Raw genomic sequence first — 144179 nt, forward strand, 5'->3', positions numbered from 1 at the left:
CCAGGCTTAGATCCTACTTGAGGCAGAGAGTGAAGAGGTACCAAACTTACGTGCTGATCCAGGACGGTGGGTGCCATTTAGCTGCAGGGAGACCTTAACCACGTGGGCAGCAGCCCTGACTGACCATCCAGACATCAGTTCCCTGGTTCCCACCAAGGGGTGAGGTGTATCATGGGCAGGCAAGCTTGCACAATTCCAGCAAGTCAACCCAGAATCAGGCCTGAACTGCTGATGGCTTTTCTGTTACAGCAAAGGTGAGAGAGAGAACTCTCCAGTGTCCTCGATGAAGGAGCAGCAGCACTCAAGAGTGTGCACCTGGTGCTACTCCACTCTACTTACATAGCTTTGCAACTGGCTGACATTGTGATGAATATGATTTGAGTCCAACTCTTTGGACCAGTTCTTCTGGGTATCAAATCTGGCAGCACAAGCCTAATGTTTGGAGGTGCTGTCGCTTCCTGTCCCACCTGACATCACAGGAGGCCACAACTCAGTTGTGCTAAAACCAAAAATGAAACCAAGAATTTATTAGCAAATCTGCAAGTGATGGTTTGCACCTCTTTGTGCCTGTTTTCCTGCCTGTGACACAGGTAACAGTTTTAAGCCAGCAGGGATGGAAGACTGTTAGTACTCAAGCAACTGGCTGATCAGGCTCGTGGCCCAGGGTTCTCTGGTGCTTGCCTTTGTCTTATCTACATGGATAAACAGGATAAGGTCTGACACAGAGTGCAGAGCAGAAGGGAGCCTTGATCCTCTGTTCTATTAGACACTCATATAATCCAAGTAGTTTTATACATAATGAAATCGATTGCTTGATTGGAAAAGACTGCAGCCTACGAATATAAAGGCAGGCACTGCCCCTGGGTGAAATGAGGGCTATGGGGAGGTCATGGGAAGCACAGCTTTCTCCTTTCCATCCACACAGCACACGTCCAGCTGACTTTGCATGAATTGTCTTGTGGTCACTTAGCACGTAGATTACTACTTGGGGGAAAAGGGAGACAGGCTGCAAAAATAACTGCTCACTGAATCCTTCTGCTCCAGTTGGTACCTCCCAGATTGTTCATGTGCTTTTAAGAATGATGTCTGTCTTTTCAGAAACTTAAAGGCTATGATTTAGTATCACCTAATTGCATATAATTTCTGAAAACCCCATCCAAATAGCACAGGCAGCTTCTGATTGTCAAAGATCTTCACAATATTGATTCTTTTCCCCAGCAGGCATTTCACAGAACTCTGTTCCTGTGAGATCTCCTTTAAAGCTTTAGCAAGCTGAGGTTCTGGATTCGCTGTAGGTTCATATCCAACAGTGCCCAAAGTGCCTCTTCACTTCCAAACTCCATCAGGTTCTGGATAAATGATCCTGAAGGTCAAGTTTATGCGTGCATCTCTAGAGTGATACTCCTTAGGCACTCGGTGCTGTCGGTGGCATTAGGAAAAAAGAAAGAAAAGAATCAAAAGCATGAGCTTGTGTACTTAAAATACAGGTAATCAAACAACATAAAACTCCCTTAATTTCCTGTGATGGCTTTTTATTCTAATCTCTAAACATCTAGGTAAGGCAAAATATTGATGTTCTGATTGCTCAGGGCCACTGGAAATAAAAAAACAGGTCTCTGCAGATTCCTACAGACTGGTTAAGTTGTAACTTTCTTATATTCAAAGTTCCTAAAAGGATTTTGCTCTTTCAGCTGCAGCCTTCATTGCTGAACTTTAATGCTGGAACAGCTGAGCTGATTCCCACTACAGCACTTAGCACTTGAAAGAAAGCCCATGTTTCTGTCTGTGGGTGCTCTGACATTCTGAGACAGAAAGCAATATCAATGCACCAGGAAACAACTGTGTCACTGGAAACAGAACGTCCCATATCATTCTGGTAGGAAAACAAGGCTGCAAGTAAAGCACACAAAGGTCAGGGAGTTCTCACCTGCCAGTCTGCCTGGGTAGCTCCCTCCATCAGCAGGAGAGTCCCATGATCAAGCGGGATTCTTAGTCTTTCTACATAAGTATAGTCTCCATTCTCCTCCTAAAAAGAAACATTATACACTAAGAAGAGGGTATGTGCACTTGGTAGAAAACCAGTCCTCTACAGCAGAGCTTAAAAAGCTGTGAGGGGAGGAAACTCTTACAAGATGAAGCAGTCCAACTAAACCTCCTTGTTGCCATATTTCATGAAGAGCTCAGGAGCTGAGCCTTTTAAGGATGAAAGCATTGTACCTCACTGCTGCTACAACACAGGTGAAGTCCAAAGCAAGCTCCTACATCTAGTACAAAACCAACCTTCTGGGAACGCTTGCCCTTGAAATAACCATGTTTGTGTGGAGATATGCTGCAACAGCCACCTTGCTTCCAGCAGTTCACTGCTTCATCAAAAACACATCTTCCCTCTTTGCTAAATTTGCCTTGGTTTGGACACCACATGTTGGTATGGTATTATCTGCTAGATGAAGGACTGTTCCTGTCCCCAAAAAACCCCAATCTCCTTTCCCTATATTACCTTGTAAAACAAGTTGTCTTAAAGTTTATCATCACAAAGCAAAACAGACTGCTAAAGTAGAAGAGAAAATATCTGCAAACTTGTATTAAGCCTTGGGATTATGCAGAACTTTCCTAAAGCACAAATGCCACCACCAGCCACAGTAACACCACAGCATTAGTCTCACACCTGCCACAACAGGGGAACAGCAGCTTCTCATTGCTTTGCATTATCCTTTTCAATTTTAAGTCAGATTAATATGCTGCTGAGTTAAATTGCTCAGAGAATTCTATTATGCCAACACAGTTCTCTTTGTCAATCACAACAGTAACCTCCTCAAGAAACCACAGTACACGTGACAGGAGCTCTCTTCCAGAAAGCCACGTGGGCAGCTATTATAATGCTCTGTCTACTCCCTTGATATTCTCTGATTTTAGCCTTCAACAGCTGCAGAGAGAAAAAAAGTGCTGTAAACATTGAACAGCCTCCATTTAACACCTTGTCTACTTCATGTTGGCACTTTATCTAGTTACATGTGGATAGGAAAAGCAGGTATAGATGGCAGTATGTATGTATATTGCTTTTTATGGATCTCTGTTGCCAATTTTGCAAGCTGTCTAGGAAGAGTGGAAGTTGAAGGAAGTTTCAGTCAGGAAATCACCTGGAAAACACAGGGATTAGTTTAAAGAGGGACATAGGGAAATATTTTAGTGCTGAAAGGGTGAGGATTCAAGAGGGCTTTCATTTGCAAGTTATAGAAAGGAATAGCTTGAAAGTGTAAAGAAAATAAATGTCCTTTGCTTAAAAAAGAGAGAAAGAGTATGACAGGTTCTCAGTATAAGTGCAGGGTTAACCTTGTTCTGAGTTCACTGCACATGGCAAACAACCTGAATGCATATTTGTTACTGTCTCACTGACTCCAGGAGCAGATATACTGTCTTTTTTACAAAATTATAATCAAATGGGTTATTTGTTCTTTAAAGAATCATAGAATGATAGAGTTGGAAGGGACCTTTAGAGATCATCTAGTCCAAACCCCCTGCAGAGCCAGGTCAACCTAGATCAGGTCTCATAGGAACATGTCCAGGCTGGTTTTGAAGCCCTCCAAGGAAGGAGCCTCCACACCCTCCCTGGGCAGCCTGTGCCAGGGCTCCATCACCCTCACAAAAAAATTAGTTTTTTCTTATGTTTAATGGAACTTTTTGCATTCCAGCTTCAGAGACACATAATTACTACAAAGAGAAGAGAGAGAAAAAACCAGCCCAGGTCTGAGCTTGATGGTGTTCCTGAAAGGGACCATACAACTTACACAATTGCTGAATTTCTTACACAAATGCTGAATGAATACTTGAGATTTATACTTTTTAAAGGAGTTAGGCAGCATCTTGTCTTCCAGCTTCTTAGAATGGTTGGGAGATTCCTAAAAATCATACTTGCTGAGTGTTTAGGAGGAGGCAATGCTCAATTTACATCAGGCCCAGCTGAAGGCAGCAATTACTCCAGACTCAACCACACCTGTTAGTACCAGAGTGGCATTTGTCACGTTTGTCATGGAAAATGAAACTGTACTTTGGAGAGGGGAAAGTAAAAAGAGAGACAACAACTTAGGTCTTCTCAATGATGCCCAATGATAGGACAAGGGGCAATGGGTATAAGCTGCAACACAAGAGGTTCCAAAGAAATACAAGGAAGATTTTCTTCCCTATTCAGATGAGGAAGCACTGGAACAGGCTGCCCAGATGGGTTGTGGAGTCTTCTTCTCTGGAGACATTCAAAACCCACCTGGACAAGTTCCTGTGTGACCTACTGTAGGTAGTCCTGCTCTGGCAGGGGAGTTGGACTGGATGATCTTTTGAGGTCCCTTCCAACCCTTAAGATTCTGTTATTAGGTCATTTGTAACAGAAGCAGATCACCAAGGAGCTGGAAACCATACAGGACAAGTGAGACTGGGAAAAAGGAATTAGTGCAGTAAGAACCAACCCAGACTGAGGTGTTTCACCTCACACTGAGAGAAGTCTCGTATCTGAAATGGAAACCATCACTACAATATCTCCAGCCTTCATAAAGAGGCTGACAGAGTCAAAAGCCCTCAGCCAACACATTTTCTTGCTTGTACAAAACCCCACATTTTCCAAAACCTTCACTGACTTCCTTGAAGTTTAATTGTGCAGTGGCCCGACTTGATGCAGGTTTGTCTTTTATTAAAGTTCATGGCTTGCTGAAAAGCTCAAAATAATGAGGCAGAAGTATCAATTACTGGAACAATTACATCCTGGACTTGAAACAGAGTTTGGTTTCAAAAAGAACAACGCAAATAGAGTATGTGTGTGTATAAAAAAGATGCAGATAGAAAGAAGACTGCAAATCCTCTAAACTGCAAAAAAAAAGCTTGGCTGGGATCAGATCAATTCTGATAATACAAAGCATCCCTTGATGTAATGGACTATTTCTTTGAACCATTGCCACTTTCTGTTGGTGCCCAGGACTAAGAGCTGCAGTGTGGCAGGAGAAGGCTGTTCCATTACACTGCTGCTGCTACTGCCTGGCAATTCTGAGTTTGTGTGTTTCTTGGGATTACCTGAGGGCCCAAGGCTGTGCAGGTGATTAATTAAGCTCACTAAAACCTCTGGAATCATGGAGTGCTGAGGGTAACCAGGATCAACCTGTAATAGATATCCTTTGTAAGGACAATGTGAAACCTATTTTTAAGCTTCTAGAACTATCAGCCATTTCTCTTGCTCCACTAAAAGATGTAATGCCAAAAACTTCAGAGGAAACAAGGAAAAAGAAGTCACAAATAGGTATTACAAACACAACTGCTGATGAAAAGCAGAGAAATACCATTTTGCATGGCTGTTTTCTATTTCACAGGATTACATCATCTCACTTTAGACAACAGTTGACTTATTTTTATCTCTTGCTCATCTGATATTAAAGAAGAATTCTTCTCAGATAAATAATGTAGGAGGAAACATGCTTTTTGGCTTAGAACAGTCAGTAGGTAAAAGCAGCAGTTGCTTCCTAGTTTAAGTGGGATATCTCTGAGCTTTGTTTTACTTCAAAAAAGAGATTTTTAGGCCAATTGGTTTTGCATGGTCAGCAAAGTTAGAGAAAAAGTTTTTACTGTCTGTCATGTCATTACTCACACTGTCCACTAAACCTCATTTCAGAAGTTTTTATCTCTAGAGCTGATGGCAGAGATGCAGAAAACTCAGGTGAGTTTCAGAGGTCAAAAAGTTGAGGAAGGAAATTAATTTTTGGCATCTAAGGAGAAAAAGACTTTGTTTTTTTTAAATCCTGATCACAAACATGGAAAGAAATGCATCAGCTTCGTACAGTCACTTTATGGTCACAACACATAGCTCTATATTTGTCTTTCAGAACCAGCTGCTTCCAAGAACAGATCTAGTAAAGCAACTATTCTGCTTCTTGGTATATTTGAATTTTCATAATCTTGAGTTACACATTTAATACAATTCAAGCTTTACACTGTCAAAGTGCACCAGCTAAAACTCCTTTTTTTAATCCTTAATTCAAGTAACTACAGTTAATAAGTGAGCAAAGCTCAGTCTGAGTTGCTGGGAAGCTGTGAATATGAAGTCTGTAGGTATTCCTACCCTCCATCAAGGGCTGTTTTTTTCCTAAAATGTTATCAAAATGAAAAAAGTAAGAAAAAGACCTGGTATAAATCTACATAAATCATCTAAGTTTGTTTCTCAAGCCTCAGGCAAGTTTATTGAGGTAATAGTAGGAAATGGGTTCTGGATAGTGTGGAAGCATCTTCTATTATAAGGAAAAGTAAAGGGAAATATCCTGTAGAAGAACACACAGTGATGCAGTTACACATGCAAATGATGCAGAATTATTTCCAAAGGCCAGCAGACTTCATGGAGAATGCTGACCTACTACCAAGAGAAGTATTCTTGCAAAACTTGTAGTCTTGTATTTTTGAGACTTCCATCTAGCTTGTACCCCTCTTTTCCAGTTCACTCTTCTACCACCAACTGTGGAAGCACCCTCCTCCACAACAAAGTGGATAAAGCATGCAAACTTCTGCACTTTATTATCACTGTCTCTCACAAAATCCTCCCTGCAGCTCTCTTCTTCACAGATTCAGTAACAATATCAGTTACATTGCCCTGTCCTCACCTAATCCACCTGTCTGTCTAAACAGGACTATCTTTAAACTCCCTCAGTCTTTCTGCAGCTGATCCTGCAGAGTGCAAGTGAGGTGGCTCTGAAGCACTTGATTCTTCCTCTCTGCTCGCCTACAGCTGCTCAAGTCCTGCCAATACTGGTGGACACCACCTCCTCTGCAGCCACTGCTGTCTACAAGCTTCCTTTGTGCCAAGTTTAATCCTCTTGTCCTAGAATCATGGAATGGTAGGGGTTGGAAGGGACCTTTTGAGATCATCTAGTCCAACCCCCCTGCAGAAGCAGGGTCACCTAGATCAGGTCACATAGGAACATGTCCAGGTGGGTCTTGAAGACCTCCAAGGAAGGAGACTCCACAACCCCTCTGGGCAGCCTGTGCCAGGGCTCCCTCACCTCACCTCACAGTGAAATACTTTTTTCTTAAGTTTAAATGGAACTTTGTGTTCCAGCTTCATCCCATTACCCCTTGTCCTGTTGCTAGATACCATAGAAAAAAGTGCTGCCCCAACCTCCTGACACCCACCCTTTAGATATTTGTAAATATCAATGAGATCCCCCTTCAGTCTTCTCTTCTCTAAACAGCCCCAGTTCCTGCAGCCTTTCTTCATAAGGAAGATGTTCCAGTCCCCTGATCATCCTGGTGGCTCTGTGCTGGACTCTCTGATCCAAGCCTCTCTCTACTGTGCTGCACTTTCTCCCATGTTTGTCTTCAATTCAGCTTGTTAGGACACAAAGGGTTAATGCTCTGCTGTTTTCAGAAGTACAAGGAGATCTTTTAACTGGAACAGCTACTCAGGGACACAAGGAAAGGACCACGTTGTGGTGCCTCACATGCAGGACAGATCCATCTGAAGGCTAATTCTGAGAACACCACGAACATCCTGCTGTTACCCAACTGACTCATAAAGCTCCCTCACTTCCCCAGCACTCACTGGCTCTCGGTCATGGAAGCAGCCACTTGATGGCTGGCTAACTCCTTCCATGGTTCATGTGGCAGTTTGGTGGCCAATGACACCCATCTGGTCCTTATGGCACCCAGACCTCTGCTACTGAGCACCTCCCAGTGGGACATTAAGTATTAGCCTTCACCCTTGAAATACCATTTCACACTCAGCTTCCAGAAAGACTCAATAGGATAACCTGGCATTATCTCACTGAGTTCAGCAGTGACAAGCAACAGTAAAAATGGTAGTGAGACAATAGCAGAAAGACCCATCTAACAGAGTGAAACCAGTTCCTCTGGAGGAGGCTGATGGAGTCATGTCAGGAGCTTGAGGTTGTGTGGAGAACGGGAGGAGATCACGGTGGGCAGCAATGAGGGGACTTGTTGACTAAACCAATAGATCATGTGTGAATTGTGTATGAATCAGCTCCAGAACAAAGCACTCGTCTCTTCCTTTCAAGTAGGCAGGTGCTGGGCAAGAAAAAGTTGAAGTAATTCACTGGGACTAGAATTCTGCTTCTAGTAAAGTAAGAAAAGAAAGAAAGAAGTAAACCAGATCACTTCATTGCAGACCTTGAACAACCAAGTAGGCATCCAAAAAAACCCTAGAAACTATTTAAAGCAAAGTATCAGCTACAACCAAACCACCAGTCCAAACAAACAGAAAAGTCAATGTTCAGAAGAAAGAATGCTTAAAAGGAAAAACTCCAACAGGGGAAGGAAAAGTTTCTGGCATGGTGTTGATTTCCATGACATGTCTCCTCAATCCCAGTAGGGAATTTACTCCTGAAATGTAGCTTTTATTTTTTGCACAGGCACTGGCCTGAAATCTGAGTAGGAATTCTCTCTCCTTTTTTCTGCAAGGGATGCTTGCTGATGCAGATTCAAATAGGCTGTGCACGCCTCTATGCTCCTTTACCACCTAGTACATGATGAACACTTACTCATCCAGTACAGCACTCATCAGAAAGAAAACCAAAGGACTGACCCTTTCCTTCCTCTCACCCTAGAACAGTTTTCAGGGAAAAAAAAATACCACTTGCATCTAAAAAACTTATTTCTTCCTCTTATTTTGGCAAGGAAAAAAACACAAGAGAAAGGATAAAAAGAATTCTGTGCCAGTTTCAGAGTGTCCAATACAAACCTGTCAAACTCCTGCCAGACAAATGTCAAAACTCACACAAACATGCACAAAAGAGACAACCCACTAACACCACAGCTCTTCTTTGCAGTTAGAGAAACAGGATTTTATTCTCTCATAAGCTCATCCACATTTCACGATATAACATGGAATAATACTTGTACAGACACTAACATGAAGCCTCTGAAGGCTCCCATCTAGTATTCCCCAAAGCCCTACAAGACTTGTGGCACAGACTGTTTTGTACCTAGTACATGATCAAACACAGGCAACTGCTTTAGGGTAGTTTTTTTGCTAGTGTGATTTATCCACAGTGAGCTTCTGCCGTAGTGTTTCTAATCTTGTATTGTCATTACATCTTTCATCTCAAAATACTTAAGAGCTTACAAATACTTACAAGAATAGAGAGAAATGAAAGCTTTGAAACTCTACAATCTGAAATACTAGACTGCTGGCCCTCACAGAAGTTTAATTTTGGGAGGAGAAGGGTTTTCTCTTTCCCTCCTCAACGAAGACTTAACTCTGGAAAACCCAATGGACTGATAGTGGTAGTTTACAAACCAGGGAGTGCCTGAATGCCTGTGATGACTGTTAATCAGACTCTCCTTGTCCTGTAACTTGCTTTTGAACAAAGTAATGATCAAACCTCCAATACCTACTATCAGCTTTAACTTTCTCTTAATGAAGGAGGGAATGCTGCATTACAATAGAGTAGGAAAATTACTTCTTTGGTGGCACAAGCCTGAAAGGTTGTAATTTCCATCACAGCCTCTTGTAACTCCCACTTGCCAAAGCATCTAGTGTCACAGGATGCTCTCAGAAAATTGCAGGCTTTGGGAACGTGCAAAGAACACGTCATATGTACCACATAATTATTGAGCATGAGTTCCCTTAGGCACAGCACATAGTTAAGAGCAGTTTATTCAAAGACCGCTGTGCACATGGGAGTCACACCTTAGAAACAGGTATGGCACGCTTGCAAAAGGAGCAGGCTTCACAGACAGCACGACTCAGCTCATCAGGAATATCAGGTCAGAGGCACTGACGGGAAGACAGGAGAGCTTGAGGGATTCATCAACTGAAAATCCCCCATTTCAGGAAGAAAAGGGAACAAACCATGCTGTACAGACCAAAGAAGGCAGCCAGTTAGGAAAGGCACAGACTGAATGTTCCCCTTTGCTCATTGTGGGTGTCTTCTCAGAAAACAGAACAAAAGATCTGGGTTTGATTTTGAAGAGGGAAACTGTGAAGTTTATGCTGAAATCTTAAGTGGTTTTAGATACTGATCCACTGAAGGGGAACACATGCAGGTCTGGAAATAAACCCAGGCACTGTTTACAGTTTCCCAGAGGAATGAACTTTCCACCTGACACTTTGCTATCATCACACCATCAAAGATACTTACTCATGCTATGCCCACTGATACAATGTACTGATTATATCTCATGCTCAGGGACCAGGATCAAATTCCCTTCAGACAATAAAGAATTTACAAATTAGAACTGGTGAAAAAAATACAAGTTATTTCTTTGCTTTCTGGTTCAAATTCTGACCTTCACTGGCCGCTGCCAGGTGACCCAAAGTGACTCTCCATCAGCAGACAGCTTTCCAGTGGGCTGATAAATCACCTTTGCTTTCTGCAGTGCTCATCCAAAACAAGTAGCAACATAAGCAGACAGCAAAATTCTTCCCAAAGATCTCCAAAACTACATGTGCAGAAAAGAATCTGAAGCAAGATACCCTGTAAAAAGAGGTCTGCATTCTCAACACAGGAACATGCAATTCCTTCACTTGGATAGACACACATTGAAAACATGAAGCTGCAAGTTGGCTTGTAAACACAGCATTCTCAGGCACAGCATTTAATCTAGAAAGAGTATTCACTACTGAATCATTCCACGTGCCTCTTTATCAAAGTAAAGGTCCCTGTTCAGCCTGAGAAGTATGATGCAATAGTTTGATATTTGATGGAAAAGAAACGAGCTCCTTCCCTCTGTTCACTGCCAGGCAATGTGAACACACACAAGTCAAAATGCAAACACTGTTAAGAGGATTTTTACTTACAAGGGCTGTCAGATCTACCCTTCATCCCACATATGCTATGCACTACATGTTTGCCAGAGATTAAGAAAATGGTGTTGACACTCTGGTTTATTTCCACAGTTAAAAGTCCCCTTCTACCATCACTGGTTGCACTTTAACCAATGGGAAAGGTTCCTATTGAGGCAAAAGAGTGTCCAGGTTGTAATTTCATGTCAGTACTACACATCACTAAAGGTATCCACAAGATACCACATGACAGATTTCTTGACCCCTATGCTTATTCCACACAACTTTACAAGTTGTGCTTTCATTAACTATTATTAAATACTTTTAGTAATTAAGTTTTCACAGAATCACAGAGTGGTGGGGTTTGGAAGGGCCCTCCAGAGCTCATCCAGCCCAACCCACTGCTAAAGCAGGTTCCTCTCCATCAGGGGGCACAGGAATGTGTCCAGGAGGGTTTGGAAACCTCCCAAGGAGCTTCTACATCCTCCCTGGGCAGCTTGTGCCAGGGCTCCCTCACCTCAACAACAAAGAAGTTTCTCCTTAAGTGAAACTGTTTGAGCTCCTGTTTATGTCTGTTACCCCTTGTCCTGTCACTGAACACAACAGTGTTGCCTCGCCCCATCCTCTTGACGTCTACCCTTTAGGTACTTTTGAATGTTGGTGAGGTCCCCCCTCAGCCTTCTCTTCTTCAGACTAAACAGCCCCAGTTCCCACAGCTTTTCCTCATAAGGAAGATGCTCCAGTCCCCTGATCACCTTGGGGGCCCTGTGCTGGCCTCTCTCCAGCAGTTCCCTGTCCCTCTTGAGCTGAGGAGCCCAGAACTGAACCCAGGACTCCAGATGAAGCCTCACCAGGGTAAAGGAGAGGAGGAGAACCCCCCTCGACCTGTTGGCCACACTCTTCTTGATGATCCCCAGGATGCCACTGGCCTTCTTGCCCATGAGGGCATGTTGCTGGCTCACATTTAGTTGGCTGCCTACCAGGACTCCCAGGTCCTTTCCCTGGAGCTGCTCCCCAGCAGGTCACCCCCAGCTTGTCCTGGTGCAGGGGGTTGTTCCGCCCCAGATGCAGGACTCTGAACTCGCCCCTGTTGAACCTCATGAGGATCCTCTCTGCCCTGGTTTTTTTTCTGAACTCAGGGAAAATACTGAAGAGGCTACTAACTACAGGACTCTCCCAATGGGATATGAACACTCACAGGGGAGGGTTTCTTCCTCATCTCAAAGGTGCGAGTAGCACCCAAGCTGAGGGAGGCGATGACGGGCTGTGCTCCCAGCGTGGCTCATCGTCGCTGTGCCAGTCCACCCCGTCCTTCTCGTTCCGGTAGAGGTTGCAGAGCAGGGAGTTGAAGGTGTAGCCAGTGAACCTTTCGATGCGCTCCTTGAGCGTGGTCAGCAGAGGATGCCACTGTCAGCAGCACAGCAGGAGCAGGGTAAGCACCATGACAGCAGGCCAGCAGCAGGTAATGTAAGACACAAGGGGAAAAACTACTGAGAAACAAAACGTGCTGCATTTTAATCACAATCAGCTTGAAATTGAGTAAATGCCTCTGAGCAATTCTATTTGTAGGAAGCTGAGGAAAGTGCTCTCTGGGATATATGCATATGTTACTCAATACTAAATCATCTCTTGAAACTATGAAGCCAGTCTTCCTTTAATACTTTCATACAGCCACCCCTATCAGTGAGAATGCAGAGTGAAATCTGCTTGAACCAACCACAGATAAACACTGAGAGCTCCTTACTGAAACAAAAGATGTGCAGCTTCTCCCATGTATGCCTGGTTTTTTAACCTCCTGGTCAAGCTGGAGGAGTTTAAGACAGGGGTCTGACAACATCTGACCTTACTGCTGGTGGCCACAGTTGCAGTCAGTGACTGAGTGGCACACTCTCAATTGCTGGAACAGAAGAAGAGGCAACGGTTGGCATGATGCTGTCATGTGATGCCCTCAGTCCCAACTCTGCTGCTACAGCTCGTTGAATCCAACCCATCACCTCTTGGGGTTTTGACTTTGACACTACAGTTTTCAGTGGTTGACGTTGTGGGCCCTGAATTTCACCGTTCCCTTCGCTGACACCTCGCTGAGCCCACAGCCCATGGCAGCTCTGCACAATCCATTACAGCTCAGTCCAGTGAATCACCATCTAATGTTACAAACTGACATCATGCCTCTCATCTGTCAGAGTGCTTTTAAGCACTACCTAAGTATGTTAAAAAAAAAGGCAAAGTGATGTAGGCCAGAATTTTTGCCCATTATCTAAGCAGAAGCACAGATCAAGAGAGGAGAAAGAACTGATTACAAATCTCCCAGTGCATCACTGGCAGAAGGAAAAGGCAGCAGGCATCATTTCCTAGTATCCACCTCTAATAATCCAAGTCTACATCACCTTCTTTCCACATCTCCAAAGGTTTTTAACCTACCTGTGTTGCTGCAGGAGCCTCAACACTCAACGTTTCTCTATTGTAAGTATTCTAACCAAGACACTCCTTCAATGATTCAGCATCATGTGAGTAATTAATTATACATAAACACAGCTCACAGCTACAGGATGGGTAGGGAAAGCAGTAATAACACCCCAAAAACCCCTCACAGCTTGTAACTGGGCTGTCTTAATGTGCAGAACAGGCATTGCAACACCAGAAGAGTTCCACAAGGATTACTGAAAGTGCTTTTTGGTGACCAATTAGCACCAGATTCTTTCAATTCCCATCACACAAGTACTTACTACTAAAAATGTTACTATATGTGAACCTTGCAATTCAGCAGAGATCCCACTACAAACCTGCAGCAGTGGAAGTCATTTTGTTGAAATGTAACTATGTCACCAAGAACATCACAAAGAAACATGCTTCTAATACCAACATTCATGTAGGCATGAGCACTGGGTTATACTGGGCAGGGCTGCAATCACAACCAGTCTTACCAAAGGGAAAAGGAGAGGCACAAAGCCAGTTACTCCTGTTACATCAAGTGTTAAAGGCAGGGTACTGGTATTGGCAAAGCTGTGTTGCATCTTGCTTGGCATGTTTTTGTGATACAAACCCTACTGTACAGGTTAAGGACTGTGCTCTTTACACCATCCACTGCTGCTTCTGGGCTGTAGGAACCCCCACAAAGCTGAGTGAAATCTACCTGCAGGCAGTTGCCAGCCAGGGACAAGGCTGGCTCTCAGCTGCACACGCTCACCAGCACATCTCACTTTCTGATGGAGTTTCTTTCTCTCGTGAAAAGGAGAATTATTCAGGGATAAAAGACAGGATCAACATGCATGACTGCTTTAGGCCTCATACCTCTTGGATGAGAAAAGCAAGCCAGTGGCCTGAACTGAAACTGAATTGAGAGTATGGAGGATCTGTCCAATATCTGAGCAGCAACAGCTTCTGTAACAGGCAACTCTGAACTAGATTTAAATCATTAATGTACAGCAGAAGGATTGTGTGGGGGCACTTCCAAGACCCAAAAGGAAGTCATGCAGCTTCCAGAAGGATCCATTTAAAACAGCATTCCACAAATGAGTATAAAAGAACCAAACTCACCTATTTTTCCACCACAAATTCCATGGATTATAGCATTTTTTAACTGTGGTATTTTTGAGGCCACAAAATCAATTCCTCTTTTTACATAATGCCTTTCCATTTTTCCCCAACCTGAGCTTTGCTAGGAGCTACTCCCCCTTTGGCTGCAGTTCTGAGACTTGGGACACTTCTCTCTCATGTGATCCAGCCCTCAACAGTCACACTTCATTTACGGTTCAGAACACTGCCACGGACATTTCTAACAAAGCAAGAGATAGGCAGAAAGAAAAACAAGCTGGAAGGCAGAGTGAACGTGAATTCTACACCTAAACTCTCCCTTTGGCAGCACTGAATGTGTTTCTGAAAGTAACTATTGCAGTAATTGACATTAACTGTGTCATTACAACAAAAAAACTCAGTAAGACTGTGTACACGACAGTCTCACATCTAAAGATGCACAGACTAAGTCACACTGAGCAATTTTGCCCAAAACCACAGTGATCTAAAAGCAGAAGTTGAAACTCTGGAGTGAGAATTTCCTTTTGGCAACTAAATCATGCTCCTCTCAGTAAATCCACTCCTAACACTTGTTTTATGAATGTCCACATTTACCTAGAATCTGTTGCAGATGACAAATTAAATGCTGATAGATGATCTAGATAAAAATAAGAGGGAATTTTTGTTTCTCAACACCAGCAGGAGGATTTCTCTGTAGACTGTAACAAAAGAAAACTGTGAATATATACATACATTTGGGTTTGGCTGCATTGTGAGCCTGGAATAGGTGTAAGGAAGCTCCCCGTACCAGGAGGTAAGCCTTGGCTCCTCAAAAGATCCTTCTGAAAAACAAGAAAGATTCTCTCAGATGTCTTATCAAAGGGCTTGAAAATGGAAAGATGATGCAGTTCTGCCAAGAAGCTTGATTACAAAGGGACTGTCTGCTCACCTGAGGTTAAAAAGCAGCCCTTTTAAGTCCTCAGCTTTAATTACTGAACTCCAGTGAAGGAAGGAGATTATCCAAAAGCAGCTCTGTTTCTGCAAGAGGCATTACCTCGCCAGAACCTTGGAGCCCCAGCCATTTTCTCATCCCTTTCCCAGACAGGGCAGACACTGGACAAGTTCAAGATGGCAAAATGAAACTGAAATACTCTTTGTAAATCTGGCTTGGTTTATATCCTCCTGGTTCCAGTGCCCAATATGCTGGCAAAAGTTGCCAGATGGTAGCACTAAGAGGAAAGGACTGCAGCATTTATGGGACATTACAGAAGCAGAATGCAGCAAGGCTGTGTGGGAATAGCACACAAGGGGTTAAAGGTGCCAGTGCCCACTTATCTCTTGTGTAAACCTGGGAGGTGGAGGCCTGAGAGATCAGTGGAGGGAGGAAGCCTTGTGGTGGCAAGAAGGTCCTGTTTGGGCTATAAACAACAGGATCAAGCAGGCAAACAGCTTCAACACAGTTTCAGCAGGGCCACGGTGCCCAGAGTGAGACCTCTGCCTAATTAACTGTCTAATCAATATTAAAGACAACACCCTTGAGTATGGTCATGAGTTAGAAGAGGTACATGCTAGACATATGCCTCTGTTCCTCAACTCTCAACCCTAATCATGTTCAGGGAGGGGGCAGAGCAGTTTAGGATGTAGAAATCCCTGGGGGGAGATGGAGCCCTTTTAGCCTTAGAGCATTTGTCTTTTAGCCTTTTAAGTGTTTTCACTCCAGTTCTCAACTTAGAAAGAGAAAGATGCAGGAGGGAGAAAGAGACTGAAGGCCCAGAAGAGACAGTTGATGGGCTGTACATCTCTTCCTCCACCAAGACAGGATCCCTTCTTGGTAAGAACTGTGCTTTTTAACGCTGTGGCCTAGGGATAAGTCCTGCCAGCATTTCTGTTACACATCAGCAATCTTACAGTGAGGGGATTTAACAGCAGCAATCTCAAATCTGTGCTATCTATCACCTTAACCTGTTTTCCAGCCTTCTGAAATCTTGGCTTATAAACCAAACCCTAACCCTTGACGTCATGAACCTGTTTCTGGCAAAAGTCCCCAGGAGGGACTGTGGCAGGCAAATGTCACACTCTCAGCCTTCACACACCAGGCTAGATCAGTAACATCTTGTCAAACACAGGTCTGTTCTGTGGTGTAATGTAAACATCAAGTTAAAAGTACATCCAACTCCTCAGAAGACTATCTTAGTAGCTATTTCTCTTGCCTGACAGGTAACATTCTCATGGTACTTTTATTGCAAGCCAATAAACACAGACATTGAAGACATTTTCCATCCCTACTACTCTGCTGTGTTATCTCACATCGGTTCCTGATTGAGAGAGGAATTCAGCTACAACAGGTGCCCCTTAGTGAACAAACCCAGAATAGCAGTCTCTCCACTTAATGCTTGCTGGAACTGATAAGGAAAGACAAGAGAAAAGAAACATGCTTTGCTGGGATTTTAAGTGGGACAGGCAAAAAACACTCCTGGCAACAGAAACCTCAAAGCACAGAGTTTCTGGGAGACAGCATGAAGGGATGGAGCAGAGATTTAACCTAATAAAAGAGCAGGGAGAAGAACTGAGGATGACAGAGGAGGCATTTAAAATCAAAGACTTTTAAGAGAGGTGACTTTAATTTAGAAAGAACTCATTTAATTAGAGATAAGAACATGGTGATAGAGATTGTAGAGACTGAAAAATAAGCAGCAGCACTTTTCAGATATACATGGAAAACCTGGAAGGAAATGTGAAGGAGTGGTAATGTGCAAAATTAAAAGCAGGGATAAACGGTGGAAAAGGCCTGGGAATGACCTGAAAAGTTGGTCTCCACACTCCTTACCCCGCCTGATGTGAGTTCGCTGACCCCAGGGTATGTCTTGGAGGAGTTGTTCAAACATCCAGTCTGCTTGTTCAGAGTCAATAAAGCCAGGAATCAAATGAATCCTAAGGAAAAAAAAACAGATAGGATGGAAGGAATATACACTTCAAGCTTTGCTTCAATAAAATAGTCTCGTTTCCAGGATTCCCAAAGGAGCCAAGAATGGCATTAGACCTAATGCATTAGAGCAAAAGGAAAAACCCGGTACCCTGTTGCTGACCATAGCCACGAGGAGTTGGGAAGGAAAGAGAAGGCAGCAGGAGTTCCTGATGAATCTTCCAGCCACATCAGGCCTGTGCAGCCATCAGCACACTTTGTAGAACTGTAGAATCATTTCAATTGGAAAGACCTTTAAGCTCATCAAGACCAACCACTCACCTCCCACTGCCAAGCCCACCACTAAACCTTCTGCCTTACCTGCTTCCTCCTGTAACACTACTCCAGCCCAGGTATCACTCCCATATATCATCACAATAGTAAACTATTTTAGGTCCAGTCTCCAATCCCTTATCTCTTATTTGCAATGTGGTTTCTACTCATCATAGTCAAAACAGATCCAAAAACACCTGAAACACATGGGTTACTCTACTTCTGAAACACCACCTACCACTGTACTTTTTCCCACAAGGCAACTTTCCTAAAGGTTACAAACCCTAGTAGGCAAACAACGAAAAAGTTCCAACCTTAGGAAGGAATGTTATTAATCAGGATGGCTGCCTGTCTGTGTGGAAGGCAAAACAAGTTCTAACCCAGAGAAAGGCACAGTGCTTTACTTCCTCCTACAGCAGAAATACGACTGAGAGTGTATCCCCTCACCAAACACATTTAACTGCTTTTTAAAACCGTGCTGAAACGTGTGAGCCCAACACACCGAGGCCCCCAGACAGCCACGTACTGTGTGGGAAATGGCAGCCTTCTGCTTGCTATTAACTTCACACCTGAGGAATCAGAGAGCTTTGATTATGGTACCACAATGTAAGTAAATAATTGCCCTTTACTCACCACCTCCATGCCACTCAGAATTTGATAGCCCTTTATCCCCACTGCCATCCTATCCTCTCTTTTCCAAGCCCAGAGATCCTAGAGTATTTAACCTCTCCTATTTTTACAGTTTCACATGTACATTCTAGATTGTGACTGTCCTAACAGCAGCATTCAGAACTTTCAGCCACTGTGGTGGGCTGCAGAGCAGGGATGCTGTTCATAGGAGCTTACTCTCACAAGTATTCAATGCTCCAAAGACATCACAACAAGAACATATCACAACAAGGTACTAAAAGAGATGTAAAACCCAATTACTGCTTTCCAGAAATGAAACATTCCAGCACCATATCATGACAACAAACTCCAGGAAATGTCAGAATAACCAGCTCCTTGGGTATCTTTTTCCTCTTTCCAGCTGGTAAAAGCTTTTACTTTTCAAATTGGTATAAAGACTTATTTGCAGCTTTAGAAGAAACCAAGAGGAAAGCTTTCAAGTAAATGCATAGCATGTAAGCAAAAGGGACAACCCTAAAGTCACCAAATCTGCCCAAAGTTAAATGCTTTGATTAGATTATTTTAAAATAAGTCCAATTTAGAGTGAAAAGGTTTTGGTAGCTCTTCACTATACAACACAGCCATCCTGCATTTGCTAACCCAGGGACACTGATCCAAATTTCAAGTAGGAACTTACTCTGGATCATAAAACAATTAACAGCCCCTTCTCCTTAGAAGGTTACATCCAGAACACTAGATGCAGCACACACCAGATCTTAAAGAGGTTCATTTTCCTTCTCCTTAGTGCTGCTCAGAACTGTGTAAGTCTCTGCTACCTGATGCTCAGAAGTACTTCCAGAAGTACTCTAAACAGAAGATACATGGGGCAACGTGCACCTGCTGGGAATCAAAACACTCTCCAGGGACTAGAGTTCAGAAAGCTGAGTATCACCATGTCATTCTGCAACAGCAAATAATGTTTCACCCACTTACCTAGAAATGCCTGTTGGTACTTTGCTGAGCTCATACACACCAGGCTTGCTGAGGATGTAGAAAGGAAAGAGCCATCAGATGGACAAACAGCAAGAAATTCTCTTACACTGAGCAGCTGAGTCTGGATTAGGCAAAACTTTCTTTAAAAAGAGAAATTAAAAAGGGGAGCAATAACATTCTAGAGTTAGTCTGAGGTCAGAGTAAGGCAGCAGGAGTGCTGCAGAAGCAAATGAGCTTCTGTGTACTCCCTGCCTCTCACTCACGTTTCCCCAAAGGCACAATAAGGAGTTTCAGGGCTCTAGAGAGAGTTAAATGAAGGAGGTCATGGGGAATCTGAAGGAGATCACCCCACAAGACTGCACTACACTTACATTTATAGGTAAGAACACCCTACCATGACAAGCAGACTGAAGCAAACATCATTTTCAAAACCTGCAACTCCACCACAAACCATCACACTGTGTCATGCTTCATGTCAAAGTTATCCTGAGGAGATCCTCACTTCAATATAAATTGTAAGTGACCTATGTGCAGCTTCACTATGCCACTCCCTGGCAGCTTTTCCTCCCACCCTTCAAAGGAAGTGCTGCTGGAGCTGCCACACTGGCTGTATTCCTGGGCAACAGCAAGCCACTTCCAGTGCAGCTTACACAGGAGCTCTTCCAGGAAAATGTACATAGCTAACCAAAGGAGACATATTTGCAGCTCTGTTGATCCATAGTGTCCAACTGTTTGCTCTTTTGGGTTCATACAGCCACACCAAAGCTATAAAAACTAGTTAACACAGGCTTGGACTCTCCTGATTACAAATTCAGTTCAGGATAAAAGGGCTGGAAGTTCACATTTTCCACTGAAATTCCTTCCAAATGCAAGGCAGTTTTAAGTGGAGCAGGAACTCTTTTTCAGTAGATTCTCACTAGCCAACAAGACCAAAAAAACCAAAGGCAGGACAGTTAAGTCAGCAGTGTACTCACTCTATCACACCTGCCTCGGGAACTCTGCGCTCCACCTGAAAGGTGACAAAACAACACATGGTGAATGGTCCAGTCAAACAGAACTCATTACCATCTCTGGTGACTCTACACAGTCACACACTGATATGGCAGTGAGGAAAAAACACAACAAGTGGTAAGCAGTAACAAGCCACGAGCACCCTCCATACCCCAGAATCTCTCAAATGCAGCTGCTGCTGCAGGTGGTTTTTAACAACCAGCTGCCCCCTAAAGGACATTCACTTCTAAACTATTGGGATTATCACAATACTTGCTGATTCTCAACTGCAACCAAAAAGACTTCTTACCCTTATGTTTGGAAGCAAAAACCTAGAGCAACAATGAACCAATTCCAGGACCCAGACAAGGAGAAAAACACAAGACAGGTCAGATGTAGCTGACACTTTAAAGTAGTCTGTGAGGTTTGAGATAGCTGGGCTTTGTTAAAATAGAAACCAACCCCCAAACACAGTAGTTTAATCCAGCCTGGATTATTATTCTGGTTGTCTCAGGGATTTCTGCCTCTCTTCTCTGAGTTCAGGGGAGTGCTGAGATGCAACAAGGTACTGAGCTGTTGAGCAAGCAAGAGGGTCAAAATATAGTGCTATACAGATACCAGGGGCTCCACCACAGGGAAAAGAGAATCTTCCCAGACCATCTGCAATCCTTGCAAGCCAAGAATACAGCCTTTCAACCACTCCTGCCTTAGAAAGAAGTGTTCAAAGTTCCTCAGGCAGGGAAATACCCCACTGTGCACAGAGCACAATATCCTCCCCATCCACCTACAGGACAGAAAGCAAAGTCTGTAAAACAAATCCCCTGTAACAACTCATACAGATATCCCAACTGAGGGAAAGAAATGGAACTCAAATCGTGCTTAGGCTTCTGTGTATCACTCTAAATGTTTAGGAGAACACAATTTTGGGGCTCTGAAAAAAACTAGCTATGAACAGGTGCATAATGAATACTCAAAGTCTGAGGTCAAACAGAGGGATTCTGTTTGCCATAAATATGCAAGAGAGTTGCACACTCTGCTTGGTAAGAGCTCAGATCTCAGCTGGGTTTTTAATTTGCTTCTAAAGGTGAGACTACAATCTGAAAACCTATCAACTTTTTATCATTTGAAGCTTAAGACAAGATGAGGTTCTGCTGGCTACTGTGTAATGTTTACCTCTGATGGCTTTTCAAAGACAAACTGCTTCTGAGTGTGAGGCTGAGAGTCCCTCATCCATGCTGCTCTGGTGCCCACAGGGGAAAGGCTGCTGCCCACGGGTGCCTTAGGTGCTATGGCAAAGAAAAAACACCTGAGAGATCACATGAAATACAATTTCACCACACAAACACCACAGTTTGGAAGAACTTAAGAGAACCATGCTTCGAAGCATTCTCCTCTGCTTGGCAGAGAGTCCAGGGAACAGTCAAACTTCCATTACAGAAGAGTTAAAATCGCAGATAAACTGGAATTGGTTTATAGTTGTTATTCACAGACAAATTTTATCAGCAAAGATGTCATCTATACCCCTTCCATTCCACCAGAAACACCCGTCACACTGCACCAGAAATCCAAGTAGTTACACTGCTTCCCTCTATAATGATTTCTTTTAGGAAACAGGCATTTCTCTGAGAAAAAAACAAAGAGAACTTTTATTAAAACAATATTCTGAAACTGGGGAGAAAGTATGGAAGAGCAACTCAGATATATCAATTCTTGTGTCTTATTTTCACACGCAAACAGGCTTAAAAATGGGCCTGAAACAGAGGCAAAGTCTCCACTCTGTGTCATTCAAAAGATGGGGAAAATACTTTTTCCTTTCTAAATTCCCCTTAGGATGGAGTGAAACACAACTGTGACAGAAAAACATCCAAGCTACATGCAAAATAGTGGTTGGCTATTGTCTTTCAGGATTAAAAAGGAAAAAAACCCCAGCTTATTTAAGACTGTAGAGAAATGAGAGCTTTGCCAGGTGGTGTAATTGGGCAAGCAGAATGCGGTGTTTTGACCACTCTCACAAAACCAACCAGTCCTTCTTGTGAAATGGAAACGCCACACAGTGCTCTCCCACCTCTGTGCTCTTGGTTTCAGTACAAAACAGTGGTGTTAACTCCAGCCCCTCTGAACAGCACTCCTCAGTTTGCAGAGTGAAAAGCAAAAGGAACATGCGTAAGTTTTACAAATAGAGTGACTAAAGTGTGTTGTGAAGTCTCCTTCTCTGGAGGTTCCCCAAAACCCCCCTGGACATGTTCCTGTGCCTCCTGATGGAGGGGAACCTGCTTTAGCAGGGGCTTGGGCTGGATGAGCTCTGGAGGTCTCTTCTGACCCCCATCGTTCTATGATTTCACAACTGTAACAGTTATTAAAGTTAGTTCCACCAAGTTCTACTTGCTTCACTCAGCTTGTTCAAAGACAAGTACACTTTAGAGACACATCTAAACACATTGACACCCGACCCTGCATTCTGCATCTAAAACTGCTGCAACGGGCATCAAAATGTTCCTCCACAGCTGTGTCTGAACACCTAAATGTTAGTTCCTGAGGAACCCCAGCCTGGCATGCAGAGGCGTCCCACACACAGCCTCAAAGCTGCCACACTGAGGCAACACGCAGGAGACGTCTCCCAGCAGCCCACCCGTACAGTGGACACCGGAGCCCGCCCGTACAGACCGCAAGGAAGCGCCGCCAACCTCCAACCGCCCCTCCCGAGGCTTCTGCAGCCCTGCCCTTTGCTTTATCACCTCAGCCCAAGCCGCACCGAGCGGAGCGGTTCCCTCGGCGGGCGGCGCTCGGCAGCACCGGCCTCCCCGGCGCAGAAGGGCCCCGCGGAGCCCCGGACCCCCGCCCGCGGCCCTGCGAGCCGGCGCTGCCCACCTGCGAGCCGGGCGCTGCCCGCCGCCGCGCCGGCCCAGCCGCCCTGCACACGGGCCCGCCGCCGCCGCTCCGCCATGCCGCTGCCGCCTCCGCAGGCGCGGGCACGCCCCGGCCCGGCGCCCCGCCCGCCCGCCGCGGGGGTTCCGCCTCCCGCCGCCGGCACAGGCCGCGGCCCCGGGCCCAGGGCTGCGGCCCCAGCGCCACACGCAGGGCGGGATTGCGCGGCCTCCCTGGGCAGCGCCTGGCGGCCCTCTCAGGGAAAAGGCTCTTCCTCAGCTTCAGTCTCAGCCTCCCCCGGCAGGAGGTTCCGTACACGGGGCTTGCATTTCTACGGGGGACAAAAGCCTTGGGGGTGCCTGAAACCCCCGAGCAGCTCTGCCCTGCATCTGCAGTGGGGCTGCTCGCAGACATCTCAAGCAGAGCGTGCAAGAGCTGGCAGCAGTGCTGCAGCAAGCCAGGCTCCTCCCTTCAAGGGTGTTTGTTCAAGCTGTATAGAGGCAAGATTCCATCCCGGGCAGAAAATAATCAGGTGTCCAGTAATAACACCAGCAAGGGGAGCTCATTTTCTCCCAAAGCAGTGTGGGGAGGCTGCCAGCTTAACCCTGCAGACCTTAACAACAAGCAATCGGCGGTCTTTCAGTTCCAGCAGAGCAGTCACCCAAAGTCAAGTGGCTGAACTCGAGGGAGTTGATTAATTATGGGAATGAGTTCCCAAAGGGCATCTCATCACACACATGCACATGTGTCCCTGTGCCTGATGTGCTTAGAGTGAGTGCTGCAGACCGAGCAGCCCAGCTCTTGGCCGTGGAGCAAAGCACCCCCAGATATTTAATGGTCAGTGCCATGTAAGTGCTGCAAGGGAGAAGGAAACACTTCCTGCATAACCAGTAACTGTGGTGTCAGTGTCACAGAACTGTTTCGTGTGCTGGAGTGTCAGCTTTAAGGCTATTGAATGTTGAAATTAAAGGCTTTCTGTCCAAATGTGGCTACTCTCACAAGGAGGCTGCTTTTAACTCGCTGTGTAAGTTACACATATATTTCCCTGATGGTGGAAAGAAGCAGTATAGACTTGTAAAGTTACAACTTGGCAGGGAAACCAGAATTAGCTCAGCCTACCTCGTGGCACAGGTGTGGGTCATGGTGTCATCAGAAGTTGTAGAATGGTGGGGGTTGGAAGGGCCCTCCAGAGCCCATCCAGCCCAATACCTTCTTCAAGCAGGTTCCCCACAGGAACATGTCCAGGTGGGTTTGGAAACCTCCTGAGAAGGAGCCTCCACACCCTCCCTGGGCAGCCTGTGCCAGGGCTCCCTCACCTCAACAGCCAAGAAGTTTTTCTTTGTGTTTCAGTGGAACTTTTTGTGTTCCAGCTTTTGTCCATTACCCCTTGTCCTGTCACTGGACACTACAGAAGAAAACTGTCTCTCCAGTCTCTTGACACTTACCCTTTAAATACTTGTAAGTGTTGATGAGGTGCCCCCTCAGCCTTCTCTTCTCTCCAGGCTGAACAGCCCCAGGTCCTGCAGCCTTTCCTCATAAGGAAGATGCTCCAGTCCACTGATCATCTTGGAAGCCCTGCACTGGCCTCTCTCCAGCAGTTCCCTGTCTCTCTTGAGCTGGGGAGCTCAGAACTAGTCACAGAGGAGGCCTCACCAGGGCAGAGTAGAAGAATAAACTCCTGAAGCCCACAGTAGCATTAAGAAGCAGGCATTCCTTTATTGCAGCACTGGATGCACCGGGGATCGTTCCACCTGACGTGCACACCAAGCAACAAATGCACTCTCATCAATACATGAAGAAAATGACTATTCATATACATCTCAGAATGTGTCAGTATATTGCAAAACTGCCTCTATGCAAGGGGAAAGGTCTCTGGTGGTTGTTTTGAGGTAGATTTTAACTCAGTTTGCCCCTATATAGTCACAACTCACAACTTGGCCATTCCTGCTTTTGTCACTCAGCAGAATCAAGATGCTCAGCACCGACTAGCACACAAATTGCCCTTTAGCACCAAGACTCACTTATCTTATTTGTGAGTAACTCCACAAAGGGGTCTGTCTGTTCTTTCTGCAGACTTGCTTATCTTGTCTGTAGAAGTTTACATAAAGGTCAACTCTTCTGTTCTTTGTATCTTTTGTACCAGTGGCAGCAGCCTTCAGCGATGCTGAGCGATGCTCACAGAGGCCTGGCCCAGCTGCTTCTCCTCCCTCAGTCCTGTGTCCTCTCTGGGTGAGGCAGTGGGCTGAACTGGCAGCTGCCCCAGGCTGTGCCCCCCTCATGGCTGCTCGCCCTGGGGAGCAGGCCTGCTGTCAGGAACAGGCTGGTGCCCGGCAAACTGAGGGGCAGATGTCTTATGTTTTCCTCTTCAAACACAGGAGTGAAAACTCCCTTCAGCTCTTGCCTCACTGAAGTGACAAAAACAGTCCTCAGGGCACAGTTGTAAAGAGCCTGTAGTAGTACCACTAGAAACCCCCTCCTGTTTTCTACCCCCTGCCCAGGATATTTCCAAGTACATCAGAAGCTCTCGGATACACTTTACCTCAATCACAAGTGGTGAGCAGCCATTCAAAATCAGTCAAGGCAATTTAGGTTAAAAAGTGATTCCCTGCTGCAATTTGGAAAATAAAGAACCTCAGGAGAAGCCAGAACAGGAAGCCAGATGATCGCCTGCTTGCATGGGGCAGGGGTGCAAAGCGACCACAGGCATGAGCAATGCTCCTGTTACAACCTGCATTGCCAGGGCATGGTTACTTCGGTGTCAACTTGATATAGAATCATTTTTGGTTGGAAAAGACCTTTAAGATCACTGAGTCCAACCACTAACTCGTCACTGCCATAGACACCACTAAACCCATGTCCCTCAGTGCCACATTTACATGGCTTTGGAATCTTTCCAGAGATGGAGACTCTACCACTTCCCTAGGCAGCCTGGGCCAGGGCTTGACAATCCTTCTGGTGAAGACATTTTTCCTCACATCCAATCTAAACCTCTCCTAGTGCAACTTGAGCCCATTTGCTCTCATCCTGTTGCTTGTATCTTGGAAGAAGAGACCGAGATCCTCCCACCCCGGCCACAACCTGTCAGGGAGTTGCAGAGAGTGCTCATGTGTCCCCTCAGCCTCCTCTTCTCCAGGCTGAACACCCCCAGCTCCCTCAGCTGCTCCCCATCACACTTGTGCTCCAGCCCCTTCCCCAGCTCCGCTGCCTGGCTCTGGACACGCTCCAGCCCCTCAGTGTCCCTCTGGCAGTGAGGGGCCCAACACTGAACACAGCACTCGAGCTGCAGCCTCACCAGGGCCCAGCAAAGGGGGACAATCCCTGCCCTGTGCCTGCTGCCACACCAGTGCTGCCACAAGCCAGGATGCCCTTGGCCTTCTTGGCCACCTGGGCACACTGCTGCCTCCTGTTCAGCTGCTGTCAGTTAACACCCCCAGACCTTTTCCCCTCCAGCAGCTTTCCAGCCACTCTGCCCTAGCCTATTGCATGGTGATATCTTTCCAAACACCTTCAGTAGTTAGAAAATCATTGTTTGGAAAGAACTATTTCTAATTATTGGTGCAATGGTTCTAATTCACACTTTATTTTCCGTTCCAGTCATTTTAAATATCAACACTGTAAAATAGGTAACACCCAGGAAAACAGATTAATAAAAGCTCTGGTTTCAGCATTTAAAAGTACAGTAATTTTCAGTGCAGTACTATAAATGATAAAGGACAATCAGGCACTTGCATGTACTGGCAAACACTTTAAGGGACAAAAAACCCAACATGTTAAAGATTCTGAGTAAATCTCATTTTATTTGTTTTACAAAGTCAAAAACGTACAGACTGTTTAGTCCAAGGCTTCCACTTCGGATCGAGAGCAAACCAAGTCATGTGCTCTTACAGAATTAATACCACTAACTTCACCATCCCTGTTCCAAGAAAAATGAAGAAAATTATGGGATAGGATCTGCATCTCAGATTTGATCAGCACCATTGCATCGGTATTCAGGTTTTTTCAATATACAGATATGTTAGCCCCAAATCATGTCTCAGTACAACGTATTTTACTTCAAAATCAGAGCTTGAAATTATTTTTTCAGGGACAGAAAACAACCTCCATTCTTCAACTATAGAAAGTCACCACAAAAAGCCACAGGTAGCTGCTTGCAATTTGATTTGCTTTTCAAGTTTATGGTTATAAAAAGGAATGTTAGAGACCAAAACCTTTATTTAAAGAGGAGGTAAATACAGACAACAGCAGTGCACACTTCTCACCTACTCTGATCCCTGTCTCCTGGAGTTGGGTAACCTCAGCCTCACCACAACACTCCATTTTGGAACAGAACCATGAAACAAATCAGTTAAAGACAACTAAGTGTTCTACATTTAAAGAAGTTTACTGGTTCTCATTGTTAAAGCCGTCTCGGATATTCGGGATTCAGATTTCAAAGGGTCTCACCGAAAACACAGACTGACACATACTTCAGAAAGAGTTTAACCAATAATAAGGAGAGTAACTCATTTCAAGCTCTGCATTTAAAGCCCTCATCATCTTTTACATAGCAACCAGCAGGTAACTTGTGACGTTTATCTACACTGTGTTGTCGCCACCCATTACAAAGAGCAGGCACTGAACTTTTCTAAGTGTTATCACAAATGGTAAAGATTACATGTGACTGGAAAGTTAGAATCCATATTCAAGCACCAAGAAGTTAAATACTCTTTGCAATGTTAGTCTATGTATATATTTATAGATGAGCCATTACACTTGTTTTTATGGTCTATTCCCTTCAGGTTCATAACCACAGAAGTCACATTGGACCATGTAAGCAGGGGAGCACTGACAAGCTGGCTGACAACGTAGAATCCTTGCAAGTACCCAAAACCTGAGCTTGGAAAAAGTTATACTCTGTCAAAAGTACTAGCTTACCTTCTCAAATAAACATGCTCCCTTCTCACCCCCCCAGCAATATGGGGAGAGCTGTTCTTTTCCTGCCCTTCACCTGTGAGCACAACACATAGATGTGATGGACACTACAGAACTGAGATGTTCCTCAACAAAGCAACATCTGGGCAAGTCCATGGAAGTATTTCTTAAAGCACAGTGCAATTTTTTAGTCTGAAGCACTTCCCCTTCCCCCTCCCCCCCAATATCTATAAACAAATAAAGCTTAATTTTGTAAATCAATATTAGAAGTCAACAGTCTTGTATCAACCGTAGTCTCAAAACAGGACTGGTTGGCTTGTTTCTAGTACACCTATGATCAAAGATGTTGAAAACATTAGGTCTGCTTGGTGCTGCAGTGTGGGTATGGAAGCTGCAGGAGTTCCAGGCTTCCAAGATCAAGTTGCCTCCAACTTACTTCTCTTTCATTTTTTTTAAATAACGAGCCCGGACTTGTTTGTTTGCTTTCATGATTAAATAATTGACAGCAGAGGCTGGTAGAAGAGAGAAGAAAAATCCCTAAAAAAAAAACAACAAAAAACCATGAGGGATGGGGGAAGCCTCAGCTTTTTATAGCCTGAAATAAGTGAAATCTAACACGATTGCCAAGTTATAAGAATAACAATATTTAATATTCAAAATTATTCTTTACTCTTCTTCCATAATAAACACATACAAAGGACATTCCAGATCTAAACCAGGGAGTCTAAACTGGAAGTGGTTTGTTTCTATGTCAGGATTCATAGAATCGTCATGGTTGGAAAAGATGTTTAAGCTCATTGAGTCCAACCACTTCCCTCACAGTGCCAAGCCCATCACTAACCCATGGCCCTCAGCAACCTCACCTACATGGCTTTGCAATAGCTCCAGGGATGGGGAATCCCCCACCTCCCTGGGCAGCCTGGTACAGGGCCTGACAACCCTCTCAGGGAAAAAGTTCTTACTCAGCTCCAATCTAAACCTCCCCTGGAGCAACTTGAGCCTGTTTCCTCTTGTCCTCATTACTAGAGAGAAGAGGTTGACTTGAACCTCATTACAACTCCCTTTCAGGTAGTTGCAGAGGGTGCTCATGTCTCCCCTCAGCCTCCTCTTCTCCAGGCTGAACACCCCCAGCTCCCTCAGCTGCTCCCCATCACACTTGTGCTCCAGCCCCTTCCCCAGCTCCACTGCCTGGCTCTGGACACGCTCCAGCCCCTCAGTGTCCCTCTGGCAGTGAGGGGCCCAACACTGAACACAGCACTCGAGCTGCAGCCTCACCAGGGCCCAGGACAGGTGATCAGTCTCTGCCCTGGTCCTGCTGCCACACCAGTGCTGATACAAGCCAGGATGCCCTTGGCCTTCTTGGCCACCTGGGCACACTGCTGCCTCATGTTCAGCCACTGTCAATCAACACCCTTTCCTTGGGACAGCCACACATGCCTAAGTCTGGAGTGTTGCCTGGGGTTATTGTGGCCCAAGTGCAGGACCTGGCAGTGTTTAGGTTTTCAGAGATGACTTACCAGGAGAGCATGGGGCAGGTAGCCATTGGTCCGGGACTGCAGGCCGACTGTCCCCAGGGCAGCTCTGACGTAGGTTTTAGGACTGGGCTTAACCAAGGTCGCCTTGCGGATTTTGGTCATTTTTGTTGCCACATAAAATGGTAGGACACTCTACAGGTAGGAAAGGTCATGATAAGTAGAGGGTGATTTCAGATTAACTTACTAAAATCACTGGAAATGAGATAACCTGTATACTGAATTCTATCTTAAGCTGGCCTTCTTTTCAATTCTAAGATTAAAGATTACAATGTACAATAAATACAAAACTTCAGTTATTTAACAGAAGATGCTGTAGTGTTGCTTCTCTGTGGAAAATCCCCAGTGTCTGTTTGAGAAGAAGGAGAAGAACCCAAGACCCAAAGAGTTTATACTCAGTAACAGCTCTCCTCAGTTCAGCACCTCTATGGAGAAAAACACAAAGGCAGGAGGAAAAAAAGAGGAAAAAAACAAAGGAGAAAAAGGAATGCCAGGAGACTTGGAATGTTAAGCCCTCCAGAAGGGCTCAGAGGAAGAAGGAGATATCAGTACCAGAGTGGAAAGGACAGAAAGAAGGTTTAAGAAACAAAGCACAGTTAATGGGATATTATATTACTGTTATTATATTATAGCAATATTTGGAAGAAATAGAGAAAGTGATGGTGAGTCTCAGAACTACCTGGCCACAGCATGACAGAAGAGCAAGAGGAAGCCACAGGGGTATATTGTTGACAGAGTGGCACTCTGAATTTGGGATATTTTGTATAGTGAATAAGGTGAAAGAAAACAGGTAGTTGAAGTTTTTACTGTTACACTTTTGCTATGCTCAGTAAGGAAGTATAGAGGGAAAATGCCACTAACTAACCAGCTGAAGTTTAAAAGTCAGAGGGAAATAAATGGGTGAAGAACCAAGCAATATTCTTTAGACTTATTCAAAGAGCAAAAGTTTCAGAAGAGTCTTCTTCCTCATTCCTTTTCTTTTTACTCATCTCTTTCTCTCCACATAAACATACACAGAATTTTAACCTCTATACTATTACTGCATCACTTATGTAAAACAAAGTAGGTCTGTCAACCAGGAAGAGGATATTTTTAATATAAAGATGGCCTCATTGCAATAAAAGCACTATATACTATCCAAACTAAGCTTCCACAGAGAAGGCAATCCATTTGATCCTAATTGATATAGTTTAGGTTGAACTTCAGAAAATGGTAAAATCCCACCTCTGCTTTGTTTCTGTGTTTCTCACAGTGGTGCTCTGCAGGTATTGGCACAGTAAAAGTTAAGCTGTTTTAAATGGAGCTCTCTGATGGAAGTGCAAGTCTGGAATTAAAAGCCCTATGCTTCTGAAGGTCAGAGAGATGAACTTCAAAGAATATAAGGGGGATAGAGTCTTCCTAAAGGCTTGAAGGAGATACCTCAGCTAGCCTTCAGAGGAAGGTACTTATAATATTCATTAGTGGTTTATAGTGACTTAGACTGGAACCAGAGGACAAGGACACACACTGCAATAAAATTAGCATAACAAATCGACAGCTATTGGTCTTCAGGCCCACAGAACTTGGAACAGCAATTCACCATCTACATTTCAGGGCAAAAAAGCAATGCTGTCAGGAATTCTGCACCCTTTGCCAACACAGGAGTTACAAAGAGACAGCTCACCCCATCTGGGAAGCTCTGTACAGGAAAACATAAGTGTCGATACAGAAAGCCTGATTTAGTTCTTCATGTGTTTATATAATGTTCAAAATGTAAGACATCAAAACCCTTTTTCCTAGCTTTTCTATACCCAACAGCTAGAAAATCTTTCCCATGCTATGGACATTAATACTGTTGAACACCTTTAGCCAAGCCTAGGTTATTTCCCTTTTCAGTTTCAACAGGTATTCCACAGGTATAAATGAACAGCACCTGCCCCTTCTTTGCTCTCCTCTCAAAGTGACTACTATTTAGACAAAATTTGTGGAGAAAGAGACAAATACACATAGGAACAAACACATCAAAGCTGTAACACTTCTTTCTCCTGCAAGCACCTGTCTCTAAATACTCTCACACCGAGGTAACTATCAGCAGTTTACCCAAGGAAACACCAGAAATCAGAGAAATAGATTAGATGTACACAGCACAAAAATAAAATACAATAATATAAATCACACTCAGCTCTGTTACCAGTGAAACTGTGTCGAAGGAGCCCATGTCTCACAGTTTGTAGGTAGGCCTGAGCTGGAAAGAAATCCTACTACAAGACTGCACATTATTGACACAGGAAAGAGAAACACTCTACCAGTTCCTTTAGTCTCATTTGGAGACTGTGGCTATATTACATGGCTATATTACATGGAGATGAAACAGATTGGAAAAAGAGCAGTCTAATAATGAAGCTAAAGTTGCACGTAATACAATTTGAACCATACTGGGGAGATAGAAGTAATATAGAAGGGTAAAAGTGAAAAAAAAAAAGCTGTGAGGAAATGTCAGTGTGGTAATTACTGATCCATTGCAAGGCAGTTTGGGGCTAAGGCCAGGGAAAGACTTGGAAAGTCCCGTGAGAAGAGAAATTAACAAGAAGACAAAACACTAGAAGTTGCTCCAGCTTAATCCACTTCAAGAACTGAGAGCACTACAAAGCAGCCTGGATGCAAAAGCTGTACCGGCTCAGAGTGCTGCCTTTTTAGGCATCCTTCCTTGCTGCATACTGGTACATCCCAGGGTGACAGGGCACAGCATAAAGTGCTCTGAGGGGAACTTACCCTTTGGGAGCTCTACACAGTAAGTTATAAAAACTAATGTCATCTAGTCTGTCCTTGAGAAGGTCCATAGCAGGTATGCTTTCAGGGACCACCTTTGCCAGCTTCCTCTCCATTGCCCACAGACCCCAAAATAAGCAGCATCCCCAAAGATGTTTAGTATAAGGTTTAAATCTAGGTTTAAAAGAGGTTCCCATTAAAGAGTCAGTGGCTGCATGGGAATAGCTCACCCAACAATTGTCTTTTTTCTTAACACAGGAACTGGGACAGGACGTTATACATTAAGCATCTGGATACTAAACTGCAGGACATTTCCTGCTGTCAAGTTCTTGCTTTGGTAAGGGTGCTTAAAGGGCTTGAGGGGGGAGGAATCGAGCAAGTAAAAAATGTAACAGAGCCTTTATTTGACAACAACTTCTCTGTGACTTTAGCCAGTAACAAAACTTGTGCTCTCACACTCAACAGCTACACAAATAAGGCAGGAAACTTTGTGGCTCTCACAGGGACGGAGTTCAGATGGTTTTGAGCACCACCACACAGAATATGGCAAGGACAAGCATGGACATAGGCTGATGCTGTTTGGAAGGAGATCCCCGACAGAATTAAAGAAGATACAACACTGTCTTCACAGGACAAGTAAGATCTTGTACCATCCTTACCAAACTGACTATTGCTCTGCAGAGCAACAGGTGTAATGGAAAACTCAGCATTTGCAACCAAAGCTGGAAACTCCAGATACTTTTTGGAAGCAAACACTAAGAGCACCTGAGCAGTGACATTAAAGCAAAGCCTGTAAAGCTGCGAGAGGCTGGCTTGGTTTGCTTTAATGCTCCATTAAAAGCAATTAAAACCACAGAAGGTAAACAAATGTGGGCAGATGCAAGGCTCATTAATAATGTGGAAAGCCAGTGCTAAAGAAAATTATGTCAGTCCATTATACACAAAGGGTCTTTGAGGCTTTTGTTTGTTCCTGCTACTATGCTTCCACTAGCAGTTGATTCACTGACACTACAGGGACTGCTGCTATCCTTAGTTTTTTGAGCAGCAACCCATTGAGTCTCTTTATTAATGCACTCCAGAAGAGCATTCCAGTAGATGATGTATAAAAATGTACTCTACAGAGTTGCACATAGTTTTATGGAATATTTTTATACTGAAAGCTTCAATTGCCACCATCAGAAAACAAAACAAAAACCACAAAAACAATGTTTTGCTTTAAGAGTATCCTTTCAGAGTAACTTAAAAAGCTGTTAATGGGATCAGAGGAAATCCTTATCCTTAATCTATGTCACTTATTCATGAGTAAGAGAATATGCTGATTCCCTTTTGTTACCAAGACACCAAATGTTGCTGTGGTAACCAAATACAGGAAACAAGCTCTACTCACCTGCACAATGATGCCTTTGCTCTTGTATTCTGCCTGAAGGCCTTGGGAGAAGAAATCCACAAAAGCCTAGAGAGAAAAGAGGGTTGTGAGCATACTGGAATTAATATTTAGAGTTCCTGTTATCAAAGTGAAAAAATCTTAGGTTTTCAATGAAACTTTGCATATTAGAGCAATGCCACCTGAATAGAAGCTTGCAGAAGGGAGGCTCAATCTAGACAAATAAACTCCTTTTTAATTTATAAGGCAAAGAAACTAGATTTGTTACAGAAAGTCTAGTTAAAAAGAAAAATAAGATGTTGTGTTCACATTGGTTTCTACCTATGTATGTCATTGCCTTCGTTCCTCTTGAGTTTTTAAAACATAGTGTTTAAGTACTTTGTCTTCTGCCTTTACACCTACAGTGATACTTCTTACTAGTCTTGAATTTTAACCTCCACAAATTCTCTTTCCCTTCACTTCTGGAAACTTTAGAAATTTTAAGACTAAAAGTTTAAAGGAGGAAGTGAAAGGGCTTAAAAGGAGGATGTTGGTACCTGCCTTTAAAATACCTTCACACCTGATAGACCTGCTTGTGTATCCATGCTGAGAAAATATTGTTCTAATAACCCAAAGCTGCTCAGCAGCAGTTCAAACCCCCTCCCCAAGCTTTTCTAAACCACCTGTCCACTTTTCTCTCCTGCAGTCCACTAAGACAAAATATCAGGTTCTGCTATGGTTTCTTGTCTGCATTGTTTCACTACAACAAGTAGGATAACTGGAGTACTAAAGGAACTAAACAGTCTTGTCCATGCTTGAAGCTAAAATAAATACTAAATGAATTCAAGTATTTAAGAAGCAGCTGCTACAGAGCAGTTTCAAAATAAACAGCAAAGCTCTACTACTGCACCTCCTTTACAGTCTTCCTTTGCTCATCATGTCACCAGTGGGTTAACAGAAGTCCTGACAGCACTTAAAAGGTTTGCAGTGCCTTGTGTCTGTCCTATCAAGGTCATCCCACTGAACTCAGTCTGTATAAGAAACAAGAGAAACACTCCCACAGTACCAGGCTATTTCTATAAACACCCTTCTGAGCATACTCAAGATCTGAAAAAACCCTAAATTCTGCTGCATACCAGTTAGATCCTTTGTTCTTCAAGTTGCCTATATAAGCTAGAAGGAGGCTCATTGAAGAAAAAAAAGGTTGTCATCTGTCCACGTCCTCTTTCCTTCTCCCTTTCTCCTCAGCGTAAGTTCTTAATGCAACTCAGTACTTACCATGAAAGAGACTCTGAAAGTGTGATCTAGCAGCAATGATCCAAGCCATCCTATTGCAACAAGGCATGTGCATAGACATGCAAATGGTTCAATGTAGTCTCTAAAGACTGATGTCAGATGTATGGAAATTCTGCCTAACCAACCTGAGAGCCTTCTATGATGGCATGACTGGGGAGGTAAATTCATCAGAAGGCTGTGCTGCTGTTCAAGTGAGATCTGGACAGGCCGAGCATTGGACAGAGAGGAACTTCATGAGATTCAACAAGGGCAAGTGCAGAGTCCTGCACCAAGAGAGAAACAACCCCATGCACCAGGACAGGCTGGGGGTGACCTGCTCCAGGAAAGGGACCTGGGAGTTCTGGTGGACAGCAAACTAACCGTGAGCCAGCAATGTGCCCCCATGGGCAAGAAGGCCAAGGTATATGAAAAAGAATGGGGGCAGCAGTGAGGTTCTCCTCCTGCTCTACTATGCCCTGGTGAGGCCTCATCTGGAGTCCTGTGTCCAGTTTTTGGCTCTCCAAGACTGACAGAGAACTTCTGGACAGAGTCTAGCAAAGGGCCACCAAGATGACAAGGGGACTGGAACATCTTTCTTACAAGGAAAGGCTGTGAGATGATCTGGATGAGCTCTAGAGGTCCCTTCCAATCCCCACTATTCTGTCATTCTGTATGTGTAAAAACTGCAGAGTGTATCAGTAATCTATTCAAAATAAATTCTTAAATGCCTATATTGTGTTAATCCAAATGCTTTGGTCATTTAAATTTCTAACTGTTTCTACATGACAGGAGTCCTGAAATCAGTTAGTGCTTTCAACATGGAGAGACAGTGTAAAAAGACCGTCATCTCTGCTGTTTGCAAAGAGCTTGCAAGAAAGAGAATGCTCACTTTACGCGAGGAGAAAAACCAACTTCCATTATCCAAATAAGCTTTGAAGTTTTTCTTTTTGAAGAATTTATTTCAAGATAAGTTGAGTTTTCATCCTCCAGATGTTCAAGCCCCTCAACAACCTTTAACTTTAACATTCCCAGGAATGCTTTCTAAGTAAACATCCTCTGAATAACTAAGTAAGCATTGCAAGCACGAAAATTTCTTCTCCTTATATATATCCAGTAAGAAACTTAAATACTAAAGGACATGGAGGGGGGAAAAAAACAACCCCCATATTTCACTTCTCATGCAGGTAGACAAGCAAAAAAAATAGGACTATGATTCCTTTAAAAGTGTCTCATTTCACTGTAAACTGGGGAAACTCTCCGTGGGAAGGTTAAAGAGTTGGACTGAATCTGTTCCTGGTAATTAGCCAGAGCCATTGACTTAGACCTGAAGGATGCTATGCTTTAAATTCTCTCCATATAGATGAGGGAAAAAAAAAACATCCTAGAAACTGCAGATACAGGCTTTCCATAGCTACATTAGGGGAGTCACTTTCATGCTTACTAACCTTGCTGTGGTAGAAGATAATAGTGCTGAGAACAGGAGGATTTCTTAACCTGTAATTGAGTTTCTTCAAGGGAAGGGAAGAAAAATTTGAGATTCTCTTTGAAAACAGACTAACCAAAGCAGTGTGAGGCAAATCACTAAAATCAGAAGCTCGGTTCATCCTTTAAAGCTGAAGACAGTGCCACGAAAGTGACCATTTGTATTAAAACAAAGAACGGGGCTCTCAGGAAACAGCTATTTCAGAAGCAAATTTTATCAGCTAAAACGAAGGCTTTCATGATTTCTGAACTTGAATATCCCCTTCTTGAGCATGAATGAAATAGCCTGCATCCATTCTTCTTGGAAATGTGGAGACACGGCTGAGAGTCCAGAGGAAATGCCGGTCTGTTCTGACATGAATGACACTACTGAAGGTTTCTTCAGCCTGTCACAGTTTTGCTTAGACTCTGAAATCCTTGAAGTATTGAAGGTAAGTATTTAATTACCAGGTGAGCCTGAAAAAGCTGTAGTGTCATACTGCTTTAGTACTGGTAGAAATGTCTCCTGCATTTAGTTTTACCACGTGCACTTCAGTTCCATCCCGTGTACCCACATTCTGCTTTTACAGCATCAACCAGAGATCTCCTAGGGGAAGATTTTAGAAGCCCCTACAAGAATCTTTGGAACAAAAATATAAGACCTGCTGCAGAAAGACAAAACTCTCCCAGTGACACAGAGATAAACCACAGCAGACAAATGTAACACAAAATGTAGATCTAGAGTAGTAACTGATGAACCAGTAAAATAAACCAGTCTATTGTGGAAGATGATTGGAAACTTCCATAAAAGGAGTGTTTTGCTAAGTGGGGAACTTCTTGATGAACTAAAAAGGTACACAACAGACAGTTAAACAATAAACCATTATTAGGCATTTAGGAATAAAATCCAAGCTAGGAAAAGACTGGCAAAAGACATGGAAGGCAGCAGGAAAGGATCCTACAGGTACACTGGTTTCAAGAGGAATTTCAGAGAAATGGAGGTCTGTTGATGGATGAGGGATACAAGCTAGAGATAATGGATAGAAAGACATGAAGGTATTCAACAGTTCTCTTTCCTTTGCACATTCAAACTGCTCACATGACTCTGCATGCACCAGTTGTGTTTAATGAAAGGGAAAGGCAGAGGTAGCAAGAATTTAGGGACTACGCAGAGAAGCTGGATGTATTCAGATCCCAGGAACCATGATGGATTGACTCAAGAGTGCTGAAAGAACTAGTTGCATGTATATAAGTCTGCTGCCTACGATAGCTAAAAAAATAGGGGAAGGCTTTGACAACTGAAAGAGGGATAACATATCCCTCCTTGACAAGGCAAAAACCATCCTGTCAGCTTTAACTCTGTTTGTGGAAAGATCATGGAGCATTCCACTTCCAAGCACATAAAGGACAAGAAAATACATCAGAAACACAGTCAACACATATTTACCAAGAGAAAAGTGCTTTCTACAATGGAGTAGATTAGCTTTATAGATAAAGTAAACAGATTTTTTAATATATATATAAGCTATATATGTGTGTACATAGTTTCACTTCAGTAAAGCTTTTAACACCATCTTCTGCAGCATTCTTATTTGGAAGCTGAGCAGAAATGTGCTGAAACAAACTGCTGGTCAGACTGAAAATGTTGTGGACCACCAGGCTCAAAGGGCCATGATTAATAGCTTGACATCTGGCTGATAACAAGGAGAGAACTGTACAGATCAATACCAAGGCCTATATTCTTCAATATCTCCTATCAGCAACCAAGATTATGACACAGAGCATACTCTCACCAAATCTGCAGATGACAACATGAGACAGAGCAGCTAACACAACACAGCTTCAGCTCAGAGAGATCCTGATAAAGCTGATTACTGCTAAACATCACGAGACTTCTCGATTGGCATGGTGAAGTGTGAAGTTCTGCATACAGAATGGGATAATGTCATGCCTTAGCTTTGCTTGAGTAGCAGCTCTGCTGCAAAGAACCTGGAATTTATGGTGGCTGCCCAGGAGAAAATAAGCCAGTAATCCACTCACTGCAACAGCAAGTGATGTACCAGGCTGTGTTTGCTAGATGTATGGCGAGCAGATCAAGGGAAGCTGATTATGTGATAAAGCCTGAGAGCTCTATCCTTTCTCTTACCTGAAATGCTAAACTTAAGGCAACTAATAGAAGAAAAAGGACAAACATTTGCTTCCAGCAGTTGATTCCAGATGAGTCCCACTTAAATAACTATGCATACATATATGTTGAGGATACATACCTTCATTGAGATTAGAGGAAAGAAGTTTCTATGTCAAAATAAGAAAGTGTGTTAAACTTAGTCAACATCCTTTTTCAACTTCACGTGAAGCTTTTTTGGTACAGTAGCATCCTTTTCCACGTATAAGTAGAATGCATGATGAAATGACTATATAAAACAGTCATTTTTGTGCCAGTAAACCCTTGTATGCATTTTTCTCTCAACCTTCCAACTTCCACTATTGGAAACAATTGAAGTTAGAAACTCAGTACTTCTAGTTCGTGAAAGCACCACTAGATGGACACCAAAACACTTCTTCTTTAGCCTTGGCTCATGTCTTGCACTTGATTTCAGTGCAGAAAGGAAGACTTACCTTGGTTGCAGAGTAAATAGTCAGTAGTGGAGATGGATTCATCCCAGCAAATGAGGCGATGTTCAGGATTACCCCCTTTGATCTGAAAGGCAGAGAAGATACATTGCCATGAAATAAAGGACATGTCTTTCCTGTTTCAGGAAATTACTGCAAGCCTAATGAAAACCTTTAGGATGCAATTGAGATTAAGAACTGTTTTAAAACCCCAACTAAATCCCAAACTGACACTTACTAACGTGACTTTTAGCACAATATAAGTTATTCAAGCAGCTGGTATAAAATCAGGAACAACTCCAAGGTCAACACAGCAAGAGAATTGAGCTCCATCCATACACATACACACAGACTCAGCTGAACTATGCAAAACCAAGTTTGTGTAGTTTGCACTTTGATAATCCCTTTTATCTTCTCAATGTTACTTCATGAGGGATCTTTCAAGGTAAGAAATATCTGCATCTACTGCTCAAATACAGAAGTATTTTAAAATACTGTGGAAGATGGCTACAGAAAAGAAGAGCTGCTCTGCTACTCCCTGCTCTGACAAACACTTCTAAAGCATGTGCAGGCAGGACAGAAAGTGAGACTCCTGGATTTCCCAATCCAGATTGATTTTTAGCATGTCTGGTTTTGAGACTGGTTTTACCTACAAAACCAGATCTATTATTTTATGCTAGATAGAAAGAATAAATCATTTTTAAAAGCTTCAAGCAAATTAGGACAAGTATGCTGATTGTTAGAAGGTGCTACCAGACAGTCCAACACACTGAAAGCTACATTTCTTTTTCTTAACCTGTAGTAAATTGAAGCCAGTTTACCTGAACATACTACTCATGCCAAGTTTAGTGCAGAGTAAGAGCATTCACACAGCTTAACTCCTCCTATCTGTGACTGATTCATCTTGAGAAATGAGATGGTTAATGTGGCAGAAAAAAAATATCATTCCAGCGACTCAGGATTTCAAACACTTTTGCAGAAGCTGGTTGTATTTTTCAGGAGGTACCTGCAAGGCTTGGTTGGTGAAATAAAGGGGCAACATGGATCAAAATGTGTGGTATGCAGAAAATAAGGCCACAAATGAATCATGAATATTCATGACAGCAAAAGGTTAACAGTGGATGCCAGAAGTTTTTGATATCAAAACAAGAGCTGCTTGTGGTATTTATTCATGAGCTCGAATGGGGATTAGCAGTGAAATGAGTCTTCATGCAGTTTTTAAAAGATTACCAGATTGGAGAATACTATGAGGAACTTTTTTAAGAGCTCAGACTGCCGTGTGAACAGACTACAGAATGGCAGATGGAAAATCAATATTAACAAAACCAACAATACATGCTAAATAAAACCACGTCAATTAATCACAAGCCTTGCAGGACTCGGAACCAACTATCCACTCCCTGGAAGACCTGAACAAAGTCCACAAGGACTTCTCTTTTGCTCTGCAATAACCAAAACCAGCCAAAGAACAGGAGGGTGGGAATGGCAGGGACAGATCTACCACCACTGACGTGTTGCCTTACAGTCTAGAGAACACTTACTCATCTAAATTTAAAGCAGGAATATTAAGAACCTGATCATTTAAGAAAGAGGAAAGGAAGAAAAAAACCCCACACCCTGATACACTGACAAGGTGAAAATATTTATGAGATGATTAAAAGCAGCCATGATAAGAACATATAGACTAATGAATGACAAAAAGATCTTGATTTGTCCTCTCAGAAAATAGAAGAAAGATGACATTTACTGAAATGAAAGACTGAGGGACATGGTTTAGTTCAGTGATGGGCTTGGCAGTGTGAGGTGAGGGCTTGGACTTGATGATCTTAAAGGTCTTTTTCAACCAAAATGATTCTATGATTCTGTGAAATTTAGATCTGATAAAAGCAAGTCCTCTTCTCATATTCAGACTACGTGGGGATTTGCCACAAAACGTAATTGAGAACAACAGTTTGACAGGATTCAAAAGGAAGGATATGGATAAACACAAACCTCATATGTGTGTGTGTATATATATCTATAAAAAACAAACTGAAGCTTTAGGAGAGAGGTTGACACTGGGGCTGTAAAGTGCAGGTCTCACAGCATCTGGCAAAACAGCAACTTCCCAGATGGAGCAGTGACCATCATCTAAGTACAGTAAATTTATGGTCTGACCAAGTGAATAAAACCCTCTTGGAAACACAACAAATTAATAGCAGCCTCTTGCAAAAGCTCCATGTATTGGTCTCTTTGAAGCAGTCAGTGCCACTGTGGGTTTTGTGGTTTGTGTTTTTACTTTATAAAGAAAACAGTCTTAGCCTTAAAAGCTCATAACTTAAAACCTCCAGATAAAAGGAAACTGAGAAGCATACGTGTTGTGGGAACACTTCCAATTACTCCAACTACAGTTTTGCTTCTTGGAGGAACTGCAGAAGAAATGTTTTTAGGGAAAGATGTGAAGAACTATGTGAGAAAAAAAAAAACGTTTTGGCTCCATCCAACTCAACTGTGCAGTTAATGAAAAAAAAAAAACCCAAACCATGAGTTGGTTAAGATGAAGAGAGCCAGGTCCACACCCTCACACCTCCCCATCATTCTACCTTAAGTGGTCCAGCACTAGGGAGGCTATATTTAGCCATCTCCCTGTTGCTGTGGCAACCAGCGCCTGCTCCAGCTGCATGCCAAGTGGAAAGAGCAAGCTTCCTCTAATGTAATTATGCACTTGCTACTTCCCTGGCAATAAATACCATAGTTCGATATTTGTCTAGAAACAGTCAACTGATGTTTTTGTGGGGGGAGGGGGGTGTTGGTGTTTTTTTTTCTCCCAAAGACATCAAGCCTCAATTTTCTGTTCTATGAGTCCCCCACCTTAGATAGTAGCCTGAAAATTGACAGAGGAACTGCTCATTTAAGCATAATAAGCAGCTGCAGATTATAAATTGTCATTTCAAGTGTTCAGAGCACAGGAGAAGAGCCACAGCAGAGAATCTATACACTACTACCAGAAGTGGCATTCAACTAATGCTGCTGTGCTTATTATAAATAAAAAGTCACAGACACACCAAGACACAGTTGTGTTTTCTCTTTACGGACCTGGATGCAAAGCACGTAAAGTCTGCTCTGTTTCCCTATTTACCTTGTCATATCTTGCCAACACCAACATTCAAATACACAAAGGTACACACCATAGCCTGTTGCAAGATGCTACAGTGTGCTATGTCACATCTACCTACTCAACGTGCTATCCCCCTTGAACCAGTGATGAAAAACGATGGGATTCCCAGCCTGGTTTTATTCTGAAGACTCTGGAACACTTTTTCCTAAAGCTGCATTCCCAGGAGAGAAATTTACAGTTGGGCTAAAAAACAGCTGAGTAGAGCTACCATACATTCATGCTCCTGGACTCACTGGACATCCCTGCCCTCCTGTGGTTACAGGCTCTCAGCTGTGCTAATGGCCTGTGAGCGTGACGGTGCAGGAGCTGGTGGCTGCAGGCACTGCTGCTCTGCACTGCAAACACAAAACCAAACAGAAAATGGAAGCTTGTTCAAATAGTTTTCTCTAGGACAAACCAAGGTCCTCTCATTCAAATAGAATAAGGAAAAACACACATGAAAAAGCTCAAGATATATACTTATTTTTAAAACTACTATTAACCTTTTCTTTCCAAGCTGCTTCTTGAGGACTCATCCTTGAGATTCCCGACTCATGTAGTCAGGAAATGTGAGAAGAAACAAGATGGTAGTCAGAACCAGAAATCAGCAGGATCTTTGTTTGCTGCCTTTCATTCGAACCATCTTATCCAGGTTAATATATAACAGAAGGGCATGCACAGGATACTTCAAGGGGGTTGGGCTGGATGATCTCTAGAGGTCCCTTCCAACCCCCACTATTCCATGGTTCAGTAAGTAAGTTCTGTAAGTAGAGTACACATCGTTCTGTCCTAAAAAAGCTGACAAACTATTAACTACAATCTTTCTTTAGGGAAAGAAGAAACTGAGGCAAGACATTGCCAAGAGCTCCAAAGTGGCAAAAGTTGATAACAAATCGACATTATATCCTTAGAAAGCAGAATGGCTTTGTTCACGTTGGCACCTTCAGAGGGTGGTAGCTTCACAGAAAGCAGGTCCCTTTATCAGTAATAGTACCTGGGCAAGAAGTAACTTCTGACTTACAAATCCCAAGTAGTTTCCACCACTGCATTATAATCCTCATCCTCTACTCCTGCTTTATTGGGAAATATTACAGCTCTGACCCAGAGCTCCATCTTTTTTTTTAATCCAAGTTTCTTTCCATGAAATAAACAATCAGGAGCTCAGAATGAGTGTAACTGATAAGCTAAGCTTGCCATCACTCTTGCTGTGCTAGTCACTGACTCCCATCAGTTCTGACAGTTTGCACCCATGCAGAAACTCCGTTTTACATGCAAAACTTTTTCTTTGCATCTGTCAGCACTTGACTAATCAAATCCCCATCTGCCATGGACTCCTGGGTAGTGGGATGATACCAGAAATACCTTTTTTTTTTCTTAACCTTCACTGGATTTAGAGGTTGACCCATGTACATGGTCCTCCTACACCGTTTGTTTGGAGGCAATATCATTGTGACTGTCAGGCATGGTCCTACATAGCTTTGCCAGCATAGCTCTGACCTGACCCAGGGCAACCCCAGGCACACCACAGTTAGCAGCCCAGAGATGGCCAACAGCCCAGGGACAGTCACCACAGGCTACAAAACAGCCTGCAGGGACTACTGTGCAGCTTTTACTTGCACCTGGGAGCCCTCTAGGAAGTCAGCACGTGCCTTCTGTGGTGACAGTGGTGTGCATTAGCTCTTATTTTAAAGAGCTGGTCTCCAATTCTACTTTTCCAAATGATCACAGACTTCCCTCAGCAAAACTCCTACTGTATAATGAGAACATATTCTTTGCATCCATTTTACTTACAATGACTTAGAGAAATAGCCTTAAGAAGGTTATTCCCAGAAACTGTAACCACCCCCTCAGAATAGCAGGTTGTTGAGTTAGTACTGATGAGTCAGATGGGGCTTTTTAATTCTGTTCTAAAAGGAATCACCACAACAGTGGAGAAGGGAGAGGAAAAATAAAGAGGGAATCGAGTGGAAAAGGCTTCCACCATCTGATGATTCATGCACCATCAGCGTGACTCACCCAGCATTACTCTGCCATTAAAACACGGAGACTAGGCTGATTAGTCACAGTAATGAATTTTTCAAGAAAGGATTCTCCCCTATAAATAATGATGACTTTGTCTGGATGGTGTTAGTGTGACTCACCTTTCCAGCATGCTGGGCAGCACCAATCGTGTCATCTGCAAAAAGAAAACATTCGTGACGGCTGAGAATGCAGACAGCAGACAGGCAGAGAGCAAGGGGAAGCCTCCTTTCCTCCCAGAAGCAGCTGCCTCCCCCTCCACCCCAACCAAGGCTCAGGGAAGCAGAGACCATACTTTGCGTGGGCAGTTTATTTTTATGCTACCTGGAGAACTTGGCTCCCTCCAGCAGCGCGTGCACTGAATCTGGTGAACCCACCTGGCTCGTAGCATAAGGACAATAAGAGTAAATAAAAAACTGTCTTCATGGCTCAGCAGCAGCTCTGGCCTCTCCAGAATATTAAAACACCACAGCACTAGGGTACCATGTATGACCTTTTTCCTCCCACACAAAAAGCATCTGCCTTTCTCAATGCTAAGTTCACCACCTGTGTCAAGACTCCAGGCAATACCCAGTGGGTTTTTAGTTAGGCTCACTCAACTGTTAAAAATAAACTGTGGAGCAGCAAGAACTAGTGAAGATAAGTTTCCTACATTATGTTACCTACAGAAAACATTTAAGACCCCAAAACACAGATGTTTCCACGCTGAGGAACCTATAACCCAGGAGGAACGCAACCTGGCAAACCTCCTCTCTGCCCTGGAAGCACCTGCCTTCCTTATGACTCTGAGCAATCTATTTACAACCTGGTTGAAGAATTCTCTAGAGCAGTGATCCTAAAACAAGCTTCGCAGTTGCAGACAGAGCAGCTTTGACAGGGGTTGTTTCCCCTGTCAATCAAGCACTGATCCAAACTTTGGTGAATTTTTAATTAGCATGAAATAGTTCCTACTACTAATTACCATCATCCTAAAATACTATTCAAATCCAAAATTCCTGCTTTTAAGAAAGAATGCCATCAAAGTTCAGCTTGTGCCAAAGAGTGTCCAGCCCCTGACTGGCTTTGTTAATAAATGGCATGTCACACACCAGAGATAGCTCAGGCAAGGAATGGAAGTTGTTGCCACTTTTCCACATCTTTAAAAGGTGTTCTAAAAAAGTTCTTGAGAACACAGTGAGGAGAAGGCAATAAAATACTGATGGCACCAAAACATAATAGTAATCCCCACTGACACCAAATTATCTCGCTAGCTTAAAACATGAAACATTTAAGTAGTATGGGAGGAAAAATATATGACCAAAAAAAAAAAAAGTAAGTGGAGCACAAGACATCTGTAATCACTTTTATTACAAAGACATTAATCTTATTGTAGCAGCCTATTCAGATTGCTATCACCACTGCATTAGCCCTTCTGTATGACAATCTGGGCTTGGGGCTTTTTTTTGCTTGTTTTTAAATGACAAAACATACCATTTTGGAAATAAAGGAGAAAAATCAGAAAAGAAAACAATAGTTCAGTTCCCTGCATTTGATATACAAAGAAAATGGTAGAGGAGGACTGCGTTTTGTATTTTAATCAGTATTTCTCCCTCTGAATAGATCCTGCCACCAGCTGTGCTGCACGACAGCTTCGATAAGGGAATGTACAGGCAGGAGTTGAACAGGTCTGACTTCCATCAAGTCAGCTCTTGACATATTGAACTCTCAGCACTGCCCCAGAAGCCCAACTAAGTCTTTAGAGTTGGTAAACATCACCAAGCTACACAGATCTGATGCAACTTCAAAAACCCCTCTAACATTAAGCATACGTGAGCATTTTCACACACCAGTGCTTCAAGGGACATGGGGAAACAACTATTTGTTTTCATGATAAAGGCTGAAGAAGGATTTTGGTTGATTTTAAGATGAGTTCAAGACTGACAGATTTTTCTATCTGGTGCAAGCTTTATGATCTCTCCCACAGATCCAGTATCACGCTGTTTCTTGCCTCTTAGAGCAGTGTGACATTGCACATCACCTCCGTAGATTGACACAGGGACATGGACTGCAATTACCTTCCCTTAGGCAACCCATAAGTGGTCTGAAAAACCAGTACAGGACGTCCCATTGTAATGTAAAAGGGATCTCACCTCTGAGACTTTGTCATGAAGCCATACAAATACATTTATGGTCTAAATCTAAACCACCACCCACAAAGGAGCACCAACACCATATATCATGAACCTGATGGTTGCTGTCAATACCCAGACAAGAGCACAGGAAAACATGGTAAAACAGTTTCACTTCTACAAATCAGGAAAAAAACCCCAACTATGAAACTATCAACAGCTGAGATAGACCAATAGATAAAACAATTCAGGGAGAAATCAAGGAGTCTCTCCCTACCATCTCTGTTGAATAGTTTGTTTCTAAAGTTTGGCCAGACAAGAAATCAATTCTCCTCCTGCCAAAAAAACCCCACTGCTGGCAAAAATGGATTTGAAACTCAACATCACTTCCCTTTCTTCCAATAAAATTACTATTTTGAGGGGACTTGAAAAAAAAAATCTGTGAAATAGTACAAAACTGTTTTTCCTATCTGTATTTTTACATCTTGTGATGTGTGAATAGAGATATATGAATACTCAGTATCTTTATTAAAGAATATTTGAGTATTCATATATAAATATAAAGATACTCAGTATCCATATCAGAAAAAACCAGCAGGGTTTTTTTAAAGAATAAAATACCAGAAGGCAACTCTCAGACTCAGTCTTAACTCACTCAGCCAACACTCAGATTGTTCCAGCAGTACAAGAGCACCATTGCACAAATGCTGTCAGGGCATTCTGCAGCCATATTCAGGTCTGGCAAATATATGCATTGTACACCCACACATGTAAAATGTTTCCAGCACTGACTCAAATAAAGCAATCTATAGCAGAAATGTAGTTTTGCCACTAATGACAGTGTTCATATGTGCTTGGGTGATCTTTTGGATCCTGGAGGTCTTAATGGGCAGCAGGATGACTGGGAGCCAGCAATGTGCCCTCGTGGGCAGGAAGGCCAAGGGCATCCTGGGGTGTGTTAGAAGGGCTGTGGGCAGTAGGTCGAGAGAGGTTCTCTTCCCCCTCTCCTCTGTCCTTCTGAAACCACATCTGCAATATTGTGTCCTGTTCTGGGCCACTCAGTTCAAGGACAGGGAGCTGCTGGAGAGAGTTCACTGCAGGGCCACAAAGATGATCAAGGGAGTGAAGCATCTTCCCTTATGATGAAAAGCTGAGGGAGCTGGGGCTCTTCAGCTTGGAGAAGAGGAGACTGAGGAGTGACCTCATTAATGCTTACAAATATGTAAAGGGTGAGTGTCAGGAGGATGGAGTCAGGCTGTTCTCAGTGATGTCCAATGACAGGACAAGGGGCAATGGGTACAAACTGGAACACAAAAGGTTCTAAAGAAATACAAGGAAGCATTTCTTCCCTGTTCAGGTGAGGGAGCACTGCAACAGGCTGCTCAGATGGGCTGTGGAGTTTCCTTCTCTGGAGACATTCAAAACTGACCTGGATGAGTTCCCGTGTGATCTACTCTAGGTGGCCTTGCCCTGGCAAGGAGGTTAGACTAGGCGATCTTTTGAGGTCCCTTCCAACCCTTCAGACTCCGTGATTCTGTCATCTTTTGTCCAACACAGCTAAACTGGTTAATGTTGGGGACAATCTCCTCAACATCAGAAATTATTAATCTTTTGTGTTTTAGATAGAAGTTATGTTTAGCACACAATCATGAAGGAACAGCTGTTGAGGTTTTTCTGCTTGTTTTTCACCAATTTCACATATAACATAACGTTAGTTTGGGGTATGGTTCCTTCAGTTTGGAGGGCTGCATTATTTTGAAGTCCACCTCTCTCACAACTAATTCTCCATCTCCTGAGCTTCACAACTGTCCAGCTTAAGTTAGAGACTCAGTACAGACCATTCTATTACAGGCAACTATCATTTCTTGATGCCTACTTATCTGCAACTGCATTTATAATGTGCCTAGCAAGCAGCAGTTGTACTGTCCACCCTTCTTCACCAGACCTGTCTTCTACTGTCTAATTCTGGAAAAAGGAAAACCACTTTTAGTCTAAAGAAGCAGAGATTCCTAGTTGTAGATTAAACAAAACAATGGCAGATTTCTGTTCTAAAATAGGCATTACACTTAAAAGCTTCTATTAGGGAAATAACAAATTGATGTTATAACCATGTATTATGGTTGTTTTCTTTAAAAAAAGACATCTCCCATTCTTAATGATCACCGAGTTGTAATCTTTTGGCACTCTGATCCAAACAACAGCAGAGCTTAGGAAAACAACAACCATTTATAAAGTTTTGAATACCTTTGAAGTGATTTTTACTCAGACTATTAAAATAGAGTAGGAAAAGCTGAGGTAAATACACAGTCATCCTTCACACCTTAGAGGCCACACAATTGTTATACAAAGATACAAACCTAATACCCCAGATCTATATTTAGAGAGAAAGCATTCTTTGGTATGACATTATGACTGCAAGTCACTCCACTTCGATAAAGTATCATGATCTCTAATTAAGCCTATACAAGCACAATCAAGGATGGAGAACTTGGGTGAGTTTCCTACTTTGTTATACAGCTAAGAAGCTTCTTTCAGATCTCCTTCACAAACCTGGAGTAAATTTATAACCACTCACAACAACAGAACTTTTTATAGATCAGCAATTCCTTACGGTGAACCCACTGATATATAAAAACACCACTGCTACCCTAAGATTAACCCACAGGGTTTTTTATGTGTCTTCTTTGAAACAACAACTTGTTAATTCAGCTCATACTACAAGCTGAACAAGAATGATTTCTAGTTGTAAAAACTGGCAAGTAAATCCACTATCAATTCATCAGGAAATCCCACAGTAGCCCACATGGAAAGGCAGTAACCAGAAAGAGGCATGGGATATACAAAGGCAGATAAGAATGTAACATGCTGCAAGTCTTGTTCCTTGTCAGTGACTCCTCTGAGCAACAGTTTTAGGAGAGAAAGTTCCCCCTATTTAAAGTGACAAACTTTTGGAGTCCAAGAGGACAAGAGGAAGCTCTCAAAATAATCACCTTCCCACTCTTTACAGAGGAAAAAGACTACTCAAATTAAGTCTGAACTTTCTCTTTTCAAGATGTTGAGTATGTCTTTGTCTCAACCCGCAATTTCCAGAAGGCCATAGGCTTCACATTTTTCTAAATTTCCCCAAGTTACTGTACTTTGAAGAAAAATCCCCAAAGCTTCCCTGAGTATTGCCCAGAAGTACTTCTCACAACTACATTTCCCTTCTTCCAGCTTCCTGTGTATCACACTCTTGGGTTCAAAGGCAGTAAGGTGGGAAACTGCAGCCCTTAATTTCTCCCTCTGGGCCACCTGGATGCCATTCATGACCACCTTCACAGAACACTTACTCCTCTCCCAAGTGCTGGCAACTGTCCATCTCCACAGCAAACTTCTGTTATGTCCTTGGCTAAACTGTCATCCCCCTCTTTGATTATGATTGAACAGAAATGTAAAGAAACCTCCTGACTAGACTGGAACACATACACACACACACACTTGTGAGCTCTTCTCACAAGTCAGTGTTGCTGCTTTCCTCAGAATTATGTTCTACCTACTGTGATCCTCTCCAATACACAGCAAATACAAAAACTCACAGAGGCTTCTAGCAGGGCACAAGCAATTGTCATCTCATTTCTGGAAAGGGACTTCTTACAGATGCACCAGCCTTTCTGAACACTCATAGGAGAGAGAGAGAGATACTGTCTTTCAGGAATATTGCTCCCCAGGCTTTTCTCCCTTCTACACGTGGGTCTGAAAAAGAATATTTCCCCTCTTCCTCAAATACACTCGCTGCTTCTCCTCGTTTCAATCTTACATTGGCTGTTGTTGGGGTTTCCCCCCCCTAAACTCGGTTTCAGACTGTGTAGGTCGAGTTGTTCCCTTGTCCTGCCTGGGATTTACAACATGGCATAATTCACCTCTCGCTGCTCTTCCATTAAGAGGGCAGCTAACGCTACTTCTCTCAGTTTGACACAAAGCATTTGTTTGTTTTGAAGTTTTAATCAAATTATAAGCTTCTCAAACACAGTGATGATAGAAATCCTCAATTCTGTAGGCCTATAACCTCTTTGTATCTGACACTCAGTATAAAACATGAGTAATGTGATTGAGGCAAAGATTACACCAGATACCAAGGCATGTACATATATGCAATTTCTCTCTTCTTCTGTTAATGCCAATTCCAACTGAAGCCTGGCCTGCAAGCCTAAAATTTACATTCCCCCACAGCATTATAGCTTGCCAACCAATCAAGCTCCTTGCTTAGCCAACTTCTAAGCCAACACTCCCTCAACTACTCATTTTTCAAGAGAACACAAGTTTATGCCTCACTCCCAATGCAATTAAGCATACTGTGATGCTACAAACAGAAATAACATATGTGCTGTTCCTTACGTACAAAGGATCTCTTGCAGCTTCCAAAGCAGAAAGAAGGGCTCCCTGCAGTATGTCAAACTATTCTTCATGCTTGTTGCCTGCTCTTTTTTTTTTGGTGGACAGCAAGTCTAGCATCCATGACTTTCAGAACATTAAACCAACAGCCAAATCAAATTTGCTTTTCCAGGTGAAATCAAAGGCTGTAGCATAACCAAGGTGAATTGACACCAGATGCCACTGACACAGAGGAAATATAGATGAAAACCATACAGAGCAACTATAATTTCAGTTCTTCAACACTTGGTGGTTAGTGAAACACCCCAGGGCTTCTGACCTCCATATTTTATTCAATGTCAGAAATATATCGTGTCTCAAAATACAATATGAAAAAGTTCTAATACAAATACACATCACCTGAACTGCCATCATTGAAAGTTCTGCTTTTTAAATCCTTCCACAAGCTTGAGATGAGATTATGACAGGAACCATGGAACTTTGCATACTACTTCATCTTCTTTCTCCTTCCTCTCTCAATTCAGCCCTTTTGTAAAGCTGAATTACACCTCAAGCTTTCCCCCAAAATGCCAGAAACAAAAATTCATTCTTCATTCTATTTATAGCATCAAGATCCTAGGTCCTTCTTGCTTTGTGTATTGTACAAGGAATAGAGTAACTCCTGCACTGCACATCACAATAAAAATGTGACATTTCCTGTAGAACTTAGACCAGTTTTTCACCAGTATTTTACAAGATGTGAGATTTTCAATGTGTTTTACACAGTTCTCATCACAGAGTGGTTTGAGTTGGAAAGGATCTGAAAGACCATCTCATTCCAACCCCCTGCCATGGGCAGGGACACCTTCCACCAGCCCAGGTTACTTCAAGCCCCATCCAACCTGCCCTTGAACACTTCCAGGGATGAGGCAATCACAACTTCTCCAGGCAGTCTGTGCCAGGGCCTCACCACCCTCACAGGGAAGAACTTATAGCTCACAGCTTCCTTATAGCTCATCTAAATCTCCCCTCTTTCAGTTTGGAGCCATCACTCCTTGTCCTGTCACTACAAGCCCTTGTAAAAAATCCCTCTCCAACTTTCTTGTCGGCCCCTTTCTGTACTGGAAGGCTGCTCTGGGATTTCCTCAAAACCTTCTCTTGTCCAGGCTGAACACACCCAACCCTCTCAGTCTGTCTCTGTAGCAGAGGGGCTCCAGCTCCCTGATCACCTTCATGATGATCCTCCTCTGGACTAGCTGCAACAGCTCCATGTCCATCTCATGTTGGTGTCCCAGAGCTGAAGGCAGTACTGCACTGTGTGGGGTCTCCCCAGAGCAGAGCAGAGGGGGAGAACTCCCTCCCTCGCCCTGCTGCCCACGCTGCTCTGGGTGCAGCCCAGGACAGGGTTGGCTTTCTGGGCTGTCAGCACATTGCAGGGTCATGTCCGGCTTCTCACCAGCCAACATCACCGAATCCTTCTCCACTCACTGCCCAGCCTGAATTTGTGATTGAGATCTCTCCAAGCCATGTGCAACAGGGGCTTGTCTTCAGTGGTGTCCTGGGCCCTTTGAAGAAAGATCATAGTGGTCACACAGTTCATGCCAGACTGACTGAGTCTCAACATTGCACCACTGTGGGATTCACATGTGACCTAACCCAATAGTGCTCTAAGGACATGATGAGGGCATGCAGCATGAAATAAGATTTGGGAAAGATGTGTTTAAAAGGTACATTAGGGATAATTTCCTAGCATTAGATCCTTGACAGCTGGGAAATGTATGAAACAGCAGGACCAACTAGGCCGATAATTTATCCTGTGAGGTGAAGACAGGGTCTTATCTCTCAAGTGCACCCTTTCTTACATGCTGCATATCTAACAAGCTGCCCAACAAAGAAAAAGAATGATCAAGATACAAGGGATGAGCACTACCCTTCAAAAATGCCTACACAAACAGACCTTAACACTTCTCCAGAATCAAACCTTGCTGAGTATCTTGACTTTCCAGCTTCAAGCCTAAGGAGTATTTCAGCTACAACTAGAGGTATTTAACCCATGTACCACAAGATTCATGCTGTCCAAGAGAGGTGTTGCCAATAGCACATGGTGCTGGTTATTGAGAAGAAAGGGGAAGATCTTAAGACCTGAGGAAATTTGGTCCCAAAGGCTAGGAAGTGGATGGCAACACTCCAGAACATAACAGTAGACAGGTTATGTGACACCTTTGAAAAGGATCTGGAGATACACTGAGCTACAGTGAACAGAGTCTGAATGGGTAACAGCAAATCCTGCTCCACCTCTCCTCTGTACCTTCACCTTTCCAGCAGATATTCATCTCCTTCCTTAAGAATTAGGTGCTGTCTTCCATCACAAACTTCATGTTTTTCAACAGGCATAAACAAGAGAATCCTATTACTATTATCTTTTTTTAAAAACACACACTCCTGGATAAGAGATGGTAGCAATCCAAAATGCTGAACTAAATATTCACAGGATTACATCACAAAAATCTAAGTGAAAGAACATACAGACTTCTAAAATTTCTTCCTACCACAGTTCTCTACTTCTATGGGTTCTCCTGAAAAAATACCTTACAGATGGTACATATGTCTAACACACTCCTCTCCCCGAAACAGTAAACATCTGGCATGCCCACTGTTTAATTACACAACAGGCTCATGCAGGAAACTTCTTCAGGTCTGGAAGCTTGTGCTCAAACTCAGATCACACTCAGTAGCTGTCCAGGATCACAAAAAAAGCTTTCAATAGAAGGAAAAATACTGTTCACACACAACAAGTGTTACTCTGGAAATCAATATAATCTGTCTGTGCCTCTGGAATTTTAGGTGTACACCGAGTTAAAGCAGGCCTCAACTATTATTCTACTCTATCATCTTCATAAATAGGTATTGAAGTTGCTTAAGTGAAGTAGCTGTAACTTTTCTAGTCTAACCAAACGCTCCCAGGAAGACTGACACTTGAAATTCTTTAATGACTGAATGCTGCACTCCCTCTGCTGGCACAGCAGAGATGGCACACCTCAGCCGAGGCACTCTCCCCATTGCACTCCCCTTTTTAACTACATCTTCAGATTTACACCTGCTGTAGCTCTGTTAACGTTAAAAAAAAAGTCTGCTAAGTGACTTCCATAAGAGAAAACTCTCAAACCCCAAACTCAACAACTCCATTCAGCCATTCAAGGGTTGCTTTTTCCCTGTTTACTCATTTTCATCAGGTGTGTGAATCTTACAGAAGCCTCATTGTAAGAGGCCTCATGCCTCTTATAGGAAGAACTTTTTCACTGAGAGGGTTATTAAGCATTGGAATGGGCTGTCCAGGGAGGTGGTGGAGTCACTATCCCTAGAGATATTGCAAAGCTGTATAGCTGAGGTGCTGAGGGCCATGGGTTAGTGGTGGGCTTGGCAGTGTGAGGGGAGAGGTTGGACTCCATTATCTTAAAAGGTCTTTTCCAACCGTAATGATTCTATGATTGCTCACACACAAACAAACCACTTCCAGTTTAGACTTCCCAAAAGCACCATGCTAGATGAATTTAGTACTTGTCCTAATCAGAAGAGTTGCAAGAAAGTTGGCTCTCTCAAGCCAGTTTTGAAACATCTAACATTTGGCTTTGAGGCAAAAAGGTAATGCTCAGCTAACAGAGATGCAAGTTTTGTTACGCATAAGAGGAGAAAGTTAAGTGAATAATCCCATGGAGTTTTGTCAGCATTCACTGGTAATACATTAACTGACTCCCTATGTCAGGTAGGCGGTTGCTATTCCCTCTATTCCCTGTTCCTTTTAATCTTTGAAATGCTGAGATGAAAATCTGATTTTTGAATGTTCATAAACAAGGGAAGAGCCATATGTTTTAGACTGAAATCACGTTGATTTCTTCTCAATAAAAACTTCACTTTAAATATCAAAACAGGAAGGCAACTTGACTTTACAAGTCAACACACACTTCTGTGAACATTGTTTTCCCTCTTGCTCTTATAATTTGCAGAAAATACTTAAGTGCCTTCTCAGTACAGTGGAGAAAAACCTTAGGTGTGTAGAGATAAGAGTTGCCTACCCCAAAAACACAGATACAGGGCAGAAAAATGAACAACTTACAAGAAGAACTGGAACAAACAGCATGAAGAAACGTTAAGTGCTGTTTTGTGCACATATTTGCTCTCCCAAAAAGCTAATAGGTATCTTTACCACAAATTATGTTTCACACAACACTCTAAACAGTCCAATGCAAACAATCAGAACCTCTGGGTTACTCCAAGATGAAAAATGAACCCATGGTCCAACAGGTAAAAGTGTGTTCTTCTGAATTTTAATTGTTTCCTGGTTTTGAATTAAGACATCAAGAATGAGGGTTGGTAACAGAGGTTGGTAACGGGGCACTTACCTTACAAACAGACATGATGTTAATGTTGATCATTTGGTCGATGGTCTGCAAGAAAACAAAGTTTTGAGTTTTGTTCTAAATTATTTAATCAATTTTTATACACCCTCTGGGTTTAAGTGCCAGGATAAATTAAACCTTACACACAGACATCCATCCACCTTTACTCCTTGCCTTCCTGGTTAAGTTATCAGGAGCAATGACAGACTTTCAAAGCAAAGCCTGTGAATTGTTCTTGGTCAGGTTTTATCTCTGGTTAGGGACGCTTACTAAAGGACAGCAAAGATGTCACATTGCCACTGTATTTACTAACACTATTTGCAATACTTATGAACTCTAATAAGTTCTGGTATTTTAGATATACTGATAAATTAATGTCTCTATTCTGCTCTTCACTATTGCATAACAGTGGTTTAGTGACTTACAAGTTTATTAATCTGGTTAAAAAAAGTGAGTTGGGGTTTTTTATGCTAAATATTCTGAAGCTTATTTAAAGGTGAGCCCAAAAGTAGAAAACACAAATCCACAGTGGATACAGTGGTTTTGGAAACAAAATAATGCACCAGCAAAGTTGCTCATAGTCAGATTTTTCAATGTACCCGGTGCAACCAAGATTGTCTTGCTTGAAGTATCTAAACTGGTCGTATTTCAGTTTCCTGAGGAAATACACAGCATCCATTCAGGAATCTGTTTCCCTTTCCTTCAGTCACCTAAGAACCCCCCACAAGCTAAAGCAGTGCCAGATGAGGCCAGGGACAGAGGCAGAATTCATTGATTGACCCCAGAGCATCTCTCTCAAACAGAAACATAAAAATGAAGAGGTGGGCATATGAACAACACAACACACACAACTGAGACTGACATCACCTGAACTATGATGCTTACGTAAATGTCTCAGGTTTTTTGAGCCCTCAACTCAAACCAGAAAACCCTGTTACATGGGTACCTTAGCCAAACCTAAACACCTTTGCCACATCTGTTATGTACTCAGTGCTAACAATGAGAGCACTAGAAAGTACCACAAAAGCACTTACCTTATCCAGGTCTGGAATATCAAGAAAATACTCAGGATAAACATATGACATTCCCACATTGTTGACTGAAACGAAAGCATGAAGTTTTAATTTAGATCATTTGGATGCCATCTGATTTCTCATTGTCTGATTAATGACAATTTTCAAGAAATATTCTTACAACGTTGCATTGAAACCCTTCTAATTCCTCTGGCCAAGTTTCCTTAACTGTACACACCGATGTAGAACGTGAGAGTGAACTAAAGGAGCTGCATTAAACGTGTAAGTGTTCCTTCTCCAGTTGCTGAAGACCTGGCCTAATTAGCACATCGTACCCATCTTCCACTGGCCCTCGCAGCGCGGAGGAAGAACGTTTCCACTTTTAGAAATGTCAGTGCACACCAGGACAGTGCATGAACAGCACTGCTGCGACACCAAGTTCTGCAACCCTGCAGAAACGGAGTTTTGAGACAAAGAAGAGCTCTCTGTCTGGTGGGACATTACGTGAAACTGACTAACATTGTTTTTAAAGATATATATATATATCTAAGAGAAATAGAATACAACAAAAATCTGGCATGTCTCCCCAGTACTTGTCCAGTCGGTGACGCCCGTCCCGAGGGCTGCAGCAGAGGCGCCTTTGGTTTGGACACGCACCATCACCCTCCTCGGCCCCGCATTCCCGCGAGGGAAAGCAACAGGCGCGGCGGCGCTGAGGGGAGCGCAGGGGCCGGGCCCGACGCGGCCCGGGGAGCGCGGCGCCGGGCGGCCGGTAGGTGGCAGCAGGGGCCCGGCCGCCGCCGCCGCCGCCGCGATGGGCCGGGCCGGGCCGGGCCAGGCCGCGCCGCTCCCGTCGGGGCGAGTTGCCTCACGGATCCGCCCGTGTTTTCCATGGCGACGTTGGTGCCCTGGGGAAGGGTTTCTGCTGCCGCTGCAGAGTCAGGGACTTGCTCCATGGAAAGTCACAGCAGCAAACCGTTCTCAGCAACACCTCATCTGCCAAACCTCTTTCTTACGAGGAAAGGCTGCAAGACCCAGGAGCTGTTGAGCCTAGAGATGACGAAGGCGGAACCTCATCCACCTAAAGGGCAGGTGTCAAGAGGACGAGGGGGGGGGACACTTTGCTCTGTAGCGACCAGTGACAGCACAAGGGGTAACAGGCACACGTTGGAACACAAAAAGTTCCACTGGAACATGAGGAGAAACTCCCTTGGTACTGAGGTGAGGGAGCCCTGGCACAGGCTGCCCAGGGAGGGTGTGGAGGCTCCTTCTCTGGAGGTCTTCAAACCCACCTGGGCACGTTCCTGTGCCCTCTGATTGAGAGCCAGCCTTAGCAAGGGGTTGGGCTGGATGAGCTCTGGAGAGCCCTTCTAACCCCCACCATTCTATGATATCTTTCCCCACTGGCCTCATTTAAAATTAACTGAAAGAATGTATTAATTACTTAAATCTCTCTCTCTCCCCACCACCCCATCATCCCCCCCCCAAAAAAAACCCCCACTTCACCCTGGCAAGGTTTTATTCTTAGACTTGAAACCAACGCCCAGTCTTGACTCCCAACACACATAGGGGAAAACTTCTAACACGGTTATAAAGCAACACTGCTCTGTAGCCTCATTTGCTGAACACTTAATAAAGCAGATTGGTATGGAGACCAGGAAAAAAAAAAAGGCAAGCAAATGGGATCTCCGTTTCCTAAGTCTCTGTTGTTCATCTTACGTAAGTGGATCGTGTGACATTTGGTTGCTGTGGCAACATTTTACATTTATATAGTGTCTTACACCCCAGAGAATCCCAAAGTGCCATCAATGTATGCTCAGCGGCACTGTGCACCCCTGGGGCAGGAGCCTACAGGGGGTCAGAAATACCATCAAAAGGTACTGATGCCTTTTTTTTTTAACAATAAAATTAAATAAAATAGCCCCTACACCTGTACCAGAAGCTATGATTCAACCTGAAAGATATTCAGGGATCAAGAGGGCCGGAGGACATGCAGGAAACACAAAGGCGAGATTCTAGTGAAGCACACAAACTTCACTCAGCTTCCCTGGAATGACAGCTCCTTTAGTCCCCATCTCTGTGTATTTATGGAAACCCTTAGTTCATTAGTCATGCTGCGTGTTTCCATTTTTTTTTTTTTACTTTTTAGATAGATAACCTTTAAAAATACAGGAATTGAGGGGAACAGGGAGCTGGCAAATTCCCATCAGACATGTGCTATATTTAGAGAAAAAAAGTTTTAAAAAGGTCCATTCTTGCTATTGCCAGAATGAGCCAGATTTTTTCCCCTTCCTTTCATCCTAAAATAAACTGATTTTTCAGCCCATCTCTCTGGGAAAAGAAAAGAAGAAAAAAACAAGGGAGGGGGGATTTTGGCTGTGAACTGTGGCAGGGTTTTGGGACTAACCTTGGTGATTCTCTCCAAATTTAGAACACTTTTATGATTCATGCTACAGAGAGAGTCACGCAAAATTCACACCCCTTGCTGCAGCCTGGGTCCCAGATAGGTACCTTTCTCACCTTCTGCAATCATCTTCAACCAGATCACTGCTTTGCTGCAGTTTGCTACGTAACAAAAATAATCTGGTTTGGTTTGCACAAGCATATTTTACCTAGAGAAATCTGGATAACCACAGGGTAAAACACTGTCCAGCACAAACACCTTTGGAGAACTGCAGTGATTTAAGAAGAGGGAGGGGAAGATTTCCCACCTCTGCTTGTTTAACATATTGCTGTAGCTAGCACATGTTGGAAGTCACTGACAGACGCTGTTTTGAACACACAGGAAAACATTATGCAAACTCCTTTAGCCTTCTTATGTGAGTGAGAAGAAGCTTCCAAAGAAGAAGTTTACAAGGGATTTCAATCTGGAAGTACTTTGGTTAAGACTCCCCGTGCAACTATATAATCAGAAGCTTGATCTCGGGCAGTCTATGTGGCGGCAGTATAAGGTTAAAAGATAATCTGCATCGATCACTGGCAATTCTGCTGTGCTACCAACACCCCTCAGACCTATTGTTCCAGGTGGAGACCTGAAAGATGAAAATATACCAGAACCCGAGAACTCATCCCTCATGGCTGCCTCTCATTTAAATCCATGTTTTCCCCTCACACAGTCATGAAAAACAACCAACACAGATCAGTTGCATTCCAGCTTGCAGCAAATGTTACAGGATTTTAAATATGAGGCACTAAAGCATGAATTGCCATAAAAAAAAATAAGATGCAGTCTTTCTGGAGTAGCCATCATCTGTGTTGAAAAACTACATCAGCAAGTGGCTTTGTATTAATCCAGCTGTTGCTGGGGAAAAGAAAAACCTACCTATTGTGCAATCTGGTGATCTCAAGGATGAGATCTGCTAAAACTGCTAGTGATTAGTTAGGAGAGGGATTTCTGTAAACCTGCATCGCAATGGCTGCAAGGAAAGAAAGCAGATGAACTCAGCTAAAGGATACACAACTCCAGAGCATTTAGTTGCTATTTTTACCCTGGTTTTAGTCAAGGTGATCAGGCAAATAAAAGCAAGAACCAGGCTCTGAGGAATGCGCTTGTTTTCCCAGAATAAGCTTACACCAATTTTGAGACACATTCCCTGCTTCAATGCCCATTTTGTGCAGGAGTTAGATTTTCATGATTTTGTGAATGACAGCCTAAGAAATAATAAAATCCCTTCCAGTGTGGGTAGATACCTTGCACAGTAAAAAGTTTGCTGGTGGTTTTGAGACATTTAAGTATTACACTATTCTGCAGCAATTGCTACTTGACAGGCAGCCTGCATGCCATATATCCCCCAAGTTAACTTTGACAGGACAGGTTAGAACATACCCTAGTTGTCACCTTCAAAGTTTCTTTGGAACTTACTTCCTTCAGAAACAAGAAGCAAGGCATCCACAGCTTTGTCACAACTACTCTTTGCATACAACACAGTGTTGGCGGTTGCAGTCACTCTGATGGATGTGAGTTTTTTAGCAGTGAAATACCAGATGTCATGAGTTGTATGTGCTCAAATCTGTCACAAGTATTAGGGAACATTTTGGGCTTTATCCTTCAATGTTATTTTTAATCTGTGGGTTTACATACACTATTTTCTTAGGCATTATTTGCAGATACCATGCAACAAGATCTATGTATTAGCAAAGTTAATACAGTATATCCTCATGTGTATAATGTTTATTTCAAAACAAGTTTTTTTTTTTTAAAACCAGTTCTGGTGCCAATTACTGTACTTCAGCTCAGTAAAAGGAGCTTTGTAGTGAGAGGTACTTTATCAGATGACATAAACCAACAGATGCCTGATGCTTGTGACTTTATAAAAAGTTTCATGTCTTGTGTTTAACCATTACAGCTTCTCATTCCCATGTTGAGTAAGCCTAGAGATAAATAACATGCAGAGGTATATAGGTGCTTCTAAGGAAAGAACCAGAAAGCAGAAGCAGACAGACAGCTGTCTCTACCCCACTGCTCAAACAATTCACGTGAACTGATGTTACATTTAAACTTTTCTGAGCTCATGATAAACACCTTGAAGTTACCTTTGACAAAGTAACTGGGTAGATCTCCTTGTCTTTTCAAGGACTACCACAGCACCTGCACTCCTGCAGGATCATAAATCAGGCTTGGGCATATCATGTTGCCACCAGTGAAAGAATTGCAGCTGGTCAACGTTACTACAACACGGGTAATACTTTTCAAGCACGAGATAGCTACTTGATGCTGTAATTGCTAGTAGTTACTAGTTACTGTAATGATTAAGTTTCACCATCACTTTAATTAAAAGTTAATGGTTCTCCCACAGGGCTCAACTGCTAATCTGAACCTAAGTATCTGGAGCTTGCTTAGGTGCCAAGACAGCATTAGCTCAAGTCACTGTGCACATGGTCATAAACTAAAGAACCTTTAGCAATCACACAGTAACATCAAAAACATTCAAGAAGCATCAGAATTCCCAGCAGGCTGGCACACAGGCACATCCCATCTCATGTAGGCTATCAATAGGAAGCTGAAACACACATCCAGGGCAAAGACAAGCTTTTGTAATTGGTTTCCATGAACTTCAACATGGGGAAAAAATTATTAGGCATGCAGAGATGGAACACTGCCAAGAAAGATGGAGAAAGAGCAGATACAAACCTAGAACACCAATCTCCAGGCCTTCCAAGCCTGCTTTGATTCTACTGTAAATATTTTCTGTCTCTCCAAAGTCTGCCACAATGACTTTTGTTTCCACTTTGTACTTCTCCTCTAGAAAAAAAAAAGAAAAAGTTTAAAAAAGTTTCATTTAGAATCAGTTGAATTACCACTCAGCTAGCAAGAGTGTATCTGTTATTGTGGTTTTACAAAATATTCCCTTAAGTAGCTAATATTACACATTAACGTTTCCACCTCTGCAACAGGAACCCTTGAACTTTAACATAAGAGGTTTGTGACATTCAACTGCTTCTGGTGAGAACACCTACTCTCAAATGAGTTCAGCACGTTTTGGTTGTAAGGGATGACAATGTTGGCAAGAAAAGAATTTACATGGGTTTGCACAGAACCGAGCAAATGCAGGAATCTGGAAATGCATGTACACAACAGTCTTCAAGTACAACTTGACAGGAACACTCTTTCCCAGCAAGCACAGCAAGTTGCTCAGATTGAGCAAAACCAAATTGTCTCTTACATTTTGTTTCCATTCTCACTTCTGGTGCCACAAAACTTCATAAAATGTTTAGCATTTTGAACATAAATCAAAAAAGGGAACATGTGGGTGAACAAGAAGAGCAGAACTTCCAAGTTTAAGTCTTCCAAAACCATTTTGAGACGCTGTCATCTCCAGCCTTAACAGGAAAAGCACATGTAGGCAAACTGCATTTTGAAATAGCAGCAAGCAAGTATTAAAAATACTTCATACAACAAGCAATTCTGCTTCCATCAAGCTAAATGAATTACACTGAATGAAAATCAGTACAGTATCCTTTCAGGCTTCAAAAGAGCAGACCAGGAGTTGAACATTGCAGCACCCCTGTATTTTGCTGTGCCAGACTCCTGCCCCAGCACTCCTCAGAGTCCCTCTATAAAGCTCAAGAAGGATTTGGCAGCACTTTGCCCCCAGAGCCATTCATAAAAGCAGTGCCATGTTAAAGAAAAAGAATCATTCACAAAAAAGATTAGAAGCAGGCAGATTCCCATGATGCTCCTTCCCATTCAGGGAAAGCCACGACTCCCATGATCCTGCCGTCCATTCATGCAGAATCATGAATCTACTGAACTCACTGGTTTACTGGCTGCCTCCCCTCCTCCCTTCCCAACATCCCTAATGGCAGATAAAATTATTTCTCCTCCTTTTCCCTCTCCCCACCCTCAATCTCTTCATCTCTCCTGAACAGCTGCATTGTTTGAAAATCCCCTGAGCGATGTTGCTATGTCAAATGACGACGTAAATAGCATTAAGCCCCTGCTGCAGCAGCAGTAGCCTTGTGATCGCGTCAGAAGAAAATCAAGTTCAACGTTGGGGGGGAGGGGTTGGGAGGGAGCAGAAACAGGCTATTTTTGAACACAGCTGTTCTAATATTTAACACACACATGTGAGTTCTTACAGGACACTGAATTAAAGGCAGCATTAGAGGCACATCCAACACGTGCGAGTGAACGGGCCAGGGGGTGGGGGCAAAGCCTCAGTGGCACATGTGCACACACGTGTTATTTTTAACTGTTTGGTGGGAGCTGCGCTGCCACTCGGATGCCTCAGGAAAGGAGAGTTGCTTAAAAGACCCAAACTCAGAAGTTTGCTCAATTGGAACTGGTCCTTTTATACCAAACACTCTTCATTAGGGTTGTTACCAACCTATCTTCGAAGCCTTCTGAATCCCTACAGGGACACTGAGAGAATGAGGTAAGAAAAAAAAATATCTGAAGATCTACTACTATAAGTAGAAAATAAAAATAAAAGCTCCTCATGCCATTTTTCATATAATAACCTTCTTCAAGCCTTAGAAAATTAGTAAAGAGCTATTACATTTAAGGCAGTTCAGCAGTACACCTACAAAAAGATTCGGCACCCTTTGCTGTAGATAGAGAGTGGGTAGCTCAGCTTATAAAACCATATGAGAAATAGAAGGCTGCCTAGTGCCATGGTCAAAGGCTTTTGTGCAGTTGCTCACTGCAAACATGTGACACTGACTTGTCTTAGCAGATGCCACCCAACTGACCAAACCCTCCCTCCACATTTCACACCAGCATTCTGGTATCCTGTAACTTCTGCATACCCCATGCTCTGTCCCAGAACCTGAGATGGGTATGATCAAAGAAACATTTCCAATCAAAATTACTCTAAGATTATTAAGACCAACCCCTCCCCTCACCCTGCCAAGCCCACCACTAGCCCGTGGCCCTCAGCACCTCAGCTCCACAGCTTTGCAATAGCTCCAGGGATGGGCACTCCCCCACCTCCCTGGGCAGCCTGGCACAGGGGCTGACAACCCTCTCAGGGAAAAAGTTCTTACTCAGCTCCAATCTAAACCTCCCCTGGCACAACTTGAGGCCGTTTCCCCTTGTCCTATCACTTGTTACCTGGGAGCAGTGACTGACCTCCACCTCACCACAGCCTCTTGTCAGGTAGTTGCAGAGTGCTCATGTCTCCCCTCAGCCTCCTCCAGGCTGAACACCCCCAGCTCCCTCAGCTGCTCCCCATCACACTTGTGCTCCAGCCCCTTCCCCAGCTCCGCTGCCTGGCTCTGGACACACTCCAGCCCCTCAGTGTCCCTCTGGCAGTGAGGGGCCCAGCACTGAACACAGCACTCGAGCTGCAGCCTCACCAGGGCCCAGCACAGGGGGACAATCCCTGCCCTGGACCTGCTGCCACACCAGTGCTGATCCAGGCCAGGATGCCCTTGGCCTTCTTGGCCACCTGGGCACACTGCTGCCTCCTGTTCAGCCACTGTCAGTTAACACCCCCAGGCCCTTTCCCTCCAGCAGCTTTCCAGCCCCTCTGCCCCAGCCTGGAGCGGTGCCTGGGGGTGGTGTGGCCCAAGGGCAGGACCCAGCCCTTGGCCTTGTTGAACCTCATCCCATTGCCCTCAGCCCATGGCTCCAGCCTGCCCAGGGACCTCTGAAGAGCCTTCCTGCCCTCAAGCAGATCTATGCTCCTGCCCAGCTTGGTGTCATCTGCAAACTGACTGAGGGTGCACTCGATCCCCTCATCCACATCATTGATAAAGATGTTACACAGAACAGAGCCAAACCCTGAGCCCTGGGGAACAGAGAACAGAGATGATCCACTGCATCACAGGAAAGACCAGTAGATACACATGATAAAATGATTCCACATCAAATGACGATGCAAATAGCATTAAGGCGCTTTTGCACGAGCTCGTTCCAGCACAAGGTGGAGAGGACAACAGATATGCTTGGTTCTGTATGAACAACAGAAAAAGGCATTTCCTTGATCTAAAGAAGGATTAAGATGTTCTCAAACAGAAGGGATAGAAGAGAGAGCAGTGTACACTCTTGTTTTATCTGCCAAAGACTCCAAGATCTAGTGTAACATATAAAGAAGCAAGTAGGCTATGCCCTAATCCAGGGTATCTGAGTAACTGGGCTCTTGCTTTCCAAGAGAAAACCTGAAAGTCCTTAATGGAGCTTTCAGCTTAAAGACCACGAGGTACTCAGGAGTCATAGGGAGTAAAAGCAGGATACAAAGCCAGTTTTTGCAGTCAGCAGATAGAGGATCTGAAAGACCCAGTACCTGCCAGCATGTCCAGCACTCCTCACAACATATTGAAAAGTGAATCTCATGTTTCATCTTTGGAACTGGTACTTCAAATGCTTTTTATGAAAGGACTGAACATTACAGCACCACATTATCAATAGTTGTGCAGCAGTCAGCTGCCACCCATCCCTAAGGTCTCAAAGATGGGAAAGGAAGTTCAGTAGACCTCCTTTGCATTTCTCACTGACACACCAGTCTTTTAATTATCTAATTTACTTAAAATCTCAAGTCAGATCAGTACTGACCCTACAAATAAGTTTTAAGTTAAACTTACACATGTCCAGTTAATCTACGGGGTCTCTACAGTCTTAGTCAAGGCTTCTGGCAATTTAGCAGGAGACCAACTATGCACAACAGTATCCTGGTAATCTAGTAAAAGTAGACACAATCTTCTGCAACAACATCATCCTTTGACAAGTAAGCTGTCGACCACAAAGCCTTAACAAGACACCCTCATAGGTATGGGAAGACTGAACAGATCAACAGTCATAAAGGTGATAAAGCAGGATGGTACAGATGTACTAGACAGAGAGGCAAAGTGCACTTTGTAGAAGATACTGGGATGAAAAGCAATTATGCATCATGTTATATGTGTGGATCTCAGTCTTCCTAAACTGTTTAATTTTTAGACAGACATTATCTAACGCTTATGGCAGTTCTTGCAAACAAACTTTATTAGATAAACTCAGATGGACATGCTAAAATCAGAGACTTAAATGGCCAAGTTCAGCATGGTTATTAAAAGGATACTCATGTACTCATACATGACTTAAATCATCAATAGTTCACAGGAAAATAATACCTACTGTTATACAGACATGATGTCAGTGTTTACTCACTAAAGAACAAAGACTGTTAAAGAGCAGATTAAGCCTAAGCAGCCCAGAGGAGTTCCCCAGTTATACCTTTTGATGGAAATTGTAACCTCCAAATGAAGGTAGTCTGAGGCCAGCAAGATCGTAAGTGAAAGATGCTGCAGCATGGGTTGTGGGGGAGTTAGTTACAACCTCACTAGGTGAAGCAAAATCTTAATTAACTCCAAAGGTCAGAGAGTGTCTGACTTAGAGGAAATGTTTCTTGCTGCGTTGCTACCCAAGGAAAACACCCATCTAAATGACTAGGCAAACCAGGGCCGAAACTGAAAAGGTTCAGGAGCAAAATAGGACCATGTTACCTAAAACATCAGGGAAAAAAAACCCTATCACTCTGGAATTAAAAAATACAAAGTGGAAAGTTAGAAACTTCAAGGAGTTATATTCTAAATAAAGACTAATCAAGAACTGCAAAGTGTCTAGGAGGCAAGCACCTTCCCATTTGGGTTCTTTTGGAAGCTTGCAAAAAATTCAAAGCAGGAACAGCACCCCTAAACTGAAACCTTGGTTGACTGGCTTAGAAAATGCTAGACAAGTGAAGTTTTCAGACACAGATAAACTGGGCTTGAACAAAAGGGTTCTCCCAGAGGAATAACCTTGTGTACTTGGTGGAAGAAGCAAACAGACACCAGGCTGGTGGTCAGGAGAAGCAGCATCAGCATTAAAGGGGTCTGTGGTACAAAGTCTTACCGAGAAACTTGAAGGTCCCCATCCTTAATAAAAGTAATAACAGTACTTGCAGTACCTGTTTCAAAGCATTTGGCAACAGTAGCTTGAATTTGCGTCAAGTACATTGAAACAAGTTCAGTCAACTTTGCAACAGAGAGGTTCAAGGCAGAGGCCCACATTGTGCACAGGTACTGGGAATGGTTATTTCAAGCTCAGGGAGAGTATATTAAAAACCTCTCACTAGAACTGAAGCATCTCATCGCTTTACACTCAAAGCCTCACATAAATATTGCCATCACAGTGATGGGGCATAAAGCAACTCCTTGTAAAAACATAAAAGAAATCTCTCTTGGTCTTTAGCTTCAAGACAGCAAGAGGTGCAAGTGAAGCACTAACAAAAATAGCACTTCATTCTTCATCATACATGAGGGAAAACATTTCGTTTAAGAAGGGGGATTGACTACACCCACAAATAAAGATGTAATCTTTCCAGTATCACTGTAGTGGCAAAACTCACCCTGATACAGTACTCAGTCTCCAGAAAGAGTTTGCAACCTTTCAGTAAAGGGTAAGAAGCCGAGAGATGAGAGCAAAACATTAAAACCTTCTGCTTTTTCGTACTGTATCTATGATGGTGAAGATCAAGATGAAGAATTTAGGATTATAGAGTGGCTGTAGACAGCTCTACAAAGTATTGTGGGAAAGTTTGAATGAATTTTGGGACTTTCAGAATTCACAGAAGTAGCACACCAAGTGTCATGGATGGATGGAATCTGTTTTGTAGAAGGACCAAATACTTGCACAGTGATGATAGCAGATTATTATTACACACTGATAACATTCAACATATAGAAGCATGTTAAAAATCAGCTGGAATAACAATAGCCAGTTTTCTCTGATCATTTTTAGGGACTTAATGCAAGAAATGAGCTTTGCCTTTCAGAATAGAGACCAACTGCTATTTACAGCTCTGAGTTACTCAGTGAAGACCAAGATATTGAGAAAAAAAAAACCAAAATGGAACACAAATATTGTCCTCCTCTCCTCACCCTTCATAAGTTACAGTGAAATACAGAATCATCAGAGGAGCATATGGATATTTATAAGCAAAAAGAGCAGAAACCTTGTAGTTTGTAATATTTTGGGGGAATCAGATCCCAGCAGCACAGGTACCAGACAGGCAAGCTAGAGCAAAACCTGTGGACTCTTCTGCCACATGCATTTCATTTATGCTTCAATTACCAGGTTCACAGACAAACCAAATACTTAAAAGGCTGCTCTTTCTGAAGACATGAAAGCTGCCATTTGTGCAGCTCTATCAGTCCTGGTCCTGGTCTGAGAAAGAAGAAGAAATAAAAGAGACCAGGGCCCGGAGAGCAGCACAGAAGGAGGGTCAGTGCTAAACACTCATCCAGAGAGATTCTGCACAGCAGAGAAGCCACACAAGAGAACACAAGCAGATGTTCAGCAACTAACATGGTAGGATTTTTCTTATGATACCTGAAGTTATAAACATTTCTATAAAACTCTGAAACAGTGTACTTGTAACCTAAAGAGTAACAAAAGTGGCAGTTGAAGCTAAGAAAGCTCTGTTTGCATCTGGTTTGCGCAAGGTAGGCATGCTATACTATACTGGTTTCTGCATAGCATAATGAGATGTCTGATCACAATTTAACAGAATGTGCTATGTTTTGACACATTTTTAAAAGCACATGTGTTATGCACATTTGGTCAAGCATTACCAAAGAAATTCAGCTTCCTTTCTTTCAACTACACATGAAACAGTGCCAGGGAATTCCTTACCTGCTGCCCTAGTTACACATGTAATCTCACAGACACAGCTTCCTTAAAGAGGGAATAATTTATCAAACTAGATCACATAGGAGTGAAAAAAAAAGCCAAATCTTAAAGTGTTACAATTCTGTTAAACAGCTTTAAGTTTCAAAATATACACACACAAGTCGATTCCTCACTTCTCAGCTTCCAAAGATGACACAGCAGAAGACGGACCTCTAAGCCAAAGTCCACAAACCTATGAGCCACGGGGGACATTTAAGTTTTTTATAGGTTTAAGCAGCACTGTTACTACAAAACATAGGAAGGAAATATGCTTGATTCATACTTGCCTCCATTTGCTCCTCTCTGATTCTCATTACATCAAAATGTATTATGGGATCTAAGAAACACTTATTACCAAGTCATTCTTATCAACATGCAGGATCAATTAATAAACTCAAATGTTATGCTCAGTATTGCAAAGCCTTCCTAAATCAATCTTGTCCTAATGGCAAAGCTAACTAAACCCAGCCTGTAAAAAAGCAGCTGCAGAGGCTGACAGTTGGAGGGCTGAGTGTGGACTCACAGCAGTGTTTCCAAACACTGCTGGTATTCCAGGAGGCGTCAATGCTCACTGTGCAGCCTCTCACCAATGGACACTGTGTGTGCCACTGGCCTCGCGCAGCTCAGGAGTTTCACATACCAAGCACATCATCACTTCGCCCTTGTGTGGCTTTCCTCATTTCTACCTCTAAATTGGTCAATAAGGCCAATGGCACCCTGGGAGGTATCAAGAAGAGCATGGGCAGCAGGTTGAGGGAGGTTCTGCTCCCCCTCTGCCCTGGTGAGGCCTCATCTGGAGTCCTGTGTCCAGTTCTGGGCTCCCCAGCTCAAGAGGGACAGGGGACTGCTGGAAGGCACCAGGGCTACCAAGATGATCAGAGGACTGGAGCATCTCTCCTGTGAGGAAAGGCTGCGGGACTTGTTCCTGTGACCCCTGGTCAAGGAGAACCTGCTTTAGCAGGGACTTGAGCTAGATGAGCTCAAGAGGGCCCTCCCAACCCCCATCACTCTGATTCTGTGAAAATATCCACCACAGTTGAAGCTGCTGAAGTTTGCTGGGACACGATCCCAAGCCGGTAGGAAGGTTCAGGTTGTATGACAGGCAGCATCTCCGACACACACTCCTTTCCTCTTTCCCCAATGCTATTTTTAACTCCCTCCAAGGTGCCTTTTAGTTTTGGGGTTTTTTTTTAATAGTCATTGGTAGCACTGACTTCCACAGCATGACAAAAACTACTTTTAATTTACTATCTCCTTTTAGGAAGGGCATATGGCCTATTTCCAGTGCTTCCTGAAACATTTAGTTTTCATTAACGTCATTATTATTGCCTGACTGTGACAATGTGCACATTTGACATGCATTTGCATGGAAACACAAATTTTTCATCACTTTTTGCAAACAGAGGTCTAAATTCTCCAGCCCTGAAATTATTATAGGACAAGGGGTACAAGTTAGAACATAAGAGGTTCCAAAGAAATGCAGGTGAGGGAGCACTGGAACAGGCTGCCCAGATGGGTTGTGGAGTCTCCTTATCTGGGGACATTCAAACTGACCTGGACAAGTTCCTGTGTGACTTACTCTAGGTGGCCCTGCTCTGGCATGGGGGTTGGATTGGATGATCATCCGGGGTCCTTTCCAACCCTTAAGCTTCTGTGATTCTGTAATGACTTAAAAAACATCACCACTTCAAGAGAGTTCAAAAGAGTGAAGTCCAGAATGTCCAGGAAAATTACTCAGCAAGAAGAATTTCAGAGTCACTTACAGAGACTGAAAGTTATAGCAGGGATTAACAAAAACATTGGCCCCTGTTCAAGTCAATTTCAAGTTAAGTCATTCACTCCACGTGAACTAAAACAAATTTCAACAGTGAAAGAGGCTTCTAAGCTAATTCAGCTTTATTTTTTACGTCACTGATAGTTTCGAATCCAGCCGGCATCCACAGAAAAAGCGTTCACTGCAGTCAAGACAGAACTTAAAAGCACAGTTTTCAGCGTTCTCCGAAGTGTGACTTGTCAGGGAAAATACACTGTTAATTAGTCCACATCCAATGCACAAAGTGGTATAGTACCCAGCCCAGCACTCTCAGCGTGGCACTCACTTCAGAAGTTACACTTGCCACTTGCATACCTGTATCCATTAGAGACACCATTTCTTAAATGGGAGGGGCAGGGGGGGTGTCCATATTCATGGATCCTTTTTCCTGAATAATTTGTTGTAAAAATCAACTAAGTTTCCTTCCCCTCTGAAGGGCTAACTAAGCAGCATGAATTACTTTCCTCACCACAACATATTCCTAAAGAAAACATAAAAGCGATTATCGCCATTTCCTCAACAGAGAAGTCTACTGGGGATTTTTACAGCTTTGACTGACAAAAAAGGCTTGGTGTGATGGAACTCAATCCTGCTGAAAAAAAAAGAACAGATACTAAAAAAAAAGAATGAAGTTGCAGAAGGAGGACAGCACTGTGTGCATCATCCAGCCTTTTCCTTGTGCTGGAGAGAGATTGTTCCCCCTGCAGAGCATCTTAAAAGGCCTAATTTGAAGTCTCTGGGCAATAGAGTTGGCACCAATTGCCTTAAACCAGAATTGCAACACAGACTTTCACTCAGTGAAAGCAATCCAACATTCATTTTTCATGTAATATTCAGTTTATTTTACACTGAAAGTGATAAGCCATACATTGCAGCTTGCGTGCTAACAGAAGGTGTTTAATAGCCCGGGGACTAGCACAAGGGCTCTTGTTTTTAACATTCACAAAAAGCTTCTGTTACAGAGAGGTAGTGAGCAGAGACGGGCATTGAGTTTCTGTGTATTAAAGTAAATGCAACTTATTCCCACTCCTAACTACTGGCAGACAGAGCCAGCAGTGACCCTGAATGTTTGCAGGGATGACTAATCCCTGGGTCTTCAACCCAGGTTTGAAAAGTAGTAAGTTATCTGCCTAATTGATATAATTCCCTAGCATGTAAAACATCAAGACTCAAGACACCATTAGGTCCCAGAGCTAGTCATGAACCTACAGACACAATATACAAAGCCTGTGAGGAGTGGAAGAGGCTACTTCTGCTGAAGTTTATATCCAGAAAAGGAAACACAGAGCACTTAATTCACATTTCAATTAGCCTCACACATTTCTTTTCCAGGACTTTGTGGGTTTACGATTAACACAACAATTGCTGCATAGAAGCACCCTGGCAGTGACATTTACAGGCAAGCACACTTCTGACCCTTCCTTCTGCAAAAGCCTAACTCAGTCTTGCCAGGTGTGAAAAGGCACTGTCTGCTAGAACTTGCCAGATCATTTATTGCTACCTGTGACCCATGACACCAACTGCTAAACTTTCTTACAACTGTTTTTCATCCTTAAAAACAACTATGACAATGTGGTCTGTTATTCCAGATGCTGATAGGTAAACCAAGGACTTTTGCAAGGATGTCACTAGTCACCTGAACAATATCTTATTTGTAGCTTGTCCTATTTTCTCAAGGGTGAAGCAGCCCTAGGACTGACCTGTAGTTTGCAGGATATCTGGCAAGTGTTTCTTCCTAAACATTCTGCTCAGTTTCTTCAAATTAGTTCAGGGAAAATTTCACTGAGAAAATCTAAGACAAGATGATAAAAGAGGGGCTAAAGGGAGAAAAACAAAAAGAAACCAAACGACAGGAGCAGGATGCTTCTTAAAAAAAACAAACAAAAAACCCCCAAGCAACCCACATATTTAAAAATAAGCTCCTTTCCCAATTGCTCTGTGTCTTTTCTATGCTCTCTCGGTTGTATTTGGTATTCATCTATTTAGTTTGTTGTCAAATTAATAAAAACTAATTCAGCTTGAATCCTCCATAAGCAATCCACAGTGTCTGACAACTGCCCCTTTAGTAAGTGGCTGACACTATTCAAGGCAAAAGCCACGGGAGCTCTCTTCACATCATCCAAGGGAAACTGTCTTCAGAGATAAAAACTGAGAGTTTCTTTTGAATCAAAAGATCCTTAATGTTACAACTTTATATGAAAGGTGACTTCAGTGCATCAAAACAAGTGCAAAATATTTGAAACCATTTTGTCAAGTTGAAGAAATAAAGGGGGATTTCAAGTATGTCAAACTGAACCTGGCTCAGATGATGGAAGGCTGCAAGCACATTAATTTACCTTGAAACAGATCACAAAAGGTCAAAATAACTGCCGGATTCAGTTAGTCTTCAAGTTAAGCTCAGGAAAGTGAACCTTGTCATTTCTGTGCAAGAAAAGGAAGATGATGATGTCGCCCTCCTTGCCAAGTGTGTCTGCATTCCAATCTCCTGTACTACCTGCCCACTCCAAGACACAAGGAGGATTTAGCTGAGTGCAGTCAGAAGGAAATGCAAGTGATGAGAAAGTGCTCCAAGGTAGGTGAGGCTGAGACCTGCCATGGAGGGCACTGGCCATTTGGAGCAGTAGGTCATGGTAACAGCTGAGGCAGGAGCACAGTGGGCAGCATCAGGTCTGCTTCAGAAGGCTCCCTGCTATCTAGCTATCAAGAAAGCAGGGGAAAAAAAAGCTGCAAAACCCACCTGTCTAGGAAATGGAGAGGGAACATTTCTGGTTTTGGCAACATGTCCCATTCCTTCTTTGTACACACAAATCATGCCAGAGTAGAGAGAACTCAAAGGGTCCCAAGCTTAAACATAACAGCTATCAGTTCGCAATATATCCAAAATCTTAACGTTAGAGGGCAGCTCAAGATGAAACCACTATGACCAAGCAACTGCAGGAACACTACACCCTGGGCTCAGCAAGGTTAGTGGAGGTATAGTCAAGCTACAGAGCTTTTAATCACAAAAAGTTGCATTTTCTTAAAAGGAGACATGTAGTAAAAGCAAATTAAAGTATTGGATGCTAGTTTTTAAACAACACTGAAGGCTTAAAAGAGAATCTGTTCCAGTTAAATGATCATTTGTGAGAAGAGGTTGGGAAAAATAAAAAGAGTTTTCTCAGTCCAAACAACATCTCCAGAGATAACATCACCTGGATGCACGTAGTACTAACAGCCACCAACCTGAAAGCAGCAAGTAAGAATTTACTTTAAAAAAAGTTTTTAGCTATACAGTAACTGATGATAAACCCAAAATCTCCCATGTTGCATTTATATGCACTTAACCTACAGTTAAAGCATTTGACACCACCTCCCACAGCACCCTTGCAGCAAAATTGAGAAAGTGTGGGCTGGATGATCAGGTAGTGAGGTGGACTGTTAACTGGCTGAAGGAAAGAAGGCAGAGAGTTGTGATCAATGGGGTAGGGTCTAGTTGGAAGCCTGTATCTAGTGGAGTCCCTCAGGAGCAGGTGCTGGGATCAGTACTGCTCAACATATTCATTAATGACCTTGATGAGGGAACAGAGGGCACCGTCAGCAAGTTTGCTGAGGATACTAAACTGGGGGGAAGTGGCTGACACACCAGAAGGCTGTGCTGCTGTAAAACAAGAGCTGGATGGGCTGGAGAGTTGGGCAGGGAGAAATCTAATGAAATTCAACAAGGGCAAGTGTAGAGTCTTGCACCTAGGAAAGAATAACCCCTTGTACCAGTACAGGTTGGGGAATGAACTCTTAGAGAGTAGTATAGGGGAAAAGGACCTGGGAGTCTTGATGGACAGCAGGATGAACATGAGCCAGCAAAGTGCCCTCACGGCCAAGAAGGCCAATGGCATCCTGGGGTGTATTAGAAGGGCTGCAGGCAGTAGGTTGAGAGAGGTTCTCCTCCCCCTCTACTCTGCCCTTGAGACCACATCTGGAATATTGTGTCCAGTTCTGGGCACATCAGTTCAAGAGGGACAGGGAGCTGCTGGAGAGAGTTCAGCACAGGGCCACAAAGATGATCAAGGGAGTACAGCATCTTCCCTTATGACAAAAGGCTGGAGCTCTTTAGCTTGGAGGAGACTGACCTCATTAATGTTTACAAATATATCAACGGTAGGCGTCAGGAGCCAGGCTCTTCTTAATGATGTCCAATGACAGGACAAGGGACAATGGGTACAAGCTGGCACATAAGAGGTTCCAAGAAAACATAAAGACAAACTTCTTCCCTGTTCAGGTGAGGGAGCACTGGAACAGGCTGCCCAGATGGGTTGTTGAGTCTCCTTCTCCGGAGACATTCAAAATCCATCTGGACAAGTTCCTGCGTGACCTGCTCTGGCAGGGGGGTTGCACTGGATGATATTTCGAGGTCCCTTCCAACCCTTAAGATTCTGTGATTCTGTGAAGTAAACAGATGTTTACATTTGCAAGTAGAAACACTACTTGGCTACAACTGTTTTTTCTTGGCTTCTACAGCTCATGCACAACTCCATCACCTGTCCTGTGAAGCCACCATATAATAACACACATTAATTCCCAATATCAAACTCTTCTTTTGACAATTTGCCTACTGGCAAGCTCTCTTTAAAGTGTTTTCCCTATTTGATTGGTTCTCACTGCACTCTTCATACTGCAGCCCCTAGGTAATGAGTTTCTATAGTAAAGTTCTTCTCATGTCTGCTCAGAACAGTAACTGAAGCTTCTCTGCTTGCAAATCCACAACTCTTGATCCAACTGCTGGCACTAGGCACCTGAGATGCCTTGGACCACAGTCATTATTAAACACAGCATATCAGGGAACAGTCTCATCATGTGGCTTTCCAATAACTGTCTGCATTCACAGAAATGTTGTCTTTCTGATCTTCCTTAAACCTTTGAAAGTTTTTAACAATGTCATACAACAGACACTTTAAAGAGGTGCTGGAACAGTGATGTAGCATGAGCTAAAGTAGCCCAAACATTTTGTACAGTGACTCTAGTAGTCTGTGCTTGTGCATTAAAATATGAAATATGTTTCCACAATCCCATGCAAAAGTGGTCCACGACCACTGAAGAGAAAATTCAAATTGTTTTCTTCAGCCTGTGGCCTATGCTCTGTTTGTTAGGAAACAAAAAACACAATTTCCCTTTTGTGGCAAATCCTACAACCCCTAAGCAGTCTGAAAAAAAAAAACCCAAACAAGAAAATCAGCTTTACAACATACTTCAAGACACATTGGGAAGTCTTTCACTACTTGTAATTATTCCACTAATTTTCATTGGTCAAACCGGGCTGCAAGTTGAGAACATCTGGCCTTCCTGTAACATCAGGAGAGCCAGCTTATGTGCATCCACACAAAAAAATATCAGGTCAGCTGGCATTTGGCATTCAGAAAGACCTCTCAGCACTTCCCTTCTGATGGTGGTTATGCAACTTGCTTTTTTTATATAGATATAACTCCTAATGTAAGTATATCCTAAGAGTGCAAGGATTTTCTGAAATAGAACAAACATATCTGATCCTCAAAAGCCCTCCTGTTCTTCCTGGCAGAACAGCATCTCTCCTTTCACTAGGATGATCAGGACTCTCATCAGTGAAAAAGAGGAAAGAACAGAAAACATGCAGGGCTCACACAATTCAAAGAACTGCAAGTAGTTAAATAGTCTTTCTTCTTTAAAGAGATTAAAGGGTCATTGCCCAAGAGGAACAAGCTCACCGAGGAGCAAGCTCACATCAATTAGAAAAACAATTACTGGACCACCACCAAAAAGAAATGTTTAAAGCTACCTTAGGAGCCTGCAAGGGAAACACCCAAGTACTTACAGCCTTAGCTCTAAAAATGTCACTCACCTCACATATGACATCTGAACAGACTGCAGAGAGCACATGACCTGAACACAAGGAAAATTGTAAACACAAGGAAAACTGTGTCCAGCTAAAACCTAGCAGGATCTGAAAGTGCAGCTCAGGCTTGCTTGATTATGCAGACTGTCCTAATCCTTCAGCATGCACCACAGTGAACAGGTGATACATTTCAGTAGCTCAGTGTTGTCAAAAGAAATATTCTGAAAACCCAGTATGAGTCATCTCATTTCAGAATAGTTTAGGAAAGAAAGCAGAAAAATGTTTGGGTGAAGTCTAACCGTAACAGGCTGCTCTACACTGGTACACCTACCTATTTTTTTAATCTGAAAAACTCCCCCAGCAGCTATCATGGAAGTGCCAAAAGCTCAAAGCAGTAGATGTATCTGTCTTGTCAGCATCATGTTTAATCCCCGAGGAGGAAGAGATTTCCAGACTGTTACAGAAAGGGTTATGACCACTTCCAGGAAGCTTGTCGCTTCACGCTTAGGTGTTTGACTCCAGATCAAGATATTTGTAGGCACTTCTAGCACTTTCACTTATCAAGACAATTTAAACAGCCTTGTAAGAAACACAATTGCATACACCCACATATACAGCAAACTACCACTCAGCTATTGCAGTGAGCCACCAAAAAGACTACCTTATTGGGACTTCATTACACCTTGCAGTAAGGTTCAGTACACACACAGGTTACCCAACTGGTGACATCTACGTTGCTGCATTTCCACTGCACCTGTATCAATCACAGCTTTGTCCAGACACTGCAGTGAAATCCTTAAATGCAAGATACTAATGAACAAAGCTGATTAGTTCTAACCCAGAAGCTGGAACTTGACATCACCTCCACTCTAAGAGGGAATGCTCTCTACCACCTAAATACACACATAGAAAGGAAAGACTTTTCTGCCCAGAAAAAAAGTTGCATATGCCATTTTACATTGGGCACTAAGAATCAGAGACAATGGCATTCCTATCAATAGAATTTTATGCCCTCTGTCTTTCAGTAAACTAGCAAAACACCACTAAGCGAGCTGAAGTCCTGGAGTCTTTCAGTCATCCTTACGGTCACTAAGCAACCCTTCCAACCCGGCACAGGACAGTTGGGGGTGGCTCCACTTAAAGGTGATGCTTTACAGTAGAGCAGTGCCACTAACATATTCATTAAAACTTTCAACAAAATCAAATCAAAGTAACAGAATCATAGAATCATTTTGGTTGGAACAGACCATTAAGGTCATCAAGTCCAACCACTAACCTAACACGAAAGAGAGCGGTTACCTGTATTATGTGCAGAAATCACTGTAGGAAAGTCTAAGCAAAACAAGGGAGGGCAATATAGAAGCATAACCTTCAAGGTTTCGTTACCCAGCATAATTATGCTAGGAAACCTGCTTTATAGTACACAACTCCCACTCCTGTTTATCAAATATGTCTATGCACAAGGCAACATTTCTCATTTTATCTTGACTATTCTGCATAAACTAATAACCTTGCATGAAATCTGCCTTAATCAAAGAGACATAGATTACAAGAGGAATTTTCGTGTGTTACAGTTACACTTTGCTCCAATTGGAAAATCATTTGTCAGCATGAGGCTTCAGAGAGCTTTCCCTTAACTGATCCCATACAAATATCCACTTTACAGCTGTGACTGGAATACTTAAGTTGCTCCCTTATTTTTGTATTACAGCTATTTACTACACACTTACTGAAGAAACAATCCCTAAGACAGGTTCCTGCACACGTTAACTCATTCCTTTTACTGCAATGACTAGGCACACTCATCACCCCAAGAGAACTTACAGCTTTTTGATTTTATCTTTGACCAATTTATCCAAAGAGGAAAAAAAAGGGGGAAGAAAGGGAAGTTAACCACAATAAATTTGTATACTTCAGAGTAAGAGTAACATCAGGAACATGTCTTCAACAACAGAGTTACAATGAAACCACCATTATGACTGAAGCCCATGAAATCAAACATGCTTCAAAGCCGAGGGAATATTCACATTGAGCGATGGCTCCAGGTTTTATCACCTTTCTGTGATTGTAGACAGCTACTGTGGGGATAGCTGGTATTTTGGTCTGACTTAGTAAGCTCTTTTTATGGAAAGCTAACAGTTTTAGAAGTACTTATTTCAGAATTAAGCCCTATTGTTCTCAGAAGTTAAATATGAACACCTGTAAAATTAATCTGCAAGGTCTTTACCACGTAAATCTGTAACATTTGCACTGTGCACAGAAGCAAGCCTTCTTCAAAGTTAGAGCTGTATATATTAGCATGTATGAAACTCGTGTGCAATTGCATCTATTTAAAAGCATGCCTGTTAAGTTTAGAGAAGTTTTCAACTCACTTATTTCACTAGCAACCTGGTCCAGTTTTTCTTTTGACCTACTGATTAGAACCACCTTCATTCCACGTCTTGCTAGCTGCAAGAAAACAAAACAGGAGACATCAGAACAATCATAAATCACTTCCAAATCAGCATCCTAATTAAAGGAATTGCATAATTTGTCAAATGTCACAACAATATATGACCAGCAAGTTTGAAATAAATACAACTTTAAATTGGGATATGAAGGGGAAATCCAGGACAAATACTTCCACGCTAGCTCTTGCTTGAGTTGCTTCAAGCCAAATTCATCTTCTCAGTCATTCAATACAGGTCTATAGGCTCGTTTATAGAAAGGAGAACCAACAGCAGATTTTACATAACTTTTACAACACCTCTGCAAGTCAGAATAAAGAAGTTATTACCCATAATCATATTTAAGATGCCAAGTTAAGATATCCAAGGTCATTTGAACACCCAGGTTGCAAAGTTACCCCAGCACCCAATTCTTCATTCCTCTGGTCAGGCTTCACTCTTACTTTGTATTAATCATAGTATAAGGCTAATTTACTCCTGCAGTTGTTTTAGGGAAGCTAGCCATGTAACTTAAGCTGTGGCCAGAGCACATCCTGGTTACCAAATCAGGTGTACCATTGCAAGTTTTAAATTGAGTTGGTAGATAACATTTCAAAGCATCTGCAGAAAGACAGCTACATATGTGAACTACTCTATAATGAAAACAATATTTGTGACTACTGTAAGTCCCTGCTCCAGTGAAAAGTAAAAACAATATATTCACAGTTCACAGTGACACTGCCCTTCAGACATAACATCTGCTTGTAAAAAACAAGTAAGTTCTCCAATAAAACTCCTTCCTTGCCTTAGGAAGCAGATGAGAATGAGTCTTAAAGGAAAAAAAACCCACAAACCCAACTCCAAAACCACAGCATAGTACAGCAACAGCCTAACTTAATCTCATCTACCTTTCTAGCAGAGGTATGGAAGCCAAGAAAGCTGGTTTCAGAGAGAAGTACAAAGTTCATCAGTGAACTCTGTACTTCACACCTATGTGTGACCTCTAAGCATAAGACATCTCATACTAGATCTCTCACAAGCATAGAGTGAGGTGCGATGAAGCCAAAAACACTCGTGCTAGGGCTGCTAACGACCTACTGCAATGTTCAGGCTTACATGACCTGGCATTGTGAGGACAAATGTCTGAAAGAGATGAACACATCCACCTCCAGATAAGCACCTGGCTCACTGGAACGAAATTTTCATAAAGCCAAGAGTAGGTTTGGAAGGCAGGGGCAGCAGAGGGAAAAACAGAGCATTTTCTCTTCCCATAGGATGAAGGCAGTGAAGGCAAATCCTTTACCTAAAAGTATCTCAGCCTGTGACTCTGAGGACAATCTGACAATAACTCAGTCTGAAAGAGCTGTGGTCCCCACAGGGAAAAAAAAGCCCTGAAGACGTACCTCATGGCTACAAGCTCCACACTGTTGACACACAGTTTGAATTCTTTCAGCTGTCATGACCTTTGTCATGACTCAGGTTGCTTCAGTAGGTACCTGAGCTTTATGTTAAAATATCCATCTGTACTTATCTCAAAAGCCAATGTGCCCAGTCAGTGGAATCTCAGCACGCTTAGAAAACTTCTGCCCCAAGAGCAAGCTTGAGGGAAACTGCTGCTGTGTGCACACTCAAGTAAACACTACTATGTTCACTCTGAGAAGCACATCTGAAAGTGGAAATCTAGTTGCAAGAGGAGTTACAGACCACATAAAATAGCCAATGAAAGAGCCTGCGACTTGGAACAAATACCACCAAGAGACATAATCAAACTTAGAAAAGATACAGTGTTCAGCAGCAAGTTCAGTTTGAGTCTGATGCAATCAAACCAGTTTCTGCTGAGATTTTTTACTTCAACAGTAGAGGTCTCACAGGTTGAAAGGAACCACAACAGTCCTAAGGGCAATAATGATCCTCTGAGATCTCACTAACTGATTATATTTTTATATAAGAAACAAGAAAAGATTCACTTGCTTTGTAGCTATTCTGCCATTATACTTGGATCTTTGGCCAGTGTTTGGTCATGAAACGGCTGAACGAGAAGACCTTAAAAGCTAATCACAAAAACTCACCTTGGGAAAAAGCTCTTGTAGCCCAAAAGTCACCATTCTAACAAAGCTGGTGGATGTAAGAGTGTTTTCTTTAAATGTCATGTTAGCAACTACCACATTTTCCACTTTGGTAGCAAAACACAACTGTGGTTCAAGTCCTTTCTCTCCAGGATGGAAAGGAAGGTCAGTAACTGCCCACCAAAGCAGAGTTAAAGCTCTTGTTAGAGTAGGTATAGGAAGAGGATCTAACAAAGCAATACTGAGCAGATGTGCATAGCAGAGTACAGCACAGCACACCATGAGATAACCACCTCTCATGTATCACTACCATACAAATACATCTAAATAAATATAACTCATGATTTGCAAAAGCAAACAGCAGAAACAAATAGTGACTCCTGACCATATGAAAAGAGGAGAGAAAGAGAGGAGAGACAGACAGAAAGAGAGGAGAGACAGACAGAAAGAGAGGAGAGACAGACAGAAAGAGAGGAGAGACAGACAGAAAGAGAGGAGAGACAGACAGAGAGTGCTGCTTTGGAATCAGAGACTGGGTGACCATTATCCAGACAGAGAAGAAAAGCTGGATTTACTGTGGTAGTACCTTTGTGGAGGGTTGGTAAAGTGATGAAAAGGATATTGGTGCTGAGTAAAGAATAAAGATTTTAATACTGGAAGAGTGAAAAGTGTAAAAGCAGCTTTTTGCTTGGAAAAGAAGGAAAATAATAAATAGTGCAGAGTATTAACCAGAGAATCCACAAACTCATAACATTCTTCCAGCACTTAGTGGTGATCAAAGTCCAGTTTTTGAAGAGGTGACTCTCCGAGGAGAAGGAAGTAATCTGCATGATTATAATCACAGTTATCAGTGCCCAAGCAGCTGTGTGCCAGTGGCATTTAGAGTAAGATGAAGGGAATTTCTAATGGAAAGTCAAGCCTCTGCTAGAAGTCTTGTGAAGACATCTCTAGAGTTAATCCAAAGATTGAAAAGTTTTTTCAGGTGTTCCACTTTTCACCCTGCATTCACACTTCTTCAAGTATCTTTCATCCATCTAAACTGTCACAGGGTGGATTTGTGTTTTATTGTAAATAAGTAACAATAATAAATACAACTCCTGAAAAAAGTGGGGGTTTTCTATAGCTCAAGAATAATACTTGTACCCTTTGGGGCACTATGTGCCTACAGCAACTATAGCAAAGGAGCTGAAGCAGTCACTGTTTCTCAGCAGCAACTCAGACTTGTGATCAGCACTCCTAATAGGGGTTTAAAAAGAGGGGTCTGCCAGGAGCACACATCCGTGTTTGAAGGCAGTCTGGTTCTTAGAGACACCAGCAGAACATCAACAAGCTGTACTTTCATTCACCTGATAATAGAACATACAGATCCTGAAACTAATCTCCTGTGACATTCAGGGAGTGTCTCCCACACCAGAGCACTCCCTCCTGACAGTGCTGTTCCCCAGGCACAGGGATCTCCTTCCACGTGCTCTAGGCAGTTAAATTTAACTGTTGCCTCAGTTGCTTCAGTGTGATGTAACTGAGATATTTGGCATATTTGAGCTGTCACCTCTATGCCAGATTCAGGTGCTGCTGGCACCAGACTTAAATCTTTCTGAAACCAACTCTCCCTTCTTGACCCAGAAGGACAAGGTGCTACTTTCTGTAAAGTAGAAAGGAATTTGGAGGCCAGGAGCACAGAGGGCAGTGTACACAGGGATGAAGGATGAGGAGTATCCATGAAGATAAATGTTATTCTCCTTATGGGCTCTGCAGAACAAAAAATTCAAGAAAAAGGGAACCTCTCACTGCTGATCACCTCCCACAGATTCATGCTGGTGCTTCAGAGAACACAAAAAAAGGGTACAAACAGGCTCACTTTGATACTGATACTGGAGTTGAAAGTTATTTTTGCTATAAATTGTTCAAGTCAGCACTATTTGTCATGATGTTCTCTGGGCTTATAGGCTAAATTGCCCCATAGTAATGGGCACTTTCTGTCTTAAGCAATACGTTCCAGTACCTTATTTGGAGTCCACATATCCATCAAGAGCAAAAGTACAGTAAAAGAGATAAAATCCAGCTTCAGACACTTCATGAACTACAGGGAATAATTGGAACATACTGCAGGCAGCTAGAAATGTCATTTAGTCAGTGCCTGGAAATACCAAAAGAAAATACCACGGGCTGAGAAAGTTAAAATAATCATAACAACTGAAAAAAAAGTTAAAAATCAAAACTAAAGGACAAGGTAAGGGCTGAAAATAGAATTCATAAATAAAATAACAAAAAGAGATACAACTTTTAGCTGGTCACCAGAGGGAGGCAAGGTGGGAGACTTCTTTCTCCACAGATATGCTAAGATGAGGTGAGGTGATATGACCTGCTGCTTGACAGAGGCAAGCCAGCATGACATCTTGCCAACAACCAAGATACATTTCCAAGTGATTAGAATTCCTACCTCTTCTGCATAGGCTTTTCCAATCCCATCAGTAGCTCCTGTGACCACTGGAAAAAAAAAGAAAAAAGACAGGTATCTATTAGTTGCTTCAAAGAAATAACTGCAGTGAGTGTTTATTAGTAGGCTATTAAAGTATCAGTTCCAGTCAAGAGATGCACCAAAGTCTCTGGAATAGACATACAACTTTTATTAAATCTCCTAGAGAATACATAAGAAAGGAAGAGAAAGAGTGGCCATCTTAACATTTGTTTCAAGAATCAGGTTCAGCACATCCCTTTCTCTTGCCAGTCCTCTGGTCCACTTCACTTCTTCAGAAGCTTTGTGGACCAAGAGAGATTTTCAAGACATATAACTAAAAAAAAACCAAACAAACCCCAAACCAAAAGCCTCAGCTGTGACTGTTAAACCAGCTCTCAACTTAGTTTTAAGTATATGGTAAAACAAAAAAACCTCAAAATCTATAAGTATCCAATAAGACAAACATTTTAACACACACGCAACAGGTCTTTCAGTGACTCCCTGGTAGATTTCAGATCCTTGTGCTGTTGTGGCTGTCCAGATGTATAGGGAACAGGGAAGTGTAACAGTTTTGTTACAGAAACAAGCAAATCTGAGTGACTGATGCAGCCATCAGCTGCAAGCAGGGCTTCTAGAGTTTAAATGTTTTCATCCATGGGTGGACTGGGATCTGTGTAAAGCCTCAAGTCTTTCTAGGATTCCTTTCCACAAGCTCAGAGTGACTCAACATGCCATTAGTTTGACAGATTATTTCAGGGCTCTCACCATACCAGTAGCTGATCATCTCAGCTTGCTCACTAAATACCAATTCCTCCATTCAGAATCTCATTTCCCAACTACTTTTTAATCAAGCACATTCAAGACCACTTCCTTTTCTTCTCAGCTCTTCCTTCCCATCAAGCCCAACACCAGCACCTCAACACCTCCACTCATCCACCTGTCTCCAAGGAGCTACAGAATATACTGGATTTTTCTCTTTGTCCTCATGTCATATCAGAACAGCTCGGCTTGTGCTTCCACTGCTTAGCCCTGAATGAAGGTATGCCCAAAACAATAGGCTCCTTTAATGTTTCAGAAACCTGAACCGAGAGTGTTGGTTGAACTCTCAGGTCAATCTCTGACAGCAGACGGAGGTGTCATCCAGCACTGGGACACAGCAATAACTCCCCTTCAAGGCACCAGAGAGATATGTTTGCAGATGATTTGATTACTCACTGCTTGCAGATCACTCATAACAGTCGGCATGCAAACAGCAGCCAGAATATTTCTGTTTGAGTAATAACAAGCTAGGAAACACTAGCCATTTCAGTTTCCTTGCCTGCTAGCTATAAATAAGGAGATGTAACAGCAAGGGATGAAGCCACCAGTGAAGGTCCTACTTAGCTTGAATGGCCAGCCAACAGTGCAGTAGCAGGCTAAGAATGAAACATCTGACTCAAGCTACATTTACAGATGACCATAGGTGAAGGTACATACAATTATCTCTTCCCTGGTTTCAAGGTTTATTTTGCAGGACATCATAGCTTCTTATCCATAGCGATAAGGATATGCAGGACTGTGCTGCTGGCATATGAACACATAGCGCACACGCAGGATGCTCCAGCTAGTAAAGAGTTCTAGCTGCTGCACTGTCAGTCCCAGAGAATGTTACTGAATGTTACCAAGTGTCTGTGTCACATTGTTTTGCCACTTCCTATCCAGTCACAAATAGGGAAGAACAGTTTTGTTACAGAAACAAATCCATATATGGAATGGTTGAGTGAGGGTCCCAGTGCTAAAAAAAAAAAAGACCTTGGGGAAGAAACCAAGAATGCATTCCCAGGAGTCCACTTGCCTGCAACCCAGCTTGCACCAATACTGTTCCTCATGCAGCCAGACAGCATTCCAGACCTGAAGGATGGCCCTGCCATCCCTTTAGCTTAAGGACTGAAGAGCTTCCATTTCAGCCTTGCTGATCTTGAGGTTCTTATGCATTATCACAAAATTCATCACTGCTTCAGCAGAACAATGAAACAAGAACACTGTGAAAACCTGCACCAGCATCACTCCCCATCAGGCTTACAACTTGTTCTCAAGTTGACCCAATCTGGAAAACATTCAATTTCAGTGATTCCTGATAGTTAGTGAGGTACTCAAAGAACAGCCATTCCCTATAACACTTATAGATCATTTCTCCTCCTTGCAGCTTAAAATTCATGGACTTAATGGGTTTATTCCCAGATAACAAGCTCTGCATTTTAAAGTGCTGTTTTTTTGACACTGTGAGTTGTAGCAACTACAGTTGCAAATGCATGCTCTGTAAGGCAGGAACTTCAAAATGCATCTTTAAAGGATTAGTAAAGTCCAAGTACAAATTCAGTCAAGGATATTTACCTCATTCATTGAGTCTATTGCTCAGGTAAATTGTAATAGAAACAGTTGCAGTGTGAGACTTGAAGAAGCTGAAGATCTGGGATTTCTAACTGAACTACATGGACAGTTCCTCCCTTTTTAGGCCTTATTTCAAATTAAAACAACCCGCAGTCCAAGGGCTAAAGTACTGCCCCACAACATAACTTGAAAAACTTAAACAAATCTGATAGGAATGAATGAAAAATACAACAAAATCCTACCAGGAGGAAAAAAAGTATGTGAGCCATCACCTACATAACCAGGCACCTCGCTGATACACATTATTGTTTTGCTTCTGCTGCAGGTATAAGACATAGACAGGAGAATACAACACACAGCTAGTTTTTCTTAGCAATAAGGGAAATCATCTTCTCACAAGAAGGCACCAATACCATCATTTTATTAGCGGTTCCATTTTGACAAGGATAACTGTTTCCTGCTCTCTGTGCTCACACATCATCTTGAAGAACAAGCACAGTGAAAGGACTGCTTCCCAACATATAACTCAAAACCCACCATCTTTCAGGCCATGCTTCCCTTCCTAAGGCCCTTCAGGAGAAGCCACCCGCCTCATTCATTTCCCATCCTTAGCTGCACTGGTGCCATTGCTGTCAAGGTGGGCACTATGATGGGAAACACGCTCCAACACAAACCTGTCCTGAAGCAGAGCGGTAGTACCCAGTTCAGCCTTTGAGCTGCAGTTACAGCCCATTTATGAGACCCTAGGGTACAGTTTGGTAGGTCAGAAAGGCTACCCAGACAGCTACCTGCCAGAGCAGAGCTCAATGCTTAGGCCCTGTGTTGTAAAAGTAAGGAAAAGAGGTGGGGAAAGGCAACTGATGGGACCGAGGTCACAAAAAAGTCAAGACTCAGCCACCTTCTCTTCCTCTGTATTTTGGATCACCTAAAGAGTAACACACTATTGTGAAGGGGAGAGGGATAAAAGAGAGACTTTGGTAAAATTTGTGCACTAGCAAGGCACTTCACAATTTTCAAAGTGATTACATTCATCTCTAGTTTCTACTCTGGAGCCAAGTGTTGCAGTTTTAATCACTCCAAAGCTGGAGTTTAACTAAAACTTAGAAGTTTACCTAAGCTTTTACTATCAAGTTGATGCTACAAAGTTATTTTAACTCCAAGCATGGACTAAGCTTTTAAACTGTGTTTCTTGTACAGACTGCCTTCCAACAAAAGCTACAAACTGACCACAGCTGGCAGAGTTTAAAGAAGGCAAGGCAAGTAGGATGGCACTAAGTTATTGTCTGTACAGGAAAACTGCACCAGCTTCTAAGTGTGATGGTACACATTTACTCAGTAGTCAGACTAACTGTAGTAGCTTCCCACTTCAGCCATCTGCCATCTCTAGAAGAGATGTGAGAAGAGTGCCCAAGGCAGCTCATATGCAAGCCCACAGAATAAAAGTTTGCCTGAAAGAAAGCCTGTACTGAAGCACTGTCTGATTTTAGGCAAAGAAGTCAACATCCATCTTTCCCTGACTTTTGAGGCTGTAGAGGAAAAGGGAAAGAAAAGTAAGGAAAGGTATCCAGTAACATTACACTATGAAAACAGTTCATTCTTCATAAACCCATATACGATACACACTCGCATTGGGCTGGAGATGTTCAGCCCCAGAAAGTTATCAGCAGCCAGAGTTCAGAATCTCTGGCCACAAGGAATTTCACAAACAGTATTCCCACCTCAAGACATGTTTTTTCAAAACTAGAACACATACAAGTACAGAGCTGGCACATGCAAGACTCAACCATCTTTACTCAGTTCTGAAAAACCTGCCTGAAGGCTCTTGTTCTGAGCCACAGGGTCCACACAGCCTGGCCCTGGTGATTCCAGCACACCAAAGGGAAAGTCTCTTGCTCTTCTATGAAACAACACTTTCTTGACTGGGTAATTATTATCATTATCATGGATTGCAGAGGTGTGCAGGGGTTTTATCCTCTAATCCCAGCTTTCCTTCAGTTGTACATGAACAAGGTTATACTCCAACTGTCCCTATACTGTTCAAAATCATAGGCAAGAAGTGGGAAGGGTGGTAAAACACTTAATCACCATCCATGCTAGCCAACAGTATATACCACAAGTATAAATGACTGAGCTCACCAAAGCTCTGGAAACAGCCTTACTAAAGTGTAAGTGTGCAAAGATAAACTTCCAATGTAGCATCAAGATCTCTGAACAAAGAAAGCAGTATGGGGCTTCATCCGCTCACACTGCTAGAGGAGGTTATGTGGGCTGTAGATCTTTCAAACTGCCATTGCATATACACAAGTCAGCTGCACAAGAACTCAGATCAGCAGCTGCATTTTTAATTAAAGTATTATCAATGCAATCCTTTCCATAAATCACAAAAACCTCCACCTTAGGACAGTATAGCATCTTTATCTTAAAGACTGTGCCAGATTTTTGCTCCCTATATGGTGTGGAGAAAGAAGAAAAATAAAACAACAGCTTTTCAACTCCTGCTTTGAGTCTAGTTACACATCTTTGACTTCTTACAATGATCTCTTCACTTTCAGATGCAGCTACTCAGGAATCCACCTTAGCCTCTACTACTGGTCTGGTTATTGATAGACGCAACTTGCCGGTTCTCTCAACCTTCATACCATCTAGTCACTTCACCTAACATTGCACATGGTGTGTTTCACAGCTTCTGTCACACAGGCCACAGACATGATGCAGTTCACAAGCACCAGCATTGCTTCCTGTCTAGTACCAAACTCAAGGCAATCCCTGACAAACACAGGATAAAGCTGAAAACTCAGTAGAGAGATGTGCAGTCTTGTACAGAAAGGGAACAGCTTTCCTGTTACTAGGAAAGCCATAGACTAGGTCTATGAAACACGTTGTGTAATCAACCAGGAACTTTAGAAGATTAATATGCTGAGTGGTACATGACTTAATGGGCTAAAAATGTAGCCTCTTCTCCAGAAACCTTAGAGAGGTGAATATGCAAATTCTTCCAATAGCCCCTGCATCCTTTAGAAATCCTCCAGCCCATGGCTAAAGATGCACAGGATGAGGTACCACCAACAGTACAGGGAAGTCATGGTCTCCTTCTGCTTGTAAGAAGTAAAAACCATTGTCTTTCCAAATAAGAGGTCACCTAGAAAACATCCAGCACCCTCTAAGAAGGACACTGGATAAACATTCCCTGCTGTGAAAAATGGGTCTACCATTCCACAGCAAGGCAAAAGCAACATGCAGCAGATCACAGCAGCTTGTTTCGTGAATGAAGGGAATATTCAAGGTCTGGAAAGAACTTGTTTTTTATCTGCTTCTTTATGCAGCCAGGATATCTTAAAAGCAAAGAATGGTGCAGTAAAGCATGAGGCTAGCATGTAGAAATCATCTCGTCTCACGACAGGAGCAAGGACCAGCACTGACACAGGAAGAAGGAGCAACAACAAGCATAGAAAATTCTACTGCAGTTCTGCAGAGCAATCACGCTGAAACAAGATTATAGATTCGTGACTCCTCAATTCAAGGTTAGACTACAGTGAAGACAAAGCTTAAAGAGATCAAGCCTGCCTTCAGAGACAAACACACATTTTCCATGGCAAAACAAGCTTTTGAGATGCCTAACGGAGATACAGCATGGGCTACTTTTACCCACACTGCTGCTAGCGAACTGCACCAGGCATGCTCCTCACACTGCTTTGGCTACCTGCACCATGAAGCTAACAACTACCAAATTCATTTCAGTTCAGACATTTTCCTGCTTTGATTAAGGAAATTGTTAAGGCAATCTTTTAAAGCATGGTAGATGCACTCGTGCACATCATTACCTGGGACAGCAGAACACAAGCCACTAAAAACATTATTGCCCCTAGAAAGTTGAGTCCAGCAACATGGGAATACATATACTCTTACTACCAAAAGACTAAACCTACAAACAGACCTCAGAGGGCAATCCTGCCACATTTCTGATCCCCTGAGGGGTATTTAAATTTCATAGAATCATAGAATGGTAGAGGTTGGAAGGGACCTTTAGAGATCATCTAGTCCAACTTCCCTGCAGAAGCAGGTTCAACTAGATCAGGTCACATAGGAACACGTCCAGGCGGGTCTTGAAGACCTCCAAGGAAGGAGATTCTACAACCCCTCTGGGCAGCCTGTGCCAGGGCTCCCTCATCTCACAGTGAAATAGTTTTTTATTATATTTAAGTGGAACTTTTTGTGTTCCAGCTTCATCCCATTACCCCTTGTCCTGTTACTATCTACTATAGTAAAAAGGGATGTCCCAACCTCCTGACACCCATCCTTTAGATATTTATAAATGTTAATGTGATCTCCCCTCAGTCTCCTCTTCTCCAGACTAAACAGCCCCAGTTCCCGCAGCCTTTCCTCATATGAAAGATGTTCCAGTCCCCTGATCATCTTGGTGGCCCTGCGCTGGCCTCTCTCCAGCACTTCCCTGTCCCTCTTGAGCTGGGGAGCCCAGAACTGGACACAGGACTCCAGATGAGGCCTCACCAGGGCAGATTAGAGAGGGAGAAGAACCTCCCTTGACCTGCTGGCCACACTCTTCTTGATGCATCCCAGGATGCCATTGGCCTTCTTGGCCATGAGGGCACACTGCTGGCTTTGTTGCCAAAATGGCTACTGCAGAGCTAGTCTCTCAGTTACATCCTCCATTCACACACAACAGACGTCCCTGTCCCGAGAGACTGAATCCAGACCCACAGGAGGGGCTGGCACTGCATGGCACCCAGTGCTGTAGCAGACATCAAGGCAAAGGATAAACTAGGAACCTGGCATGTCTTGTTGAAGCAATACAGTTGAGAGAAACTTCACAGCACAGCTAACCTTAGCATCAGCTTAAAGTACAACACATAAATAACTTGAAGGCTCGAGATTCTTCTGCTATGAAACACGGAGGCTATATTAAGAATATGACAGCTCCTGGGGAAAACAAAAGCTGGCAAGGGGAGAAGAGACTATCCCTGCTTGGCATCAAGTAGTGCTTCATTTATTACAGATTTATATAAATCATTGGCATTTGACCAATATCAAGCTTCTAGATTATCCCCAGCCAACAAAAGTACTTTAGTCTGTGCTGGTTAAAAATATTCTACTTTTTGTCCTCAGCTTGCTAGGAAGGGCTATTTTTAGTAAGAGCCCAATCAACCTTATCAAAATCAAGTATCAAAAATAGACTGGAGAAACACTGGAAGCAAATCCTATTTTTAGCTGCTCTGTCCATCCCTGCCGTTACCCACCAATTCTGACTGCACAGACCATGCACGAGTGCTTAGTTATTCTGGGCAGATCCTCACCATGACCCTTTTTTTTCCCCCCTGAACAACTAAATGCAAAAGAAAAAAAAAACCCCAAACCAACCAACCCCACTCGATTGATTAAAGATTAATCCAGCCGCAAAGCGTGACAGCTGCCTTTCGTCTGAGTGCTTTTGGGGAGGGGGGACAATATGGGATGACAGAGAGCTTGCATCAGTATTCCTCTTGGGGATCTATTACATGGAAAGAAAATTGCTATTTCAATTCCCTTTTGTTGCTAAAAATAGCAGCCCCAATTGATTCAAGCAAACAGGGCACCGGCTTAGCGATGCCAAATTTAGAAACCACTGAAGTCCCAAAGAGCGAACGCTAACGCAGTCTAACACATGCCAGCTCATATTTAACAAAGAACAAAGAAGATAAGCATGCTGGCTGCAAGTTAATCAGACAGCAGCAACTCCCTGCATTTTTATTCAATAAAAACAGAAAACTCGGTGCAAGAAATAAGACAAACTTCCTTTCTATCCTCAATTTAACTTGCTGAAAGAGGAAGCCTCATCAGAAAGACCATCTGTAGCCAAGCTGAAATCCTAGAAATTCTGTATTTATTTTTTTATATATATATGAAAGGTTTTGTGTTGTGGTGAGGGTTTTTTTTTTTCCTGCACAAAAGAGCTAACACCTAATGGTCAGGCTTTGAAAAGACAGGCTACAGAAAAAGGTTCAGTTCCCAGAACCAAATACTTGGTAACAGCTCGTGTCTAGGAGGTAGGATTGTGGGTAGAAAAATATTCTATAAATATCACAGCACTGACAAGTTCCCATTTGATCCAGAAGTACAATAAGAAAGAATTTTGGGCAGTGCATTACCCAGATTTCTTTAAGCTTGGGAGCTAGAAGCAATCTAGAAATCTCAACAGGAAAACCATACAGAGGAATTCACTAAAGTCACGGTCAACGTTCACAGAATCTTAAGGGTTGGAAGGGACCTCAAAAGATCATTCAGTTCAATCCCCATACCAGAGCAGGACCAGCTAGAACAGGTCACACAGGAACTCATCCAGGTGGGTTTGCAATGTCTCCAGAGAAGGAGACTCCACAACTCATCTGGGCCGCCTGTTTCAGTGCCCTGTCACCCTCACAGTTAAGTTTTTCCTTATGTTTCTTTGGAACCTCTTATGTCCCAGCTTGTCTCCGTTGCTCATCGTCCTGCTGTTGGCCATCATTGAGAAGAGCCTGGCTCCATCCTCCTGACACTCACTCCTCAGTCTCCTCCTCTCCAAGCTGAAGAGCCCCAGCTCCCTCAGCCTTTCATCAAAAAGGAGATGCTCCACTCCATCATCTTTGTTCGTGTACTGTTGGTTCCAACTGCCTTGATGCGAGCTCTCCCATTTCCAAGGTGCCCTTCCTTGACACACTCAACACTCAAATCTTTGCATGAAAGTTTTTTCTCCCATCAGTCATGGGCTGATGTGTTATGGGAACGGGCATCTGGGAGGAGTGGGGGAACTTTGCTCTCTCATCATCTGCATTCAGAAGCCTCCATCCCATCCCATTACAAAAACTTGAGAACTTGGCTGCTTTCAAGGATTTTGATCCAGAAAATGTTGGGTGAACCCAAGAGCTCTGAACTTCACTCCTGCAACAGCAAGGAAGCCCTTCAGATTATCTACTCAAGTCTGTTTTAAGTTAAACCTATGCAAAAGCTACAGCTGCCTTGTGCTGAGTTACTGCATAATATTAAACAAAGCTCTTGTTTATCTGATGTTGTGAAATACCCGACAGATGCCCACTGTCACTGCAAGTACAGCCAGGCCAAGAAAGCACATGAACAGAGGTGGTTCAAATGACCCTTTTTCACTCTTCCTGCCTCTACGAGAGGGTAAACACAAGAGGAAAATGTTCAAGATCGATAGCTTGGGACCACCACCATCTGAAGGCTTTCAGTGTTGTGTCTGCCACTGGAAACATGCCAAGGTAAGGGGTTTTTGTTTTCTAAGAAAGACTTAAGCATCCAGTAGAAGGGCCTCTGGGTTTAGAGCCTTCAAAGCTGAAAGAAGGCTCTACATAAGAAGTGACTAGAAGAAATTTGAGATTTCTTTTTCCTCTTTCACTATGTTTGTAACAAACAGTAAAAGAAATGCAAGTCAGTGACACGGCAACAGAAAAGCCAACACCTGCAAATAGAAGAATGTAACAAGTGATCTTGGCAAGCTGTGGGCATATTAGTCAAAGCTATGCAAGAATAATCATGAGCACAGAAAAAAATAAGTGGAGGCTGGGATAAAATGACTGGATTCATTTTAAATCAAGAGGCAAACTGTGCCAAACTTCATAAAAGTGTGATTTGTTCAGACAAGAATAATGCTCCAAACCTATGAGGCAAAAGGAAATCATCCCATACAATGACCATATGACACAATGACTGTGAAGGTGACTGGGAACAAGACCTAGGAGTCTTAGAATATCATCAGGGAGTCATCTACAATGGTTAAGAAACCAAAAAAAAAAGCCAAAAGGAACTTTATCAGGAGAAAAACAAATTCCTAGTTACACACTGTCCTCAGGGACTGACTGCAGCACAGATCCTGTTCAGCACTTTTGGTGGTGACCGCCACACAAGAACAGAATGCTTTATGAACCTCACAGACAACTCAGCTACTGAAAAGGTTCATGCACCATGCTGCAAAGAATCAGATGGTTTTATAGACCAGAGGAATAAGATAACATGGCCAGACACTACATAGCAACATGGTGGTACCTGATGTCAAGACATATGTACCTGAGACACTTTGCTTAGAGCTGAGGTGACCACTGTAAGCAATGGAAGAAAGGTACTCAGGGTGTAGTTACATTTTCTAGGAGATGAGCTTTGTTTGTTCTTCATAAGCTCATGTAGTGTAGTCACCAGAAAAGGAAAAGCTTAGGTTAACATTGGGAAGGAAATATAAGCTGGTCACAATTAAGACTGGAAATTAGGATATCTCAAAGAAGTAAAAAAGTGTATCTGACTCTGAAGAGCACAGTATGGGTGAACCTGAACTGCTGGAGGAGCTCCAAGATGCAAGACAAAAGTAGTACAGAAAGACAGATGTAACTCTGGAAACAGAACTACTAACTTGCAACAAGAATCTCTTCACTACTATCCATTGAATGGATCAGAAGGAAAATGGGAAACAAAATATACCTGACTGTAGTTTGAGGGTTGGTTTTAATACATTCTATTAATCACATGTTTCTAGGCTTCCTCAAGTTGTCAGAAGGCATCAACAACAGATATTCCCCCTTTTTCCCCTCTCTCCATCTCAACACACAATTTGACTTCCAGAGTCTCTCTTCTCACCTCTTTATGAATGAGAGGCTAGTTGCAGCTAGAGATACAAGCTGACAAACAATAGGAGAGGCAAATACACAGCAGTGCTGACAGAATACAGCTCTGGTTTCATGAAGAGGATCTGAATCTGGATGAGGTTCTTTCTGGAACTCCTTGTGCTGGCAATAATGCTCCAGGCTTATGGAAGAGTGGCTGGAAAGCTGCCTAGAGGGTGTTAACTGACAGCGGCTTAACATGAGGCAGCAGTGTGCCCAGGTGGCCAAGAAGGCCAAGGGCATCCTGGCTTGTGGCAGCACTGGTGTGGCAGCAGGACCAGAGCAGAGATTGCCCCTCTGCACTGGGCCCTGGTGAGGCTGCAGCTCGAGTGTTGTGTTCAGGGTTGGACCCCTCACTGCCAGAGGGACACTGAGGGGCTAGAGCGTGTCCAGAGCCAGGCAGCAGAGCTGGGGAAGGGGCTGGAGCACAAGTGTGATGGGGAGCAGCTGAGGGAGCTGGGGGTGTTCAGCCTGGAGGAAGTTGAGGGGAAATATGATCATTCTCTGCAACTACCTGAAAAGAGGTTGTAGCAAAGTGGGAGTTGGTCTCTTCTTCCAAATTAGAAGCAAGAGGAGAAGAAATGGCCCCAAGTTCCACCAAGGGAGATTTAGAATGGATATTAGGAAAAACAACCAATATCTGCTCTTCACTAGAGGGTTGTCAAGCCCTGGCACAGGCTGCCCAGTGAAGTGGTGGAATCCCCATCCCTAAAGATACTCCAAAGCTGGGTAGATGTGGCACTGAGGGATGTCATTTAGTGGCGAGTTAGTGGTTGGATTCAATTATCTTAACGTTTTTTTCTGACCTGAATGATTCTGTGATTCAAATAATCTTACTTGAGCACCTCCATACTCAGTGAGGACACCAGACTCCAAAACCATGTGGGGCATAAAAAGAAGAAGTGGCTCCCTGTAATGGCTTTTTAAGATCAGACTGTGGGCATGAAATCTCATAACTTTTTGTTGTATATGTCAAGAGACCCTAGAATGCAGCGCTATACACAATCTCTTCTTCGCATCTTTGAAACATTGGTTGCCCTCTCAGAGCTTCATGACTAAGACCTGAACTATTTAGGATTACACAAAACAGAGTGTTGAAGAACTCTTTAAATGAAGGTTTGGGTACATTTCATAAAGCATCCTTCAGTAGGGGCACGATACAATCTGATGCATCACGTCATTAGAAAAAAACGTGTCTAAGAGAAAACATTCCCTGGGGAAGCCAGGTAGATGGCCCCTAAGAAGAAAGAGAGTTGCAGATACTCTCAGGAGTATACTCTGGTGTAATGCAGCCTGCCAGCTTTCAGCTCATCCAGACCCAAGTCATCTCCCACACTGTCACTGGGTGCCTCTATACAGCATCCTCCAGCCTCCCAGATTGTTGAGGAAGCCTCCTTGCAGCATAGCTCCTGGGAAGGAAAGAGAATCACCAATCCAGCTGCGGGTGGCAGCCTGGCTGGGTTCACCTTACTTTCTATCAAATTGGTGCCCATTGGCTGCATTGGAAGCACGTATTTCTCAGCCTTTTGGGGATTTTTGGACAGAACAGAGCTTATTAGGTAACTTAGGTCTGCATGGATGGACTTGTCCAGCTTCCTGCTGAGGGCACACATGAGGTTGCACAGGAACAGCCTCACATGTGGACTAGCTTTTTTTTTGCCCTGGCTCAGGCCAGCCACACCAGGCCTGTGCAGCCATCAGCACACTTTGTAGAACTGTAGAATCATTTCAATTGGAAAAGACCTTTAAGCTCATCAAGACCAACCACTCACCTCCCACTGCCAAGCCCACCACTAAACCTTCTGCCTTACCTGCTTCCTCCTGTAACGTTACTCCAGACCAGGTATCATTCCCATATATCATCACAACAGTGAACTATTTTAGGTCCAGCCTCCAATCCCTTATCTTTTATTTGCAACATGGTTTCAAACTCATCATAGTCAAAACAGATCCAAAACCACCTGAAATACATGGGTTACTCTACTTCTGGAATACCACCTACCACTGTACTTTTTCCCACAAGGCAACTTTCCTAAAGGTTACAAACCCTAGTAGGCAAACAACGAAAAAGTTCCAACTTTAGGAAGGAATGTTATTAATCAGGATGGCTGCCTGTCTGTGTGGAAGGCAAAACAAGTTCTAACCCAGAGAAAGGCACAGTGTTTTATTGCCTCCTGCAGCAGAAATACAACTGAAAGTGTATCTTTGATAAGAACCTGTTTAATTATACACTCTTAGGGAGATTACTAGTGAAGTCACACCACCTGCTCAGTATGCCATAATCCCATATGCAAGAGCTGCACAATTGTACCCAAGAACCTTCCTTCAAAGGTCTCAATCTACAGCATCTCTCCAAATAAGACCAAAATCCATTCTTCTCCCCTTTAAAGAAGGCTTAACAGCTGTATATATACAGTCTAAGCATACAGAACCTCCACTTCTAACTCGAAAAGTATCAGTAACCAATCATCCTGATCATCTTATTGCTCTTAGATTTGTGAATGCCTACCATTACTTACCATAACACTCAAGTTTGGCCCTGCCCCAAACAAGCCACCTTGGGTACAACTGCTCCCAAGTTTTGAAAACTGTAAACCAATCAAAACTAATCAGGACAGAGCTGACTTAGATCTTCAACTACAGAGACAGTATTTGCACTTTTTTCACTTGTCTCTCTCTTTTAACATTTGAGAGGCTACATCATTGTCTCCCATCAGTGTCTGGCAACATTAGGGTAAAACATAAAGCCTAAGCAGCAGCTAGACCATAATGCAGCCCATCACCTCCCTAGGCACGTCGCCCTCGGTTCTAGCAGCAAAATGCTCCTGGTTGCTACCTCCCACAAGCAACAACTCTGCCTCAATACCAGCAGAAGCAGTTCTAAAGCAAGCTCCTACCCCTGCTACAGCAAGATCCCCATGTTTGGGATCAGGACAAAAGGAAGGAGGCAGCAGTGGTACCAGTTGCTGGGGTGACAGAAGTCCACACCAAGTTCCCAGCCAACCTAGATGATTCTTCAAGGACTCAAGGGGAAACCCTTTACAAAAGCCTCAGGCTTTCCACACAGGCAGAACAGATGCGCTGTGGAGGTTTAGAAGTCCAGCACCCTAGAAAGCAACTGTAACATGTGGCACTCCTGCCATGAAGACAAATTTGTGCTATAAATTCAGGCTCAGTGAGAGTTACTGCCTCACCATCCTAAGCTGTGCTGCTGGGAGCCCCTCCTGCCATGCACCAGCCACTTCTCAATATCCCAGGCCAGGAGAGATCTCCCATGCTTCTATTTTTAGAAATCACCTGACCTGAATAAATTTATTGCAAAGAGGTTTTCAATAGCTTCTCCAGAAAGTCACTTTATACCTGACGAATGCCCTAAAACCACACACGGAACCGTTTCTCAGTAACGCTTCCATGCCAGGGTATTTTGGGGGCGAGCAGAGCAAGAGGGCAGCCGAGGCGATGGGTCCAGCAGCAAACCTGACTCGCCCTTTCCTGTGCCTTCAAGCTCTGTGCACCAGAAGAGTTCACCCATTGCAGACAATAAGCAAAGCTGCGTAAGCAGTCAAGCACAGAAGATGAATGAATCCTGTGACGCTAAAGATCTGTGAATTGGAGAAAAAGAAAATCTAATGCATGAATTAAAATTTGCACCTTCATTCCCACCCTCCCTCCACTCCCCCACCCCCCCCAAAAAAAAAAGACATTTATACAGCAGGACACAAAAGGAGAAGGAGAGAGAGAGGTGATAAAAACGTGGTCTGACACATTTATAAAAACTGATGGCCTGTCACCCAGACGCTGATGAATATTTTTTACAGGATAAAAATGGCAACCTGGAATCTAAAAATAAAATGCTGTGCTGCAGACCTGTCTGGTTCAGCAACACCACTGGAATACAAACACACTCCTTTGCTTCTACATCTTGACTAAGATTTCAGAAGAAGAGAAAGGTGAAAAAAAAAACCCACTATAGAATATACTTTTTGTTTTCAAGGGAAGGGATTTGAGCTTTGTGGGCTTTTTTAATGAGAATCTAGATTAGCATTATACTTGGTTTGCACTGTATAACTGCAATTTAAAAAGAGCCACTCCTAAATTTTAGGTGACTGATGAGAATAGCAGACCACCTCATAATGCACAAAGCAATTTTTTTTCCCTTCCCCAGACAATTACAACATAAGAACATATTTACCACTGTTTTTAAACTGAAATTTTAGTAAGCTTAAAATGGTGGTTTTTTGGCATCATGCTGCAGACAGAACTGTGGACACTGCTATTTTCAATCTCATCCCACCCCCAGAGACAGAAAATAAAACCTTCTACTTCTTTCTGCCTCAAAATTTAGACTAAAAAAACCTGCTTTAGCTGAGAAGCAGAAACAACTCAACATCATTCACAAGAAGCACTAATTTCTCAAGCCCATCCACACTGCAGACAGGCTGCCTTATGCAGTAAATATGCTATTTTTGGCAAGTGATGCAATAGCTGCAAGGGCTCTCCCAGAACCCTTCATTTAAGAGCCCAAGCCATAAGAAAACATGTTACAAGACACCCAATATCCCTGCATTGTCACCTTCCATTTGCTGCACCAGTGTATGACCCACAGAAGTCACACTTTTTGAAGATGTATCTTCCAAGAAAAGTCACATTTTACATGTGAAGAGAAAAAGTGTGTATATATATATATAGTCACCAAATACACTTGCCCTGCTCTCCATGTGACAAGTTACACAATGTTGGAGGGGGACTTTCTGACCTCTTGATTTTCTTTTGGAATATGAAGCAGCTTGGTTTCCTCACTGATTTTTTGTGAAAGACTTTGAAAAACCTCACAAAGTTAATATAGCTTCTAGTCCTTCCCAAAGCTCCTGCCATTCTTGGAGAGCCTTTTAAAATTTCGTGTGTCTAACTGACAACTGACTACACGACTTGTTTCAACAGCTAAGAGCTCTAGAAAGGAGAAGAGTTCCAGAAATGTCAGGGCTTTTATATATTCTTTTTTTAAATAGCATAAGAATTTTTCAGCCCTTTGGATGTGTGGATTCTTTAGGTTTTGCAATAGCCATGTGGACCTCCATGGTCCAGGTTCAAACTTACTGACAAGTTTTCCATTGACCCCTTATAAATTTCAATTCCACCTTCTCCTTCCCCAAAAGATAAGAGGTATTCCCAAAGTCAGAACTACCCAAGAAACTACTTTTTGTTTGATTTCTGATATGATTTAGAGGTGCTGAGGGATATGGTTTAGTTTAGTGATAGGCTTGGCAGTGTGAGGTCAGTGGTGGGACTCGATGATCTTAAAAGTCTTTTCTAACATAATGATTCTATGATTCTGATCTCCATGGCACTGTGGGGGAAGAAGACATGGAAGGGCCATTAAAAAAAATACACTTACTGTTTTGAGTGTGTGGTCATGGACACGATCTACTAATAAATCCATCAGCCCAGTCTGCTGCCGTGCTGAGTTTGATTCCTTTGCTTAACACACACAGGGTATATATAGAGTAGCTCTTACCCACTATTTCAGACCCTCCATTTATCAGTCACGGACAGCATTCAGGACTCCAAGTTGAATGTATTGGCTTGGGTTTTCTTGCTTTGTATTTCCAAACCTTCGCTGCCACAACCTATTTAAACTATATAGTAACATCCTGATTATGTTCCTGGCTTAGACTTCTTATTTTTTTTAAAGCAGTCATAAAAAAACAAAAAACAGCTTGAGGACAAGACAGTTCACATCTTAACCCCCAGGCCAGCTTGCACAGCCCGCAGTCAGCATGAGTAGCATTAACATTTGTTTCAAGTTTTACACCTCAGCTCCTACAGTGTGTAACAGATGAAGAGAGATCGGGTGTAAAGATGAATCTGAGCATGGCAAAAGCATTTTCTTCCTCTTAGGATATTGCCAATATCTTCCTCTTTTCACGAGTCCTCATGTACCACGTAAGACAGAAGTATAAGAGTTTGACAACTCTTTACTTCTTGTTTGGAGCGGTCAAGTTCTACCTCCCTTCCACCCACACAATACATTTACTTCCTCCTCCTCCCACACAAGCATGGGGATGCCAAGGTGGGTGGAATTTGGAACATCCGCAGGCTATCTGGGGAAAAAGGAATCCTGCTGCAACGCAGTGAGACTTGGAGAGGTTTCATTCAGAAGCTACGAACAGAACGGGGAATTAAAACCCTCTTAGAGATCCCAACTGCTCAAAAGCAGAACAGAAATTGAGGCAGGAAGCCACCCAGTGATATTTTATTCATTTTGGCTAGAAGCAACATTAAAACAAGCTGTACACTGAGAAGTTAGCATTTGCTCTAGGGACACTGAGGTATGAAAACTGCAGAACAGCTGAAGTGGCAACAAGACTCATGCCCAAACCACGTAACTTGCTCAAAAGTAGGGAAGCTGAAGCACTGACACTTCCATACCTGAAGCCCCAAAACAGCAGTAAAAATTCCAGTAAAAATTCCGTAAAATTCCCCTGAGCATCACTTGGGGAATTTTACAAGCCCTTTTGAAGGTGGCAAGAGGCCAACTGCAGAAAGCAAGTTCAAGCCCTCTAATGTATATACAAGCAGGAAGTCAGGGTACAAGCACAAATCTGCTACCAGCCAGCTCCTGGTGGTTTTACTGAGATGAAGGTAGAGTACAGAAGCCATGCAAGGTGTGTTGGGTTAGAGGTAGAGAAACATTCACCACTGTCACGAAAGCCCAGAAAAGCTACTCCTCCCCAATCACCCAGCCCCCTGCTCCTTCCATCAGGCTGAACAACAACGGGGCAGCAGGACAGATACAACTTTAATTTAGCAGGTCAACCATGGCATCATTTCAGTTGGAACCCACTCCCCTCATACTGCCAAGCCCACCACTAACCCATGGCCCTCAACACCTCAGCTCCACAGCTTTGCAATAGCTCCAGGGACAGCAACTCCCCCGCCTCCCTGGGCAGCCTGGCACAGGGGCTGACAACCCTCTCAGGGAAGAAGCTCTTCCTCAGCTCCAATCTAAACCTCCCCTGGCACAACCTGAGCCCATTTCCTGTCATCCTAAATCTATCATATCCTTATTACACCTGTGAGCAGCTTGGCTAGGATAAGTGTGGACCAAAACTGAAGTGACCACTACAGGTGACAGTCTTCAGCATTTAAATTAGGTAATAAAATTGAAGAGTTTAGAACATTAATTAGCCCAGGCACCTTCTTAAAGTAGCACCAATTAAGGGAGAAGAGCTATCTTATTGTTTAGAGATATTATTTTATCTTCTAGTAAAAGGCTATTCCTAAAAAAGAAAGATCCAAACTCTCAGGTCACCCAAACCTTCAGTTCCCAAGTACAAACAAAAAAATAAACGGTGGACCAGACCATTTAAGCTGCCTGTTGCTACCCGAGACACAAAACAACATCAAACATGACTCTCTCTTCTCCCTGGATAATTTCAAATGAAGTATTTGTGTAAAGTTGTTCAAAACAACTGCTGAAGCAGCACTTCCAAGGAAGAGAAGAAAATAACTCTTCAGGGTGTCCCCTCCCACGGGTCCAAGCATGACTGTGAGCACTCCAAGATCCGGGAGAAGCTAGCGAGCATGTTTATGCTATGCTAGGAATGGCTCAAAACGTTTTATAACCTCTCACTCTAAATAAGACCATTATTTCTGTTAAAAAGCAGAGCCCTCTCAGACGTACTGTAAATAGCTTCTCATGTGCTGTTACAGATAAAGATGGCTCTAGGAGTATATTTAGGGGATAATGTGCTGTTAAAAAGATGCAAAGACAAGCACAGATAAAAGCTGATGCAGCTAGCAAGCCTTTATTCAGCTGCTGCTATGTTATAAAGGCAACTGTTAAAAATGTAGAGGAGTAGCACAAGAAGAATTTAAATTTCTAGAGTCTTTGGAAGTTACCTAATTATGATGAGGAGCAATATACTCAAATATATAGTTCATACAAAAACACCATACAAAGTCTAAAGTTGCTGAAACGCCAAATTATTCCCTTATCTTCAAAAGATACCGTGCCTACAAGAAGTGTGAGGTATTCTGCAATATTTTGTTTACAGCCCACATTTCACATTCCAGCTTCTAGCTAGCAACTGAGATACAAACACAATTTTGTTTAAATTAGAAGCCACCTGATTATCCTGCTTTTGTGCACTGCAGCTCTCCAACAGAAGCTCCAACAAGCTCAAACCACACCTTTCAGAAAAAGTCTTTCTTCTCTGCATTGTCAGGAAGATTCCTGAAGTGCTCGGCAGCCCCCTCTACCCCTAGACTTGAGGAAGTAACAGAGAATGGACTAGTCTCTTCAATTGAGCAAAACCAACCATTCATAAAAAGGGGGCCACTTAGAGCTGAAAGAAAACGACACCATGCTCGAAACCGATTAAATCTGAAGACTATTCTATATTGTTTTGGCCGTAATATATATCTATATTGTTTTAGTTAAAATGAGAATATTTGGTAATTATTGTTCCACTGAGGTCTCTTCCATCCCACGCTCTTAATTAAATTTGCCTTAATTGAATACTTGGGGGGGGCGGGGGGGGGATGGTGAATGATGTTAACACACCCAAGTTAATCAAGTTGTCTCCTGAGAAATGCCCTCGATATATTACCATCAAGCATTAGAGAGACTCTTACATCAAAAAAGCCATTTAGAAATACTTGGCTGCTCTATTTGCATCGGTACTCTTTTGCAATAGGTGTTCACACTCAAGAGTAACGAAAAGCTCAGGCAACACTGCCTTTCCCTTCCCATTTCTAAATTAAGAAACAGCCACTGGTGCCTTTTATATTTTACTCCGAGCCCTTGAACATTTGCGGTGCTCTCCCCGATGGAAACCCCACACACACATTTTCCTGCGGAATCGAGGCGCCCATCAAGCCTCTGTATTTCAGCTACAAGGGATCCGCTGTCCTTTCCCACCCCTTCCCAGCAGGGCAGCCGGGGAAGAGCCGGTGGGCACCGCGGGGGCTGGCGCAGACTGCGCTCGGCTGCCCCCGGCGTTCCCCCCGGGATGGGTCACATCCAGACACGACTCGCTGCAAACTGCTGACGGAACTTGGGGAGGAGACAGCCCGCACCCCGGGGCAGCCCCTGGGCCGGGAGCAGTGCCGGGAGGGGGGAAGCATCTCCCGGCAGGGTCTGCGGACCTGCTCCAGCTCCGGCCGTTTCGTAAGCGGAGCGGAGGGAACGCGTTATGTCAGCGGTTAGGTAACGGGCGCGGGAGCCGCCGCAGTGACGGCACTCCGCCGCCTCCTCCCTCTCGGCGCGGCTGGGGCGGCTGAGGTGAGGCGGTGTTAACCCTTGGCGGGGGCGGGAGCAGCAGCGGCCTTCCCCCCGCGGGGAGCGGATCCCCCGGGAGCTGGGCTGGGCTTCCCCCGCCGCGCACCGAAGGCGGTGGGGACCGAGGCTGGCTCCCGCCGAGAGGAGCGGAGCGGCGGCTCCGGCACCGGCTCCGATCGACGGCGCCCCGGCACCTGCACCCTCCCTCCCCTGCGCGGCCGGCAGGGGGCGCTGCGGCGCCGCGCCGAGGCGGGAAAGGCGCGCGCCAGCCTTCCCTCAGCCCACGCGGGTCCCGCTGAGCTCCGGCCCCGTGAGGGGACGGACCCCCGGCCCCGGCTCCGTGCCAGAGACAGTCCTCCCAACCCTATGGATTGAGAACTGAACTATTCACAAGGCCAAGAACAGCAATGCATTTCACTCACCGCTCTGCTCCGTGAGGGGCAACTCGACCCGTCCAACCCATTTCCGTGAGGGGCAGCTCTTCCCTTGCCCACACTCGGGCTCCGTGAGCGGAGCCCCGGCACAGAGGCAGCAGTACTCACTCTACACCCGGCTTCCAGCAAGCTGTTGTCTGTGGACACTTGCCCCAAGAACACAGCACCCCACCATCGACAGGCCCCACAACCACCTTCCGAGGCCTTTGTAGACATCCCACTTTTTCACTTGGAGAGCCTTCCCCTCAAGCTCAAGCAGTGACAGGACTCTTCTCAAGTTAGCTGACCCACCGTGTCTCAGAAACAAAAAGCAGCTCAGAGGAGTTGCCAGCAGTGCCCTTTGTCCAGAGATATAATGCTATAAAGGGAGAACAGCACCCACCAACTGCCTGGGTCCGCTAGAACGCAGCACTCCCAGCGGGTCACATCCCTCCAGCTCCCTGGTTGACTTTATGAGCCTCTTGCCCCATCTTTTTTTACCCTATTTGCTGCTTTCCTCTCTTGACCTCCTCTGCTAACTTCTTCAGGGCTTTTTTATTTAGAAAGGTGGTCTACTGCTTCCACTGGAGGAATAAACAACAGCAAAGGTTCCAGTAGTGTTCCCCCTGCTCCTCTGAGTGGGACTAGGGTCCTGCTAGTGCACTTCTTGCTCTACTTCAAGAGAAAATCATCCTTTAGAAGTTAGACACTAGGAAGGGCAAGTGAGGTTGCTCATACCGCCTCTGCATAGCCTGACACCTTTAGTCTACTGACCAGAATCAGCCCAACAAAACAGCTTTATTATCCCCACGTCCTTCCTGCCTCTCTCTCAAGTGACCCCTTAAAAACAGCATGAGGTTCCCCCTGCCAACAGGAACTGCCCCACCAACTCTGCTGTGCTCCTTCAGGTCCCATAAACCCTTCTTACACCACACTCAGACAGCTCATGCCATCTCACCATAATCCTTCTGTCCCACAAACACCAGCTGACATACAGGGACATCAGCAGGCTGACTAGGGGGCCACAGCAGTCTGGACCAGGGTCAGAGCAGCCGACTCCACCTGAAAACCAATGCACTGCTGAATTTCGAAACATAATTCACACTAAAAACAGTTTTTAAGATGATTATGCGGAAAATCAACAGCTAGTATCATTGTACACAGGACTGAACATTAAAGGTTATGATCAGCATCCCTTGCTTAGATGCATGTCATACTACCAATTCTCCTCAAAATAAGGCTTTTGAAATGAAAGCATAAACCAACTTCCATAGTAAAGGCTATTTTAAAGCAGGCATGTATAAAATAAGACACATTCTTACTCAAATCTACTTCCTCCATTTATACAGAATTTGTGCTGAAAGTAGGTTTGAGAAGCAGGCAGGGCGGGAAGCAAAGTTGCAAGGAGATACATTCTGAGCTAGTTTGTAAGAGATATGATTTCAATCCAAAGCTTACTAACATCGACTGACACAAGCCAGTCCAGGCTGGGACGTCACACGAACATGTCTCTGAACAAATGCATTCTTTTCACATGTTGGCAAGGCAGTGTTTTGTATCAGAACTTCTACACTTGGATTTTAACCACAACCAGCAACTGCATAGAAGTGACAAATCCAGCTGGGATAAGATCCTACCACGGTTCTGCAGAGCTGGCAGCTTGGAAATCCACCTCTTCCTTTGCAAGCCAAGAAATTTTAGTCAAAATTACTTCCGGATGAACAGATTTCTACACCACTCCTCCCCCCACACACTGTTTTCAAGCACTGTAAAGCATCAAGATTTTGGTTACCAGAATTAACAGTTTTAAATATAGACAAATATTGGGGAGTTGGATCAGATGATCTGTAGAGGTCCCTTCCAGCCCCTACCATTCTATGGTTCAAATACAACAGGTCTGTCCCCAAGGATTAAGGCCACAGAAAGTTCCAAGTACTAAAACTACCTTGTAAAGAGTGGTGAAAAGTTTTATTTCTTAAAATTAATTCCCTAACTAGCAAATCAATACAATCTTTGACGAGGAAAGGAGTTTGTTAGAATTTGTTAGCAAGGACCTCCAACGCTGTACTCTGGAACTCACAAACAAGCCTCTCAGCACATTCAGGAGAGGAGTGCGGACACACCACCCACCCGGACCCACACAGAACTGAGCGAAACAAGACCTTCATAGAATCATTTTGGTTACAAAACACCTTTAAGTTGATCGAGTCCAACCCCTCCCCTCACACTGCCAAGCCCACCACTAACCCATGGCCCTCAGCACCTCAGTTCCACGGCTTTGCAATAGTTCCAGGGATGGGGACTCCCCCACCTCCCTGGGTAGCCTGGCAACCCTCTCAGGGAAAAAGTTCTTCCCAATCTCCAATCTAAACCTCCTCTGGTGCAACTTGAGGCCATTTTCTCTTATCTTATCATTCATTACTGGAGAGAAGTGACCAACCCCCATTTCACCACAACTCTCATTCAGGTAGAGAATGATCCTGTTTCCCCTCAGCCTCCTCTTCTCCGGACTGAACACCTTCAGCTCCCTCAGCTGCTCCCCATCACACTTGTGCTCCAGCCCCTTCCCCAGCTCCGCTGCCCGGCTCTGGACACGCTCCAGCCCCTCAGTGTCCTTGTAGTGAGGAACAGTCCATCAAAATGGGCCAAGTCACAGATGTGACAAAAGGCTCCTCCTGTAGCATCAGGTTCAGTTTAAGCCAGTGGAGCTGCAGGATGTCACCCCTGCATCCACACCTCCCTGCTTGCCCAGCATCTCTTCACCAATGGCTTTCCAGGCAGACCAGCCAGCTGGTGCAGCTAACCCTGCAGCTGATCTTCCTTGCAGAGTCAGTTGACAGCCATGCTAGCCAACAGACTCTGCTCACACCACCACCACCACACATTGACTAGAGGCAACATAAGGGAAGCAGCAAGAGCTCACAGTCAGCGACTAAAGCAGAAGCAATTCTGTTGGCAGCAGCCTGGTCCCGGAGCAACTCAAGCTGACCGCTGGGCTTAACTGTATCCTCAACACACCATTTTGTGATCCTGCTGAGTTTGCCTTCTGTTATGCCAGCACTGGAACTCATCTGACCCACAACAAAGCAGTTTAAGGAGCATAAAGAGCCAAACGTGACCAATCTTCTGCAGGTCAGACTGTTTAACCAGATCCTTGCAGAACAAGATACAATACCAGGACTAGCACAGTGAGGAGAAATGCAGAAAACCTCTCCATCTACCTTCTCTCCCCACACCAAACAATTGGATCAGAAAACCTTCTGGTGACTGACGATATCTCACAAACTGGCATCACTTGAGAGAAGCAGTGAACTGATTCTGGTGCAAAGGAACATGAATGAGGCCCTCGGGCTTGGAGGGAACACCCAGCCCACAACTAGAATTGGCAAAAAAGCAGCAAAGGTGAAGAACCAGTCTAGCAAATGGAGAGTCTTGGATCAGAATTTAGGAACTAGCGCAAAGTTGCAGAGCATCAAAAGTTTCAACATAGATCCGAACACAGAATTGGGACTACCAGGACAAGGAGACCAAGGTATAGAGTTTGTAACAGGACAGGTAACTTGCCCTTAAGCACAAGCTGATCTGAACACACAACTCTTACTACCATGCCAAACAAACACTGGTTTGGACATACAGGACAACTGAGGACAGGATCAAATACTAAGAAACCCTAACTTTAATCCCTTGTTCAACTGCTGACAGGGCAGCAGCTTCTTCCAGCAGTACAGCAACCTTGTAACATGTGTGAAAATCCTCTGGAAAGTCTTTGTGATTAACATCCCTAACATTCTGTTCTCTCTCATTCAGCAAGCACAGGGCTCCCCAAGAAGGCAAAATGCAGCTGTCCCACAGGTACTGGCACTACTGATGTAATATACCCTCTGAAGACACCAGGGCTCATGATTACTTAAGAGGAGAAAACAGAAAGGAGAAACAGGGAAAAAAAAAACAAACCACAAAACCTCAAGCAACCAACACCAAATTCTGTACGGTCAGCTGTTCAGCAAATGCTGCACATACACAGACCATGGCTCAGCCTGAGACACACAGCTCCCTCCCACCCTCTTTGGGACAAATAATTGAGCCACGAAAAACACAAGGGAGAATCCTCAGGAGAGAAAGAAGCAGGAAAGGTGACACAAAAATGGAAAAAGTACAAGAAACAAGAAGACAGGCACCATTTTCCCTGAGGCTCACCTTTAAGAACTGCTACACAAGAGGTTTCTTTCAAAACCTGCAACTAAACCCCAAGATTTTAAGGTGTCACAATCTGTTGCTGAGGGCAGGGAAGAAAATTAAAAGCTCAGTTAGAAACTTTGCATTCAGCTCTTTGCCAGTGTTAACCAAAGCAGCTTATCTTGTGCATCAGGATTGCAGCTCTGCTAATGACTCACCCTGTGGGCGATGGTGTACTGCTCTAGACTTCGACTCCTGGAATATGGAAAGCTGCAGAGATTTGAGGAGGGGAAAAAAATATCTATTTTAAGGTTAAATAAACAGGAGTCAAAAAAATAGCAGAAGTAAGGCAGAATCCTTTTGTGCAATTAAATGTACGACAGAGGAAGGAAATCAAACAGCCTGTAGCATTTTCAGATAGTAACGTACTTGGTCTGAAGAGTGTTTTGCTTTATTCTAGGAACCTGGGTTTCCTACAGCCTCTAAGTCAGCAGCAGAAGCCATCTGAAGTTACAAGCAGCTACCCAAAACCTAACTAGGCCAGTCATTAAATTGTTCAAGTCCAATTCAACCTGAGATGCTCTACCCACTAGCTACGCTGCTAATCCCACACTTCTGTTCACACAAAAGCCTAAATAATTGCATCTGGCACTTCTGTTAGTGAGAAAATATCTTTACCAGTTATTCTGCTGCCCCTTCTGTGGCAGAGGCAGTCACCCCAACCCTACAGATTGGGAACTGAAATGTTCACAAGACCAAGAACAACAATACATTTCACCCACCTCCCAAAAAATAAGTCCCAGGTGATAAAACTACTGCAGTTTTCCCCCAAACACCACTCTTGGCTCTACCTTCCCACCCTCAGGACCTCCTGCCAGCTCCCTCGCTCCTCACTCAGAAGAGCAGTTACTCAACAGCATAGGTCCAGATGGGCTTCTTTGCTGGAGACACTCTGTGCTCCCCACTCCCACCCAAAGCCCCTCCTTGCTTTTGCAGCTCACCTGCCCAGTGGGAAGGACTCTGGCCCAAAACACTATCCCAAGAAACTGCAGCAAGATACCACTCTGCATGACACCCTCGCACAAATTCCCTAGCTTTAAGCAACCAGTTTCCCTTACAAGTATTTCTGCTTTAAAATACACTGGAGGTTGAGAGAAGGAGCTGGCTTAAAATAGCACAGCTATTCATCCCCAGGGCTAATAAATTTTCAAGCATTTCCCTCCCAAGCTGTTGAGCAGAGATGGGTATTCCTTTCACCTTAATGCAAACAGCATCTCTCCTCCACTCACCACTAGGTTTTTCTTGGTTTTTTTGGAGGTGCAGAGACCATACTACAGCATTTAACTCTCCTTCTCACGCATCTCTCTTCCTGCAGCCAAACGTGGCAAAGCCTTGTTTCATGTTCTGACTGAAGCTCCCTGGCAGCATTAGCTCTGCGTCACTGAATGCTTCTGCCCAGAATTTCCCTTGAAAAACAAAAAGCATCTCAAAAAATCCCACCAAACAAACAAGAGAACCAAACCAAACTCTAGAGCTAGAGATGAGGAGCCTGGTTGATGCCAAGATTGGAGGTGCCAGAAGTGAAGTGCTGAAGCCCACCGTCAGGGAGGCAGCAGAAACAGAGATGGGGCTCTGGACTTGTGAATTCTAAGCATTTGCTCTCTCTTCTCTTTCAACCAGAGACTGCAAGAAGGAGCATGTAATGCAAGTGTAGAGTAATCCATCTAAGCAGGTATTTTAAACAGTCACTGACTTCCTGTGCTAAGGAACACACCTAAAAGAAGCAATCAAGCAGCAGAAAGCAGCAACTGTAGAAAAGAGAGTATGGTTCACTCCTTTATACTGCCCAGGAAGCAAAATTGCTTTTAGGATATGTTAGGAGCCGTAGCCTACGTAAAAAAAATAAATGACTAGAGAAGCTCACTGACTCACTAAGAGGTGCAAGGGCTGAAGAGGAGTTTCAGTCCACTGAAGAACCACAGGCTGAGCCTGAAGTCACAGGGGCTGAGACCACACCTTTCCAGGGGTGCTCTGGAGGTGCTGCACTTGCTCAGTCCCAACAATTGATACCTTGCACATTCCAAGCGGTGAGTAGGACTGATGACTGAAGGAAGACAGGATGGAAGAATTTAGAATGGATAGTGGGAAACGTTGCACGGTAAATGGGAAAAGAAAAAGCTGAAGCACTGCAGGGAAGGTCTGACAGCATTAGGCACCTGGAGCAGCTCATGCCCAGAGCCACCCTTCAGGGCAGTAACCTTTCATCAGCACTTTGCAAATCACCTTTCACGGAACCAGTACATGCTCCTAGTTCAGGCTCTGAGTTTGGCTTGAGCTCTCATGGTCAAAAGTTACAAGCAAGTAGCCATGCTTTCACACATGCTTAATGCTGCTTTTTGGGTTATCGTAAAATCATTTTAGTTGGAAAAGACTTTTAAGATCATTGTGTCCAACCACTAACCTCAGTTTGCCAAGCCCACCGCTGACCCATGTCCCTGGATGATGGCCAGTGCCATCCTTTATTTCACAAAAGGGAAGAAGTGTTTGTGTAGCACTCAGAATGGAGAACAAGACCTGAAAACTCTCTCCAGGGATCCCAAGTGCTGAAGGTGATAAAACCCTGAATAAGTGACTCTGGTAAGGAAGGAAAGAGAACCAAAAGCTCTCCCCAAAGCTCTGCACACATCAGCCCAGTACTGAGGTGCAGGGAAAATGAGGAGTTGCACACAGCCTCTCCTTTCCCACCCTTCAGAGAGAGCAGGACCAAGAGGCTGAAACCCGCTTTGTTTGCCCTCATCCCACCGTGCGCTGGGCTTGGGCTGCCTGTGGTAACCTGCAGCACTGATTTGGAACGTGGTGTGTCAGCTACCACTGCACATTGTCAAACACCTGCAATGCAAGATCACACTCCCTTGTGCAACAGGGATTGAAATCTGATTGCAGAAAACAAAAAGAAACTTTTGGGTAACATCTTGACGCTAAGGAGCTGCAGAAATGATGTTGCTTGCAAAAGCTGCTCAGGGTCAAAGTTACCGCCCCATCAGCACTAAAATGAATGTCCTTTGTATGGAGTTCTTAATTTGTCATTAAAATCATCTACCATCTGACTTATTTCATTAAGGTCATCCCAAGAACTCCCTAAGGATCGGGGTCTGGTTTTTATATGCTATTTCCAGAGACCACAGGAAGCATAATCTTAGAGATGGGCTCTTAAACCATTTACAAGCACAAAGACCAGCTTGTCACTCTTTCCTCTTCACATAAGCATCATATCTTACTCATAACATTATTGGTGTGGTCTGATTCTGAGCTTGTTATTACTCTGACCACCTCATTAATGAGAGTCTGGGAATCCCTCTGAGTATTCTCAGCTTTTAAAAGACCTGACCATAGAGATGCAAGGAAGCATCTACTCCACTGCTCACCTAGCCAGTTGCAGATACTTTTCATGTCTTCTTCAGTGGCCCTGGTACACAAATCGCTATTTTCTGATGCTGGACTTGGCCCACATGACGTGAAAGAAGCCAACAAGAACAAGCAGAGAGGTTCACCCAGCTTTGCAGCTGCTGAAAGAACTCATTGCTCAACATTCACATCAGAAAAGACAGCTTAAGACTGAATAAGGGCATTTTGTCTAAAACCAAGTTACACAAAGTTAGAGGCAGCCCAGAGCATCCTCCTGATTAATGACCTCTTACAGATTATTTCTTTAAGAAATACCGAGCAAACCGCCCACATTCAGTTATTTTTGCACCTTAGTGAATAAACTCCAAGAAGCCTAATTAAAGCAAGCATTTCTTGGCCCAGGTACAGCTGTGCAGCTGTACTCACCACACGAGAGCATCACCACTACTGGACACTTTGTAATCACTAAACACACCATTATTCATCTGTGTCTGTGTCAAAGGCACTGGGTGGAGAAGTGAAGGCTTCTCTCAGACACTGTGAAGCTTGAGAGGAAAAAGGACTTTTCTTTTGAGTATTGTAAGACCGAAGGCATACTCAAAATATGTTTCCAGTTAACACATCACTTCTGTTACAACAAATCGGGGGGGGGCAGGAAATCCCACACAACCTATTTCTCAACAAAAATATTTGCAATTTTGAGCGAGGAAAAAATGAATTAAAAGTTTAATGAACTGACTTGACCAGAAATGCTGCACAGAGACCTTCACAGGTCCATGTTACCGTAAAAAACCTCCCCCACTTTGTGTCAAAACAGCTCCCTATTTAAAGTAGTACTAACCTAGTTAGTACACTGTCAGTTCACATAGTTCCTCCTCACATCCCCTCCTCTTAATTACCAACACAGACAGAAGCAATTGCATATATGCAACCAAAAACCCATCAAGAGAACACAGAAAGAATCTGCAACTCACTTTCAGAAGAGATAAAGGGCAGTAAGGAGCCCTTACAAAAAGGGCTTTCTAGTTCTTGTAAAGTCGCTTTCTAGTTGTGAGGCAGAATGAATGCGTTGCCACAGTAATCACAGCAGCTAGTTAGCATCAAACCCAGTCGTTTTTAAGAGACCTGGAGAGATGGAAGTGAATTCCTTCCTACAAGTAAGATTCAGTAATCCACTCATTCTCAAGGTGACCCAAGACAACTGCAGCTGTGCCTTCATCATCTTCCTCCCTGAAAGGAGAGGAAACAGAGAGCCAGTCTCTCCCCAGCCTATAGCTGCTGGCACAACGGGCTCCCGGGCTTATTCAGGCTGAGAAAACCTCTCCACCTTTCAGCTGGGGACTTGAAAGAGGCGGCCACGTGTCCTCTCCAGCAACAGCTTTGGTTCAGGCCAGCAGGCACCAGCATGCTCTTTATTTATACATGCTCTTTGGTGTTGTGGCAGTGCTTCCACTTCAGAGTAGGATTAGCAAATGTGGGGATTTTGGAATTCAGCTGTACCGCCAATGCTCCTCTTCCTCCATGCCTTGAAAATATCCCAGTCACGGCAAAGAGAAAGAATAATTACAGAAATCTGGCCACATACTGGCTGCTGCCTGCACTTGCAACCAAACAGTAACAGAGGATGTTCACATGGCAGTTCTCCGCTCACAAGATGTCCGAGGGTGCGACTGAGGAAAGATCTGTCGCCTACAGTTTGTGGTTCCAGCTGGTATGCTGGCTCCAAGCTTCCACAGCTGACACAATGCAGAATGAGCTAAAGTGCCCACCAAGGCTTCTGTGATGCAGCACAGGCCAGAGGGCAACTGATCATACAGTACTGTATTTAAAACTGACACTAGTAAGTCAAAGAGGCTTTGAGCCTCCTGTGCCCACCAGCTCTTGAATTAGCACTAAGTTTTTCTCTCTGGAAGTAAGTCGTGGGCCTTCATCATAACCTGCAGAGCTTACAGGGAACCACACTCGCAGCTAAGAGCTTGTCAGGGGGCTGCTGTACCCCTGTGTTCACCACCTAAAGTGGGAGCAGAGCCTGAGCACTCAATGCCCTCCTACACTCCATGAGGGAAGGAAGCACCTTTTCCAACCTTTTGAAAGTCATTTTATCCTCTCATCTCAAACCCACGGCTCTCGCAGTTTGCAGTTATTTTCATGGCTTCTCCATTCCCACCTGTACACGGGACTTTTCCTTCCCGCCACCTAGGGCGGGAATGGATGTGAGAACCGTCTTGGCGCTCTCAGAAAAGCCCTTTCTAAATTCCTCACCGTCACTTTAAAGCCACCACAGCGGCGTGGGATGAAGGTGCTAAAAACGGTTTCCCCAGCGCGGTTCCCATAACGAGGAATCGAAGAGCTGAGGAAAGTTCGCACAGAGCACGGCCCCACCAACCTCCTCCGCGGTATGGCCAGGGGACGCCGGTGGAACGCCGCAGCTGGTCCCTCCGGGAACGGGGGACGCCCGCCCGCGCCTCAGCCCAGTCCCGCGGGGGCCGGGACGCGAGAGGGGGCGGCCCGTGGGAGAAACGGTGCGAGGCGGCACAACTTCCGCGCAGCTCTGCAGCCCGCTCCTCGCGCCCCTCTGTCCTCCCGCGTCCCCCGCGCGTCCCCGCGGGCCGGCAGCGCCCGCTCCGCCGGGAGCGGCGGGGGACGCGGGGCCGTGACGTCAGCGATGAGGTGCCAGGCGGCGCGCGCCGAGCCACCGAGAGCGCCCGCGCGGGAGCGGGAGGACGGCGGGGGGGGGAGCAGCGCGCACCGGCCGCGCGTGCGACCGACACCAGGGCAGCGACCGCCCCCGCGGACACCGCTCTGCGGAGCGCGGGCGCCGAGCCCGGCCGGGCCGACACAAAGTTCCCACGAGCGACGCTCGCCCGCGTCCAAGCCCCCGCACACAACGTCTCCCCCATGCCTCGCTCTGACCGGCGCCCTCCGGCCCCACAGACCCCGCGGGGAGCTCGAGCCCCTCGTCCCGCCGCCCCTGCTCCGCTGCCGGCCGGGCCGCAGCTGCCGCCGCGTTTCCCCCTCCCCCCAACGCCAGGATCCCCACCGGCGCGGGGGCGGGCGGCCGGGACGCGCACTCACTCACCTGCCCAGGCGCCCAAGGCCGGCCCCACGGCGGCGGCGCCGCCGCCCAGCACCCAGAGGCGGAAGCCGAGGAGCAGGCGGTAGCTGAGCCGGGCCGCCGCGTACAGGACGCCCAGCGCGCCCACCCAGCAGAGCAGGCCGGCGGCCGCCATACTGTGGGGCGCCCGCGCCGGAATGGGCCCCCGCGGCCACCGCCGCGCCGCGCCCGCCCCGCGCCCGCCCCCGCCGCGCCGCCATTGGCCGAGCGGCCCCTCAGCCGCCGCGTCTCCCGGCAACGCGCGCGGCCCCGCCCGCCCCGCCCGCGCGGCGCCGCCGGGGGGGGGCAGCGAGCGAGCGGCCACTCGCCCCCGTACTACTTGCGGCCTGCGCCCCACGTGGTCGGCACCGCTCTCCCACCGCCATTGGCCGCCGAGAGTGGCCGTCACCCGGCCCCCGCGCTCCGATTGGCCCCGCCGCCCGGGCGTCTCGCAGGAGTGGTGGAAGCCGGGAGCCCTCTTCCCGCCTCCGCTGACGTCATATGAGCCCATTCATAAAATGCCGAGGCTCCGCCCCGCCCCTGCCTTTGTCCCCCGGTTCTCCCGCCCCCTCCCGCAGCGCCCCCGCTGCCGTGGGGGATGGGCCTTGGGGGCGGGGACCTGTGCGTGCCCGAAGCGGGGCCTGCTCCGTGCCGGGCAGAGCTCCCCCCGCGTCCCGGCCCAGCTGCCATGACACCCCACGGGATACACCTCGGGAAACCCCCGCGGTACCTCCCGCGCCAGCTAAACGCTGCCCGGCCCGTCTCCCGGCCCGCTGCCTCCACCTATCCCTTCCCTTGGACCTGATCTCGCTCCCTTGGCCACTCGTGACAGGTCGGGGAGCGTGGGAGACGCCTCCGCAACCCTTCGCCCGGGCCCGGGGTTTCTCCTTCCCTCTGACGGACACCAGCCCGGGGACAAAGTGACACAGGGGGGACACCCGGAAACGACTGGTGGCTGGCATGTCCTTCCCGAGGGAGATGAGAAGAGCAGCCGAGGATAGAAAATAAACGGTGACACGATGAGACGTGTGAGCTGGGGTGGCCCTGCAGTGGCAGAGGGCAACAGGACTGAGCTTCTGCCACTCAACGTCAGCATCTTTTTCTACAGAGACCAAGGCTTTCGTACAATTAGACAGTGACCTTGAGGGTCAGAAGGGTAAGAACCCTTCACTAGATGAGGTTTTGGGGAGCTCCACACCTACCTGAGGCATTTCAATGACATGCAGCATAGAGTGGGTAGTTTGATGTGTTCTTTCTCCCTCACCTTGGGAAGTGGGGCAGCCCCAATGCAGATGCTGCTGCTGAAGGGCTCCGAGCTCTACCACTGCACCACTCTGCAGGCTGCCTCCTCTTCCTGTGCTGCTCTGACACCTTAGGCAGCCTTCCCGGACACCCACCACTCATCAACATATGGTGACTAGAAATGCAAAGGTTTCCGTTCCTAACGTGCTTGCAGAAAACAATGGCTTCTGAACTCAAAATAGAGTCGATGGTCTTCGTCCACCCATTCTGTGGCACTGCCCCATCCCTCACACACTGACCAGAGCTCTTGCTGTCACCACAGTGACTTGAGTTGGTACCGCTCCTGCTCTCAGGTCTCTACATGCAGCTTTGCCACCAGCTGGGTTTCAGGAGCCTCCAGCTTTCAACGCCTGGCTAAAGCACTGCTGCTAGGCTCACTCCCTTTGTCTGTTCCTCTCATCTGTTCCTGTGTGTTACTTCCCATATGCTGCCCAATGGTCCCCTATCAGTCCCAGCACGCTCTCTATCCACCTTCCTTCGACAGATCCTGCTCCTGCAGGCTGCTTACTGCAAGCTGAATGGACTTTAAACCTCTATTTAATTCCTCTCTCCTCATTCCATGCCCCCTAACCTTTGCCTGCTCATCTTTGACAAGGCATAAGTTCTTTAATGCAGAGACAGTACTTTTCAGAGTTTGGGAAGATCTTGCAACAGGTGCTACCCAAAATGTAACATGCAAGCAGCGCCCCGAGTGTTGCACCTCAGGGCCCTGGTCAGGTCACAGTGTCACATAGATGCAGCAACAAAGACTGTTGCAACCTCAAAGCTCTTCTTTAGAAACAAGATACTCTTGTGTGGCACCACCTGATGCAACCAATTGACTGTCCTGAGATCTGTGAGATAGCACCTGATGACCTTTCCTTTACACCAAGGGAAATAAGACCAAAGAAATGAAACGAAAGCAGGCCTTGATAGGTTCATTTGGTTTATCAGTTTAATAAAAAGCAATGTTTGTAACATCTCCTGTTATTAAATACATATATACACACAATTAAATATATATACACATATACACAACAGCTTTTCACTTAAAGATACATAATGAATAGGTTTCTGTTCCAGCTCCTACCATGTTATGATTCTATGATTCTGTTCATAACCTACCCATGGAAAACCAATTCACTGTGGGATTCAGACCTCCCTTTATCCAACCCCACACCACCTGCAACAATGCAGATTAAAGGCACAAAACTGTCAAGACACTTTGCAGTGGAAAATCTGTCCAGTCTTTGTCTTACTGGCTGACCTATAGCTTTACAGTGGTTTTTTAGACATGAATCGTTATTGCACTGCAGTTGTGTCAGAACTGATGGGAAGAGCAAGGCACTGGGGCTCCTTCTGTCTCACAACAGGAGGCATCCATCCCCATCGTGATTTAGCTCACCTTTTTGTTTGTCAGTCACTCACTTGTGAAAGGTGACATGGCAGAGGATGGAGCTCCCATCAAGTTTTCTTCCTGGTTTTTTTCCCCAAAAGAGCCCACCTGTTGCTTCCTGGCCCCCATTTAAGCCCAGTGTGGTTTGCTGGGGATACCTTCTACAGCCTTCACACATGGAATGTTCTCACAGACCTCACTGAGTGTGCATCCCACACAACACCTGCCACACACAGGACTTTATGACAAGGGAGTGCCAAACTTGCTGGGATAATTGAATTTTCCTTTTGTTCCACACCAGAATCTCCTTATTTGTAAACCCACTTCAATTTGCATGGAGAATCCTGGCCTTGTTGCATGAGCATATGCATGCTGGGAAGAAACACTGCTGTTAGAGTAAAAGAACATGTCAGCAAAGGGAGGTTTGAGCATCACTCCTCATTGGGATCACGGTGCCATTGCACACTGCTGGGAAGAGCATGTGCTTGTCACCACACCACATCACTTTCTTCCACCAGCTGCCAAAGCAGCTCCCAGGCTGCACCAATGAGTCTCACTTTTGTCTTCCAGAGGAGCAGGACACAGAGAGCCTGGAATCAGCAAAAGCACCTGAAAAGAGAAAAGGAAGCAGTTTGGCTCCAGTAACAAATGTGCAAGGAGTCAGAGAGGAAACAAGAGCTGAAGTGATGAGTGGAAGGTGACAGAATGGCCACTGGGGTCATGAAATGTTGGGAAGCTGTTCAGAAACACTCATTGGCCTCTGCCAGAGCCCACCGCTCCCTCACTGCTGCCTGCCTCCTGCTGAAACGTGGCTGTGCTGCTCCCAATACCTCTCATCTGAACAGCCTCATTGCAGGTCAGGACAGAGCCTGCCCTGCTCCGGGAACCCATGAACCCTTTGAGGTAGAAGCACAGGTACAGCCCGGCAGCCCCCATGGGTGGGGAGAGGGGTTATGTTAAAATGTAACACTGGTTATTCAACAGTGTTGCTATTTTTTATGCTATGTTCAGAGCAAAAGGCAGTCCTCTGAGAGGCTCAGTCTACATTTAGAAGAAGATGAGTCACAGGCAGGGAAAGGGACTCACTGGAAGGGAAAGAATTGTATAAAGGTCAAGTGAGGGGTTTGCATCTCTTGCTTACAAGTCATCACACATTCCTGGGCAAGAGGCATATCTCCCTTTTCAGGGTTAATCCCCACCTTAACTCCCACAAGCTTTGCAGGTCTGTGCCTATCTCCCATAAGCTGCTGCAAAGCCCAGAGGAGCAGCAGCCAGCAGAGCTGAGGGAACAGAGGGGCACTCTGAGTGTCCTCACACAGCAACATGCACACACATGCACAAGGATGCCTTGCCAAGGCCACGAAGGGCCACGTTTCCACAGCACCTTTTATCAGTTCAGGCATGTAGTCAGTTCCAGACCAGGCAGATGCAATGTGGCTGAGGGCAGGGACATAACCCCGAGTGACCCCACAACTTGGCTGCATTGCTCCATCGCAGGGGAGGTGGCCAAACTGTAGAGCAGAGCACGAGAGAGACAAAAGAGGAAGGATTTAGGAAAGATGAAGGGGTAAAAAAAATTAAAAATGAACAAAAGACAAGGGTGTAGAATTATAGAGAGGAAACCATGAAAAGGAGACAGAGAGAAAGCAAAAATGTAGCGGAGAGGAGAAGTGAAATACAACAAACAGGGGGTAAAAGAGCATCCAGTAAGGACAGATATTCAGTGTTTAAGTTTTCCTTTGTGACTTTGCTGCCACAAGTACCTCAAGAGCAATCACACATCTCAGTGAGGCCACACTCCCATGTCTCACACACATCTCCTCCCTCCTGCCTCACTCTCCCTGTGCCTGAGGACAACACCTCCTCCTACAAACCCACAGGTGAGAGCTGCAGTCAGTCCTGACTGTGGACTAGGGGTAATGGGTATAAGCTAGGACACTAAAAGTTCCACTGAAACACAAGGAGAAACTCCTTTGGTGTTGAGGTGAGGGAGCCCTGGCACAGGCTGCCCAGGGAGGGTGTGGAGGCTCCTTCTCAGGAGGTTTCCAGAACCACCTGGGCACCTTCCTGTGCCCCTGATGGAGGGGAACCTGCTTTAGCAGGGGGTTGGGCTGGATGAGCTCTGGAGGGCCTTTCCAACCCCCACCATTCCATGATCCTGTGGTTTTATGTGGACGGACAGCAGGGCTCAGCCCCAGGGAAGCCTCCATGCTAGCATCCTCTCCTCAACAGCAGCCTGCTGCTATTACCTGTGAGGTGTTCCCTTATTCCTGCTGCTGACAGAAGCTGTGGTCATTTGTACCCGGCACTAATTTTTTCCCCTTTACAAGTACATTTTTCATTCCAGCAAGTCACAGAATCCCAGAATGGTGGGGGTTGGAAGGGCCCTCCAGAGCTCATCCAGCCCAATCCCCTGCTAAAGCAGGTTCCCCTCCATCAGGTCACACAGGAACGTGCCCAGGTGGGTTTGGAAACCTCCTGAGAAGGAGCCTCCACATCCTTCCTGGGCAGCCTGTGAGTCAACAGCAGCCCTCCCTCCTGCACATCCATTCTGCTCTCATGCCATGTAAGGTGGTCCAGTGAGGCGTTGTCTAGCTGTTGTGGTGCTGAGCACTGCAGTGTGGCTTTGCCTTCAGCCTCAACTTCAGACACCTTGCTTCAGTGCACACAGAGGGCAAGAAGTACAATACCTGAGAGTGGCACCTTCACTCTTAGGTGAAGAACTGCCAGAACCAGTGGGCTAACCCAATAAATCTCTCAAGACAACTCCAACAGCAGTGCAGGGACTTGTTTTCCCTGCTCTGCCTGAAAGGGCTTGTGCCAACAAAGCCTCTCAACAGCCCAGCCCAGACCTGGACAATTCTGAAAGCAGGATCATTTCATTTGGAAAATATCTTTAAGATCATCAAGTCCAAGCCCTCCCCTCACCCTGCCAAGCCCACCACTAACCCATGGCCCTCAGCACCTCAGCTCCACGGCTTTGCAATAACTCCAGGGATGGGCACTCCCCCACTTCCCTGGGCAGCCTGGCACAGGGGCTGACAACCCTCTCAGGGAAAAAGCTCTTCCTCAGCTCCAATCTAAACCTCCCCTGGTGCAACTTGAGGCCATTTCCCCTTGCCCTATCATTTATTACTATCGAGAAGAGACCAACCCCCACCTCACTACAGCCTCCTGCCAGGGAGTTGTGGAGAGTGATCATGTCTCCCCTCAACCTCCTCCACGAAGCACCATCACAAGTAAGTGAGCAAACACAATTGTCCATTCACACATCTCTCACCCTGCATTTGCACACTCTTGACTACAGTTTTGATGGCGAGGGCAGGAACCTGCAAACACAAGTCTGAGCTCTGGAACTGAGCCATGCAGGTGCTGGAGATTACCACACACTGTAACAGCTCTACTGTTCTTCTTGTTTCCTAAGCAAATGTCAGGTGTCAGAGACCCATCCCTCCAATGCAGAGATTTGAATCCACAATTTCTCAATAACAAATCACTCCAGGCAAATGGAGCAATGGAAGCTAACCAGAACCTAATGCAAGGCAGCAGTTGGCATGTTGTTAACTAGTTGAGCTACAGACTGTAAATACGCCATACAGATGCACACTGCTCTTTAGGAGAAGGTCCCTCCGATTCCCCTTAAGAATGGGAAACAATACAAAAGGTTCTGCAAACTTCTAGTACTTTACACAGGGATTTGTCACTTTTACCTACGAGGGATTAACAGGTGAGTCTCATAAAGTCTCAAAAATTCCTCTCTTTGTTGCCATTCTCCAGCTAGAGTTCTCAGAAATTATTACAATGGGGAGCTCCAGATTCTCTTATCATGCAAATGAAGGAAAGGCTCAAGGAGGAGCACAGAAAATTGCTTTGTTTTTCTTTTTAACCACCAGCAATGCTGGAAAACAACTTCTTCCCCCCAAAATTCTAATAGCTGTGCATGCTGCCAATCCAAATGCAACGTGTTTAGTGCAGAGACATAACACAGGTTGTGGAAACGGAAGACTGACCTTCTTCAATCCTACAGCCTACTGAAATGTATTGATTTGTAGCTGAAAATACCACCTGCAGGAGCCAAACGTTCTCACTGTTTAACCCCTGATGCCTTTGCTACCCAGTTTCGCAACCACCACTAAGAGATTGAGACACTTGTCCACAGAAAAGGGGCAAAGTTCAGGAACACGTGTCCCTCACGCTGTTTCTGACACTCAGTATCACCTCACACGATGCTGCATTCACCCTTAAACCCAGATGATGACCCATAAACCTGTGTCCTCTTGTCCATAACCTGTTGTTCAGCCACTGTGCTGTATTACACACACATTCAACCTTCTTTCACAGCATCCTCTTGTGGAGTACAGTGGAGGTGAGACTGTGCCTACAGTTCCCCACCTCCAGTGCATCCATCATCCCTCAGAGCCTGCCTCACACAAGACAGCTCATGTGCAGGAATCAGGCAATATTTCCTCTCTTCCATGAAACTACTTCTCCTCTTCCACATCACAGGGGTTTAAAACCCCTTTAAAATTCCATCTTCCTTGAGCGACAACTTAAAGACGCTCGTGTCAGTGAGTCCTGGGGCCCTGCCATGACCCTGCCATGACACTTCTAGAAGGCTTTGCCTTGGCCTTCCAGCATTTAATAAACATGAACTTGGCTTTGATGAGGGCCCCTTCAGCACAGTGCATCACTCCCAGTTTGAATGTCAGGAGATAGGAAGGTAGAGTTCAGTTAAGACCCTATCAGGGACTGAAATTGGGAGAAAAAAGAAATAGCTCTCAGTTTCCTCTCCTTAACATCCAACTATGCTTCTGGATTTTCTTCCTTCATTTACGTTTTCTGTAATTCTTCCATGGCCCACACCCACCTCACACCTGTCCTCTCTAAATCCTTCAGAGACCCTGAGAGGAATCTGCTGAGGTAGGTGTGGGATCCAGCATCAGCAAGTTTGCTGATGGCACCAAACTGGGAGGACTGGCTGATTCACCAGAGGCTGTGCTGCCATTCAGAGAGATCTGAACAGGCTGAGAGTTGGGCAGAGAGGAACCTCATGAGGTTCAACAAGGGCAAGGGCAGAGTCCTGCACCTGGGGAGGAACAACCCCATGCACCAGGACAGGCTGGGGGTGACCTGCTGGAGAGCAGCTGCAGGACAGGGACCTGGGAGTGCTGGTTGATAACAAACTAACCATGAGCCAGCAACGTGCCCTCGTGGGCAAGAAGGCCAATGGCATCCTGGAGGGCATCAAGAAGAGTGTGGGTAGCAGGCAGAGGGAGGTTCTCTTCCCCCTCTACTCTGATCTGATGAGGCCTCATCTGGAGTCCTGTGTCCAGTTCTGGGCTCCCCAGGTGATAAGGGAACTGGAATACCTCTCTGATAAGAAGAGGCTCCGTGACCTGGAGCTGCTCAGCCTGGAGAAGGCTGAGGGGAGAACCTCAGTAATGCTGATAAATACCTGAAGGGTGGGTGTGAAGAGGATGAGGCCAGTCTTTTTTATGTGGTGCCCAGTGATAGGACAAAGGGTAATGGGCATAAGCTGGAACACAAACTTCCACTGGAACACGAGGAGAAGCTTCTTTGTTGTTGAGGTGAGGGAGCCCTGTCACAGGCTGCCGAGGGAGGGTGTGGAGGCTCCTTCTTGGGAGGTTCCCAAACCCACCTGGACACGTTCCTGTGCCCCCTGATGGAGGGGAACCTGCTTTAGCCGGGGCTTGGGCTGGATGAGCTCTGGAGAGCCCTTCCAACCCCCACCATTCCGGGATCTGAACTTGAGGCTTCCGTGCCTCCCACACCTGACCTGCGGAGCAGTCAATGAGGCCCGGGCACTGTGGAGCCACCTCAGGACAAGCCCCCGTGGCCACAGGTTGTGAAGACCTCACGCAGGCAGAGGAGCTGTGGGGCAGGAGCCTGGGCCCTCTCACAGGCAGAGGGCACCTGAGCAGGTCATTTGGGGTGGTCTGAGCTTTATCTTTAGATTCCAAGAGGGCACCTTGATGTCCTGGGTAGTGATGGGAAAAGAAGTATGAAGGGTTCATGTTTCTGGTAGTAAGATCTCGCTTTGCACCAACAGGTGAGGGCTGGCTTTGCAATTAATGCTAGAAATGCAAAACTGCTTTTGACTTAGTAATTGCAACCTGAACATGGCAGTAAGAACAGTAACAAGTGTTTGGGCTCTCTTTCCACAGAAACACTTGAGACAGAAATGACCGCCATCCCTCTGAAAAGAAGTACAAACAACACTTTTATCCTCCTCCCTTATTAGTTATTCTGCTTTCATGACCTTGCAAGAGAAGTTCCTGTACACAAAGGCACTGCAGCAATCAAAAGCAGCAGCTCCCCAAGATGGCATCTGCTTCCATCCCAGGACTTTCACAAGCTGGAGAGCGACCAAGCAAATGCAAAAAATCCCAATCTCTCCTCTTTCTATTTCTGTTCCTATAGATGCTGCTGTAACAACATCCAACAGCGTTTGTACCAACTCTGCCCCAGTGAGGCCTCATCTGGAGTACTGTGTCCAGTTCAAGAGGGACACGGAACTGCTGGAGAGAGGTTAGCACAGGGCCACCAAGATGATCAGGGGACTGGAACATCTTTCATACAAGGAAAGGCTGTGGGAATTGGGACTGTTTGGTCTAGAAAAGAGAAGACTGAGGGGAGATCTTATTAACATTTACAAATATCTAAATGGTGGATGTCAGGAGGTTGGGACATCCCTTTCTTCTGTTGTAGCTAGCAACAGGACAAGGGGTAATGGGACGAAGCTGGAACACAAAAAGTTCCACTTAAAAGTTCCTCACTGTTGAGGTGAGGGAGCCCTGGCCCAGGCTGCCCAGAGAGGTTGTGGAAGCTCCTTCCTTGGAGGTCTTCAAGACCCACCTGGACATGTTCCTATGTGACCTGATCTAGGTGACCCTGCTTCTGCAGGGGGGTTGGACCAGATGATCTCTAAGGATCCATTCCAACCCTACCATTCTATGATTCTATGATATTAAAGGTACTGAGTTTTTGGCTTTTTTTTTTTCCCCTATTGGGAGAAGATTACTTAGGGGCTCATATCAAGGAAATCTCTCCTGGATGTTGTTTTTCAGTGTTTTGGTTTTTTTTTTTTCTGGGAATAAGAGGAAGTAAATCATGCAAGACCAAAGACAGCACAATAATGTCCCCAGCCAGAAGGCCATCTGCTCATAGGGTGTCAATCACTGACCCCCCTGGAGACCTCAAAGAAAATCCAAGCATTTACAGCAGCAATGACCTGGCTCCAAAGCACTCCTACAACTAAGAATTACAAAACAAACAAAGACCAAGCAACCCCAAAAATACTGCTGCAGGCTGCAGAACCATTCCCTTCCTGATCTACTGCTATCAAACCAAGCTCTGACACACTTCAATTTTGTTTGGTGTGTAGGTTCCTGGTACTTTGATGTCCTGATCCTATATTTTCACTCAGCAGCTGTCACGCACAGCAAAGCAGATGCCTGTATACCTGTGTGTGAGCATACAAAGTACACCAAGTACCTGTCTGTACACATGTGTGTGAGTATACACCTGTATCTATTCCTCCCAGACTTATTTATACAAAACCAATAAAATAATAGATTTGTCCTACTCTTAATAACAGCATTCTTTTTGGTTAAGGTTAAAATATTAGCTGGTTTGTTTTTGTGATTGACTCACATAAGGTGATTATCAACCTCATCAGCCGAACGCTTCTCACCTCCATAGATTTGCTCCTCCAGAAAGCCTGTTTCAAGAGGTGTAATACAGCACAAAGAGAACCAAAAACTGGTGACATCAATGGAAATGCCTCTTTTTGTGGTGAAAAGCATCACAGGATGACTCAGCCAAACCAGGTCAGAAAGTTTTCCTTTGCTGTTGTCCTAACACTGTGTTCCCATCATTTCAGTGGGAAGGTCCCTGACTTCCAGCTCAAAAACGGCCAACTAAAGAACAAGAGGAAACATCTGCTATGATCAAGAAGAATTTTCTTTAAAGAATCAGACTGATGTTGGAAGAGGAAAAAAAAAAAAGTTTTTCAGGAATCCCTGTTAAGTAAGGACTGAGTGTGTTTCACTCCATACTCATCGAATCGCTTTGTGGCCACTCTTCTGCCCTGTAAGCTCTAGGTCTGTCTGTAGCTCACATCCCACATTACAGAGGAAAGAAAAGAAACCATGCCAGAAACCATTTAAAGATAATATACATTTGTCTTCCACACCAAACAAGACTTCCATTTTTACATGGCTTGTTTACCTCTAGAGGGGCAAAGGAAGTTTAATCCTTATAATCCATTCACTCATCTCCTTCAGCAACTAACAGAAGTGCCACTGGTAGCACTTAACACATATGCTGATGATTAGACCGATTCCATCACTTAATTTCCTATTGCCCACCAAATGGGAAGTTACCCCCTTAAACCAAATTCTTTGAATAAACTGTGACAGTTGTGGTCTGACAAATTAAAATGGGTGACTGAGCAAAAACTGCTTAACCCCCTGCTTTGTGGAGAATTCCCAGCCACCAAAAATGCCAAGCAGAAACCTCAAATGTCTTCCTAGAGTCTGGCAGCCTTGCTGAAAAGCTCTCTTCTTTAAGATTCTCGTGTTAATTGTCCAGTGCTGCTTGTCAAAAGCTTGGTCTCTAAGGCAAAAAAAAATAAAGGAGACAAGGGCTCAGGTACCACTCCAAGGGAGCTGTTTGCACATGCATTTCAAAATGCAGTAATGTTGTGCTAAAGATGACTTTCAGTTCTTCATCTAAGTCCTTTCCCCAAAGTAAGAATACCTCTCCAACTATCCCACTCCGGGAGAAGTCAAGTCTGCATCGAGCGCACCTTCGAGCACCGTGTCCAAACCACACAGTTTGTGTGACAGTCCAGGTAAAGCACATGGTTTCTCTTCTGCCAGCACACAGCTTGAGGTGTGAAGGTGATAAATCCCCCCTGAGAGCAACTAACATCAAACTGCTCTGCTTCTGGGAAAGGGACTGAAGAAAAGCACTTGATTAATGGAAAAGGAAATTAAGGTGCCATGAAGCCAGCAGCGCTTTCAAAATGTCCATATCCACCTCAGAATCCATCTCACTGATCCACAGGGATGGACAATGAAGGGTCCCAAGTCAAACTCCCCACTGCCACGCAGAACCAAACCTTGGTGGCCTTCTGGATTTATCAAACTTCATTTTAAAAGAAATGTAAACTCCTTTCTCCTTTGCAGCTGCCCCTGAATACCACTGGTCTGCCAGGTCCAACTTTGCCTGTGCTCTCCAGCAAACTGGGCTTATTATCCCCTTTGTAGGCATTTGTTTGCCTCCTCTACTTGAATATTGAGCTCAAAGAACTCTTCCCCCTCCCCTACAGAAGAAATGGGCAACTGTCACTGCTGTGCCTTTCTGTTACAGCCCCTCCATCCTGCTTTCATCATCCGTGGGTGCCTCCCACATCTGCTCCACCCGTCTCTTTGAACCCATTTATATCCACGCGTGGCTGACAGCCGGGCTCCGGAGAAGCTCTCACTAATGCCGTATCCTTTGACACTAAGATTTTCCACACATCCAGGAAATCCCTCCCCTGGCGCTTTCCAGGACACCAGCATTTTTTATGTCCTCAGACACATCACACAGCAGTAGGCCATCATTCTGGTGCTTACATCAATCCGCCACTGAAGCCACGAGCTCTTCCACAATAAACTGTGATTGGCTTCTGTTGGCATCAGTAATCTCAGCTAATTCTATTAATCTCAGCTTTGATTCATCACAGAGATTCTGAGCCTCCACTCTATCGATAACACTCCCCCAGTTTGGCACTGTGAAGGTTTCATCATCACGAGTTGACGTTTTCACTAGTGTTGCTAAGGAAAAAAGTAAGTCATTTTCAATAGTGTTTGAAAAAAGCCAGTCTGCAGCCTCCTTTCCATCAGTAGGTTCTCTTTCCACCTATTATCTGCCAGTGCATTCCCAAGGCACCTCACAATGTAATTAATCCAAATGTTCTCCATAATTCCCTCACATGCTACAGTATCAAACACTTCCCTGACAATGAAACACATTAGACCCAGCATCCTCCCTCTAGAAAATCCTGATGTAAGGGAACAAGTTAGTCTGGCACAGTCTGGTTTTGCTAAACCTGCTGCATTTCACCCCACCTTTCGTTTTCCTCTCTTGCCTTACTTTGCCTTCCAAAACCTGTTCCACAGATAAGGTGACTATCAGGTTAGATCATCTGAATGACAAATCTTGCCTTGCCATTGGGGAGTCTCAATTCTTTCCACCACTTTATATGCAGCTTCCACTGCCTAGACAGTACTTCAGGTTAGGGTGGGCATTTTTGGAACGGGGAAATACTGTATTTACTCTGCTAATGCCCTTCCATTGCCACCGAAACAAGAAAACAGAGTGCGGCAGAATTAATTTCCTCTTGAAGAACAGTAAAAGCAGTGGTTCTTCTCAGATGGGAACAGAGTGGGCAAGTAACTTTCAAATACACCACAACCCCTTATTCCCATTTTCCTTGTCCTGAACTTCCCTATTTCCTTCTGGACTTGATGACTGTGCATCTCAAGTCATCTTCAACAGCTGAGCTCTGCAAGACCATCCAGGGGTTATAAAGCAGGCACCTCTTACCCCTTTTTTGAGTCTACCCAACCATTTCTTTCATAAGCAAAACACCATTTCCCCTCCACACACAACCAACACCTTCAACCTCCTCCCCCCAAAATAACCCAATTAACTTCTTTGCTATCTTTCTTCTGAGAATTACACCCATCTGCATATGCCTTAAGGACTGTATTTCAGGTGATGGTGTGCTTTCTGACACAAGAACGTTTGTAGAGCTCCTCTCAGAACTGAGTCACAACATCTGTAACAGAAAACAAACCTGTTATGGCATATTTCCCTTTTTTTGTTCCATCTCAACAGTGTTGTTGTCTTTTGAGCATCTTCATTTACTAGTTAACAAACACATTACGCTTCCTTCTGCATTTCAAGAGGATGACTAACAGCAAGAACGAGAAACTACCTCAGAAGAATCTTTCCTGCTCTGCTCCCGTGAGAAGTTTCAGCAGGTTCAGTTTACTGCCGATGCACGGCAACACTAACTTTCAAGACTTGCTTTCAAAACATAAGGAGAAAAAAAACCTCAAAGACACACACAAACAAGATTCACCAAATTCACTTCAGACTGATTTATTTCATGTACTATTATTTGTCACGGCTTTCACACACGACAGGAGTTACCTCCAGATAATTAACAAATTCCTTTAAAATATCGGAATGTTTAACAAGAAGCCGATTTTGCACTTCGGGTCTACTGTTGGCATAAATTAAATTAACATGCACTATTTTTCCTCCTTTTTTCTTCCACTCCACCCCTGGACCCCAGGAAATACCTGGCTATCAGGTAGACTATCAAGTCCTGGGTTTGACCCTCCACAACTTCAACACACTTCAGCAGCTTCATGCAGCTCAATTCTTCCCTCTCACGCTAAAAACACTCCAACCACCACAACAAAAATCAAACAAACTAACTTATGGGTTAGAGACTGAGCCCCGCGCGTTTGCTCCCGAAGAAGCGGGCTCCCGGAGGCGGCCAGAGGAAGACACGGCTCCTCCTTTAGATGCAGGGCTCACCAGGAAAGGCAAACACAGCTCGGCAGAGGCTGCGAGCGGCCGACCCGTCGTGGCGGCCGGGCCCCGGGGGCTGCGCAAGGGCCGCAGCGGGAGCCGTCGCAGACAGCGCTTACAAAAAACCCCAAAGTCGTCAGGAGGCTCCGGGCGAGGCCCCGTGGGCCGGTGCCCGCCGCCTCACAGCTCGGGGCCGCGGCGGAGCGCTGCCGGCCGGCCCGACCGGGCCACACCGGCACGCCGGGGCTCCTCAGGGCGCAAGGGCTGCGGCCCGAACTCCTCGGGCGGCACCGGCCGGGCCCGGGCCGGCCCAGCGCGGCGGCAGGGCGCTGAGGGCCCTCGGCGCCCGGCGCTGGCGCTGCCGTCGGAGGCGGCCGCCACGGCGGGCGGTTCCGGCGGCTCCCGGCATGCCGCGGCGCCTACAACTCCCAGCCTGCCCGGCCCCGCCGCCTTAACCCTCTGCGGCCCCGCCGCGCCTCCGCAGCCGCCCGCTCCCCCCGCTCCCGCCCGCCGCCAGCGCTCGCTCAGCGCGGGCCTCGGGCCGCCGCGGGCCTGGCCCGGCGCCTCCGCCGCCCGGGGAGGGAGAGCCGCCCCCTGCCCGGCGGAGCACGGCTCGGCGCTGCTGGGTCCGAGGGGCCCGGCCCAGCCTGGCGCGCCCCGGCCCGGGCCCGGCCCCGGCCCGCTGCCGCTTCCGTGCTCCTGCAGTGTGGCTTCTGCTCCCCGCCGCTGCTGCTGGTTGCTGGCGGCGGTGGGATTAATTGCCCGCTCTCTGCCAGTCACTAACAAGCAGGTGGAATAGCTTCTTCCAGCTGTTTGTTTTGTTGGGTTGTGGTGTTCTTCGATGTTTTGTTTTTTAAATTGTTCAATAAGTCAAATTGTAAGAAGTAAATTAACTCCGAAATAGCCTTACAACCCGCAGAAAACTTTATCCCAAAGTTCCCAGGCAGTGCTGGGTTCTCCTGCAACGAAAGTAATGTGAAAACTCAGTCACACTATGATGTTTTGTCCTCCTTCGCATAACACTCTTCGTGTGAGTGCTCAGCATCCGTCTGGCTAACACATAACAGCACCTCTCCGGTTCCTCTCTTCAAATAAGTATCAAATGATGTGCATACGACTAACCTGCTGCAAGCTCAAAAATAACCTAGAGAGTCAGAACCCATTTTTAAAGTAAGTGAGGGACGGGGGGCAGAGAGCATGAGTTCATCTAGAAGCAGCACCTCAGAGTAAAAATCCTCGGGGTCTCACCCATTCCCCTCTCTGCATCTTGGCGCTCAGAGATGCCCCCCACTCCCACACAGAGCTCGTCCCCTCGACAGGTATTATATTTGCTGTATTTAAAGTTTTATACATAAAAGCCTTGTGCAGCAAACTACAAGTCAAATGGCTTCTAATTTGTAGTGCTACAAACTGTAACATGCTCAGACGTGTAACTGCCTGACAGACTACACAGAGATCTGTCTTCTGCTCCAACCTCTGAAACAAATGCAAATATCCAGAAACGTTCCGCTATTTCTACAAAATTAAAACGCGAGTGAAACAAACCTGCTGCCAGTTTTTTTTTTCATTCAAATGCTTCATTTTAAAAAATAAACCACTACAATTTCATTATTTATTTCTAACCATAAACAACACAGAGGAAAGAAACACATATACGTGTTCCTTTTCTTTTTTAAAAAAGAAGTATCAATAAGAAAAGCACATATGTAACTCTCTCCTTTTTTTAAGTCTTATTTTTTAATACCTTGTCCCTTAAATCAGCCTACAAGCCAACAGCTTTATCTAGAGAAAACACAATTGGAAAGCCTTTTTATGTTGTACTGTTTTTCAGACACTTAGAGGAGGTTTTTAGAGACAATTCACAGCCACGCGACTCCAAACGGCACAAATACAATTATTTGGAATTTATTCCTTACTGTAGCAATTTTTACTTTGGTATGTTTCTCAAAATTCCCTGGGAAAACACAATCAATTCCCATCTATCTTGGCGCACCTACACTGTTACCTCTTTCTCCACATTTTTCCTCTACAAATTGACCTCAAACATTTTATATGCATTTTACATATATATAGGAAAGGCAGAAGAAGGACAATACCAGAAGAGAAAGGCTCAAACTCAAACTGAAGGTGTAAATGACCTCCTGCCATGTTCCAGACGTACCTACAAAATCCCTGCTCACTGGTACAGGATTATACATTCCATTATGAGTTCAGCCTTTTTGTATTTTGTACTATTTTAACAACCTAAATTTATAGATTTTTAAAATTGGCATGTTAAAAGGGCTTTATTTAAGGATTTCAATGAAAATAGTGTTATGTTTTGTCATATTACCATAATCCTTCTTTTTTAAATCACTTAGAATTTCAGTATAACCTAATTAAGTAATTTTAAGTAAGTCTTAACCCAAATACATAGATCTAATAAAAATGTATTTTGCAAACAGGGAAAATGGACTTCTAAAATGGATTCCTCAGGTATGAACAAAGATGCTGAAACCTTTTCTCCCCACAAACTTTGAGACTTGAACTGTTTGAAAGCACTTACATTTAAAAACCAAAATGCTTACAAGAAAACAAATTTCCCCAAATATCTAGCATAACGTTTCACCCCAATTGTATTTGTTTATTCCTTCTGTATTTACAAGAAATCTTTAAATTTTCCTTGACAAAAAGGAGGGAGACTAGGGGAAGAAAAATACTACAAAATCCTAACTACCTGTCTTCACGTATTGTTTATTTCAAAGCTCTCCTAATAGCAGTTTATTCTGGTTTTACAGATTGTATATTATTTTGCCAGTGGAAATATTATTATTATTTAGATTTTTGCCTTTTAAAAGGTACAGAACAACATTACAGATTTTAGAGACTTCTCACTCTTTTTAATCTCTCTCTTTTTCAAAAGCTACAAACATCCCATTTGGTAAATGGAATTTACATTTCTCTCTTGTCTAAATTATCACAGTTGAATCAACAATTCAAAACAGAAAGAACGAGTGACGTGCCATAATACAAGTCCAATACTTTAACACAGGTCCTCTCTCTATGGTGTATAATAAGCTTACACAAAGTATTTAAAATACCTCAGAAACATAGCCTCTTTCCTGACCAGAAGATTTCACTTATTGACTAATTTGACCTCAAGGAATTGCATTTTCTCAAAAAGCATCCTATCTTTAGCTTTATGCCACTTACTGACTCTTGCTTAATTAACCAGTGTGCTTCAGAAACAAGCATCCCACCTTCAACTTAATCAAAACAGGCTATTTTTAATTGCTACCACATCAAATATATTTATCAATATCAGAAAGCCATGTACAACTAGAAAGAATTATTTTTTTCAGCCCTGTCTTTGACCAACCACAGGTAACAGCATCCGCTTACAATTTATTTGCTGTTCTGCTATGAGGCAAGCTGAAACACACACCACAGCTCACAAATACATCCATCTCTCTATAATATCCTATCATTTGCATCTTTCCACGGGAAAATCCAGCATACCACTGTCAGCGCTGCTGTTTGCCTGCAACCAACCTGACTTCAGAAGGGCTTGGCACTAACTTCCCTCCCTCACAAGGCTTTGTCTCCTCGCCTCTCTCAAAACAAGCCTAAAATTTTTTGGGTTCACCCAAAAATGTCAATAAACTCCCAAAACCGAAAAGGCCAAAAGGTCAGGTATTATTTAGCCCGAACTGGAAAGTTATTTCCTCTTTCTGTGGAACACGGTGGGTAACGGAGCATTACCTGAAGCAGTTAGGCCGGTTCCCCTCGAAGGCTGTCCTTCCCTCCCAGACAGGGGCTAGGCCACGCTCCCTACAACAGAACAGACAAGAGATATTAACATCAATATATACTTAGGCCTCATTTCTTCACCTTCAAGTTGTGGCCCTCACAAGGCTTTCTATCTCCTGGTCTGAAAAGCATTTTAAAAACTCCTATTACATTCTAATTACAGCCCTCAGAATTGCTTTTGGTAAGTCGGGTAGACATGTAAAATATTAGCTCCATACACGGGCAATCCAATTGCCAGATCCTTCAGACCCGGTTTTCAGCTTTCTGAGGCCTGTATACTGCTGTGTGCTCCATCTCATTAACAACATTTAATCTGCAAATGGCACTATCTTATATTAAAAAAGGACAAAAGTAATTTATTTTACATATATTGACATCTATTTTTTTTTAAGGCCATTTACAGAGAGACAGAGTCCTGAGGTACTCCTTCCCACAGCAACTTTTACCTTCCCTGTTTTTAAAAGCTGAATACCTTATCAGATACTTCTGGTGTTTGCTTTACTTGGTTTTTTTCTGTGATTTGTGTTATTATGTGCTTATTTGCGATGCTGAGGAATTTACACAGGCCTATAGTTTTGAGACTACTGTTTCCTCCCTTCACCTGCGAGGAAGCTACCAGATAAAATCACTAATACACCATTTTTATGCCCTTTTCCTACTTCACTTTTTCAAACAAATGCAAGAGGAAAAAAAAAAGCTGATAATGACTACAAATTCATGGTGTACCACATTTTCAAAAAAAGCCTTTGTTTCAGTTTGTCATTTAATAAGCATTATCAATGTAAGTCATGGTCAAAAAGCCTCAGCACTCTAGGGTGTAGTATTTATGACTAAACTGCCTTCTTTTTTTTTTTTTCCTTAAAAAATAAGATCTGCCTGTGTTGAAATCTTTCTCTTCCATCTTTTACCCTTCTCCTTCCACATCTTTTACCCTCCTTAAACTGCTTAGATGCTAACGGACTGTTGCTGCACATGTATTTTTCCACCCAATTTCCTAGACACTTGACAAATGTGAAACAAGGAAGTATTTTGCACAATGTTACCTTATCTAAACCACTTCTTTCCTCCATTCTCTCTTTTCCCCATGGCACTCTACACATTTTTTTACCCTCTGCTGTCGCTCTGTTTGGTCTTTGCCCACTTTTCTGTACATTTGTCTCCTCCCAATGCAATTAGACCAGTCAGGAGGAACTGAATGTCTCTCTCTCCTATTTCCTACACTGCCTCTTTTAAAAATTTCTTTAACAGAGTAAATACATTCTGCCATCATTTTCATATATGTTTAAAGACACTTTTTTCCTCTGCTCTAGGAACTTACTGACTACAGTCACCCATACTTTTGCAAAGCAAGGTGAGCCCTGTCCTGCTCTAGTACATGCTCCTGTCAGCATACTAAGTGTAAATGACTTGCAAGCCTGTGATGCAAAGCATGAAAAAGTTAAAGGGGTAGTATGTAGAGATGCCCCTTAATATCATAAAGGAAAAAATATACATTTTTAATGATTTTTACTTTCTAAAGAGATGACATCGAGAGAAAACACCTATCTCAAGGGAAATCTTTATCTAAATGACTAGCCACACTTTTCTTCACTAATAAAAGTAAATAAAATTGTAAAACTGAAATTTACCCTTCAGCATCACCTGTTTAGGATTTACTTTTGTGCCTTTCCCCCAGCCTGGGGAGTGAAAATTGCCTGTTGGTTTCACTTTTGTTCTCAGCCACTTTCACTTTCATGCACTGGCACAATCTTTTATATTTTCAGTTCAGCAACGTTAAAGAAGACATTTACATTTTTAAACAATCTTCATTACACTTATAATATGAACAATTCATGTCCATCTCTTTCCCAGGACACTGAGGAAAAAATAACTTGAGAGCTTAAAAGTAATGGACAGCATCCTTCTAAAGGAGCAGCTTTCACCTGGCTCATGTTAGGTTGAAGTCTGCTCCTTTTTTTCCCCCTGAAATCAATAGGAAATGTAACATTAACTTCACTGATGGCAGGATCAGGCCTTTGGGTCTGTAAACTGCAACAAAAGAATGCCACATGCAAATCAATCTATTCCTTATAACACGCAATGCTTGCCTTTGATTATTTTCCTATGCAAATGCAAGGGGGGGAAAAAAAAAACACAACAGCCCCTGCATTTACCTTTCTGTATGCTTTTAAAGTAGAGATAAATACCCTTCTTCATATAGGCCGTAGGAGAGGAGAGGGCTTCTATCCACTTTGGCTTGCATGAGGGGAAAAAACCCCACTGTATCTCCCTGCTACCAACTGCAAACAACTATTTCTTCTCCTCGTGCCAAGCGCGAGCTCCATGGACAGTCCAACGGATGCTCAGCCCTCATTGTCTTGCACCAGGACATAATTTAATCAAAGTTTCTAAAGCATACATTTCTGTAACCCTATGTTTTTTTTCCAGGATAAGATAGTTCAGAAACTATCAACAGTGGGGGAGGAAAAAAAAAAGCTTTCAATTTATATTATCTTCCCTTCTATATGACTTGCCCCTCTCTATGTGGTACAGGCTCCTGAACATAGTCATGAGCTGACATGTTCAGGTAGGCACAAATACATGCAACAAAATCATCCTCTAGCTACCAAAGCACTGCAATCGCTGTCCTTGTAGACCTAAGAGTTTCGGAGCCTTCGAGACTTCATAGAAGGACTTAGGGGTACACAAGAGCTGTGCAATGTTCACTGTTTCAACTTCTTTCTGAGGAACTCTGTGTCCCACGAGCACACGTGGAAGCTGCCACCAGCTGCTTACAGAACGTATCATGCTGTTTAAGATGCCAAACGTTGAATCTGAACCTTACGTGTGCAGCTCCTGTGAGAATATTTCTATCTCAGTTTTCGTTTACCCTCCTGTTTTATTTCACCATATGAAATGTGAATAAAAATGGGCATTTGCATTGGATCATGCACCCGTCTGCTTCAGAGACACACACTTTACTGTCTGAGTAGACTGCAGTACGAGATACCTGACTGAGCACGTCATGTGTGTAGACATGAGCAGCACCCACAGCACCATGGAGCCTGCGTTCCCCTTTTTTCTTCTCCCAGATGCCAGTACACAGCAGAGGAGCAACTACTCTTTCAAAGAACTTCTCTCTACCTTCCTTCTCTACCTCCACCTTCCCTCTCCTTTCCCCAGAAGACATCTTCTGTCTTTCCAAGGCCAAGATTTACACATAAGCTTAATTTTGAGCGTACAAACTCCTGCGTTCAGTGGGTCAACCATACCTTGAAGTGCTCCAGCGGCACACAGAGACAGACTACTATACATAACCCCAACCTCCCAGAAGACCAGAAAGCACAATCTCAACACCAACTTTCACAGACTCACAATGCACTACCTGTATGCACCAGCATAGCCATGTTCCTCAGAAGTGCCAAAATTCATTCTTTCCTAAATGCAACGTCTAAGACTTGTCTGTCCCTAATGTCCTAATCTTTCAGCAGACCTTCTGGCGTAGTGGTTTTGGCAGGAGTTAGCTATCACATGGGTTTTGCATCACCCAGGCTGCACCTTCCCCATTGATAAAGTGTTGGAGGAGAAAGGCTTTACTACAGCTAACTTTCACTGCAATGGGTTTTAGGGGCAAAGATCCCAAACTGTATCATTTTCTTTAAGATATGATGAAGTTTAACTTTAGCAGACACTGGTGAAATCAGTAAATATCCATCAATTAATACTGGGGGATCATTACCAATGAGAGACATGATTACAGGGAAATACACTGGCCTGTTTCCAAATGGTTCGTTTAAAGAACGTGTGCTATAACTTTACTTTGCTCTTAAATGCTGCCCTTGGTGAACTCACAGAAATTATTTCCTTCTGGAGTATTCCACCCCGTATTTTACCCAGCTTTCATATTAATATGTACTATACATTTTGTGTTACTTAAAGTAGGCAGATAATTTTAGCTATGTGATTGCTATCTTTTGTTTTCTGATATGAAGGATATTAGGGCCTCAGAGCAAGTCTTATCAAGGACCCCTTCGATGAGCATGGCAGATGGGTAGAAAATAGTTAGATGGGAAAGATGATGGAAAGAGGGTTGCTGTTCTTTCCAAGACACTTAATGTTATACTTATTCCTGAAGGGCAAAGAAGGGAACTCCCTGGAAGATGCCTTGCCTAGCCACACCAGCAGTCTTGAAGGGCTCTGCAGTCCCTCCTTGGAGTTCCTCATGGTCTGCAGTCCTCTCCTGACAGGTCCTGCTGCAGCACAAGAGGTTATCACAGGGACAGCCTGCTCCCCTCTCCTTTTCCCATCTGGGTAGCAACAACTAACAAATACTCGTTAATGTATTTGCTTTGCAAGGCAGCAGACGTAGCCCCTGGTGCCACGTAATAGTGACATTATTAATAATAAATGTAGAGGAGAGTAGCTCTCATGACAGGTAGGTTAAACTGAGGACCAGGGATGCAAACAGGTCAAACAGTTTCTGTGACAGGTGTAGAGAGCACAGCCGTGGGCCACTGACTTTCCACCTCTTTTTCACTCTAGTTCTGTCTCAAATACACCAAACTCTAGCTGTCTTTACTTTTTCCTCATCTCTTAAGCACTGCCCTGAGCCTAACTCGATGGGCCACTGACACAGGAGGGACCAAGGTGAGCACAGCAACAGCCAGGCGAGCTGCTGGGGATGGGGATCTGTGGAGAGCATCCCAACGCATAACAGACCCCTACTTCTGCCTGGGAGGCAACAGCATCTTCCTTTTGCACAAGGAGGTTGACAATGAGACAGTAAATATTACAACTCAGGTATTTTAAATGTCACCTGGCCCTATTTTAAACAACGAGTGCATTAGCATCCCCACTGATCTCCACAACAGTCTGCTCTGACATGACACTAAGACCAGCTGATCAAGAGATCTAAACCAATTTACTCACAACACAGGGGAAAAATATTTTCATTATTTCCTTACATTTAAAGCAAATACAACTACATCAAAACCTCTTTCTGTCACCCATGTCCCTCAGCAAGAAAAATTTTGTTTGAAGACGAACATGAGAGAAAACAGGCTGTAACTCGGATGACCACATGCACTTTGCACTGTCATGGAATGTCACACATCCTCTGCCACTACCAACAGACCTTGGCTGTATCCAAGTTCAACAGACTTGCCTTCTGTCACTTTCTAAAACTGTGCTGGGAATTCATCCTTAGACTGGAACTTCACCTCTGCTAAATAAGCATTTCTCAAACTATGGGTTACAAAGGCACATAACAATATTCATGGTGTTAGAAAAAGCAAAGTTCAGCAGCAGCAGCTCAGATTTTGAGAAGAGACGACTGAGAAGTTCCTGCAAGTGAACTAGGCTGCTAACTACCTTAGCTTGCTGGCAGCAAGTCCAGCCTCCCTAAAAAAAGTGAGTTTTCAGGCTGGGATTAGAGAGTCTTTTTCTATTGTCAAAAAAGGGAGGAATTCCAAACAGTAACAGAGAGAGAGGTAGATAAAAAGGGGGTCACAGATTCAGAAAGTTTGATAAATATTGCAATAATGGATGTAATGACATCACATGTGGTAGATCACAAAAAATGAAGCACGTCCTGCCTGCTAAAGGGAAAAGGAACCACACCACAGGTACTGAGCACTTGATCCCTACGAGACTGAAAAAAAACCCAACCAAACCCACAAAATGTGATCAATTATCAGACTTGATCAACTCACAGCACTTCATTCAGTGACTACCTTTTTGCCAGGTATTCAGTGTCCCCCTACAATTAAAGAGCAGGGCGTGATCTTCACAGTCCAAAAGCATTTAATCCTTCTGAATGAGTTATTAGTGGACGAACGTGAAGGAACGACACATTGCTCATCTGAGCTGGAACACGGGCTCAAGCATGGTTAAAAATCCTGCAGACTCTGCCTCAAAATATATCGTGACTTTGGTACCTGTCATTTATTTTGGCTTGTGAGGAGCCAGCTGATGAGCTTGCTCTATTTCCCTCTGCCTCCTTGAAGGGCTTCCTTCAGCTATAGAAACAACTTACTGCCAAAGAGCCTTTCAAAGTTCCTATGCTTAGACCAGTTTTGTACCTTCCCAAGGTCCTTCCCTGACTGTAGCTTGTGGAAGAGGGTATGCCATTTCTCTTACAGCAGATCTGGCAATAATACTTACTCCTGCATTTGATTTGACATTCCAGGGCAGTTAGGCAAATGGCATTTATTCAGCTCACCATACTAAATTAAATTGCTTGCAAAAGATAAAATACACCTTATTTCTCCTGCTCTCTTAACAAGCTAGCATAAGAAATTAACACCTGGTCTAAAAAGATTGGCTAAAAGTTTTTGCTTAGTATCATAACAAAGGTCAGAAACTATCTACTAACAGAGGATGACCAGAATATCCCTTTTTATCCTCAGGAGGACCATCCTGGTCCTCAAGAATGAATATTCATGAGTTGTTAACTAAGCTGTGTCCAACTAAACTTGGACATATGGTACAGCCATCCCTATCCTGGACACCAAGTCTAGCCATTCCCAAAGAGCAAAGCACGCTTGTCAGCACTGAACGAGTGAGGGGCTTCCCAATAGTGCAGTGCTGAGTATGATGTAACAATTGAAATGGGAAGATTTTTATGAACAATGGGGCCCTGCCAGTCTTTCCAACAGACATTTCTTACTGCCCTATATGATTTTGCAATCCCTCAATATTAATGGTTGAACATTTCTTAACAAGGTTTACATTATTTGTCTAAATACTAGAAGATGTTCAGTCATGGCTAATGTGGCTAATAGCAACCCAGCCTTCTCCAGCTGCCCAAACATAGTTAAAATGATCAGGAGTCACAAGGGCACAGAAGATGAAAATTTGGCCCTGATATTTATCCACACACTGTCAATTAATTACAAACTCATCTATAAACAGTGGTTGTGAGCCCAACTACTTATTCCTGATCAAAGCAGTGTGAAGTAGCCACCTCACATAGGTTGAGGTAAGATATTTCTGCTCAGGTTTTGTGTGTCTCACACTAACAGGACTGAAGCTGGACTTACTGTGTTTTGTAATGGGACCCCACGAGCTGCCAGAGTAGAAATTCAAACAAAAGGGAAGGTCCAAGCAGATTAATTCAAACTTCACTCTGTTACTCTTCTCAAACAAACTAAACATGAGAACAGTTAATTGACACAACCTAGGTAAGATGAGGGGTTTTTTCCCTCCCTTTGAACCTTCAGAGCTTCTACAACACATAGATGCCATTGGGTTGAAGAATGTGACTCAGACTGCACTATTGTTGCACACCTGTGTGCAACCAGTAAACTCTGAAATTCCAGAGAATTACTTTCACATACAGGAAAAAAATCCTGATTAAATTTGGAAAATGAGGCACACATGGAACCCCCACACATGGCAAGTGAATCTGTCAGCATCCCCCTGCTTTTTACCAGTTTTTAGCCATTAATACCTTCCAGTTTCACGGTACTTTCAGTCTCACCTGGATAAGGAATAAATGCACCAGCACCTTACTGATCATCTATTTTATATAGAGTCCATTCTATATGACACTATGGGAGAAAAACAACCAAAAAGATAGCTCTCAATTCCTAAAGTTTCAGTTCCACTTAAGGAAGCAGACAGAGCAATCACAAAGTCAAACCCATAAATACAGAATACCTTACACAAAAATATGCTGGTAAATACAACCTGATTCATACCAACTGTGCTGTCCACCAAAATGTAGCCAAGTAATTTTTACAAAACCAGGCCTGACCCAAAACCCATACAGACCTGGAAGGGTGCTCATCCCAGAGCTGGGCAGCTCTAGGGGGAGGCGGGCCCATCTTCCAGCCATGAAGCTCAGCCGTGAAGCTGCAACTGATCCCCATCTCTGCTCCAAACTCCATGTGAGAGTGGAGTAAGGCTGCGGTACAACCAGTCACTGCCATCACCTGAGCCTCACGGTCACTGACAAGCTTTTGGCTGGATTTCTACAGATCAAACAGTATATCTAATTTGGCAAGTTCACACCTATGGTTTTATGTATATTTAAATTTTATATCTTCAGCAATTTACAAAGAAGTTTGGTGTTAACCACTTAAATCCAGATATCCCTGTATTCTCACTGCTTTCCTCTGGGTCCCCTTTATCTGCCCTTGTGCACATTGTGCCATCCCACCTTACAGCCCTGCCTGATGAAATACAGATTTATTGCATTATTATAACAAGAGTGGTGAAGATGATTTGAGTGGTCCCTTTACATATTAAAAGCATGAGGCCTGGTTGTTTCAACAGCATTCTATACCATAGTGATCACTAAAACAAAGAGTTAACTAAAACCACTATTTGCAACCTCTGATAAGCACTGAGGCCATTAAATGGATTTTTTTTTCCAGAGAAATAAGTTTATTTAATGGTATATTTTAGGTTAAAAAAGGCATACTATTAGCAGCATGCTATTATTACCTCATGAAGTTGTCTTATAGAAATACAGGATTTGATGTGAGTTGAGAAATTATACTAATCTGAGTCCTATTTTTCCCCTCTCCCAAATTAACCAGGGAGAAAAAGGGAAAGGGGAAACTTAAATTAAAGCTATAATAATTAATTCTAAGCCCCAAAAGATATATTTTTAGAGAGCAGAGGCCAAGGCATTGAGTCTCCCTGTTTGAAATATATTAACAGTAAAAACTGTGGCAAAAGTACTAGTATTAGTAAATAAAATAGAAAGCTAGGTAGCTGTAGGAGAAAAAAAGTATTAGGATTTGAACCTCTAGCATAGCTATTCCTCTGGTTTTAAGATTACAGCCACAAATAAGGATTCTACATTTCAAATCCTGCAGTATCTGCCTTGCCTAATCTTATACTATCATCAGCAGGAGTTTTGATTGCAGGACTTTGTCTCATACTTACAGTGTCCCACAGAAGAAATTGCTATCAAATTACATAATAACGGTTTACTTTAATAGGAGTTTATTTGTGGGAGTTTTAAAATTCATGCATTCATTCGTTTGCCTTATTTTAATGTGAATTATAAAAATCTTGGAAAACTTTTTGGGTTACTGGTAACATGTTTTCAACCCTTTCAATTTTGGCATTATTTCTTGAGAGCAAAAAGCACCCAAAATTTGTGAGAAAGGAGAACAAACCATTAAAAAAACACACAAAAAAGGTAACAGGTATTGCATTGGTGAATTTCTTCTGCAGAATTTGCTATTTCCCTCTAAAACTGCTCATTAATAAATGAAGAATTAAGCATATCACTAATAGATCAATTCTGTTTTCCATATTGGGCTTACGATATGGCTTACAGAGCTCCCTTTCTAGTTAATGAAGTATTTAGCAGTATAATCAGATTGAAAGTTATTAACACATTTTTTTTAAAGGCACCTGATTTTGGTGAAGCACAGACAACTAGCAAACTCAAACTGAAGGTAGCCTTTTGGTGGGAAAAGTAGCCAAAGAAGTTGATTTTGTTTCTGACACCTATATTTCTGTGCTGCCATTCCATTGAGCTGAATCTGAGCTCACTCCCACTTCAGATCATACCGTACCTACCTCCTGTTTGGTTTGTAAAGTCTCATTGATTGCACTGGTTATAGCACTAATATGGCCAAAACTGAATCCCCATTGATTTTAAAAGTTAGGTAGAAATAATTCTTTTCCTTGGAAAAAAAACCCCCACTTTGTTGGTGTTCATGTCTCCATTGATCAGATACATGCAGTTATTATTTTCCAAGGTAAATATTTAGATTTACTTAGTACCAGGAGACATAATTTTTTTAAAGTAGTTTCAGTTAAATTTAGGGAGTTGACCAGTCTTTTGCAAAGCAAAGTTCTGTGGCAGAACTCTCATCACGAGTTTTGATGGCATTCTTTGAATTTGAATACATTCCTAAAGTGAGAAAGCTGTTTTCCCCTCTTAAAAAAAAATTACAACAGGATATTTCAAATTACAACAGGATATTTGTATTCAAATAAGGGGGGTTTCTTTGTCTGTTTTTGTCCTTTTAAACTCCTTCCCTTACATCATAGACTTTAAAACTTCAATTGCATAAAGTTACTTGTGCAAAATTGCTGTGCATCTCCTCGTGTCAGTAATTTCTTTTGGTCTCAAAACATAATCAGTATTTATTCTTTCTTATAAAATTAAAAATCAACAGGGATATCGTGTTTATTGTCCTGGAAGCCCTGAAAGGAAAAACCTCCCAACAATATTAAGTAGAAACTGAACATGGAATATGAATAGGGGATTGTTGACACATATTAATTTTTACAAATGCTTTTATTTTGGATGAAACATTGTGTAGAGTATTTATATAGCTTATTGTTCTACTAAATAAGTCTCAGTTAAACGTACAAACAAGTATGATGTAACCCTGCCTGCTCAGTCAGTTTACTGAGACATGAACTGTCTATAAATAGAAATCTTTTATCGTAAGAAGATTTATAAATAACCTATACATAATAGGCAAAAATATATCAAACACCTTTAAAGGTTTAGAAACATTTTAGGAAGTTTTTTTAAGGGAGATTTGAAACAGATCTTTTGATCTCCATTTATTTTCATTGCTAACTGCTCAAAAGTCTTCAGAAGGAACAACACCCTCTAAAATTCAACAATGCCAATTAATGTTTCCAATAATTGTAACTGTATCTACAGCCACATGTTTTGTTAAATATTATGTACAGTATTCAGTTAGAAAAAGGGCTGTGCTCCAGCTGCAGTCAGTTACAAGTAAGATAATGTTATAACTTTCAAAAAGCTTTTTATATAAATTAACTTTAAAAAAATCTGTTCAAATAATTTCCTATTAAGTAATTTTAAAGCAAAAAATCCTCTTTGAGAGCAGGAGCATTTTTGAATTATGATGAAATTTACTGAGGTTTGGGGTTTTTTTTTTTTGCTTCTCTGTAGAAAAGTCAACAGCATTTTTTTTTGCAAAAGAGGGAACTTTTTACTAGAAATTTATTCAGTAAGGATGAGTAATGGTTCTAATATTTTAGTCTTTAAATCAGATGAATTAGCATGAACTATAGAAATCCACAGGATAGAAATGAACCCCAAACTGACTTCTGCTTGTTGTTTGTCCTTATCAAAGTACTTTCTCTTTGTACAAATTCTAAGTTTTAAGCCTACCATTCCCCTTCTTTGAAGGTTGTCTCTGGCTGCTATTTAAACAATGGATTTACTAAATTACAAATTTCACCTCATAAATACAAATAAAGATTTTTTTTTTGACGTCTGAAAGACCAAATTTGGATATTTTATGAAAAGAAGTTCTTTCTTGATGCAAATATCTCTCTGCTTCATTTTGTACTGCTAACATTAAAAAATATCAATACTGAAGTAACCAAGTTTTAGTTTCAGCAGATAGATCTAATTGTTCTAATTGCCAAAACATATTTCTGCCTTTCTTCTGAAAGAGCAGGGCTTTACTTGTTTCGAATCTTATATATGTTAAATGGAGAATGTAAAACATCTAAGTCCTACAAACCACTGAAAAACAGTAGATAAAGAAGAACAAATTCTTTTTATCAAATTATCAGCTGATAAGTTAATAATAGCAACCACCTAAAAGCTTTTTTTAAAGAACTGTATTTGCTGCTCCTGTTTGCTTAGGTTTTAATTTAAAATTTTTGTTACTTTGATTCTAAAGAAACAGTGAAGTTTTAGTCTTTAGCAAAAATACTGAAAGAGTTCATAAATTGTATTTAAAAATATGGCACAAAATTCATTTCTTTTTGGATCCAAAGAAAATGTTACCACTGATTTCAGAAGAGCAGGATGAGTCCACAGGAATTAAAAATCCAATTGTCTCCTAACTTTTACCATATGAATTTGGTAACAACTAGGTATTCTTACTCCTTAGACATGTTTAATAATTAAAATATATTTTATTATTGTTAGGAAATAAAACCAGCAAAAGGAAAAAAAAATACTTCGCTGGTATTTTGGCTAAAGTATACAATATTCCCACTTCAGCTTTTACCTCTGTATATTAAGGTACAAAACACCCTACCCTTGCTCTTAATAGATTCTACAAATACCTGTATTTATACCTATATTAGATAACTGAGCTTACTTTGTTTTATATTTAGCTGCATGCTGCGTAGTACTT

General features: G+C 43.9%; 2 protein-coding genes across 2 annotated transcripts; both read right to left on the reverse strand.

The window, feature by feature from the left end:
• Window positions 1-494: 494 nt before the first annotated feature.
• ALKBH3 (alkB homolog 3, alpha-ketoglutarate dependent dioxygenase) lies at window positions 495-23049 on the reverse strand. The gene is given in 10 exon segments (XM_061998548.1): window positions 495-1419; window positions 1928-2026; window positions 11964-12043; window positions 12046-12172; window positions 15032-15120; window positions 17106-17209; window positions 19116-19163; window positions 20090-20124; window positions 21279-21391; window positions 22974-23049. Coding segments are annotated over 10 exon segments (864 nt in total). The 3' UTR covers window positions 495-1326.
• A 3698-nt stretch (window positions 23050-26747) lies between these two features.
• Window positions 26748-114400, reverse strand: HSD17B12 (hydroxysteroid 17-beta dehydrogenase 12). Its single transcript, XM_061997977.1, is given in 13 exon segments — window positions 26748-28418; window positions 29399-29548; window positions 33549-33614; window positions 38880-38961; window positions 44151-44185; window positions 54887-54931; window positions 55918-55982; window positions 61028-61138; window positions 78054-78129; window positions 82614-82660; window positions 114000-114209; window positions 114212-114316; window positions 114319-114400. Coding segments are annotated over 13 exon segments (1179 nt in total). The 3' UTR covers window positions 26748-28313.
• Between the last annotated feature and the right edge of the window lie 29779 nt (window positions 114401-144179).

This window comes from Colius striatus, chromosome 6 (genome assembly GCF_028858725.1).
Source record: "Colius striatus isolate bColStr4 chromosome 6, bColStr4.1.hap1, whole genome shotgun sequence".
Classification (NCBI taxonomy): domain Eukaryota; kingdom Metazoa; phylum Chordata; class Aves; order Coliiformes; family Coliidae; genus Colius; species Colius striatus.